Source organism: Anser cygnoides, chromosome 13 (genome assembly GCF_040182565.1).
Source record: "Anser cygnoides isolate HZ-2024a breed goose chromosome 13, Taihu_goose_T2T_genome, whole genome shotgun sequence".
NCBI lineage: Eukaryota > Metazoa > Chordata > Aves > Anseriformes > Anatidae > Anser > Anser cygnoides.
In genome coordinates, this window is record NC_089885.1 from 14035876 (window position 1) to 14177702 (window position 141827).

General features: G+C 42.6%; 4 protein-coding genes, 2 long non-coding RNA genes and 1 other non-coding gene across 24 annotated transcripts; 3 read left to right on the plus strand and 4 right to left on the minus strand.

Moving 5' to 3' along the window:
- Positions 1–19011: 19011 nt before the first annotated feature.
- LOC136791847 (uncharacterized) lies at positions 19012–23519 on the minus strand. 3 transcript variants are annotated; one of them, XR_010834727.1, is made up of 4 exons: positions 22360–23511; positions 21113–21399; positions 20445–20674; positions 19012–19976 (listed from the first exon to the last, which is right to left on the minus strand). It is a non-coding gene; the product is annotated as an uncharacterized lncRNA (long non-coding RNA). The 3 variants fall into 3 exon arrangements; XR_010834726.1 differs by having other exon boundaries at positions 20445–21399; positions 22360–23519; XR_010834728.1 differs by lacking the exon at positions 21113–21399 and having other exon boundaries at positions 22360–23497.
- Positions 23520–29750: 6231 nt separating this feature from the next.
- On the minus strand, positions 29751–39668 carry PABIR2 (PABIR family member 2). Of its 2 annotated transcripts, none has more exons than XM_067004935.1 (10): positions 39260–39668; positions 38754–38832; positions 37370–37426; positions 36949–36992; positions 36816–36870; positions 36489–36590; positions 35140–35228; positions 34531–34592; positions 31565–31661; positions 29751–30493 (listed from the first exon to the last, which is right to left on the minus strand). In XM_067004935.1, the coding sequence occupies exons 1-10, from the start codon at positions 39373–39375 to the stop codon at positions 30343–30345; spliced, it is 852 nt and encodes a 283-aa protein (XP_066861036.1). In that variant the 5' UTR covers positions 39376–39668; the 3' UTR covers positions 29751–30342. The 2 variants fall into 2 exon arrangements, with proteins under 2 accessions (XP_066861036.1, XP_066861035.1); XM_067004934.1 differs by having other exon boundaries at positions 34531–34595; positions 39260–39666.
- LOC125184967 (small nucleolar RNA U109) lies at positions 30580–30727 on the minus strand. The gene has a single exon (XR_007169685.2). It is a non-coding gene; the product is annotated as a small nucleolar RNA U109 (small nucleolar RNA).
- Positions 39669–42328: 2660 nt separating the features above from the next.
- On the plus strand, positions 42329–60675 carry LOC106037426 (P2R1A-PPP2R2A-interacting phosphatase regulator 1). 2 transcript variants are annotated; one of them, XM_048076416.2, is made up of 10 exons: positions 42329–42825; positions 46252–46330; positions 51398–51454; positions 53429–53472; positions 53553–53607; positions 54049–54141; positions 54673–54761; positions 55439–55503; positions 56578–56674; positions 57814–60675. In XM_048076416.2, the coding sequence occupies exons 1-10, from the start codon at positions 42644–42646 to the stop codon at positions 57971–57973; spliced, it is 921 nt and encodes a 306-aa protein (XP_047932373.2). In that variant the 5' UTR covers positions 42329–42643; the 3' UTR covers positions 57974–60675. The 2 variants fall into 2 exon arrangements, with proteins under 2 accessions (XP_047932373.2, XP_047932385.2); XM_048076428.2 differs by having other exon boundaries at positions 55442–55503.
- A 5321-nt stretch (positions 60676–65996) lies between these two features.
- MOSPD1 (motile sperm domain containing 1) lies at positions 65997–80756 on the minus strand. 9 transcript variants are annotated; one of them, XM_067005170.1, is made up of 7 exons: positions 80343–80756; positions 75056–75185; positions 74671–74746; positions 71189–71415; positions 69094–69255; positions 68405–68508; positions 65997–66667 (listed from the first exon to the last, which is right to left on the minus strand). In XM_067005170.1, the coding sequence occupies exons 1-6, from the start codon at positions 80754–80756 to the stop codon at positions 68429–68431; spliced, it is 1089 nt and encodes a 362-aa protein (XP_066861271.1). In that variant the 3' UTR covers positions 65997–66667; positions 68405–68428. The 9 variants fall into 9 exon arrangements, with proteins under 9 accessions (XP_066861271.1, XP_066861270.1, XP_047932394.1 ...); XM_067005169.1 differs by having other exon boundaries at positions 71186–71415; XM_048076437.2 differs by having other exon boundaries at positions 71186–71415; positions 74928–75185; positions 80343–80479.
- Positions 79779–98727, plus strand: LOC106037429 (uncharacterized). The gene is made up of 6 exons (XR_007168281.2): positions 79779–79860; positions 83335–83397; positions 89104–91267; positions 92169–92207; positions 93756–93914; positions 97478–98727. It is a non-coding gene; the product is annotated as an uncharacterized lncRNA (long non-coding RNA).
- Positions 98728–102100: 3373 nt separating this feature from the next.
- LOC106037436 (integrator complex subunit 6-like) lies at positions 102101–139871 on the plus strand. Of its 6 annotated transcripts, none has more exons than XR_010834852.1 (19): positions 102108–102351; positions 102452–102529; positions 119483–119632; positions 120330–120419; positions 120735–120918; positions 121738–121866; positions 123910–124073; positions 125141–125293; positions 126688–126820; positions 132197–132291; positions 133041–133151; positions 134739–134954; positions 135425–135548; positions 135974–136116; positions 136251–136482; positions 137158–137550; positions 138339–138432; positions 138839–139216; positions 139585–139871. XR_010834852.1 is itself a non-coding variant. In XM_067005167.1 (18 exons), the coding sequence occupies exons 1-18, from the start codon at positions 102241–102243 to the stop codon at positions 138936–138938; spliced, it is 2700 nt and encodes an 899-aa protein (XP_066861268.1). In that variant the 5' UTR covers positions 102185–102240; the 3' UTR covers positions 138939–139871. The 6 variants fall into 6 exon arrangements, 3 of the variants coding, with proteins under 3 accessions (XP_066861267.1, XP_066861266.1, XP_066861268.1); XR_010834853.1 differs by having other exon boundaries at positions 138839–139140; XM_067005167.1 differs by having other exon boundaries at positions 102185–102351; positions 138839–139871.
- The last annotated feature ends 1956 nt before the right edge of the window (positions 139872–141827 follow it).

Genomic DNA, 141827 nt, shown 5'->3' on the forward strand with positions numbered 1-141827 from the left:
AGATGAGCACCACTAGGTCTTGTACTAAGCTGGAATATGCCTAATTTAAATTGTTTGGGAGGGGGTTTTAAATAAGCCACAAGAAAGCCTACTTTAAACCAACATGGTCGTGTCTGTACAGGAAGTTGCACCAGTGTATTTGAGCCAATGCAAATTTGTGCGCAGACAAATCCTGCGGGGAGGGAACGGCTGCGTGTGGCGCGTCCTCACGGAGGTTCACGCTTGCAGCATGCTCCACCTTTTGTGCCGACTGCAAGCCAGGTGAGCAACGACAGCTACGGCAGGAGCTTGAAAGAATGGGAGGTCGTAAAGATTTGCCTGTGGCGATCAGTGGATGCGGGACAAAGAAGTTACTCCAGTAAGTCAGCTGCAGTGAATTCGCTGGCATTTGTGTGCTGTTCTGCCTCCTGCGCTGGGTCTCACTGAGCAGCAGTATTTGTAGGAATGCTATTCTTTCACATTTATAGAAACTTTATTTTTTAGGTGAAACATGATTTCTTTGAAGGATAACCCTGAGTTGCTGTAGATAACACCGGTAACTTCAAATCCCTGCTCGTGCTGGTGGGTTGGCTGACACGACGTTGACCTGCTGGTCTCTGTATGTGATCGGTTTGTTGGAAGGCACCAACAGGGCTCTGCCTCCTGCTGCTGCTCCGAACCCGGCGATGAAAGGCCTCCAAGGAGCCATAGGAATGGAGGGGGGGGAGATGCTGGAGCATCTCCGAGGGGTTTCTCCAGCGGGGCACCTCCAGCGGGGCATCTCCCGGGGGCTGTGCTGGGCGACGTGCTCATGCTGTCCCAGCACATGCACGCACAAATGCACGCGCAGAGCTGGACGGAGGGCTTGCAGCAGCGCAGCGAGCGCCGGGCTGCCCAAGGGGAGGGCTCGTCCCACGCAGGGCTGGGGGACCGGACCCAGCCGGCTTCTCCAGCCCAGGGCCCAGGGGAGTGCAGGCCTCTCAGCTGTAAATGTTATTGTATATTTATAAACAAGACCAGACTGGAGGGATGACATGGCTCTATTTACCCCAGTGGCATGTAAAAGTAAACAGCCCGATGAGTTGATCATTAACTCGCCTCCCCTGCTTTGCTTTCGTGCCTTCTTATATGAATAGAAACATTCCCCCCCGTCTCATTTTGCTCTGTCTGTCTTTGTTTGCTCTATCTCCATGAGGGCTAGTTTAATAGCCCTCCTTGAACTCGGAGAAGGCTATCGTTTGCTTGCAGATCAAAACAATGCTGGCTGCCTTATATCTGAATCCCCCCCTAAATTCTGCTTTACAATTGAGATTAAAAAAAAAAAACAACACCCAGCTCCTCTCAGTTTCAGCAAACAAACGAGCAGTGAAACTTTGCGTGGTTCGGGACAGTCCCACGAAAACAGCGACTTTACTGAGAGCTTGGCAGCAAGCCAATTTGATGCATTAATCTAAAGAAATAAATCACATAAATTAGAGATAAGCACATGTTTCCCCCAAGCAAATAGAGGCCACTTGGCTGTGAAAGGCATGTCTTGCTCAAATAATGAGTGGGAGACTCTAATTTCTTGCTTGCAGTTGGTGTTTCTTAAGGGGCTTGCAGGCTGCGAGCAGAGGAGTAGCTGAGCGTTATCAGCCATCTATTGAAAGGCTGTGTGTCTCACACAGCTCACATAGCTAGCAGAAAAGTCAGCGTAGACTATTTTCCCACCCACACACTTTCACAAGGAGTGAGCGGCGCCACTACTGCACAGGTCTTGTAAAGGGTCAAGGATTTATTTTTCTTGAGTGAGCAACAGGCTGCTTTTCCACCAGCAATAATATTTTGTGACAGCGAGGCACCATCCCGAGGAAACGGTAGTCTCCGATGCAACGGGTGCCAAAAGTGCAGGCGTGCGGCTGCTCGAGCGCCCGGACCTCCGTGGCACGCACGGAGCCCTCCTTTGCACCAGGTCAGGTTTCGAGGATGCACCTGAAAGGCAGCAACCACCTGAGCTGCCGCTCGTGAAGGTGTGACCTGCCTCCCTCACGTCTCATCGCACGAGCCTGTGAACGAGGGCCTGGGCAACCGCTGGCCCTGCAGGCAGCTGCGGGGATGCCGCTTGGGGTGGGGGACGGGGCCCGACCGGCACCAGGCACCGGTGGGGCAGGAGGGGAAATTAGGCTATCAGGGTTACTTTACATCCACCTTCATCTGCTTTTCTCCTTTGGGCAGTGAAAACCCACAGGTCTGGAGAAGTCACACGGGCGAGATCTGGTGCCGACTTCATCCGCAAGCCCGAGCATCGAAACTTGGCATCAGCAGCGGCAGCAGTGTGCTCTGGTTAATCTGGAGTTCGGCTCCCGTGGCTCAGGAATTAGTTTCATGAAAACCTGAACCAGCCGAGCCAAACCTGTGTAAGTTCTAAATGTGCCTGACCGGGTCCCCACAAGCTTTCTAGCTTAACTCAGGCAAAATGGAGCGCCCGGAGATGAGCACCTCTTCCCTTCGCCTATGCACCAGCAGACGGCAGCGCTGCCGCCACGCACCTTCCTTAGATGCCGTGAGCAGCGCAGGGGATGCCCATCCCCGGCCGCTTCGTGGGTACCTGCACGGCTGTGGGGTTTGGCAGAGGAGACAAGTGGGAGCCAGCTGCTGCGTGGCGCCTGGGGAGCCATCAATTTGGCAGAGAAGAGGCCGCTCAGCCCTGCTGCCTCGCTTCTCCTTCCCCCAGCTCTCTTCTTCCAGGCCATATTGGCAGCTGGCTCGGCTCTCGCAGAGCTACCAAACCACATTTCATGAAGATTGATCACAGAAGCCATTGTTGTCCCGTGTTAAGCCATTTATTTGCTGGTGAGTCCCCAGGGTCCCTCCGGAGGGAGAGGGGGGAAAGTGGACAATAACGAGAGCGGGGGGACCCTGCCCGGCGCAGGCTTTCTCAGAGATGCGAGCCCCCGGCTAACCGCAGAGTGCTTCCACCCAGACACCCGGCTATTTTTAGCCTCACATTCACCCTGGGTTGCTGCTCGCAGCCCGAGCGTGCTCTTGGCAGGCGGCTGAGCCGCGCAGCGATGGCGAGCAGCCCGGGGATGCGAAATCGGGGTAACGGGGCAGGCGGGCAGGCGGCAGATCCCCCAGCCCTACGTACACACGCAGCGCCCTGCAGGGCGTCCTCTGGTAAGGCTGCCGTGCTGCGCGTTGTTCTCGTGCACGGATCACGCCTGCTTCGTGCGGATATCAAGGGTAAACCAAGGATACGCGGGGAAAAACGAGGGCCTAAAGGGCGGCGCGCCATCGCTTTGCTCTGCGTGGGTTCTCCTCCTGCTCTTCTCAGGACGATGCTTTGACCTCCTGCTCAGCGGGGTGGTCCCAGCCCCAAACCCAGTGCTGCTGGTGGCCGTGCCCCAGAAATTATTGGCTGCTGGTGCCGGGACGCAATCGCATCCTCCAGGGTAAACGGAAGAAGATAGAGAATAAATGCTCCATTATAGTGATTGTCAATGGAGACAGAGGTAATAACCGTAACGAATGGAGTCTCCTCTGGGGGAAGAGGAGGGTTTCTGGGCAGAGCTAGGTTTCCTTCAGATGCTGGCTATCCACCGAGCGGGCTGGGCAGTGCTCTCTGCCAGGGCACTGCTGGTGGACTTTGCTGCGGGTGCTCGCTGCGCTGTTTGTGTGCCCGGCTGTCTGGGCACACGGCGTTTGTTTCTGCTCCTGGACTGGGAACATATTAAACAGGAGACTGGAGAGCAGCAAATAATGAATACCACACTCTGGTCTGAGCTCTTGGATGAATAATCATTGGTGTTGAAATATATGAGACTCTGTGAGTCTGGGATCCAAGTATTTTCACCAATACCCAGCAGTTGTCCAAATACAAACAATGAATAAAATGAACCACAGCAAACTCAGATTGGGGAAGGGGAGTGCCGGTTTTGCTCTGTCTCCCCTTTCTGTCACCAAGCAATGGGACAGGGACCAGGCAGCCATCTCAGCCTTGCTGAGGCCGTGGCATGTCCGAGCCATGCAATGGACTCTTTGTGCCAGGCACCTCTCCCCGTGCTGCTCACGGGCTGTGAACGTGCTGGCTCGCGGGGCTCCTGGCCTCACAGGCATCACACCACTGCCCGCTGGGCCTGGGTCTGAGCGCCGTGCCCAGAACCAGAGCAGAACCCGTCCCATTAAGCAATAGTAGCGGTGGGTGCCACGGCAAGGCAGCTCGTGCTGCCTTCGACAGGCCTGGGAAAGGGTCCGCGGCCAGCAGAGTCTCCATCTCCCAACTCAAGCCGGAGAAGCGGGTTAGCAAAACAGAGACAGATGGCAGCGGTTGAACTCGAGTGTTTTTTCCTTGCAGCCGCTCCTTTTTCAAGGCAGACACCAGGAGCACCCTGCTGGCTTGGCAGCAAGCGGGGCTCTGCGTGCCCTCGCCGCGCACTGCCCTGCAAACGGGGGTGCAGCGCGGCCCTTGCCGGGCTTTGCCTCTCTCCACCCCAACCTCCCACAGGCGGGGTGATGAGAGCACACTTACATTTCAAAAAAGTGGGGGTTTTTTGTTTTTTTTTGTTTTTTGTTTTTTTTTGTTTGTTTGTTTTGTTTTTTATAAATTGCTTTACAACCGTCCCCAGATCCTCTTGCTACCCAGGCACAGAGCGGGCAGGCATCACCGCACTGCGAGCATCACTGCCCTGCAAGGCTACTGAGAGAAGTTTTTAACACAGCTGATGCCAAGGACTGCTCCTCCTTGGGGTAGCCAGCAGGTACAGGGATGGTTTGTCCCTGCCACCGCCCGGGGCCACTGCAGCGAGCGAGCTCTGCCCCGCAGTGCCCGCTCAGTGCCCAGTCCCTCTCCCAAGCCTAGCTGCAGCAGAAAAGGCACACGAGCAGAAATGCCCCGGGGTCAGGAGTCACTGGCACGTCGCTTTAAAATAGTTTGGCTATTTTAAATGCTGACAGCGTTTGTCTGTGAGGCCACGAGCTTTTCACAGCCTCCCCCTAAAGCCACCTGAAGCAGAGCAGCTGGACGCTGGCACGGGCACCTCTGCTGTGGCCCAGCAGTGTCCCTTGTCTGCCGGGGACAGGAGCCATCCCCATCCACAGTGAGGAGCAAGGGGAGGCACGGAGAGATCTCAGCCAGAGATCTCCGTGAACTGCTGCCAGGTAGGAGCCTCCGTGCAAAAAGTTGCTGTTTTATACGGTCCGGGGTGACTCCTGGCTGTGTTTTTCTTGCCTGCGCTTGAACTAATGTTTTGTGCCAGTCGATATTTCTCTAGGTAGCTGTTCTGTGTGATTTCAGCTTATCCAGCAAACTTTTTGTTCAAACATCAGCTGTACTAAATTTGTGCAAAGCAATTCTCATGCTGTCCAGATGCCACTGCTTCTAAAAATAGTCCGGTCTAGTCCGTTTTCCCAGCTTCTTGCCTTTTATCAGTAATACTTTTAATAGTCTTTGCCATATTTTAAGAAGAGCAGTCATTTGTCCATGTCAGGCCAGCAATTACTGGGAACAGGGGTCCTTCCCAGTTCCCCCATACTGCCATTCATGCTCTTACACAAAAAAAAAAAAGACCAAGACAAAACTGGGAGCTTCAGAAGCTGTTTTTGCACTGGAAAACAGAAGCTTTCGGTGCACACTGGGTGGGAGCTGCACCGCGTTGGGCTGAGCCCAGGCCTTCTTTGCGGAGTCCAAAACCTGCTGTGGGTCCCTTTCCTAGGGCTGAGGCAGCGTCTGGAGCGGGCGTGGGACATCCCTGAGGTGCCCTGGCACGGTGGGACGCTGTCCGAGCGTGGCCGGGAGATGGAGAGCCATGGGGTGGGATTGGGACGGGGCGAGGTGGGACGGGGTGGGGTGTCAGGGCAGCGGCAGATCCCTCCCGCTGCCAGCTCAGCGGGGAAGGCTGCAGCGCCCGCCCGTGCCTCAGTTTCCCCATCTCCCGGCGGTAGGACTGCACCGTTTGAGAACGCGGAAGCTTTGTGGCTGGAGGTCACCGCATCAGCAACGCTTTTATGAGTGCCAGAGACAGATACTGTCTGTGATGTTATCTTGTTTGCTGATATTTTATTTCATGAAAAATTTATGCCATTTCAGAGACATTTCTGCAAACACAAGCAGCTTTTAAGGACATTGGCATCTTTTAACTATCCAGCAACGTTCTTGAACGTTGTGGCTTTTCCTGTGTTTATTTTTCCTCCTCCTGGACATTTTGCTCAACAGACGGGCTGTTTTTTTTTTGTTTTTTTTTTTCCTTTTGGCTCTGCCTGCCCACAGCCAGTGTCCCAGGAGGTGCAGCGCTGGTGGAGCCTGCGTGGGGCTGTGTTGAAAGCCCCAGGGTGGTCATGGAGATGCTGCAGGGACTGGGGGGAGACACGTGTGCCGGGGCAGCCAGCAGCCCTGCTCACAGCAGCAGCAGAAACAGAAACGCGGTTTTCCTTGGCGTTAAAGCCCCTCTGGCAGCGTCAGGGCCTGCCCTTTTCCAGGGCTGCTTTGCACTTTGGGGTCTCTGTGTGCCCCGCAGCCCTCCCAGCAGCCGGGGTGAAACGGCCCCAGGAAATTACAGACAGTCAGCCTGGAAAATCCCAGGGAGCTTGATTTGCTCACAGAACATGTTTGTGTAACAATACAATGGGGGAGCCCTATTTTTGGTACAATGCCTCGCTCCGCGTGCCAAGACGTGCTGATGCTCCCTGGTGCTGGCAGGCACCGGTGCGGCAGCGCTGGGGCTGTGCTCGGCTGCCCCTGCTTGCCCTGCAGCCCCTGGATGAAGAGCAGAGCCCAGGGGGCTGCGGGTGCAGAGGGGTGCCCCTGCCCTGCAAGGACCAGTGCTGCTGCCTGCAGGGGCTGAGAAATCTCGCAAGCAAAAGTTACCAGCAGCCAAGGTACGGGGTGTGTGTTTCCGAGCCAGCCTTTTGGGGGCAAAGTCTGAAGAGATCATTAAAAAACATCAAATAGTTCTTTGCCAGCGAATAGAGGGAAGTGGTGTGGAATATTGCTCAGGCTGCAGGGAGGACTCTGTTGGGCTCTGCCTTGTAGGGAACTCCTTTGGGTTCGCAATGCTCCACGCGTCTGCACCATTTGCACCTACTTTTGCTTGAATCACCTTTGGAGATGCTGATGCAGACAAGAGTTTTGCAGCACCCAGCACGGGCTGGTGAGGCAGTACCGTGGGGAGGCGGCGGGGAGCACAGTGGGCGTCCCACTCCAGCCGCCACCCAGCTCCTCTGCAGCTGTCCCAAGGCAAGGCTCCTTCCCGGAGATGCTGAGGCTAACCGCAGGGCTAATTTCAAGGACAGGTGGCTAACGAGCAAGCCCAGCTGCCCCCACCACCTCGGGGAAGACCCCATAATGTCCTCAGCCAGGGGACGGTCTGCAACCCAGCCAGCTTCAGCCCCTTGGCATTCCAAAGCGTGACGGACCAGAGCAGTGCCCCGTCCATGCTCACGGGCTGTGGCACGCGCCAGCAGCCTGTCCGCGGCTGCTGCTGCCTGGGGATGTGGCAGCAGAGCCGTCCTCCTGCACCGGCTGCCCCGGGCTTGCTTTGGGCTTATTGGGAACATTTCTGGGAGATGCAGCACAGGCGCACCTGGAGAGGTGGGTTGGGAATGAATGTGGCCACCTTGCTTTGGCTTTGCAGCTGCACTGGGCTTACCACGGGGCCGGTGGATGCCACCACGCGCCCAGGTGCCTGCTCCAGTGGGCTGCCGGATGCCACCCCCCCAGGTTTAAAACCAACCACCTGGCTGCGTCCTTCCCCTGCACCAAGCGGGGACGTGCCCCCGCCCACCCTCCCTGCGCCCACAGCCTCCCAGCCCCGGCACCGGTGACGCCAGCACTGTGCCGTGGCGATGCTCTGGACCATTTTGGGGGATGCGGATGGGGCTCTCCAACAGGTGACGCAGCCTGCCGGGTCAGCTCGTGTGTGCACCAGCAGTGCCTCGCCGTGGGGAGACGTGCAGCTCCCCTGCTGGTGCTCATCCTGCGGGACCCCTGCTCTGCCGCGGGAGCCGCACGCTGCCCTTTATTCTGCTTCTGTCTCGGCGGCTGCTGGGAAGACACGGAACAAACAAACTGTTCGAACAATGCTTTCCAGGAACCGCTCGCTTCCTCCCGGAGTGCCGAGGTCGGGGTTATGAGCACCACACGAGCACCCGCGCTCGAAGCACCGCCGCGCTGGAGAGGTGAGCGGCCCCCCGAGCCGTCCTGCGGGCGTCTTTGTGGAAAAGAAACGAGTTGTGCCTCAGCCCCCACCCCCCCGAAGGAGCATTTCTGATTTCCAGCAGCCCGCGGGGTGTGGGGGGGTGCCGGCTGCGAGGAACAGAGCACTTGCGCTTTTGCACGTTGGCGTTTCGGGGAAGGCTCAGGAAGTGCTGATGAAGCATTTGCGCTCTGGGTCTCACAAGCTGGAGGGGAACATGCGTGGTGAGAGGCTTGTTCCCATAGCTCCTCCAAAAAACCTTTGCAAGGGTGCGTTTGTGAAGTGGGCTGCATGTAAATTATCCATAGATAAGCTTAACGTTACCGAGCAGGTGGAACAGGGCAGGGTTCAGGAAATTATGCAAAGAGAGGAGACAAAGAGCCGGGCTGCAATTGCCCTTTGTTTAGGGGACCCAGGCTCACTTTCTGCAGTCACAATGCGTTAGTGCAGGGCACAAAGGCAGGCAATTTCAGATTTGATTAAACTGTTTGACAGCATTCATATGTTAAATGATTATGTGCTGCTACCTACTGCTGCAGTATGCGTATCTCAGGAGAATCACAGATGAACCCATCGAGGCCAGAGTGTGGTGTAACAGGAGATGTAATTAATAAACTAAACAAGAGGGGGAAAAAGGCAAATTTGTTGTGGTTTTACCCAGTGACCAGGCATGACAAGTCAGGAACAAATGAGTAATACAGACGAACACAGATGCATGCTCTGGCGTTTGAGAGCCTAATCCGGATGCAAATATTTTAGGCAGGATCCCGTCTCCCATCTTCAAGCCTTTAGACACACATGAGAGCTGTGTGGCATCCCCTGCGCTGGCAGATGCCTGCGGAGTCAGGTCGTGGCTGTTCAAAGGCATTCCCAGCAGAAGGATTATTTTGCTTTTATGCTTGCTGCCCATTCAGCCTTTTATGAGATGCCACGAGGAACCGAATGAAATTCAAAGCAGGAGTGAGGATTAGAAACCCCCCCCTGTCAGCCGCACAATGTCCGGACGGAGGAGCCGGGCGGGCCCTGCGGGCAGAGGCGATGCGCACCCGGACATCCCCTTCTCCGCAGGACGGGGACAGAAGGGATATCGCAGCCCAGGTGCGCTGCCTCCAACCCCGCTTCTTCCCACCCCTGAAGAGATAGCTCTGAAACACGTGCCTTCCCTGCGCGACTTTTTTTCGGCAACCCCAGCCTAAGGGAGAGGTGTTCAGAGACGGCTCCTGCGAACACCGCCAGTTAATGCATTTCCCACTCTCATCAGGCTGATTGGCAGCTGCCAGGCTTAAGTTGCCCGCAGAGGCATTATGTGCGTCCACAGCTGGCTTAGAAATACCCGTGCCCACGCACAGAGTAGCGTCCTGCAGCGTCACTGTGCCCAGCTCCAGGCAGCCTGTTACGCTGCTGCAGCGCATCTGCATGCTCAGGACAATATTCTCCCCAAACCTTTTAATACCCACTCTGCTGTCGCCAGCAAGCGTTTCTCCCTTCCTCCAAAATACTAAAAAAAAAAAAAAAGAAGCCAAAAGCGGTGTAACGATGTTTCTCTGGAGATGAGGGCCCTCGGAGGGCGGCTGGGAGGCACAGGGAGCTCGCAGCACTCCCGGTGCACCAGATTGCAATGAAAGCTTTTATTGCCCACTCATCTAGCCTGTATCAGTCAACTATTTGGCTGAGGGAGAGGCGTCCATTCAAAGCCAGTTTACAGCACAGTCTTTATTTTTATTTTAAAAGCATCTGGAAATTAAAAATCCCCTTTTGGCGCTCGTCCACTTTGGAGAGAGAGCCAGCCCTGTCGTCTGGCCAAGCAGCCCAGCTCTGGCTGCGTTGGGTGGATCCAGCGCTGGGACGTTTTTCTAACTGGAGCAGACGCGGGCTGCTGGCCTCCTTCCAGCAGCTCGACAAACTTCCCACGCCGAGCGCCGGGTTGGTCCTCACGCCGTGAGCGCGACACCGCGGGCACGTCACCCAGAGCCACTCAGGGTGTGCCGTGCCCAGCCGCGGGGACATCCGTCAGGAGATGCTTTCACCCAGACAAAGAGCTACGGTCTGGCTGGTGCACACAGGGTTTGCCCCAGGTGAACCGACACCAAGCATGCACTATTTGTTCCCATTTGGGGGCGGCTGCAGGTCTGGAAGGTGTTGGCCGTCCCCGGCAAACTGTCCCCATCAGGGGGACACATCGTTGCTGCCTCCTCTGCAGGAGGGGACGGTACCTAGGGCTGTCTGAAGCTGGTGGCGCGGCTGTGCTGGGTTCACAGCAGAGCCCTGGGAAGTTCTCCATGAGCAGTGTTGCGCCCCGAGATGCAGCGCATTTCGATGAAGTCCTTCCTCGGCAGGCTGGTAAAGCCCAGCTGGGTCAGCCCTGGGGCACCGGTGTGTTTTGGAAAAAGGAAGTAAGTAAAAACACGGTTATGTGCAGGTATGGGTATGTGGACCTGGTTTTCATCCTGCGGGAAGCTGCAGGCACTGGAAATCCCCAGCTGGCACCTCTGGCTGCCCGGCCCCAGACATCCCCTCACTGTGCCTCTGCAGTGGGAAGGCAGAGGACAGAGCAACAACAAGGATTTATCTTCTCTGTGCTACAGAAGGGAAATTGAGCAGCCCCTGCCCAGCAGCTTGAGGTTGCTGCTGCAGAGCATTGAACCTGCCGGGCACATCAGCTGCAACCCGAGACAGCATCTTTTATCCAAAAAAATGTTTGAGATGGGCAAACGTACATCCAGCTAGAGGAAGATTTTAGGATCTCCACGCAGACCTTTTACCGAAGTCCTGCTGAGCGCTGGCTCCTTGCTGCCGTCCTCCTGCAGCAGAGCCTGGGGAGGTACCGGTGGGGCACGCAGACCGGACCCACGACACCTTGGCCACGGGGCTGCGTACGGCACAACCCGAAGGAAAGGAGGGTTTGGGCGGGCAGGTCCTCTCCCATGAGACCGCCGTGGGCATCCAGGCACCGTGCCGACGTTTGGCTCTTCGTTACCTTTCGCAAGGGCTGCAGAGCCTGGGGCTGCCCTCGTCCTCTCCTCCCCTCACGGCTGGCAGACCCCAACGTGGGACGGCCGCAGCGGCGGCAGCGCGTTATCCCGTCCGCATCCGCGCCTGGAGGAAACGGGGATTATCGCTCGCAAGTGATTGCTGGGGGCAGAGGGAGGCAATACACCACCACCAAGCTGGGGAGAGGGAGGGAAGCCCAATTAGACCCCTCGCAAGGGCCAGGCATCGGGAGATGCGAGCAGAGGCTCTCTTCTAATCTTAGCTAAGCTCTCGCAAAGCCCTGCTGCACATGCACAAACTAGAATTTTTCAAAGGCTCATAAAACCGAAACAACCGTGGTCAGATCCTTATGGCAATGGCAATGAGCCCGTCTTTAGCGCAGAGCTGATCTTCCCCCGCTGGAATTCAAGTCCTTCTTTCAAAGCATGGAAGCATTAGATCTCTCCAAAGAAAGGATTTCCTGAATTATTCTAACAGTGAAAAAAAATTAAAAATAAATTGTGTATTCTTCTCTGGCCTGGCTCTTGCAGGCCGTTGAACTACTTGGCTGAAATTTTCTCAAAAAAAGAAAAAGACAGAGTCATGACATCAGAACAGGATCCTGCACTCAGGAGGGACAAGCAACCTCCAGTGCAGGCTGTGCTACCAACTCTGCCTCTAGTAATATCTGCCAACTTTGTGAGCATCGTGCATTGCTTAAAGAACCTAATCAAGTTATATATTCCTTTTGAAGTCAGACAACTTTGATTTAAACATGGCTTCAGAGCTTTGAAAACCCAAATCTTTTCTAGTTTGTCTTCCATGATGGTTCCTTACCTGTCTCCCATCATTGAATAAATCATTATAAACATAAACCAGATGCTTGATGCTAACAATAACTTTAGAGGGCCCTGCTTCCCCTACGCTGTATGGGCAATGACTAACACACTTTTAGCCTCCAGACTTAATTTAAAGCATTCTGAAATTGTGCACTGGTGAGATGAAGGCTGCCCGAGACAATAACTTTTACATTAAAAATAATCTGTCTGTAACAGCAACAAAGTGAAGGTTGTCCTCCTTCAGCCCTGGAGTCTCAGCCTGCTATGGGCACTGCAAGCCACGGATTGCACTTATATGAATTTGTGCGTGAAGACATTGGGAAAGGAAGACTTTGCAAGCACCTTAAAGAAAATAAGGTATCTGTGGTTAAATGCACGTGAGCGGGGGCTTGCGGTGAGCATGCAGCAGCCGAGCACAGCTCCTTGCAGCAACGCCTGCAGTATTTTCTGCTGGGTTGTGACAAGGGACGGTGCTGAGTCTCCAGGTCATGGGCACTGTGGCACTCTGGCAGGAGCAGCACGTGGTTGAGTTGACCTCAGCCTCTGCACTGCAACCAGACACTGAGCTAAAGCACTTTGAAAACTGGAATCCACCTTGCCTGGAGATAGATTCATGGAGCGGCGGGGCGGTGTGGTGGTGCAAGATAGAGCGTTTCTGACCCAAAGACCTCAGCCTGCAGAAAGTCTGTAGCTAACAGCTGCTCCAGAGCTGCTCTGTAGGGAATATATTGCTCAGCAGAGGAACACACTTAAATGCATTACTAGTACAGCTAAATCAGTGTCTGGAGATTGAGATCTGGCAACGAAACAAAGTTTTGAAAGCTTAGTTCAATATCCTTTCACTTTTCTAAGCCTGCGAACATTTAGCCCACAGGTCAGTTAATCTTGCGATTTAATTTACACATTTTTGTCATCCCTTATTTACATAGTTTGCTGTCTTATTCACTTGAAGCAATAACCCAAAAGTGGAGAGAAGAAGGAAATTATTATTTTAATGACGCATTTTCAGTTCTCGCTGCAACACACCAGGAGCATGGGCTCACGGTGGTGGGATGGTGCAGCCATGTGTGAAGGCCAGGGCTATGCTGGGGACACAGTGCGGGACCGGGGGCCATCTTCTGTCCTCCTGCCCCCCGTCAGTCCCTGGGCTGCTCTCTCCTGGCCCTCTCCACACGCTGTGCAGGTTTGTCTCATCCAAGCGGTGGTCAAGGAGGGTGAGGAGCAATCCAGACCAGGAGAACAAGTGCTTTGTTCCTGGTTGTCCTCAAGGAGAAGACGGACCCCCAGACCTGCCCTCCCACGAAATCTGGCCAGAGAACAACATGCTCCAGAACTTATTCATCCTGCATGTTTTGGGGGCTGCTTCTGTGCCAGGTGCCCCTTGTGTTGGCGTTACCTTCGCACCACAGACTGGCTTTTCCCAATTGCCAGCTGCCTGCACAGAACTTCATCCTCCTCCCTGGCTCTCCCCTCGCTGCCTTCTGCCTGCCTGCTCCTCTGACACAGATGTCACCAGCTTTAACCCTGGACTTTTTCCCGTTCCAGTCTCTGAATGAGAGCTCACCGAACTCTATGACATGGGAATGGGAAGAAGCACAGAGTGGCGTGAAGGTGGTACAGGCTCTGGTCCCAAGCCTCTCCCAGGAAGCTTTTGCCACCTGCTTCGCCTGCCAGCTACGGTGCGAGAGCAGGGGTGCTCCTTGCCAAAGCAGACCCTGCTGGCTATCCAGCCATGCTTGCAGCAGCGCCAAATCCATCTCCAGAGGATGTTAGTAGAGCACTAGAATATAAAAATCCATAATTTATGCATTTTAAGCCATGTTTTTGATTATGTCGAATGGTGAGCAAAACCTGAAAAGTCTCTTTTATAGAAAACGTTAATTCCTTATGACGTTTTTTTCCTTATAAAGAATGATTTACCTGTCCCTTGGGTTATGGTCTTTGTACAACACAGCATGTGTCTGTTCTGGTTCCTCACATCTGAGATACAGATCCCAGGCAAGCAGCTGTCCCATGGTACGGTGGGTTTTACATGATGAATGGGAATCCTTTACAGGCAGCTTTCATTTTCTCATCTGAAAGTCTCAATGCATTAGAAGTTGCCAGAGTCTTCTGAACTTTCGTATCTATTATGCCATCACCGCTATAAATGCTTTCAAACTAACAACCAGACAGATTTCCTTTCCTTGACCAAGCACAAAAAATAAAGAGAAAAGACAGAAATCATTACGTTACAGACTACCTTCTCCTCCATCCTACTTAGCCATCGCTTTGTAAAGTGATATGAAAGGTTATTTACATTTGGATACATCTAAGGGGATGGATGGGACCAAATGCTCCAGCAAGGATCACAGCTGTTTCCTTTCTTGCCCTTGCCTGTCTCTGGCACTGAGCAATCAGCCATGCTCAGATGGGATCCTGACAAAGGATAAAATACAAATAAAAATTTTGGGGGAAAACTGGTGGCAAATAGGCAGTTAAAATAATCTCATGCATTCATTGCCTGTTTCATTTCCTTTTTAGCTCATTATTTTTTTTTTTCTACTCCTGTTTGGTTCTGGAGAGGGGCATTTTCAGTCTCTGTGCAGGGATGAGAGCAGGCGCGCAGTGGACAGCAGATCCGCTGTTGTGTGGGCAATGGCACTTTCCAGGCCAGCATTGCCAACAGAGACTTCCAAACACACAAACACGGTGGGTTGTACAGCTGAAGACTGGAACTGCAGCCCAAGGCCTCTTCAGGGTAAGACGTCAGGATCCCAGGCGTCCATTTTGTGTGTCTGGCAAAAACATTGTACATCTAAAAATAATGAGTGATGGTAAAAAAAAAGAGAAAATTGTCTCTCATGTGAAATCTCTCATTCAGTCTCTTCTCATGACTCTGAGTTTTTCCTGTTAGTTACTGTGTCTTTTAAATGTGCCCTTTCAAACCCTTCCCAATGGCCCCGTCTGCCTGGCCATCAGCAGTGGAGGCAGTGCCTTGCATGAGGACTTGCAGGGCTCTGAGACCTTCGCTGGCCCCTGGTGGGAGCCCACACTCAGACAACCCTGAGCACCCCCCTGCGCTGGCAGCCTACGGATAAAATCTGGGTGGGTGACTTAAGAGCCTCAAAAATTGCCATGGTGAGTAATCCTCCAAGAGTTGAAGTTACCCTTGTAAACACAGGCTTGACAAATACTGTCTTTTACAAAAAAATAAAAAAAAAAAAAAATCAAAGGATCACACTTGCTTTTGAAGTGATGTTTGGTCACAATATTCTTCTATTCTTCTGTTCTTACAGGTCAGCTGCATTGCGGAGAGCACACAATCACTTCAAAATAATTGATGCAGTATCTGTTCTGCTAGCTGATGTGTTTTAAAAATTGTACATCCAACAAATGCCAATACACAGTTCACACATACTAGGTTCTATCCTGGAAACACATACACACGTTTTATTTCTATCTTCACTGAGAATAGGACAGGATTTTGTATTCCTGTACTTTTTATAACTCTCTCCTCACCCTGCTATGGGTAGTGGCAAAACATCCACAGCACACAGTCTCAAACAACTGCGGTGGAGGAGCTTTTATCCAGGGGACTCCAGGGGCTCCTGCTGTCTCCTTTATGCCACACGTTGAGCAAAAAGGGACTGCCAGGGAAGAAGTTCAGCCCCAGTTAATGCAGGAAAGTGGCAATGCACGGATCAGAAACGTAACAAATTCCTTTATCCTGGTGCTTCTTGGGCAGACTGAGCATCTCGACATTTGATGCCTTGGGGACAAGACTGGCAGGATTGTTTCTTCTTGTCATTCTTTCCTGAGCAGCTTTTAGTGTTGCACGTAGGGAGATCACAGCAGAGGGAAAGGGAGACACAAACCCTCTTTTCTCAGACTCTTGGCTAAAACCCAAACATGTTAAACATTTCTGCTAGGAATTGATTCCTGACAGCAAATCTCCAAGCTCTCATCTCTGACAGCTATAAACCCAGGGCTGTTTACATGAGATCAGCACATGCCCGTGCTGCTGTACACTTTACAGCGCGTGCATTTCATGTATCTACAGAAATAGGGAATCCACCCTAGCAAGCCCTCTAGCGGTCTCAGCTGGGGAGATGGGGCCAGATCCAGGCACTGAGGCTCCACACGGTGCAGGAGAACCAGCAAAAGCTTCCCTAAAGCCTGAAGACCTCAGAAGACATGAACTAGCACTTGTGGGCAGCCAAACAGTGCAGCCGAAGACATGTGTGACATTTCAGCTATGCATAAGGCACCATCTAAACAGAAAATATTGGAAGCGTGTTTCTAGTGAGTTTGCAGAAGTGTTGTTTGGGTACGGGATGAGGAAGAGCTATGTTTTGCATCGCATCCCATCACACTGTGGTACTAGTCACAATTTTGTGATGGCTTTCCTTTTTGTTTAGGGGAAAGGGAAAAAAAAGCATGATGGAAGTCATGCAAGTGGTTAAATGGAAAGATCTGTTGATCTTGCAAGACCACTGGTAAATAATTTAACAAAGATCCTTAACGAGTATCACTCTACAGGGAAAAAATAGGTCCACTTTAAACACTGCTTTTCCAATTTGGATGTCTAAATCAGTATTGCAGTCCTTTAAAACAGCCAAACTCTGTAGGAATTGCCATGGAGAGTCAGACGCGGAGCTCTGGCTGCCAAGTGTAAAAGAGAAAAATGTGAGAAACTTCAGAACAGGCAAGCATGGGGCAATCTCCCTTCCCCCAGAAGAGCTCATCTGAGCCCTGGGGACTATCTGAAGCATTAAAGCAATAGGTTTTGCCCTACCCAAACCATGGCTGGCGTGAACTCTCCGGTGATGGCTCTTCTCCATAGGAAGATTCTGCAAAGCCTTCGATAATTTTATGGAAACACCTCATCGCATATTTTAAGTATTCCCTTTACCGTCTCTCTCCCAGAAGGATTTTAACCTCTCCAATAAACTGCGACTAGACACATAACATCCTGTGGTCACTCTGGATACCTGCACACATGGAGAAGCCTTCACCGGCACGGCTGCTTCACAGCCGCGGGAGAAGCTCGTGCGAGGAGCGTGGGTTCCCCACCGGGAGACACCTGATTCTCAGGGAAGGGAGCGCAGGGCAATTAGTCACTGTAAAACAGCCTAATGAGGCTAAAGAATTAGGAATTGCCTAGGCTCCAATAAAATCCGGTGCTTTATATGACTCGAGATGCAGTTGGAGGAATCTGGCTAATCTTTTACTCTCCTAGTAAATCATTCATTGAGGCCATCTGTGAAACATGAGAAGAGCAGCCTCAACCCAAGATTCCCGCTTAGCAAAGCTCTCACTGGCTTGGCCGGAAAGAAGCTTTCCTGATAAAGCTGATAGCTGGTCCAAGCCCTCACGATTTCCAGCAGCAGTAATCCTTCTGGGGAGATTAGAGGAGCAGCCCTCGACGGTCCTGGAGCATGGGTGTGCATGTTAGCACAGTTTAAGGGAAAAAAAAAAAAATCCACGGCACTTGCCAGGGGAGGGCCTGGCCCAGAGGCGTACCGCCGGCCGCTTGCTTCTCCAGCAGCCTCTGCAGACGGGTCTGACATGCAGCCCCAAAACGGCTGATCGCAGCCCCCCGGGGACAGGGAGCATCCATGGGGCACAGGGAGAGCATCCAGGGAGAAACCTGGTGCCTCGGTGGCACAGACCGAACCACAGGTTGGTTCAAGGAGAGGCACGGACGCCCATCTGGAAAGTGATGTTCAGCTGTACTCAGAACCCAAACTTCCCTGTGTCAGGGAAGTCCGTGCCTGGATCGAGTGAGTACGGCATGGGGCTGTGTCTCTTGAGGAGGAATAAGTCATCCAAAACATCCCCCCACTTTCCACGCCAGGCTGCTTGTGCGTATCTGTGTCCTCCACCCAGATCTGATTCTGTTATTTAAGGAGCAATTAGCCTCTCACCACAGGCATTACTGCTAATCTGGGAATAGAAGAAAGTCCTCAGGCAAATACTTCATAGGGCAAAACAAATAAAATTTTAGCTTACAGGAGAAAAGGGCTGAACACCTAACCACAGCATTTGAGAACATGAGTTACAATCCATTTCCTCCATGAATTAAGACAATACGTTTTTTTTACTTTTTTTTTTTTTTTTAAACCTTCTAGTTTCTGAATTTTTAGGAGCTGCAATTCCCAGGTGGCTCAATAGCCAGAAGGAACAAAGTTTCAAAGTGAAAGATGAGATGCTCCAACTCCGGGAGCCAAATGCTTAAAGGGAAGTGAAGGAAAAACCCAAAGAAGAGACAAAACGAGAGCAGAGCAGGGCTGGAGGCGCAAGCCTGAAGTCTTACCTGGTGCTGGGCTCCCAGAGGAGGCAAGGTGTGCAGGCTCTCCGTATGATTTTACCCTTCGCCAACACACAGAGCACAAGCACCAGCTTCCCTGCCTCATGCATAGTGCTGCCACCAACAGTCCCAGCTCAGGGCAGAAAGCGGAGCACAAGCGGACTGGCACGGTGGCCTGTTTCGGCCAGGGTGCCCAGGAGGCTGAGCAGGTCCCACCTTTAGGATCCATCAAACACATGTGCAAATCCAGATAGTTATACTGGTTTGGGGTGCCTTGCAGAAACACAGCTGCAGATGGGAAAATACAGCCTCTCCTTCCCGGTGCTTAAGCTAAGCAGTAACACGCTTGATTTAGCGCTGAAGTCTCCTGAAAGCCTTGGCCCAAAGTCTAGTGCTCTTGATGACCAAGAGAAGTTTGGGAAGTGATTATGTCTTGGAGCAGCACATCTGACAAGCAGTAGGAGCTGTAGTTCCTAGGAAGCCAGAGATCCTCTTTGCTATGTGAACTTTAACCAAGGTTTGGTGTGATAATCCCTCCGTGCTGTGGTTTGTAAGATTTAACTATTCCTACTGTTTTCCTTGGCTTTCTGGCATTTTCTCCACTGAGCCTTGAGGTCAGTAACTGCACGGAATGCATCATTTTTTCTGCTTTCTCCCTAAAACCTCCTCAGATCTAAGCAGAGCAGCATCTCATCAGCTTTTGCACCGACCAGCTTATTAATAGCGCATTTTTCTGTTGTGGGGAAAAATAAGTCAGAGCGAGTAAGACTGGAAATTGCTTTACTTTATTTGCAAAAGCCAAGGGCTCTTCCTCCCCGCTCACTAAGCGTATGAAGGAAACGTAGGGAAGTGCTTCCTCCGTTTCCAGCCACCCGTCGCGAGCGCTGTGAATGCCCCTTCTGCGATGCTGCCTCCTTTCGTAGCGCGTTCCGCGCCACCCTCGGGCAGCGGCGGCCTGCTGCGGCGGTGCACACTGCAGCCTGCACCCCCTGCAAGAGGAGAGGTGTGGAGGGAGAGGCAGCAGGGAGGGCGGCCGGCACCCACGCCGTGTCAGATGCAAAGCAGAGGGAAGGAGGATGACAGACAAAGGGTAGCAGAGAAGCGCCCAGCCTCAGCAAGACCAGGGAAGTGCCAGGGCTGTGGCACCGAGGAGTGCCCGAGCAGAGCTGCAGAGACCCCCCAGCAGGACCCCAGGACCCCCCCAGCAGGGCAGAGCTGACACAAGAAGCACCAGCAGGGCCCAGCCGGGCAGAGGGATTTTCGGTCTGTTTGGGCAGGACTCGGGTTGTTCAGCAGCAGGCTACTCCGGCCTCCCAACCATGGCAATCGTGGTGCATCTTCCACCCTCCGAGTCACACACAGCGAAGACTGCAGAAGCATCTGGTATAAATCCTCCTCCCTGGGCAAAGGCAGGAAGCACAATTTTCACGAGACTCTCTTAAATGGAGAAAATCATCCAGGCCTTTTCTTTGCAAGCAGTGCACCCCTCCTGGAGCCCTGTGTGATCTAAGTTGCTTAGGAAGTAAATGAAATAGAGTGAGCCAGAGAGATGTTAATGGTTATTTCTCCAAGAAAGAAAAGCTTGATTTTACCATGGGGATCTTGTGTCTGCTGTGATCCTTTCAGCGGCTTACAGGAATGCAGGAGGAATTAACTGGCAGCAAGGACTGGTTTGCCCTTGCAGATCTTTGAGCAGTTTCATCTTTTGAAAAGAAATGCCCCCCACTCCTGAAAAAATAAAACACAAAACAAACCCAGACAAACAAACACTGACTCCGGTTGGTAACGTGCAGTTCCACCATGGCCCGTAGCACTCTCTTTTTTCCAACTAACCAAAACAGACCTAGAGCTTGTAAGTTCTTTGGAGACTGGGGCTGCAGCTGAGATGGTCGATGCACAAAGAGCAGGCAGCATTACGTGAGTGGCAACGCTGGAGGAGCTGGCTCCAGGCAAGGTGAGAGGAAAGGGAAGCGGGAGGAGGATTTCCAGGCTCAGAGCCATTTGTCGCTTGCCCGTGGTTAGTATCTGTTAAGCTAACTGGCAATTGAGATCAACAGCTAGGATTTTTCCATCCAATCTAAGCGAGCCAGCAGTTGGGTTTCATTCAAGTAATTGTTCTAATGGATAATCATGTATTATTATGACTAGAGGGCTTATTACTAGAACGTTGCACTAAATTCAATAACCCAAACTCACCATATATTGTCCCTCTTGTGGGGGCTTCAGTTGTTTGAGAAGGAGCCGTAGAGTTGCGTGATCATCCCTAAAACCTTCTTCCCTAAGTTCCAGCTTTGGAGAACAAGTTGTTCATCATATGCTGAATTCAGCCTTGGAGTAACTCCAGTGAAAACAAAAGGAGTAACAACAGGAATGGATTAGGCCCAATTGCTTTCACATTTCTCCAACTTGAATTTCCAATTCCAATCCTAAAGGAGGAGTGAAAAAAAAAAAACAAACCACCACCATATGGCACAATGACAAATACACTTCAAACGTAAATCTGCCTATGCCGTGAGCTCATGCCCTTTGGAAAATGCACCAAGGTGAGCTTCCAGAAGCTTACCCATAAACAAAATCCTGCTGTTGTCTAGCAGAAGCAATATATATTCCTACTTTTGCCAAAGTGTTGCAAAGATTTTTTTCACAAAATGGTCAAATCCACGACACAGTTCTAGGTGGCTACACTTGAGATTACTGACCTTACATACTTATGAAAAAAACTAGTATTTGCCAAGCTGGGATATAAAATCACGAGGATTTCATTTCACAAAAACATACTGTGTAAGATTAAATAGTGTGTGTTATGTACTAAACCCATTTTCCAGGGAGAGTTGTGCATGGGTCGGAAGCGGGCATAGTCTCACCTACAAACCCTTCTCTGCTAGACCATCTCTTTGGTTGTATGGATGTGAACCAACAGACAGTAAGTGGAATAAGGACTGAGGTATTGAACTGCATGCTCCCCTGCTGGCTGTCGAACCATGCTTTCCCTTGATGTTTTCTGCACCACTCAGTCATCGTCTTTACAGTAAGTTACATCTAACTGCGACCTGCTGCTTCCTGCCCGGCCTGGTGAGCCACCAGCGTGGAGAAACTTCCTCTGGGCACGTTCTTCAGTGCATGCTTTCGGTGGCTGCCATGTGAAGTTAACCTGAGAAAAAAAAATGTTGCCCTTTTGTTTTCACTGGAGTTATTCCCAGGCCAGATTCAATGCGTTAAAAAGGGGGTGACAGAGTTATCCAGTGGTCAGGGAGTGGGAAGTAAACTGCAAGTCAGAATTCCTGGGTTCAGTTCCTAGCTCCTGTTAAACCAGTTCTAACCATCTGCTCCCTTTGTGCCTCCACACACTCCGTTGAGAGTTTTATTAATAACGATGACACTCATTTAAATTTATTCCCCAACAAGTAAGAAATGTATGAAACGTCAGAGAAGCACAAAGCATTAAGCCTGGGACCGGGTTTGACCCACCGGCTTTACAGAGTAAATGCAGAGCTTCATTCAGCTGCCACGCTGGAAACTGAGGAGCCCAGCTCAGCTGCTATCTAGCTCAGAAATCACTGCACATTGTTTGCAAACTTATCAGGAGTGACTTGAATTGTGAATTAGCTTCAGCAAGGCAGCTGGCAAGCTGCTGAAGCATACAATGCCTGCTGAATCTGCACTTCCTGTTGGAGACGTGCGAAGGAGAAGGCAAACTATGAAAGAGCAGAGAAACCGCTCCCAACTCAAGTCAAAGCTACGTGCAGCACAGGCACAACAGGGCCAGTCGCTGAGACGGGGGAAAACCAGGACCCCCAGCAACAACGGTGCTGATGGTACTCAGCCCTTGCACGGCACTTGCTAGGGAGAGATTTCAAAGCACTTTGTGAAGATCAGGACCATCATCTCCCCCCACCTCCTCACCCAGCTGGGTTAGACTGTCGAGCCAGGAGAGCAGCGGCAGGACCTTTCCAGGCTGGTGCCGCAATCCTGTCGGCAGCTCTCCAGCACGCAGCCCAAGGCTGATGCATGCTTATTCTCACATCTTCTTTTCCAGTAAAGAACCCAAGCTATGTCAAAAGCAGCAGCAGACACCAAGACGTGCTCCAGCCAGCCTTAGCCAAGCACTCACCTGGACACAGCAGCAGAGCACAGCTGCATGGTCGGACGCTCGCTCCGTGCGGGCAGACATTCCCCTTTGCACTGTAGGTTACAAAGCTGAAGCTGCTGTAAATTCTCCAAGACCCAGGTTTGTATGTGCCCACATAGAGAAATAACAGAAAGATGCTTGCTGCCTGCGGTCTGACGGGAATGCTGCAGCATCAGCACTTCAGGAGAAAGAACCCAGCTTGTACACTGCAATTCACTAAAACTAACTGAAATGTGCCACAGCATGCTTCTGAAAGACTTCCCAGGGCTGGGAAAACAGCCAATACGCAATATACTCCTAGAAAAGCTCTCTTGCTGTGAGTAGGGTCTTTCATTCATTTCAGGTTGTCAGTAAATTTGATCAAAGTCTCTCCTCTAGTATGAGAATGTGTCTTTCTCATAATCAGAGCTCCATCTCTTCATTTTTATCAGTTTTCATGTTATTGGTACAATGAAGTCCAAACCTGACTCTGGAAAGCTATCATGTACGCTGAAAGGAGGAGGTTACATTTGAGTGAAAAGAAAGAAAACAATAGAAACTTCCAGCAACAGGGGTTGCAGGGTGAACTCAACTTAGACGCACTTCAGCTGAAATAACTGCTGCTCATTAAATACCATTCCGTGCTTTGCAAGCCACGATACGCCATCCTGTGGTCGTACAATAACCATTAACTTCTCACGTCTTCTGGTCCAAAGTGCCCAACGCAGTCAGACGCACGTTGCGTGTGCTGGCACTTACGTTTAAGTCTCATTCACGCTCGGTTTCTTGTTGCTGATGCAAAGCAAGGATGAAAAACTTCAGATACTCTCCAAAAAATACCCGATAAGCCCCGATGTGCACACGTTGCAAGATGGGTGGCTGGCTTGCTGTCTGCATACAGGTGTAACACAGCCCCTCTTCAGCACGAGCCTTCCGCTGGCAAGGAGCGTAGCCAGGAGAGCCCACAGGAAAGCCGTCGCTTCCCCCATACCACGCAGGCGTACCAGCTCCTGCCCTGCTCTCTTCTTCCTGCTGTGTGGCATTCTTCTTTCTGCTCCACTGGGCTCTGCACTCCCTGGTCCTGCCAGGTCCCCCCTGCTCTCCACTCTGCTCTTTGGGCACCTCCGTCCCACTGAGGGGTAGGAACACCCTCTCATCTTCCATCCCCCCCCCAATTTTGCCCACTAACACCTAGGACGTACCCTCTCCTGTTGGAAGCTGGCAGTCCCACTCGGTAACCGCTCCTAAAGGCGAGAAGTTGAACATCCAGCTTTGCGTTAGCCAACAAACACAACTGCAACCTTCAAGGCTGACGCAGGCTCAGCGTGAAGGGTGGCGGTGGGGAGCTGTGGCAGCGCCCAAACGCAGCGAGCCCCCCGTACCCCTCTCGGTGCCCACCTGGCCCAACCTACCCACGCTGCTCCTTGCTCGTGTTGCCAGGTTTTAACACAGGAAAAAAAGTGACCAGCAGCACCAAGAGTCCTCAAAAGGCAACTGTTTCCCATTACAGTACTAGTTCTTTCGAGCTCTTTGATGTTGCTTCTCCCACACAAACAAAGCTGTTTCTTTCACAGTCTGTTCTTGCACACGAACAAGATGTTACACGTACTATACGTAGCACATCCTCGACTTATTTAAAGCACATTTGTCCCAACTCACTGCACTTTGTTCTCTATCATTTTTCAAACCAGTACTCATGCATCATAGGCACAGAGACATTTTTATTCTACTTCTCCCTGTCACAGTGATTTGTCTTCCAAATCCTTGGAAGTTCTGATCATAGCAGAGAAAATTCAGCACTGAAGTAGGGTTGAGACCGAGCCGTTAAGTTCATGGCATTAGCTGAATTTTCCCCTAAATTTTAGGGGTTCGGAGAGCACAGTTTGCTTTGCCAGAGGCCTGTTACAAAATTTCTATTTGGATTCTGGACTAGTTAACTTTGGTTGCATTCTTAATCGTACGTCGGCCCACAGTTTGCGATACCACCCGTTTCTTACCTGTGCATTGCAGATTCCAGCTTTTCCACACTGGAAGAATTGCTGATCTTGCATTGCATTGATAAACAATTACAGCTCTCATGACAAATTTAAATTGCAAATTATTTGGGGCAAGGAAAGTCTTTTTGTTCCAGCACAATAGGATTTTCGTAATCTGCATTATAAACTACCCCAGTACAAATAATAGCCTGGCACTTCTGCCAGCTCATTTAATTTTGGGGAAAGTTCACAAGTGGTGGAGACTGCTGCAGAATGCAGGAGATTTGATTAGGTGATGCAAGGGTTAATCCAGTCAACTTTTGAAAAAACAAATGCGTGTCATTGTCTCCAAGATTCATTTGACTCATGTTGTTAAATATGAGTTACTTTTATACAGACTTCTGCATAAACTATAACCAAATGCCTTGCAAAATTAAAACACAATGGATAATTCTTCCAGAAGACACACATTTCATTATCTGAAAAATAATCAAAAATCCCAAACTCTGTTATACCCCAAAATGAGGGACAAACAAGCACCCACAAAGTCCGCCAGGAATTTCACCACAGCTATTTGGTAAGAAAGTCAACGTACGGTAATTAACAGCAAATGATAATTGTGTTTGTATAAGAGGTAAAAATCTCATGCCCCTCAGAAATAAAATAAGGGAGACTAAGGATGTCAGAATCATTATTATAGCCGAAAATGACGCTTTTTTGGATGGTTCAGACAGGAACGCTAGACAGCCTGGTGTCAGCAACAGGCCTGCTGAATCGTAGGGGATTGTTACCACAGTGCTATTCAGAGACCTGAGGCAGGCCATGCCCTCTGTCTGTTGTAGATGAACAAAACTTGTGGTCTTTCAGCACTAAGTTCCTCTTCACAGGACAGAGAAGCATTTGGGGGTGAAAGCACGCTAGATGTTGTTGCTGTGTCACTAAGGGTATGTTCAAAACACTACTTCCTACGTTTAAAGAGAGAGAGAGACTGCTATCAAACCAGCCGAATTGGTTTAACTAAAAATAGGTAGTTCTTTGTTCTGTGTTTTCAGCTTTTATCTCTTTTAAAACACCAGTCTTTCATGATCACTAAAGCTAACACGCATTCTTTGTTAACAGCAAGAACCTACCTACCTACTCTGCATTTCCAGACTTGACAATATAGGAACAAAACAAATTGCTCCATGTTTAAAAAGAAAACACTGGCCCTGGCACACTTGTCACAGTCAAGACTCAAAACCAAGGCCCGATAGGCCCCATATCAAAAGGCTTTCAGATCTAAAAGCAAGTAATAAAAAGCAGCTTTAATGCAAAATGGTTTGGACTGAAACAAGAGACTTCCACTAAGTGCCCAGCACACTAATAAAAGGATAGCCTTGAGGTACATGTACAAGTTAAAAGTGGAAGTTGTGTGCCTTTGTATTTATGGGAATGGTAGTGCCAAGCCAGCAGCCCCGGTCATTATAACCTGCTTACGTGAAGACTCTTCATTTGTAGCAGGAAATAAGTACAGGCTATCACGCTTAAACCAGCTCTGCAGCCTATTTACTTCCTCAGAAAACAGGCCTGCCCTAAAATAACATCTAATTTTGATTTAACCCTGATGACAAAGGTCTTAGCCATGAATTAGACAACCAGTCCTTACAGAAGCTTGATCACCAATTCCATGTCCTCTCCAAAGATGGCCATAAAAGTAGGACAAGTGCTAACCGAATTTTGATGGGCAGGCATAGCTTTGTTTTGGGATGGATTGAACAAAACAGTCCTAGATTTGACAAGGTGTCTTTTCCTCTAAGTTTGAATAGCCCCTACCCTCATAAAAGTCTCAGCTGCTTGAAACACTTGTCTTTTATTTGAAAATTAGTTGGATAAACCAGGTTTATGTTTGGGGCTAAAATTCTAATTTATAGTCAAAAGAGTTAGTACATCCTTCAGCAGCTCACTGGATCATCTGGTACTTTAAATAATCCATTTTACAATAATCACCAAATTTGCTAAGAATTATTTAATAAATCTCAAGACTGAAATATTGAATAGAAGGCAAAGTCCCTTCGCTCTTACTAGGGACTGTTGCCATTTATATCACAACCTTGGAATACAAGAGGCAGTCTGTATAGCTCCAAAAATATTTCTTGGCCTTTAGTCCAAAAAAGCAAATGAAACTGTCCAATGACTTCATGAAATATTTGAACAAATATTAACGCAAAGCTTCTTTGTTGTTGTTGTTACGAAATTACCAGGAATATTTTATGCAGATGAAATTCCTCCATGAAAAACAACTTTTCGTCTTTGTTGTCACACGGTATATTACTCAGATCTACAGATAAGAATGTGGATATTTGCAAAAAATAATTTCCCAAGAGTTATCTACTCCAGTACACACAGTCAGAGTCTTGAATCTGCCTAAGCCTGTTCAAGTTAACCTCTGCATACAGTCCCCAACACGGTTCTGCCTAGAGAAATCTGCCAAGTTGTAGTCTTGCATTTAAAATGCCTTCAGCATTTCCAGTCATCAAAATGAGTATTTTTATGAAATTTTAAAAAATCCCACCTTACCAATTTTATGTAGTATAGCTTTCCTTGTGCATTTCAAGAATGAGTTTTCCAATAAAGTCTGCAGGACTCAGATTTACATCCTCACCCACTGACAGTTTAATTAATTTAATTGTAGGAGAAAGTATTTAATCACATACAGTCAGAAAAACAGCCCCTTAAATACAGGCTTTTGGGCCCAATCTGAAATTCAATGAATTAGAATGAAACATGCATACTGCAGTCCATTTCCTGATTCAGAACACTTGATATTATCAAAACAGAGTTCCAGAGCTGACATTTTTTTTTTTTTAACCTCTCTAAACAACTTGTAAAATCCTTCCAGCATTTTAAGCCTGCTAAAAGAGGAGTCAGTATACTTCAGGTATAAAGGCAGTGCTAGTCTAGTTGTAATGAACTATACAAACATCAACATCATAATGCTGTGCTAGTTAACATATTAAAAATATGCCACCTAAAATGCTGCTTGAATGACACAGATATCTGCTAGTATCTTAACTTTCTTTTCAATAGTTACAACATTAGAAGGAATCATCACTGGTGATTCTCTGCAGTACACGTGCATTAATGATTTATTTCAAAAAAGAAAAAAAGAAGGTGAGGAAAGACGGGAATTCTCATATTCCTGTTTAACTCATTATGGCAATTCAGCACAAGTAAGTCTGATGAAGTCAAAAAAACCACAAAAAACAGTGCTGTGTCAGTGGTTATCTGTTAAAGCTGACTACCAGCACCAGCTGGTGTTCTCCCCCAAAGTGATAGCTAATTAGTTACAGACAAGACAGTTAATAAATCCAGAAATGCAACTTTTCAGTTTTAGTCAGATTGTGCTGTACTAGCCTTTACACTGCAATAAAGATCAATTCTGTAAGCAGCAGAAACTCACATGCAGTTAGGTGCAAATATCAACTATTAGAGTATTAGAAGACTTCGTCTGTTTAGTTTTAAAATGAGCGAGTGGTATTACAGTTGTGAGTGTTAAATACGGTCCTAGATAGGACCTATTACAGTTACAAAAAAGACATTTCATCCTGAAACAACAGACAAAGCATGTGTGTATTATATATATACATATATTTTATAAAAGAGCAATGCTTTCTGAAGAGTGGAGAATAGCCAGAACACTAAAAAAATGCTGTAACAAGAGCCACTTTTTGTGCGTTTGCTTTATGAAGCTTACATTCTAATGTTTACAAAGGGCAGCACTTATATAAGACTCTCCACTAACAAACAAATCTGGAATACATCAATTGTACAGGTACGTCAGCCAAAAATAAGCGATAGCTATGCTCTTCTCAGTTGTAAGAAAGCATGCAATAGGTTTGCCCCTTTTGCCACCCCTTGTTCAGATTTGTAGATCACAGAACCAATAAAAGCGCAGTATAATGAAACCGGGGCACAGGTAACAGGTTGAATTTTATCACAGACTGTTTATCAATATTTTTGCAAATGTAATAGCAGCCTTCTTTCAGCATCAAAAAGGCAGAGAAGATACAAGCATGAATAAAAAAATAATTAAGCGATTTAAGACATCAAAAATTCAAGAAATAGCACTGTGCATATACAAATAAAATTAACATTCAATACTGTAGAGCTCATTTAAAAATGGCACCAATGGACAATATTTTACAATATGCACATTTATTTCAGGTGGGGAACTAATGCTCCACAGGTGAAGATGATAATACAAACGATAGTGCCACTGTTGGCCCATTATGGTACTTCTTACAATTTAATGAAAACACTTTAAAAAATAATCTGGTATGTACATGTCTTCTGGAAACTCAACGGCTTCTTCAGAACAGAAAAAACTAAGGTTCTCCCCCTCCCCTTTTTAGCCAGACAATATTGCCAGAGATTGTGCTCACTTTTAAAGCACATAATCTTACTTTAAATTCAGTGCTATTTTCTTTCAAAAAGATCAGTTGTACTTTCAGATAACAAAAGCAATTATGTTACAAACATTCAAAAATGGAAGCTTATGATTCTGGCAGACAATGTTGCGTATTAAATACAAACCAGCCAGCAATTACCGAACATAAAAAACTTATTCAATCATAAAAAAATACTATAATTCATCACCACAGACTTTTTACATAGTTATAAATAATAAATAGCATAACACAGTAGATTACAAACGGATTTATTTTGCCCCGTTAAAGTCTTTAAAAAGTAAAATCTCTATTGTCTTTCCTCAGACTGCCCAAAGTACTGTATCAAGACTAGTCATAGTCCAAATGTAACTCCTTAGCCAAACAAATTTGCAGAGCTTGTATTCAATCTAAATTTTAAGGTCTCTCCTTACAAATCAAACGTTCACTTTGCCATTTGCCCTGCCTATTACGAAGGCATAAACGCTGTGGGTAGCAGCTTCAAAAGTCACTGCGTAGGCTGCCACCTCACAGCGTGGTTCGGACTGCCCACAGCACCTTGCAACGGAGCACACACCTTGGAAAGGAACGCTAAGGAAAGCAGCATTGACGACAGAATCTGGTAAGCACTCTATAAACAAGCTGTACACAAAGGACTTCCCTCCCCCCCCCCCCTCTGGTTTACATTCCATAATTCTGTAACAATGTCCCCTAAGGCACAAAAATACCTGTGACCTCAATGCCACAGGAGACATTGATGGTGCCATACATGTTCTCCTACACAGTAGTTTAAATAACTTAGTTATCTGCACTGTATGTCTTAGATCGAGGCATGGATTAATTTTCCTTGGCCAAATGTTGCTGATTATTGACCGTATTTTCATATAGTCCGTAGGACGAAGGATCTGGGGAGAAAACTATGCAGCTATTTCGATCACGTTCATTCGTAGAATATTGTTATTTCTTCACCGATGGCAAAAGTGGCAGTCGTTAGTTTTTTTTTTTTTTCTTTTTTTAATGTAATAGAGTGAGATTTCCAGACCCATTGTGGTCTCCTGTAACAAAAGTGACTAGCAGCACTAAGAAAATTTTGTTTTCTCCCTTCTGCAAAAAGAATTTGAGGCTAGTGACTAAAGAAAAAAAAAAAAGCAAGAATAGTTTTACTTAATGGTTGAAGTGCCAGACAATAAATTAGTATTTTCAAATCCTTTCGAACCAAATTATTTCCCTAGACATAGTGACCACGATAATGATAGAAGTATTTTCCTAAAAATTGCAACACTAATAGGTAGATACCTATCTCGGAATCAAAAAGTGTATGCAAGTTCTTGAAAGCAAGAAGTTAGTATAATCTGAGCAGACATCTTGTTTAAAAAATAAATCCGCAAAACCAGACATTAATATGGTCTACAATGTCCATTAAATGGATAAATCAAAATCACTGGAAAGTTGCCAAGGATTACAGTTACACTAATTTTCCATGTAATAATCCTCATGTTAACGGTTCAAGGATCAGAGTTCGTTTCTCTGTACGAGTGTACAGTAAGGGAACAGCACAGCCAAACACTGACTCAGAACTGATTAAGTCACTTAGGTGAGAGATCATCCATCAAAATGAATGAAGAGCACGAATTTGAACACGTTACTGGAGACTCTGTGGTTATGCTGCCTTTAGTCAGTGAATCAGAGGAAGAGCCAACACTGCTGCTACTCCCATCAAGTATGTCTGAAGACAGGCTGAGGAAAAAGAAAATGGTTATTTAGTAACACAGGCACCATGAATTTGTCTACAAAGCTAATGTTCTTTTTCTCCTTTGTAGGAAAGATGTAGGAGACATATACTACCACTCAGTCTTTACTCCAAGACTGGCAGCCCTGAAGACTCCTTGTTTTCTGTAGCATGTTATATGTATATTCATGCTCCTTAAGGGAATGAGGAGCAGAATTTTATTTTTTTTTTTTAACATGCAGAATAAATTACTGCTCTGATTTTAATCGGTTATAGAAAGGAGATGACAACTAACAAGCAAAATCTTAAAAGGTTACATGAAAGAAATAACAAGAATCTAATCAGCAATGCAGCATAGACGTCATTAATTAGCTATTATGTTTTTAAATGTTACGTTACTCAAAGCAAGATTTTGAAATGCATTTTTCCTTTTTAAGTAAGGAATTACTCTGTTTGGATTCTGAAGTCTTGATACATGATTCCAGACAGCTTGTAAAAAAAGATGCTTTTGTAATTTAGCTGGAAGTAAAATGAACAAAATATTTCTAGGTCCCAACTCCATAGGTATATTGAAATTCTAGTAATGCAGAGCTGATATTTTAGAATACTTAGTATCTGACTTCTGACAAAATATTCAGCTTTTTATGATCATAATACAGAAATGAGACAGACTTAACACTAAAAATCTTGAACTTGTCAATATGAACTATGTGACTGCAGCAACTATTCACACACATTATCTAGGCATTCAGGTAAGTGCCAGAGATACTATACAATCACTGCCTACGAAATACTGAAATGATGAAGCATCTTCAGATGAAGTAACTTCGCTAATGAACTAATCGGGATTTGTAACAACTATATTCAGAACAACAGTTTTGATACACAAAGTCCAGGCTAGTGTCTGCTCAGGAAGGACTGATCAAATGGGCAGGAACATTATCACACTACACCATCACAGAATTCCCAGTAACACATATATGCAAGCTATATGCAAAATACTTTTTTCTGAAGAACAGAAAGATTGGTATAGATGCACATTTCCCTGGTTTGGCAGTTTAGGGCACGCAATATTTTACCATGAACTGAGATCTGTCAGATGTGTAACATCTGGAGAAAGCATGTTGGTTGTTCCTTGAAAAAGTCTCTTTGGCTGACTTTCAGTTTCCATTTCACCTAAAGAAAATAGTGCAAATAATCAAACTCACTTGAGTCTCTGGAATGTCCATTTAATATTTGTCTATTGTAAGAGAAAAGTTTGTCCCATAATAGAGCAAGCTTGCATTTATGACATGGTTAAGTCCTCTAGTTCAGAGAACCAAGCACTCAGATAATACATGAATTTTATGCTAGCTGTTGTTTAATCATCTAGTCCATTCTTTAACTAATGCTTTGGCAGTATCTGACAGGCTACAGTGAAAGATCTCAAAGACACAAGAACAGGCACTTGCTAAGTTCAGACTACAATCAAACAAAATAATCTAAAGCAAACTAATTACTGTGGCATAATTTTAAGCAAGCAGTTGAGATAAGGCAACTGACATATCCCAAAATCTGGAGATTAAAATTCTTAGTGATTACGGAAATAGAAATGCCAGCTCGGTACACAGTTTCGCCCTCCTGAGTACAACAAATACTTAAACGTATGTACACTTTTACATAAAAGCTGAATAGAAAAAAATGAGCATGTGTATGCATTTCCAATTACTCATCATGGATCAGACTTTGTACCTGTAATCATCTACTGACATTAAAAGATTAAACATGATGGGGAGAATTCATAAGGCCTGTTTAGTATAATCCGCCCTGAGAATGAGCTAGCTCATTAATAGCTTCTGTATAATAGACATTTTGAAATACCAAGAACTTGCAGATAACAAGCTTAAAAGAAAACCCTCTCAGCTACAATATACTTTAATTTTCAGCTTGGCAGCAAAAACACAGGAAACGGAAATAACTTTGTCTTTTTACCTACCAGCAGCTGCAGTGTCAGCTTGAAAATCTGACAGAAGCTAAGCATTTCAGTAAAACAGTATCTATTTATGTTAGGCAACAGAATCCTACTACCATTCATTTTATACAAGACTGATAACACCCCAAGTTTATTTCCTTTAGCACCCCCCCCTTTTTTTTAAAGGAAGGAATGACAACTTCCATCAAGCAGAATGGGAAAAAAAAGACATTCAATACTTGGTCTTATATGTAAGTGAAGAAAACGTAAAACAACAATTTAAGTAACACTTTCAACACTTGAAACTTCACAAAGACAAGGCTGCACTGCACAGCGCAATTAGTATTAATTCCCTATTGCAGTGAAATGTTCTCAAATGCTTGATGCAGTTAGGAAAATAAATTAGGTTCATTTATACAGATTAGGTATTTTAAAATTATGTAACATTTTGAACTATTCCTTGATATTTCCAGTAAAAACCCCGTATCTCCACCTTGTAGAAGATGCCCACCAGAGCACACAGACAGGGTGAGGAAAGCCTGCCGTTTACCTGTTCTGTTTTTAATACATTTTACAATTGTACACAAGCTATTTTAAGTAAAACATCACAGCATGAATATCTACTCCCTGTTTATCACTGAGCTTCATACACTTTTGTTCATTTTTTAATGATTCTAAAATTCACAGGAATTAATTGCCAAGACGGTATTGACATCTATGAGAAAATATTTCCTTCTCCCTTGTCAATCCAATTAGGCTACACTCTTTATCTGACAGGACAAGCAGTCAGTCCAAAAAAAAAAAAAAAGACAACTTTTCCTGAAGGCTAAATCATATATCTAAGTCTTGTAAAATAAAATGACATGCTTTTGGTGCATTTAAGAACGCGTAAGCAAAAAAAAAACACAGATATCCAGAAAGGCTAAACGTAGCTAGAGGCACACTTGTACATGTTAATCTTACAGTTCCACTACAGCCAGTACAGATAATTGTTCTAGGATGTAGTTTGAATATCCTTAACACAGACTACTGTCAAAAAAGAATGCAGTTTTCCTCATTCAGGAGGAAACCTCTTGAAATTCAACAAAGGCAAATAAATGCAGCGTCCTGCAGCTGGGGAAGAATAACCACCCCCCCAAGCACCAGTACAGGCTGGGGGCTGACCTGCTGGAAAGCAGCTCCGCAGAGAGGGACGCGGGAGTCCTGGTACACAGCAGGCTGACCACGAGGCAGCAATGGGCCCTTGTGGCCAAGAGTATCCTGAGGTGCATTGGGAAGAGCACTGCCAGGTCAAGAGAGGCGGTTCTCCCCCTCTGCTCAGCACTGGTGAGGCCTCAGCTGGAGTAGCTCCTGAAGCAAGTCCAGCTAAGGGCTACTAAAATTATAAGGAACTGAAGCATCTCTTATATAAGGAAAGACTGAGGCAGCCAGGTCTGTTCGGCCTGGAGAAGAGAAGGCTTCACATCTTTACTCTGAGGGGGACTGAGCACTGGAACAGGATGTCAGGGAAAGCTGTGGAGTCTCCTTCCCTGGTGATCATTCAAAAGCCTGTCTGGACACAACCCTGGGTAATGTGCTCTAGGGGATCCTGCCTCAGCAGGGGTGGGGTTGGACTATGCCACCTCCAGTGATCCCTTCCAACCTCAACCATTCTCTGATTCTGTAAAAGAACAACGATCTGCCCTGCTCTCGCCTCTCTCTCTCTCACCTTCTGAACTTTTATAGTAAAAACAAACATTCAGTACTAAGTTTAGAAGATATTGCGTGATAAGCAACATTCCTTGGATGATCTGAAGGGTGTGCACCGCACAGTGGTAACTCTTAGGAATGCCAGGGCTCACAAATATTCACAAACATTTAACGTGATGTGGAATAAAGTTTGCCTCTTTCAAGCAGTAGCTGTTTTAATGTTTTTCATTCTTGTATTTTAGACTAGCTACTTTACATTATGTTTGTAAATTACAACTGGTAAATTCCAGTTCACCATGGACACAAGCACATTTTATTTACAGGAAAACAACAAAGAGAAAAATGTATCTTCCTGCTGCAAAACTACATCCATACTAAAGCATCTGACAATGTAAATACACATACCTTTTCTTTTAATGGGGCCAAGAACACTAGGCCTGATACAGTTGATTGGACTTTGACTCCTCCTGCTAGAGAAAACATTGATAGTAAAGGTTCCAAGTTTGAACACCACCATACTTAGCACCAAATCAACACAACCATATATCAAATGTTTGTTAAAGCTATTCCTGTATAACTGGAATGCTTAGGGAATCTGAATACACAAAGAAATGTTGCCTATTAGAGCAGATCATCTGCCATAGAAAATTTGTTGAAGTTTTCTATGGTCTTCTCCTTCTCTTAGTACATGCTCACTTCAAGCCATCTCTATCTTCAGTATAATATCTACATAAAATTGACATAGTGACAAATTAATGAAGCTCACTTGAAGGACCAAGGAATTTCCTCACAAGATACAAAGTCTAGTTTAAAGTTGACTCAGATTCTTGTAAGAACACTCATGTAAAGCTACTGTTGGTAAAGAATGAACTTGCAGAGCATTTTTACATGGTAATGCTTCAGCTATTCTAAAAATGAAGCCTCTTTTAATGCTTTGGCATCAGCATTAACTATCTTTATGCTAGCCTTGGAATTTAAGCCAATGTATACCTGTTGCTTTCAGAAGTTACTTACTTGGAGAATCGCCTTGTTGGACTGGGAATAGGACTTGGAGGTAATCCATTACTGCTCACAAACATTTGCAATGATGGTGAAAAACATTGCTGCAGAATAAATTACATAAAGATGATTCAGAATTCCCTTTTAAATACTTAAGTGTCACTCCCCCAATCAAAATACCCCCAATTAAAGAAAACCTAGTAACAGAATAAGGCAGAAATGATTAAACACAATCTTAGAGGAATTAAACTTAACTTGCAGAAATACACTGGCTAATGCAATACTGCTCAGATTAATCTGAAATTCAAAACCATATGAAATCCAAAATATTTAAATAGACTGTTTTCTAAATAAAACTGTTGCTTCTGTTCTTCCCTTTACAGTTAGAAATAGCAGTACAGTACTCAGGACTTACTTTTTTCCAAGACATTTGTTATGCAAACCAGCTGAGTTTACTCAAAATATCTGAAAATACCTGAAAATTTAACACAATCTGCCAGAGCAGAACAGACTATTTAGCTCTGTGATCCTGTAGCTTATTTGATCTTAGCCCGTGAATACCCAAAGCTAAGCACACAAATATTTCTGTCAAGTTCACTATTACTATACAGTTCCTATTCCAAAGGTACAGGATGAGCTTCCAGCACTAGTGTTGTACTAGGAACAGGACTGCAATAAAACAATAGCAGTACAAAAGCAGAACCACAAAAAAAGGCTGAGAACAAGGTCAGGCAGCCCACCTTTAAACACAGTTACCATTTTTTCTGTGCTAACATTTCAGTTTTCCCATCCTTACTGAAAAAAGCAGTTTATCCAAGATTCACCTTTTTCCTTTTCCAGCATTTGCTATCAGTCTTCAGTGCAAATTAAGCATGCCCAAATTTGAGCTGAGTCCTTCAGTGAGTTTATGCCTTCCTTTCCATAGCCAATATATTACTCCTCCTCACCACACAGATTTGCAGCTTCTGATATTTGTCTACTCTCTTCCTCTCCACATACAATACGTTCAGATTTTGGTGCTTCTTCCCCAGCATGCCTCAATTATGCAGTTGAAGATCATGTCCGTATATGATTACTACAATGACCTCTTCTAGCTTCCCTGGAACCAGAATCCTAACCACCCAAACATTACACAGATAGCAGCAAGTGAAAACATGCAGTGTGAAAGAAATAGCACACTGCTTAAACTCTGCAGGCTCTAAGATAAGCATCTGATTCTTAGAAAACAGTAATATGTGGATTTGGGTTGGGTTTTGTCATTGCTGGTTTTTAAACTGTCAGTCTGTGAAGTTTCACATCTTCACAGTTCACCTTCACTGAAAATTCTAAAATGTGTTTTCTGTTTGGTGTTTCACTTATCCTACCTTTCCTATTCCTCTTGTAGGCGAAGGTGCCGGCGAAACTGGAATGAAGTCTATTCTCTTTGGGGAGGAAGATTTCTCAGACTTGTCCAAGTCATTGTCACTCTGTAAATACAAAAGTTTCAAACTTCACAGTTGCACAAGGCATTACCTTAGAATCCAAGCTACAACCTTCCATGGAAAGTTGTTAGGCCAAGTACGCAAAAGAGCTAAAACAGATGAACTTCAGTTTATCTTAGATTATTTCCACAGTTACTCCTCTCTTTCCCTTAAATTCATCAGTTGAGCGTAGAAGTGGAATTAAATATGAAACATCTATAAAGAGATTACCAGGCTCAAGCTTTCCTCCCATGATTGGCTTATCTGCATTGCTGTTTGCACTTCCCTAGAATACAAAAAATCCCATCAGTAGCTACAAAGAGGATAACTGACTATTTTATCATCTTGTTTCAGTAACACTCACCTTTCGTGTGCAGTTTCTCTGTTCATTAAATCCACTCCTTCTTCCTGCAGGAGATAAACATTCTAAGTTTTTCTATAACATCTGTTCATCACAGGTACTTAGAATAATACTCGTGATTCAGTAATTTGCTTTTAGAATTGAAATATGGACAGTAGGAGCTCTCCAGAAAGAAAAACTGCTACAAACCTACCTCAGCATTCCTCTTAAGGAAACAGCACTCCAAAAATGCAAGGTAGTTGAAACATGACAACAATAAGCCTTGCAATGACACTTCCATGTTGAAATTAAATCTTTTTTAGCTCTGTTTCCTCTAATACTTGAAAAACTCAATAGGAAAGAAACTCGCATTATATAAGTATTTCAGTATTATCTAAATGCTTTTTATTCTGTTACTAAATATATAGTTAAAAACCTCACTTACCCTTCTGATCTGATGAAGTCGACTACTAGGAATACGAATGGGAGATGATGACAGCAACTGAAAAAAAGTGACAGCCACCATGATTAAATCGCAAACCAACAGCTTGCATCCACCCTTACACCTACATTTCTGTTGAATTAAAAATGAGCTGTACAACTACATGTGGATGACTCAAATAATGTTGCAAAATGAAAACACTGACCTTCAAAAGAAAAGACTAGTTTTACTACTTACAAATTCATTCTGTCACTCTGCAAGCGGTGCTGATCTCAGAGTTGCACGCTCTTAGTATCTCAAGTGCACAAACGGCTGTACGTGCCATTTAAGCAAGAGAGGGATTATAAATAAAACTGAGAATATTATTTAATTCCCTACTGTCTAGAACAAGATGACAGACCCCTGTACTAACTTACTCAATCAGCTCACTTTTATAGAGCGTTTCAGCTCCGTCTTCAACAGCATTCTGTAAACCTTTACTTTTGCAATTGCAAAGTATCTTATGCATCTAATCCCTCTGAACCTTTGGCTAGTGCCACATACAAACAGCCAACAGTTCTCACTCAGGATGCCCATGCGTCTGTCTACCTGACACCTACTATTTGAGTTCCAAAGTTTTGGAGTCTGCTTTTAAACATACCTCGTAACAAAAGACTTTGAACTAAAACTCCATCTCATTTTTTCTGAACAAGATAAAAAACACAGAAGTAACACGTATTTTAGGACTTCACATTCCACAGGTTTGAGAAAAACAATTTAATTTTCACTACCCTTGGGTGAGAGAGAAAAAAAAAGAGCAGAAGAGAGCACATAGCTGAGCACAAGCTGACAATAAAGAAAGGGAGAAAAGTGAAATGTAACATCTTTGAAAAATCAAGTAACTGCACTACTGTACCCTAACAGATTTATAACAGGGGGCAGAATATCACCCAGGATATAAAACTCTTCTTCATGTGATTCTCTGATGTCTAGTGTCCAGCCTTTGCAAAAAAAAAAAAAAAAAGTGGCCTCATGAAAAAGACAGGTCAATGGAGTATTGCAAATCCCTCTCTTCCGTTTTTACAACAAATTAAAAGAACCATTCAAGACTTTCAATTGTTATAGCAGTTTTCTTTTCCTATCCATGTTCAGGTCCAAATTAACATTAAGATGGTACTTAATACCAGAAATCACTCATGGCTCCAGATATTGTTCCGTTCTTGGATATATACAGCTAATGCACAAGCGTTATTTTATTGTAGGCAGTAGCTGCAGGTGAAAAATGCATATTCTGCACTCTGGAATCTTGCTCTGACGCTTAGCGCAAACACAAATCAAGTTTAACTTCATTTCTCCAGCCCAATTACTTCTTGTTAGGTGTAAACAAAACATGCTTAAGATTCCTTACCATACTGTGACGGCTCATAACTGTTGTACTGTTCCTGCGAGTTCGCAACACGTAAGGCTGAAAAACCTGCGAGTTGTCACTGCAGGAAGACAAAAAAAAAAAAAGGCTTTGTGAGCAGCCTTCTAAGCTGTGCTTTCCTTAAAACTACGCAGTGCTACGGTACATACTCCCATCTCCAGTGCACAGCAAACATCCATTTTACTTCTACAGCTACACCGCCGTACCGAAGGCGGCTGGCTAGCGCTTCTCCTCGCAGGCCCACGGAGCTGTGCCGGGCACGGCTCTGCAGCTGCCAGAGCAGACGCGCCCCTCGCACTGCCAGGGCCGAGCGAGGCATCTCGGAGGCCTCCGGCGCAGCCCAGCCACCACGCAGGGCGCAGGGCGGGCTGGGGCCGGCACCAGGACCCCGCGGGCCCCGGGACGCTCCCAGGACGGCCGAGGGCTCCGGGCCCGGGCCCTGCAGAGCGGAGCGGTGCGGGCCGGGCCGGGCCCTGGGCCGCGCTCACCTGAGCCCGTGGATGAGGGGGGCGCTGTTGGATCTCCTCAGGCCGCCCCCGTCGCTCGGGGCCGCGGCGCTCCCCGGCGGCAGCTCCAGGTCCAGCTCCATTTTCTCCTGAGCCATCGCGGCTCCGGCCCCGGCCCCGGCCCCGGCTGCGGCTCGTCCCGCTCCGCCGCGACGCCCATTCACTGCCGGCGCCCGCCGCGGCTCCTCATCTCGCGCCGCCGCCGCCGCTCCCCACGGCGCGGTGCGGCCGCCCCTACAGGCCCCGCGGGCGGCGCCGCGGGCAGGGGCCGGGGGCGCGCCGGGCCCGCCGAGGGGGGCGGCCCCAGCAGCGCCCCATGCCGGGGGCAGCCCCTACAGGCCCCTACAGGCCCCTTCCCGGCCCCGCGGCTCCCGGGGCCGCCGCCGCCTGACGGACGGGACGGGACGGGAACGGGACAGGCGCGGAGGGCAGGGCACGGGAGCGGAGCGAGCGCCTCGGGCCCTACGCCCCCCGCAGCCCCAGCGCCGCCGCCCAGCGCGCATGCGCGGGAGGCAGGGCGGGGGCACAGCTCCCAGCTAACCGCCCGCCGCGGCGCACGCGTCCCGCCGCCGCCCGCCGCTACTGCGCATGCCCACGGGAACCGAGTCGGGCCCGAGCCCCGGCTTCGGCTCCGCTCGGGCTCCCGAGAGTCTCCGGAACGGGAGCGCGCGCCGATTGGCCGCCGGGGCGGGGCGTGTGTTTGAAATGGGCCAATGGGCGGCGGGGCGGTGGCTGCGGCACGCGGGAACGCGGCGTGCGGGGCCGCGGGTTCGAGTCCGGCGATGGCCGGGTCAGGAGGGGGAGGCAGCACGGGGAGGGCCTCGCAGCCCTGCCCGGCTTTGGGTCCTCTCTGTCCGCAACTTGAATCGCGCTGCCTTTTCTGGTCGGTCCCGAGTTTTGTTGTGCTGCTAAGGAATGTGATGTTTTTGATGAGTAATGAGAATGTGAACGTCTGCGCTGCCTCCAGAGACGTAGCACAAAGGTCACTCGGAGACAAGCAATTCCCATTCTTGGCTGTGTTTAAGCTTGGGACTGACCTTTCTCACTCAATTCCAAGCGCTTAAAATATTTCAGTTTGTGTTTTCTGATTGCTTTTTATTTTTTAAATATCTGTCTGTAATAACAGCTGCAATATACGCGTTTGTCTCTTCACGGTCCTTAACAGCATCGCATTCCAAAAAGTTTTTATTTCTTCTGGGAAATAGCTATTGTTTTTTTTTTTTTTCCAAGAGCGTTAAGCATAGAAAAAGGTGGTATGGAAAACTTTAAGTTCTTGCTATTTCAACTTTAAGTGCAAATATGGCTGCATAAATTATTCTGCTACTTGAAAAGGACTGAATGTAGATGATCTTAGATAACTGAGTACAACTGTCCATACAGTGTGCTATTTATTAGGTACCTGCTTGCATTTTTTGTCAATAAAGACTGAATCAAATGCTTTCCATTGTTCTGCGCTCAATGCAGGACTCTAATCAACTGTTTTTGTTGAAGTTTAGTATTTCTTGTGTTATACTGATGCTATTGAAGAACTTTGTGCCTACTGTGTATCTGAGATGACTTAACAGGGCCCACACATAGTACACTTAGAGTATTTTCAAGCTTTATCAATATGCTTCTATTGAAAAACGTGGAGACAAAGTTCCCTGCCTTGTATAATTGCAGAAGGAAAACCTTTTACAGCCTTGTGCCACTGCTTACGCTATGATATATTGTAGCCAGTAGTGACACGTTTCTGTGAGATGATACAGAATTCCTGTCTCCTCTGAAGATCAACAAGATAAGGTAAATAACCTAAAGCCTTATCATGCTTCATTTCTGGTAATTATGGTCAGTCTGTTTAACTGGAAAAATAGGATCTAGTACCTCAAGAGGAAAAAAAAAGCTGTTAATCACTTCTTACTGCCACCATTCACTAAAAGCAACACCATATTTTTAAGCTTTATTAAAGATCTTGCCCCATTCTCCTTGTCTAGTGCTTCAGCACAAGCACTTTATGACAGCTGAAGAGTGCCAAAAAGTCAATTTGAGTGAAAACAGCTAGCCTGGAATGGAAATATATTCATGCCTCTGTTGGCTCTGCTAATATAAAAAACACCTGCAAAATGTGACTACATCACGCAACTATGTGGGATTTTACTAGACAGCAAAAAGCTTCAAATGCTATGTACCTGGAAAAAGTCAACAGCATCCAAAATGTGGCTGAGAGCTCAAAAACACCTGCTTCACAGACTCAAATTTTGTAAGTGCCAGGCACCACCACCACAACCTGCTACCTGACCGGGGCTTTACTACAAGCTTGAGAACCTTAATGGGAACATATATGAAAGAAAGTGGTGGCCGTCCAGGTGGGCATCTAAGGCCTGGGAAGAGGAGGGTAACGAGGCGGAAAAAAGGGGATGTGGCTGTGGAAGAGCTGTGCTATGGAACAGAATGAGACGAAAGGCTGAAATGAGGAAATCACAAAGGTCTGAGTAAGAGAAACAGGGCAAATTACCATGGGAACAGGGATTAAGAACGGACAGAATATATTAAACAGAGCCTTGGGAGGGTACAGGTGAAGGATGGAAATTCAGCGTGGGGAAGCAGCGACGGGGAGAAAGATCATGATGCAGAGGGACGAGCGGGCACGAAGAGTTATGGCCTGGGTGACAAAGCAGGAATATTTTAAAATACCGGGGAAATATCCCAGCGGGTGGAATGCGCACAGCCGACTGAAGTTACAAAAATGCTATCTTGAATAATTTACTACGCGTGGGATTTATGGAAAAAAATGGTACTTATCTATAACCCGCCTTTCTTCTCCGCTTACTTTTGTTCGGAAAGCCTGCCTGCAAATCTCACCTGCAATGCAAACCGATGCAGAGACAGCCGAGCCTGCACAGAACAGCAAAAGTAAAAATTATAGATCATAAATCATAAACCCTTCCCCGGCGGGACCCCGCTCCCCGAGGTCCCCCGGGGCCGCGGGGGCTCGGCGCAGGCGCGGGCCCCGGGCTCGGGGCGCCGTGCGGGGCTCCCGGCGGCGCATGCGCGGCCGGCGGCGGAGGGGGGGGGGGGGGGGGCATCGGGCCTGAGGCGCTCGCTCCGCTCCCGTGCCCTGCCCTCCGCGCCTGTCCCGTCCCGTCCCGTCCCGTCCGCAGGCGGCGGCGGCCCCGGGAGCCGCGGGGCCGGGAAGGGGCCTGTAGGGGCCTGTAGGGCTGCCCCCGGCATGGGGCGCTGCTGGGGCCGCCCCCCTCGGCGGGCCCGGCGCGCCCCCGGCCCCTGCCCGCGGCGCCGCCCGCGGGGCCTGTAGGGGCGGCCGCACCGCGCCGTGGGGAGCAGCGGCGGCGGCGCGAGATGAGGAGCCGCGGCGGGCGCCGGCAGTGAATGGGCGTCGCGGCGGAGCGGGACGACGCAGCCGCAGCCGGGGCCGGGGCCGGGGCCGGAGCCGCGATGGCTCAGGAGAAAATGGAGCTGGACCTGGAGCTGCCGCCGGGGAGCGCCGCGGCCCCGAGCGACGGGGGCGGCCTGAGGAGATCCAACAGCGCCCCCCTCATCCACGGGCTCAGGTGAGCGCGGCCCGGCCCGGCCCGGCCCGCACCGCTCCGCTCGGCGGGGCTCTGGGCCCGGAGCCCTCGGCCGGTGCCGGGGGGAGGTTAGGCCGGGCGCCCGGAGCCCCGCCGGCCGAGCTGCGCCCTCCTCAGAGCTCCCCTCGCTGCCCTCCGGCCCCGCCGTGGGTTTTGGGGCTGAGACCCCTTGGTGCCCTGCACGGCAACTGGGCTGCGGCCGCTGCAGTGGCTGAAGCAACGACCTGTGCCGCTGCCGGAGCTGCCCGAGTCCGGCACAAGTCACAGCCCTCTGTGCGATTACAGCAGTAAGTGCTGCTGGAACAGCTGGCAGCGACAGCGAGGAACGTAGTTTGATGGGACCCTTCAGTTACACGAGTTGCGCTTCTAGTGTTAAACGGTGTCGGATGTCCTGTGGAGTGTCCTGGCTGATACTGGTTCTGTTAGTATGCAATACTGGGAGAAGCACGCGGGGTGGGGTGGGTAGTTTTGTTTGGACGTTGCCATTAGCGTGACAGCGGCTGGTATTTGCAGGGGGCTCGAGTTTTTGCACGGTGTTCTCTGTCAAGCTCTCCTTGGCCGATACACAGGCAAGGGCTAAGAGCAAAGCTCTCAGACGTGCAGGTCTGTCGCGTGCTTTCTTTGACGCCAGACCGGGTTGCCTTAGGGAAGCTGTGGATGCCCCATCCCTGGAAGTGTTCAAGGCCAGGCTGGACGGGGCTTTGAGCAACCTGGTCTGGTGGAACTGGGTGATATCTGTGGTCTCTTCCAACCTGACCCAGTCTATGATAGTTTCGTGTTTGGGTAACTTTATAACTCAAAGTGCTATTTCCTGCCTCTTTGGGGCAGTTTGTGAAGTTGGGGGATGCCCCCACATCTCTTAGATGATGTCAGTAACATCTAACTTCAAGGTGGGCTATGTGCTTCTACTAGCAGTATGTCCACAGGTGAGAGAGCATATTGATACTAAACTTTTGTAAAAGATAGCATAATATATAAGTACGTCTTTTTTTTTCTCCTTAAACTTCATGTTTCTGTAAAGAAAAAGATATCAATTGATGAATAAATCTCTCATAAATGTTGTACCAAAACAACTGACTGCTCTACAGTTCAGAGAAAATTAGTGCTTTTGCTACTCAGTCGTGATTTAAAAGTAAACATTGTATTTCTTTTATATAATTTTAATAAGCCGCTATCATTTTACAGTTTGATGCAGTACAGAGGTATTGTGAATGGTAGTTGTTCCTCAGGCAGATTTCTGAGCAGGTAAACTAATTATGTAACCGAGACATAGGTGTTCTTATAAGCTTAGCCTTATAAGTTGTTCCTTATGAACTCTGAGACGCTCTACTTTTTAAAAATACAAAACAGGCAAGTGAAAGAAACAGCCCAGCATCTAATAATCGTGCTGTAAACAAACTGTTCAAGTCAAGTTCAGGGCATATAGCCTGAGCTTTTGCTGTAAAACGGCGTGTATACTACACTAGGTGTTTATAGAGATTAAACCAAAATCCCACTGAACTAATTTCAGGTGGTTGCAGTGGTTTGCCTGCTAGTTAGGAATTTTCCAGTAGAAAACTGTTTTTGCAAGATTACAGCTCTTGGCAAGAAACTTCATTTTTTTCCCAGAACGGCTTTGTTGGGTAAACTGAAACAAAAGCTCTTGCTCTTGGACAGCTTGCTCTTTCTGCTCCGTCACTGCCTACTGACTTGATTTCCTCGTTAACAGATTTAGTAAGAAGCGTAGAGAAAGAGGTGCTGTAGAGCCAGAGAACGTCTCCAGGTGAATATTTTAGATCACAGAATGTACCTTTCACAGAACTTTTGATTCCTATTCTCATGCTAAATCAAATTGCTTTGTTTTCTTTTTTATTGGGAACTATAAGAATTTTCTGTGAAAGATAAGTCTGAGATCTGACCAATTCTCTAGTGTTTTTGCAAGGGAAAATAAAGGTAAGGATATTTATATTTCCTTCCTCTCCCTTTCTTCTCTTCTAGTCAGCACTGAATATTGGACTCAGCCTCTGACAATGTGTTACAGAATCCTTCAAACCTGTTTTTTTCCATTCAAAACCTGGATTTCAGCATGCACCATTTATGCTGTGCTGTGCACTGGTGTACCAGCCAGCAAGCTTACACTAAAGAGAAGTTGTAGTTGTTGGCCTCAGCCAGTAAATCTCATCTCTAAATGTCAAATCACGGCCCCTTTGAATTCCTCCTGTTCTACTTCCTGTCAAAGAGCAAATGTTTGATTTCTTGTGGGTGTAAATTGAGTGAAATGTCTTTGAAAAAAGTAGATGATGGCCAGTCATCGTTGTATTTGATGTTTTAGAGGCAATACATTCTTCTTGGTGAAAAGCACAGTGCTTGGAACAGTTGCTATTGACTCTTACTTCTGAGTATGGGTTTGCTAGCTTTCATATAGCTCTGAATAAAAACGATCTAAAACTTTTGTCCAACTGGTGCATTTCATAGTGGAGGATTCTGTCTGTCATGTCTTTAAAGTGCATTATGATATCAGCCTTTAGAACACACTAATACTCTTGGTCAGATTAGTTTTAAGAGACTGTATTTTTGTTGTAGCTGAGACAAAAAGATACAACCCAGTGAATTCCTGTTATTTGGATCTTATTACAACCTTACGTATGGATCTGTTTGCCTATGCAATTCCTCAGTGATTTTTAGGCATGAGGATTGCAGGGTTGCAGCTCAAAATTTTATGTTCTAGTGACCACAACAATTTATTTCTTTTCTTCAATCTCATTGTCATTAAGTACACTTGATAACATTAGCGATGACCAGAGAAACTTACTGTAGGAATCAATAGAAACAAAGTTGCCTTGAGAAAGGAACACAGGTTATGGCAAATAATGAACCCTGTGCTATTAAGTTGATGTGCTGTTTCCCGATTACAGACATGACTGGGGTCAAAAGTCTTAAGCATACTGCGAAAGCAGTTTAAAAAGTCCTAATTTAACCTCTGCTGAAGAAGAGTTGAGAACTTATTAAACGTTTGTAGTGATAAGTGTTATCGAGATGCTGGATTTTTTGTGCTGCTGGCACTCAAGCTAGTTTCCAGTTACTGTTTGTATGCCGTTACAGATTTGTTCTGTTGAATGATGTCTGAAGCCTGTAGCTGTTCCAAACACAATAAATTCCCACAGAAATGATCAGTCTTAATTTTTCAGTTGTTCTGCAGTCTCAGTGTGATTAATTAAAATCATTAATTAAAGTAGTTGAGATTTGGGTGGAAGAGCAATTTGGTTTCCATTCAGCCAACATGCTAGAAGTGTTCATACATATGCGTCTCTCAGGCGCTTTGTCTTGAAACAATCGCTGTCATAGCATTTGAAACTGAGCTTACAATAAGAGGTACTGTTTGATGGGAAGGAAATGGCTTTTGCATTTGACAAGTGTTTCTTTTCACAGTGATAATTCACAGGTGTTCCAGGCGAACGTGTTGCGAACCCGCAGGAACAGTACCACAGTTATGAATCGTCACAGTCTGGTAAGAAAACTATTAGACAACCACATTCGGCCCAAAGCAGAAGTGTGCAAACAGGAGGAAAGAATAAAATGAGGTTGTAATCTGTGAAACTAATACCACATATTTTCAGAAACAAGGCTCTATGCTGACGTTAATATGCTGTAGCTGTAGGGAAATGTTATTTATAGGCCGTTTGGTACTTGCACTTCATTGCATTTCATTGTCATCACAACTTTGTTTATAAAATGCAAGCCGATGTTCTAAGATGGAGTAAGAAAGGTAGTTAGCAAAGAAAACTAATTGTATAGATGTATTATTTTTCGGTAAGCAATGTGCTAATTATTTCTGAAGTTTAAGAAATAAATGCAGTGATGTTCCAATTTTAAATTTCTTGTTATGTAAAAGTCAGAACAGATTGTTGTAATCAACAACTGGTATAACAAAATACAATGGCTGATAGAACACGGAGCTTGAGACCCCCAGAATGAGTAATTCCTCCTCTTAGAAACATTCGTTTGTGATTTCAAATTTTATCACGCTTCTGTTACTGCAACTCCCCAAAATCTGAATCTTTAAACTATTAATCTGAAAATACAGAGCTTCAACCCAGAGAAAATATAGTATATCTTGTGGCTTTAGTACCTTATGAATTGTGATAGGAGGGTGTGATTTTGACCAATTGAGAACACCTGCACAGGACTGCATAGATTGGTTTGGTAACCCTTATCAAAAGGACCAGGGTACATTGTTTAATAACATTAGTTATTTCCTCTTACTAAAAGGAATTTTTTGTCAAAGTTTCTTGCAACTTTTCCTCTAAGATAGCCTTAGGAAACAGGTAGGCTTTTAGGATAACACCTAGCTGCATTCAGCAAGTTTTGGAAAAATTGAGCTATGTTCAGGTAGGAGTGGAGTAGCATTAATTTTCTAATTAAAATTATTTCACAAAATAATGCTACCATGCTGGTTTCAGTGCATTCTGATTTGTGGTTATCCATGATTTTTTTTGCTAAGTTGGAGCCGCTTGTAAACCTGATGGCAGTTACCCTGTTTCTTCAGATACCTTCTGACAATGCTTTAGAAATAATCTGTTAGCCCCATGTTAATCGGTGAAGAATGCCACTCTCATATTTTCTTGATTGCTGCCTCTTAAGTAAATTTCTGCTTTAAAGTCAGGCCAGGCAAGTACTTCAGCAAAAGCTTGTGTCTGTAACAGAACCAGGATACTTATTTAAAGCTTCAGAAAGATTATTAGAACTCGCTTTTTCCTGCTAAGAAATAAAATGTTATAGACTGTATTGTGGTAAAGAATTCTTAAACAACAGTCTCTTTATTTCATGTATTTTCTAGGGTTGCAGCTTAGGGTAAGTTTGTTTATGCTTGTGGACAGACTAAAGGAGAAACAAAGGTGAAAGCTCAGTTTACTAGGTTTATTTCTTGAATATCTTCAATTGTTGGGGGGAAAAAAAAAGATGCTAATTTGGGAAGCATTGCCTGTAACTTGTCATGAAACGGGACTAGTTCTGGTATGGCTGTACCAGAAACAGACATTGCAGTCTTCTGGATTTTGTAACTATTCTGTTTTCAATAGTAGATGAGAAGTATTTCTGACTCAATGAGCAAGGAATGAAATGAGAACGGATTCCTTAAAAATGAACAAAAAGTTGAACATCAGAGAGAACTAATACTTGTCAATGGACAGTTTTTCCAGCATTAAGAATAAAAATATTCTAGAAAATGAGGTAACTTCCTCTGTTAAGAGAGGAAAGCCAAGTGCAGTACTTAAGAACAAAAATTGTCTTAGAGCTAACAAAGGAATTTTCGGGAACAATTTTCAGTTTGCATTTTTGGGTTGTCATGCCTGAAGTAGAAGAGCTTTTCAGGGAAGAGAGCGTGGGCTCCAAAACTGGCAAGCAGCATCTCAAGACCGAGAGGTGAAAGGTAGGATAGGTCTCTTCCCTGTCTTTTCCCTACCATGCATTTTCCTCTATACGAAGAGCTTTTTCTCCGTGTTTATCTTGCACCTGGAGCTATGTAGGATCCTGTCCTTCCAACCCCTTTTGGGGGGCACATCAGAGACTGGAAGTAAACACCAGCACCCGTGAAGATGTATCCCTGCGGTCTTGTAGATTTCTTAGGCTTGTAATTCTTCTTCTCTCCCTGCTGTGCAAGTGCTGACAAAATGCAGTTGAAACTTATGCTCAAAATCAGGTGCTTCGTTGGCCGCTATATCAATGCCTTGTCCACTTTGAAACAGTTCTTTGAGTTGGGCTGTTTTACGTTTCTGTTGAGGATGGCAAGCAGCGTGGAAATGGAAAGAAATTTAGAGATTATCCCATACTTCTCGTGTCTTAAACCAGAATCAGCTATAGCTAAGCAATTTTCGGAAAATAATTAATCTTCAGCATTAAGGACCTTAAGCAACTTCACCTGGTATTCTTTTTAGAGCAAGGTGTAAATTTCTGACCTTAGAGAATATTCCAAGATGCTGGATGACATCTGCTTTGATAAATTTAATTTTACAGTAGGTGAGTGATAAAGTATACTTCAAAACATTTTTTGTGTTTAAAAAACCTAAGTTTTACTACAGTGTAAGCGGTAATAAGGAGGGTTAAAAGGTTCAGTAACTGACTCAAACTGTTAATGTGAAGAGTTTATATAAACAATTATGAGTTCACCTAACATTTTATGTTAAATTTGTGGGGAAAAAAATAATCATTTTTCTGATCTATGTTGTTACCTCACATGGGAACAATGGGAGTTGTTAAAAATGCTTTGGTAACTGAAGGTCATATTCTAGCACCATCTTCAGGGCCGTGGTGGTGGTTGTCCTAGTTGCTCAACTACATTCTAAAACCTTTTCTTTTTTTTTTACTAACATTTCCAAGTCTCAGACTCCAACTCTTTTCTAATGACAACTACAGGGGCTGCTATGCATTTCTGTCTGGTTCTTAATCTGCAGTTTTCTGGTAAATACATGTAATTGCCAAGAAAGGATCATCTATGCTCAGAATCTACTGTTTATTTCCTTCCAGAATACATCAGTGGCATCTAGTGAGTAATTTTTTTTTTCTTTTAAGGCAAAACACTTTTAGGCTGTGGTTAGATGTTCAGCTGCTATTTCAGCAAAAGTATTGTTTTGGTTTTTGTCTTTTTCTTCTTTTTTTGCTAGCTAAGTTCCCTGTTATGGTTCACTGCGTGGCCCCACAGATGCTTGTGTTGGCAGAAGAGAGGGGGCAGTGCAGGGCCAGAAATGGAAGGGCAGTGGCACCAGGGGCAGCTGACTGCTTATTTTGGTAGTGCTGCCTGCCAAACTGGTGCTAGTGAAACTTTACCTTCAGTGAAAAAGATTATACAGCATATTGGAAAAAAGCAGACGGTTTTTCTCTTCCATGTTGGTAATTTAGTCTTAATAGTTGGTCATTTGTTTATTTATTAAGCTTTGTGCTCTCTTAAAGTGTCTGGGACTTAGCATAATTTTAACAGATGGATTCAGTTTGCTTTAGCAAGTATTTTAAAGTGACTCAGGCTCCTAATAGTCTCTTTTTATAAGAATTAAAGTACTATGAACAGGGAAAAAGTGGATTTTGAGCACAGAGTGAAGATCATGACTTGTTAGAGATGGGATGTAGGATTAGTCAAATCTGCATCAGATCCTGTTGAGGAATGCTTAGCTGTCTTTTTTCTATTTTTTTTACTGTATACTGGGACCCACTGGTTTGATATATGTTCTATTAATGTTAAACCTTAAAGTACTTGGATCAGTCATAAAATCAGAATGTAACGAGTGGAACAAATGCACTTCTACTGGGGAGTGACAGAGTGCACAGGCAGGAATGCACTATTGTCCAGATCCTTTTCTGTGCAAGAATCAAGGTCAACTCAAGGTCCACATCGGTTCATCACATTTGGACGAAATTTTAGTAGGTATATAGGATTTTTGGGAGCCCAGTATAATAGTAAAGTTGACTTAAACTAGCCTTAAGAAGTAGCTAATTGTAAACACAGGACATCAGTAGTGTGTGTTGTGACTACATTCTGCTATGAGCATTAAACGTCTTCTTTGTCTGAGATTAAAATCTTTTGCAAGTAAAAGGGCTCGATGTTGGTTTGTTTAGAGGGAGGATTCTGGATATATGAAGCCTTAGTAATCTGTCATAATTTACCATAGCTTTTTGTTTAGGACAGCAGTCTTTGTATTCTTCATGACACTGATTAGAAGATGGTGCAGTACCTGGTTAACAGAATGAGTATTAGTTCTCTGACCAGCTTGGTGAAGCTGATTAGGCCTCACACTGCATGAAATATGACAAACATTTAGTGATAGTACAAACCTTACTTACTGAACACATCCCTTTTAAAAAGATGCCTTGTATTTTGAAGGGGTTTTCAGGGAAGTTAAACCTCTCTGACTAAAGCTTTGAGTTCTTGATCCCTGGTTCAGTTATGACAAAAGCCAACTGATGGTCAAATGTTTTGAGGGATGGGAAATATATGAAAGTGATATTTTGAGAAAACAAGCACTTTAATTACTTTGTTTTTGAGAGTGCACTTTTAGATCATAGTGTTCCAGGGAGATCTTGATGCAAAGCTTGATAGAATTAAGAGCATTTTTAGTGACATCCTCTCCAATTTCAATTTTTGTCACCCAAATATGTGAAGCTCTTGAGAAACCTGAAAGGAACTATTTAACTCTTTGATAGCCTTCCAGTAGATGATTTTATTTTCATCTGTCAGAGTACTCATTTGTAGGCAGGCAACAATCCAGAAGTTTTTTTCACAATGTTTAGTTTTGGCTTTGTATTTTTAAGGATCTATTGGGGAACCTGCTGGATGAAAATATTTGTGCAACCATATATATGAAAGGTAGCAGTGTGCTAGTTAAAAGCAGCATCATTCTGTAGAAAAGACCGTACAATGTAGTTAGCATTTATAATAAACTCATTTTATGCAGTTTAAAATATATATATAGAGAGAGTGAGTTTAGGATAGTGCTATAGAGTAGTTATTAACATTCCTGCACCTTTCCCTCCCTTCTCCCCTGTGTTTTTTTTAAGTGTTTCAGCTGTATGTTGTTTTGTTCTGCAGTTTGTGCCATCATCTCCTATACGTATTCCTAGCAGCCGTCTTCATCAAATCAAACAGGTAAGAACAGATTGCAGTTCTTTTTAAATATTGTTTATAGGTGGTTAGCTTTTTTGCAGTTAATGTGCAATGGCCTTCAAATAACTATAGATTTTGCTATGAAACAGTAGACTGCTGCATACTCTATATCACTACTTCAAGGTGTATTCAAAACTAAAGGCTGTATCTTGTTTGCAGAGTTCCAAATTTTATCCAAAAAACAAAACCAAAAAAAAAACAAACAAACCACAATTCTTATAGTAAAGAGAAGATTTGAGAAAGAAGAAAAAAAATCTTAAAATGGACATTTTAGAAAAGAGACCTTTAAATGTAAACCCTTAGGGTGAAGTTTCACCGAGTTTTTGGCAGTAGAGCCAGCATAAATATTCAGGGGCAGTGACAAAGTATTCCTCAACTTGTGTTGGCACAAGACTGTGCGGCCATAAAAAGAACTGGATAAGGAAGCAATTTGGAAAAAAAAATAGTTCAAATGCATTTGGCTGGGCTGTTTTTCATCTGTATAATATTCTTATCCAGATCATTACTTGTGCTGTTATGGCATGAGGGGAAGGACCTAAGAGCAAATACTTAGGAAAGGAGAGGGGTGTGGTGAATATCTGAAGCCTAAATAGCACTGTCACCAGACAACAGACCACAGTCTAAAGACTCAAATTTTAAAATCAACAAGCCGAAACTCTTGTGGCTCTTCCATTTTAATTTTGGCTTTTTGACGGTAGAATGATAAAACTGGCTTGAAGATGTTTGATATTTTTTTTCATTTAAACTTGCAAGTTTGCCATGGATAGACTTGTTTTCTTTCTTTTCTGTAAAACTAATTGAATGCTTCAGACAGCATTTTTTGGAATATGGCTTCTGAAGTAGTGTAAAGTGCTTCTGCTTCTTGCTGTGGATATTTAAGGTGCATGCGTAGTAACCCTGAAGAAAATAACTGCTTGTGTTTACTAAGTAAACAACGTACTGGCTTGAACAGATTCTGAAGCGCTCAAGTGAGTTTTAGAGCTGAGAACATGAATGACTATAGTTTTGTTGCTATATTTATTACGTGAAATAAAGTTTGATAATTCAAAATGTTTGAAAATACTTTTGCATTCAAAATTATTCCATACATTTATTAAGCTGAACGCTGACACTTCCTAATTTGTGTTTGATAGCTGAATTCAGAAATTGAAATTCTCAGTACTCTCTCTTCTTACCAGCACAAATGGGAACAGCGTGCTCTAATTCTGAGGTCTTTCAAATCTTAGCAAATCACACAATTGAACGAAGATAGACTCTCCCTACATATGATGGTGATTGTGAAGATATTTAGCTACACTTTTATTCTTGAACTGAATTACGGAATCTCCTCATTCACTCAACGGACTGATAGTATTCAGTTAGCATTTTAAGGAATAGTTCATAGTCAAGAGGGGAATGAATCAACTTTGTACGTGGTGTTAAAGTTTGTTTAATTACACCTCTGATCCATTTTAATAGTATTTTATGATAGTTTTAGAAAAAATACCATATCCCAGATGCTGACGGTGTCTAGTTAGCTACATAGAGTAAGGTGTATTCCTTATGCTGTGGATCCATGCTTTTAAGCATTATTTATGCTAGTTTCTACTTTATAAAATAATACTATGCAAGAGTGCATAAAGATACTCTATCATGGGCACAAATTTTCATTTGTATCAACATTGTTCAGTTTTGTAACTACCTCTTGGATAACAGTGAATGTACAAAGAAAAAAAAAGCTTCTTGAGAAACAACCACCTCCCATTAACACTTAGTATGTGATGGTCTATCTTGAAATGTTTATTTCCTTTTCTCTCCCCTTTGCTTCTCTTTATGTAGGGAGAGCTTAAGGTTACTGTTACTCAACAGAGTTGAATAAAATCTCCTCCATGCTGAAGTGAAATGAAACTAGTTTTTTGCCGACTTGCTGTAGCAGATCTTTTTTTTATCTTAATTTTTCATTTCCTACTCTTATAGGAAGAAGGAATGAATTTGATGAACAGAGAAACAGTACATGAAAGGTAAACATTAAGGCAAACTAACATACTTAATACAATTTTTTTGTGGGCATAGGACAATACATTTGTTTTCTTCTTTATAGAGAAGTGCAAGTAGCAATGCAGATGAGCCAGTCATGGGAGGAGAGCTTGAGCCTGGTAATGCATTCATGTTCTCATTTGTATTTCTATTATCAGCATCAAGACACTAGACACTCGCATGTCAACATTTTCTTTTATATTTTGACCTACTTTTAAGGTGTTGATATATTGCTGCTTTTGATAAGCAATTTTTCATGCTAGTAAGGCATAGAATTATCAATTTTAAATGGATACCTGTCAGTTCCTTGGACTGGTATGTCACAAAAAATAACATAAATGTTTGCATGTCCAAATATTCTTCCATGTTTTGATACTCCACAAGTAATGTTTAAGGCTTTTTTTTACATGGCTATGTAAATGTGTGTGTGTATATATGTGTATATATATATATATGAATAAGAAGGGGGTAACTATGGAATCTTACTCAATTCCACATGAAACAGTCCTTTTCATGTTAAGATAGCTGCTCATAAGGTTAATTGTACATCCTATTTACAGAGTGACAATGATTTTGAAAAATCGTCATCACCAAAGCAAGTAGACTTTGTCCCAGTCTCTCCAGCTCCTTCACCTACCAGAGGAATAGGGAAGGTGAGCAAAATGCAGTAACAAAGCTTTTGTATTAAGTAGTGCTAACTAAATTCAATCAACTTAGCAGCAAAAGATTTAGCCACCTGCACCTTTCTACCTCAGCTGCAAACCAGAAACTAGAGTAAACAAACAAACCAACAAAAACACCTACCCTGAAACTCCAAAACAGAAACCACCATCTGAATTTTTATGGAGTGTTCCGTTGCTAATCTGTGGTTGATAAAACTTATTTTTCATTTGCTTTCAATGTAAATTAAGAAGAGGGGGCATACATTCTTATTTTACGAACTAGTCTGTTTACCCAGACTATGGTGAAATAAATGCTTGCCAACTTGCATGTGTTTTATGTAAAAAATTGAATCTCTCCAAATTTTTTTTCCTCAGTAACCAAAAGTGATATCTTGGTATACCCAGCCAGATTGGTTGCTTTAAATTAATATTGGATTGCTCATTTACCTGTGATAAGGATCAGTTTTTACCATGTGTGATACAGTATTTATATGTAAATAACTCAAAGTGTTTTGCTCTCAGCAATGTTTCTCACCATCTTTGCAAAGTTTGGTTAGTAGCAGTGGATTACCTCCAAGTCCTAGCCCAAGTCCAACGAGGAGATTTTCAAGGTTAGTACCAGATCATATCAATAGTAGGAAATTGGCATAGCTAGTTCGCAGCAAGCTTTTGAAATACGAGAATTTGTTATGTAAATAATTAAAATTGATATCTGATTACAGATGAACTTCATACGTTCATCCAGACATTAGATTTTACAGTGCCTTAAAAACGTTTGTTAAAATCATCATGTCAGAACATCAGGAAAGTGGGCTGCACTTCAGCATGTCTTTGTAGTGTAGTCTTTATATTGCTCTTAATCACTTTTTAAGTAATTCTACTAAGAAAAAACAAACACATCCAGAGTTTCTTACAGATTCTGGTTTTGATTTTATTGGATGTTGTTTTGAGTTATGTAGGAATAAAGCAATTAAATTTCATTGGGCAGTAACACTTCAGCAAAGTATTGCCTGTCAGCTGAGAAATGGTCACTACCTAGAGTGTGAGCTTTTAGTCTGCCCCTGTTGTGAAATAGTGTGACCTAACCTTTTCTGTTAAGGTCTATACTTCCTGGTACTTCTTTTAAATAAATTAATAAATGAAAATAAAACAACAAGAAATATTTTTGATAGGCTGTTTTAATGGCTATTTTCTTAGTGTTTGTTATCTGAATATCTTTTGATTCTTTACATGTTTTCAGGCTTCCTCTGTTAATGGTGATATCAGTATAGCATCTGCCTTCTTTTAGCAGGAGAAGCCAGAGTCCAATTAACTGCATTCGACCAAGTGTTCTTGGGTCAATAAAAAGAAAAGGTACGGTATTTGTTTTTTGGCTAACATTATAAATTGTTACTTTTAAAATAATTATATAACTTTCTTCATAATTCTGTCCAACTGTCTGATGCTGTGAGTGACTAGAAATAGAGGGTGCTACAGTTGACCAAATAAATGGAACTGTTTGTAGTGATAAAACAGTCAAATTGATAAATTAGTATTTTCTATTTTGTAAAACTAATACTTGTTCTGACCTTAATGCCTCTCCATTGCTGTAGTCATATAGATCTGATAGGAACTGAAGTAATCTGTTTAACAAAAGAGAAATGCAACCATTGGTATACCTAATTTCACAAAAATCTTTTAAAAAAGTCCTGACTAATTGAAGTACGCGAATACTGTATATTTAAAGTCACTCTTCAAAAACAAACTGATCCAGAGACCTGGTAGACACCTTACAGCTTTATATTCTATCATCCTACATTTTTTCTCAAGTTTAGCATACGGTTATTTTATTGCATCTGTTTTTAAATATATCTTCTGCTTCATATTTGTAACAGATCACTTCTGACTCTTGAGACAGATTTTTAAAACGCTTTTCTCTTTGTTCTTACATAGTCTATTTAAGCATATATCTGCTGTCCTTTCTTCTAGTGTATTTGGAAGTCAAATTCAATATGTAAGTTTAATGATAATTCTGAACCGCCTTTATTAATTGCAACAGGAAAACCACCTTTCCTTATTCTCAGCTTCTCTACTTTGATGGAGCTAGTCAGTGAACTGATTAGCTGAATAAACAAAATGAAAAATTGATTTTCCTCTGAAAGGATAATTAATTAAAAGATAATTTCCTCTGAAGGATAATTATCTGATACCTAAATCTCAGTCTATAACTCACTAAATTCTCCTAAATATTAGGCTGAAAGGTTTCCAAGCAATAGTCTTTAAATTTCAGCATCAAACTCCTGTGTTTTAAATAGTACAGTCTGATGGGTGCTATTTTATGAGTTTGAACTTCTATTTTGTTTGCTTGTGGAAGTACATTGCAAGTAGATTTTAGTTCAAATGAGAAATGTTATTTTTTTTTTATCCCTCCCTTGTCTCTTACTGAAGGGGTGACAGAGATGGAAGATCATCCAAAAAGATTATTCCAAGGATCCATGAACATGCTTACTCCTGAAATTTCACATCACACGGACAGTGTGGGATGGTAAATGCCATACTATTTATTTGTGTGAATTTCATCAGAAGCACTACAAGAAGTTTGTGGTGTGTTTTTTTAATTATTAATACGAACATCCTGTATTTTTGAAGCACTGAAAGTATCATAGTAAATGGGCAGTAAGATTCACTACAATTTTGGAATTTCTTGGACCTTTGTTAACCTTTGTTAACATGCTTCACGTATATGGGCATTGAGCATGTTTAGGAAAAGATACGTTATGGCTGGCAACTTTTGGAATCAAGTTTCAACTTGCAGTCAGACATGAACGGTAATGATTGTGGGTGTTTGTGTGTTTTTTTTTTTTTTTTATTCCCTTGCTGTTAGTCACATCGGAAAATTAGTCTGACCCTCCCTGCTGGGAGGAGATAAAAAGCACTACATGGAAAAAAAATCATAACGGCTTGAAGTAGCAAGGTAACGTGATTTAGTATTTTAGTCAAGAAGGTAGTAATACATATGGTACGCCTACAAAACTATCAAGAAAGCATTGTTTGCAGTATCTCTGGCCTTTCTGCCTCCCAGCTAAAGTACGTAGCTGTGTGCAAACTTTGAGCCTGTTGCAGTGGAGATAGTAAAATGGATGTGTTTTAAGGATATTTTAAAAACATACCTTTTTTTTCACATTCTATTCATAGCAGGCATAGCAGTGCAGGTTTAGTTTGCTGCTACTTGTTTTAGGAGATGGCAATTTTTAAAAATGGTTTGATGCCATCACTGGTGATAGAACATCTACAATTATAATTTTGCATCCTATAAGACATGTAGTGATTGGTAAATTGAAGTATGTACACTATGCATTAAATCCCTTGGCAAAAGGCATCTGGATACATGGGGACCTTGTTAGGAGATGGTGTGAAGCTTGCAATGAATTTTTCAGCTTGATGCCTCTAAATCGTTTCTGGGTAAGCTGAAGGAGAAAATTATCAGAATGTTATCTCTGTGTTTGGAAGAGACTGCAAGGTGTATTGTTACAGATTTGTTTAAAATACAGTGTTTACTGTTCCTTCAAAGATGTAAATTTGCTTTTAAAATGGGTTTATAATGAATGGGAAGCTAGTATTTGAAACTTTTAAGAAATATTAGAATATTTAATTTCTCATATCTTGATGTTGCTGTGTTTTCAGTTTGTCGTCACATGCTCTTGATGACAATAGAAGCAGTGCAGGCTCTTCTTGCGACTCGCCAGCTGAAGTTAGCACCAACACAGACTCTCCAGTCTCACTGTCTGACTCCAGATCTCCATTTTTACCAGTAGACCTTACAGCTAAGTTACCTATCGATTGAGAAGCACAAGTCTGCTAATGGGACACCAATCAACAGGCTGGATATCAATAAGACTTTCTCTTGTGTGTAACTGAGTCTTTTATGTGATTCTGTTCCTCATAGGAACTTCCAGAAACGTCATTATTTCTAGAAAACTTCCAGAATAGTTCCTTGAGGAGGAATTCACGTTTCTAGTGATTTGTATGACATTTACTAACAGTACAGTAAGCATTTGAATTGCAAACATATCTGATGCTAACATGAGTGTACAAGCTATGGATTTCTCACGGATATATTCTTGTTGGTGTAAGTTACAAATACTGTATATACCCTCTGCTTGTGGACATTGGCTTTCCAACAGCCAAAAGGTGGTGTCCTCACTAATAGAAAGTGGTGCTCTATGTGGTAAAAGAAAACTTTCACGTTTGTCCTCTGTCTTAAACCAATGAAGCAGCTTACTTAATTTGTTTTTATTCCTGGAGTGTTAGGTATTTATAATTTTTGTTTTCATGTGGAAGAGAGAATATTGAGGGGGAAAAAGAAATGAATCTTGTGTTCTGATTGACTGTTAATCAGTTCTGTGTTCTAATTAGATACCAAAAGAACAAGTTGGTGAATCATCATCTTAAATTCACATGTTGGATTTTACTCATGATCATGACTGCTGTTGTGACTAAATCCAAAGTTAGTGTGGAACCTTCTGGGGTTTTGTACTTTTCTTCTTCCCCATTTAGATGATGTATTAGAGTGGTAGATGCTCTGTTAATCTTTTAATGGGGAAAAATAGTAATAATGTTTGGAACAAAACATTAAATTGTGAGATTTTAGTATCTAGTACTTCAGAAGTACATTATTTTAACAGATAGTGTTTGTCCTCATGTATGACTTTTGATGGACAGAAATAATGAGGGACCACGAATGCTTTTATAAAGGCTGAGGTGATCAAACGTGCCTAATCAGTATTTAATCTCGTGATGTCACTTTCCCCCAAATATTGACATCAAGTTACTTCTGCTGTTGTGACATTCAGATGCTCATTGGAAGTCTAGAATTCAGTAATCTGATGTGTTTCAGGATTCTTATACTGTGTTTGAAAAGTCGGTAGGTTGAGGCATCCTTATTTCAACTCTGAAATTCCCCAAACAAGAGGACAAATCTGCAAACCATCATAGAGAGCTGCTTCAAATTTTCCAGTGGCAAACTCATTTTTAGTTGTTGACTCCTGTTATGCAATTGAACTTCCCCAGCTGGGTCCCCCTTTGTATGTGTGTATGCGTCTTTACTATGTGGTTTTAAGCCTTCTCTCCAGAGAAGTCAATAATGAAGCAAAATGTTTTGCTTTTAAACACTAAATCTTTGTAATGTGTAATAAAATGAGAAAAGTTTGGAAACTTCCTCGAGTAGGAGAGAAGCCCACTCTGAACTCTGCTGTGAAAGATTCACGTGGATGAAGCTTTGATTGAAAGCAGCCATAAAAGTAGAAATGGATGACAGCATGAAGACCTGGTGAGCTGAGGACCAACAACCAGTTATCCTTGCTGTAGAAAGAAAATAGAACCTATTTAATAGTTTTACTCAGTTCAATCAAGGTATGTCATAGTTTACTTCTGACTTCATTCCTCTTAAATTATTGCAATAGTCAACTTCCTGGTTGCAGATTCCTTTTTTTTTTTTTTTTTTTAGTTCAGACTGCCCTTTGCCCCTGTGGCCGATGGACAAACTTGTCTTTAATGTCTGTTTGGTTGTCATCTAATATGGCATAGTTTCCTTTTGCAGTTTCAAATATGTGCCAAAGAGTTGCTGTGCATTCACCCTTTTGTGGTGAGGGCGAGACTGTTTGTTTTTTTTTAAATATTGCTTATTTCTTAAGAATGAGCCTCTTGGTGTCTGTCCCAGTCTTTTAAAAAAAAGATGCATCAATAGAGGGTTTTAATAGTTGCATGTGGGTCAACTTGTCTTTTTTCTGTTGAATATTTATGCTATTTTTCAAATAAGTGCCAATAAATGGAAACATAAATGTTTTTCTGTTTCTGCGCTTTGTTAGAGAGGTAACTATATTACATTATTACTTTAATCTGTGATTATTTTTTTTTTTCTTTTTTAAATCAGAATATCTATTGTAACACACTTCCACCCAGTCTGGTTTGCAGTGAAGTTGGCCCTAAATTCTGCAGCACGCTTTTCTTTTTCGTGGTGCAATGTTATCTTCAATTTCTGTGACAACTCTAGGAAAACTGAAGAATAAAAATGAACATTTTTAAAAGATAGTCTTTGTGGTTTGCCTTGGTAGGGCAATGCATGTGGTTGGAGCAAGAAGAAATATTTATGTATTTGCAGTTGCTCTTTCTCCGTCTTTTGTAAAAGAGAAATCATTTTAAACTTGTAGAATAAGGCATCTCAATTTCTTGTCCATCTGTGTCATCAACTAGCTGCGGTTTTGTGCCCTGGAGTCAAGAGGCATCTACAGTATTTTCCACTGAAATGTGAGATTGAATTTTGGAATTAAACTGCTGCAAAACGTGTATATCGGAGGTCAGGGAATTAGGATCTTATACGATGTACATAATCCACCCTTAACACACAGAGTAGCTCGTGCTGTTAGTATTACCTGCGTTTTACTAATTCTCCATTTACTTGAGAACAATGAATGTTGAAGCTGTGCTTGCACTGTGACATGGTTACAGTAGTATTGCATACGATGTTTCTTAAAAGATCTGAGTGTATTACAAGTGTTTTTGTCTTTGTCATCCTCTGAGAAATGCATCTTTCTCGTCTATATGATGGTCCTATATATAATGTATACGTGTAAGTATTATATATAAACTGGTTTTATTCCACTGTTCGTTCAGGACATCGAGCTCTTTCTCTCCAGGATTCTGCCATTCCTCCCTCTCGAAAGACACCCTTCTGCAGTCATGCTCGTGATCGGCATTTGATAGCTCTGTTTGAAAGCTGCCCCTGTAGGATTTGTTGGCAGTTAAATTGGGTCTTGGGCCAATGTGTCTTCCTTGCTAACTGATAGGCGTTTGTCTTCTTTCCACCTTCTCCAGACTGACATAGTTGCCGAGGGAACACTGATAACCGTGCCAGTGCTCAGGGGAACTGTATTTTTGGAATGAGCACTTACTGCATTTAGCAGAGGGATAGATACTTCATGGTGGAAGAGTGATAAAAACGCCAGGAAAAATGAGCCTGTGCATCAGCCAGATTAATTTGCTAGGGTCTCCTCTGTGTTGTCAGCAAGCCAACTGATCCGAATACTCTACAGCTGTCCTCGGTCCTCCTGAAGATTAATATGAGAACTTAATCCCAAATTTGTCCTTTTTGCCTTTCTTCAGAAGACTGGTCTGTAAATGATTGCTAACCTGTACAAACAAAATGGATCCGCAAAGTCTTGCGTGTTCTTGTGAGACCAGGATATTTTGACTTATGATGGTTGGGATTCTCATGTCAGCGTCGTATTTGTGAGTCCAGTCCTGCTTTTGTGAGGTTATTTGCTAGTGAAATAACTGAAGATAGGAGTAACCACTGGAGCTCCGTCAGCTAGCTTCGAGCTAGGAAGCAGCTCGTACGTTTCGTAGCAGCAGTCACTTAATGTTGTTCACTTTATGTTGTTGTGTTCTTGCATATGTTGCAGTTGTAACTTGTTTGCTTAAAATAGGATCGGGAGTCATAATTAGAACGTGTGAGCTCTTTGTACCCTGTTCTAAGCAACCTTTCTCATCACCAACTGGCAGATGGAGTTTTAGTTGATCCCTCTTCTCATAAGCACGGAGTTAAAATATTTGTAAATATAACAATGTTTACAGCTACAATACCATAATTATCAACCTTATCAATCCACAGAGGAGCACTTGGCTTGCAGGAATCCTTTATAATAACTACAGGCAAAAAAATTGTCACCACATTTTCTTGTGTGGTGTCTGTTTCCAGATCGTCCTTTAACCTGTAACAGTGCAGTCTTCCCCTTTCTTTGCACTTGGTATGCACTTCTTGAAAATGAGCATCCTTGTTTGATCTCAGCGTTCCTGTGATGAACTCGGGCCCAGGCAAGAGGCAGGCAAGGGCTTGGTCAGGGAGGTGCTGTTCCTCTGCCACAGCGGGCTCCAAGCACACAGATACCCTACAGCCGTGACCCAGCTCATGCTGGAAGGGGGAGATTGCTTTCCATTTTGGGGTTCTGTGGTAGAAGCGTGAGAGAAATAAACTAAAGGAGAATAACCTCGTTTAACTTTTTGTAGTTATTTTAAGCGGAAACATGGATTTAAGTTTCACTACAAGCTCCTAGTTCTTTATTCCGTGTCTTTGACATGCAATTTATCTGTCATTTTAATTCCTTCTTAGTATCTCGTGATGTGCTAGGATCAGGGTGACCGCAATTACATGTGTTTGAATTTATATTCCACCACACAGGTATTAAAGGGAACCTGTTACTCAGGTGGGCCACCTTACTAGCTTTTTCTTCGTAGGGAGCTCGGCCGTCGCTTTGATTGTGCTACTGTAAGCATGATTGTGCTCTTGCTTAAAATACTCCTTTGCTTATTTACTTTCTGCTACTTCAAAGACCAGAATGCATTACTTTGTCTGCATGTAATTCCCCAAGTTATTGTCAGTGTGGTTATAGAGCTTTGCAAATTTTCAAGAGCTGGTACACACTAGCTACAGTTTATCATATAAAGTAAACAGCTAGTTAGCTTACAGCAGCGAGCTCCTGCAGGTTGTGTTCTATAGAAGACAAAAATAGACCAAAAAGCGAGTGTATCCCCTTACTTGGCTTTAGTTGTTACACTGTGCTGCCTCCCCGCCTGTGTTCCTACCTCCATTACTTGTTTTTTGAGGATACACAGATTCTCTAGGCTCCTTTCAGTTATATGTTCGGTATCTTTAAAGGGCTCTTGCTAGACTGTGTGACAGTGGTTTCCGAATCCTTGCTAGCTGATGTGGAGCAGTGCTATGCAAGTGATACGCTGCTGGCAGTGGCATTCTTTATTTTCCTTCAGTGGTTTGTCTTAATTTGTATTACGGTCCGTTCCCTTAGTTCTTCCAGTATTTTTGGCCAGGGGAGACTTCACAGAAGTTCAGGGGAAAAAGCACGAGTTGCTCTGACCAAGACTCAACCTTGCTCCTGGCAGAGAGGACGATTTAAAGTTTTTAAGACCTCCTACACAGCTTGGTCCCTGAATGTTGAGGTTGCCCCAGATCACCACAGAACACATGAAATGTGTCACTTGGCACCTGGTAACTTTGTCCTGTACACAAAGTATTCTAGGATTGGGTCTACCGGCCCTGACAGGTTCCCACCTGTAGCGTCCCCACCAGTGGGATGGATTGCCAGTGCACATCAGAAGGAGAAGGTGTTGGGTGATTAAGTGTGAGATTCATACAGCTGACGAAGGAAACAGGTGATGGAACTTGGCATTTACAAGGAAAGCCAGGCATGTTCGGTATACATTGAAAAACAAGGACTGACATACGGTGACTTATTGCCAAACCTACTTGGCAGCCTCTCTCTAGTTGAGGCTTGTTGGTTATCAGATACTTGCTGCATATGAACATAAAATGAAATAATATACAGCTGACTGGAAATTCTTAACTAGCTGATTCCAGAAAGAATTTATTTGCTTTGCTGTTGAAAGCACACTTCTGTGCATGGACTTCTCTGTGAGCTGCCACAAATACCACCGCTAAGCTGTTAAAATAAGAGCAGGAACCGTTACCACCTGATACCGTGTTTGGTTATGTTCCTCAGGCATGTTTTGAGAAATACGGCCACTGCCTGTTCTCAGGTGATTCCCACACAGGGTCGCTTGACCCATTCTCCAGTCTCAGGGGGCACCCATCAGCTGTGCTCCCTGGCGGAATGAACTGGTTGTCTGAAAGCCCTGTCTGTCCCTGGAACTCTGGAACAGTTACACTGGGTCAATTGTAGTTTTAAGCGTTCTGTGATTGACTTTTTCAGAGCAAAAAGGGAAATTAAGCATTTTCTGCTCCAGACAAGTGCAAACACCTAGAGAAGATCATGTACCAAGCCTGTAGCTACCGGGAGTGACACTGCTGAAAACGATCTTAATAGCGCTCTCATTTCCTGCATGCCAGCATTGCTTGTTTGGGATATCAGTGCCATAGCAAGTCCTGGGTAAACAAGATGATTGTTTCTACTGGATGATCTTAAGGCACTCCTGTCTGCTCAAAATACTTTTTCAAGGAAATGACTGTTTTGTTTGGTCTTTAAGAGTCAGGAATGGGAAATGACGTGAACACTTAACTATTTTTCCCGGTGTTCTAAGAGGAAGCATATTCACTGTCTCAGGTCTTATTTCCAAAGGCATTCTGTGTTTTCAACAACCTTATTAAATAAGCCTCAAGGTACCAGAGGTACGTGTGCATATATATGTACGTATAGGCATCAGAAAACGTTACAAGCCTTGTTTATCCTTGTATATCCACATAGTAAAAACTTCCTAGTGTCTCCCTATGACTACGCTGTTACATGAGTTGATCCATTCCTCCTTACCATTGTGAACTGAAGCTGTTCTCAGGTCTTGTTTTTCCAATGCTGGAATAAATTTGTGATTTGGCAGTGCTCTGTAATCTCTCTGAAACAGAAAAGACAAATTCACACTTTTTCACGCTCGTGCTGCCCAAGCACCAGTTTTAGCTACAGCTGCTAAGTTACACCGTGCATTTAATCTTTATCTGTGTAGTGCTCCTTGCTCGACCTTGAAAAAGAAATGTTCCAGTGTTTTAGGTTTTTTTTAGTTGCTGATAACTCTTTGTTACTGATTTCTTTGGTCAAGGTGTTTTTTTTTTGAAACCAATTGCTTCTCTTTAACTTCCTTGAAAGGCACCCTGGCAATACAGGTCCCTGTTGTCCTGTGGTCTCACTTTTGAAGTCTTGTGTGTGCACTGTCCAGGAGTGAGAATGCTGCTGGTGTCGAGACGCGGTTATGACGACTCTGGGATTCCAGGTGAGGGGGTTCTCCTGTACTTCTGCAAGTGCTTGACAAGCGACTGGCACTTCAGGGACATGGGAAAAAGGCATTTAGGACTATGGCTGAATTGAGTCCTGCTCCTGTTGCCCACAGACAAACGTCCATGTATTAATACACTACAGCCACGCTAGTAAGTCAGTTTTATCTCCCTAAAATCTGATCAGGAAGAGGCGGCTAAACCACCTCATGAAACTCAGAATTAACGGTGTAGATACTTAAGAACAAAAGCAAAACTACAAGAAGGCAGCTCTACAGTGGCAGGAAAACACTTTGACCCAAACAAGATCTGTGTCTGTAACTGGAAGAGAGCATTGTCTGTAGCACGGGCCCTGGAACACCGAGTTCTCAAACCAGTTAATAACACTTTCTTTTTTTTTTTTTGAAATGTTAATGTTTGACTGTCTCTTTATCATCCGATGCCGATAGATGACACAACCCCAGTTCTTCTGGGAATCAAGTTAAAGTAACATTTTTATTGCCCTTTAAAGACTTAGTGCATTATATGTAAGAAAAAATAGTGATAAATAATAATAAAAAAGTTTAAACTAAACAGTCATGTGCATGGTTTCTTTGCGCTTCCATGCATAAACAGAAAAGTGACACACAACACCCAGACAGTGGGAAGGCTTAATTTCAAAACTGTTTTTTTTATAGACTTATAAAGATTTGTGTGTATGAGCCAAATACAGCAATAATGGGTCCTCAGTAGGAATCAGATTTGTAGAAATAAGATTTTACAACTAAACAGCTCTACAATGAAATGTTAAATGAAGGGAAATACTTGTTATGTGAACCCTACCTGTTCACTTAAAATATAAAACTTAACTTTGAGCAGGCAAAAAAAAAACCTGCTGCAAAAGCCATCTACTGCCTTAGCTGTAAGGGATGGTGGTGGGAAAGTGTGGACAAACGCCTTCGCTGCTATACTTGGTTTGGTCTCTAAAGTAGAAAAGAATGCTGAGTTTTGTAGTAGTGTGCAGGGTCAGTTTAACTTCTGTTAATGCCACTTAGTGCACATGTCGCAGGCATCCCTAAGAAATGAAAGGATCTGATTACAGAACTTGTTTTTATTGTCTACAGTTGTGATACAAAACAGTTGTTGAAGAAATTATTTCCCCAGGTATGAAAATGAGCACTCAGTGATATATTTGTAATGATGAAGTAAGGAATTTGAGAATTACTTCTTCACCTAAATTTAATGGTTTATTTCATAGTTTCACTGATGAATTTTTTCATTTTCTTCAATGATTAGCCATGACTCTCACCCTTCTTCTGGTATGTATACAGAAGTGTTAGGCACCAGCCTCAGCATATACAACCACAAACCAAATAAATGTTTTACATAAGACAGTTTGCTTTTATAGTGATCACACACTAATGTGAACATAGACTAAAAATAACAAATGTTGCTTTAATAAGGATTTTTTACAGTAGGTGTAAATATAAAAGTTTTTCAAATTATTTTCACAGGTATCACTGAACATTTCATAGCTGTCTGTTACAGAAGCACCTAAAAGTGCTTTGAGTCTTTCATTTATTATACATAGTTAAAATATATTACACTTCTGAAGGTATCTTAAATCACTGAACGGTTTTGCTAGCATCTTGATGAGCCAAATGGGAATAAAAGGCAGTCCACATTCATGATGTGAATATACAGTAAGGTGTTTGACATCCTATTAAGTCATTGCTCATGTTCTCAAAATAACCATGGTGATGAGACCTGAAAGACAAGAATTAAGAACTAGACATTTTAATTTCACTGAATAAAACATTCAAAATAGAGATAAGACAGTTATCCTGTCACTGGCCAAGAAAAAAAACAGGTAAAAATGCATATGTGCAAGCAGAATGAATTTATATACATCCATCACATAAATACCAGAAGTGTTGCTCCAAATTTTGATGTAGATAAAAATTAGCGTATAAACTTACACTCAAGCGCTATCTAATAACTAAACTTCAAAGAAGCTATAACCATTCCAAACGATTATCAAACTCACAGCTGGAAATGTTAATACTGAGATTTTGACTTGGCTAAGTATAACACTAGCACACAAACCCCCAGTTCTGATGTGGGCTAGCTAAGGGTAGTGTAATTTAAATGCCGAATCATCAGTAAGACAGATTAGCTGAAAGCTCCAAGCCATTTTTTATTCTGCTCTGTGGACAATAACATCGTTGTCTAAAACTAGTCTTTGATCAGTCTGCATAGGGAGCTTTCTGCAGACTTTGTTGTGACCTTTAAAAGGAGAAGGAAAAGAGGAATTGCTCTGACGGAGGTAAAAAAAATAAAAAGAAGCAGCAGAAGCTCCAGGGACGAAAGCAAAAAAATACAGGGTTAATAAACTACTCATGCCACACTGAAGAGTTCACTTTAATTACGTGCTGATACAGGGGAAAAAAGTACAAGTCTGCAAGTTCTTATCCATAAGTTTATATAGTACAAGGTAAAGAGGCATATGGAAAAACATAAGGGCTCCTGGAATCCCACCCTCATGTAACATCAAAATAGTAATTTATCAGTTCTTAGGCCATCTTATTTTCTTTCAGGCTTGGAAGATGTTAGTATAATAGCTCTTCACAGCAGAGATCTTAGCTAAAGTCTAGAGATCTCACTACAGACAAAGAAATTGCTGAGAGTATTTTGTTATCCTGCCACTACATACTGATTTAACTTTATAAAGACATTAAAGATAAAAGTATGAAAAAACAGAGTTGTAACGCTGCCTTCCATTAGATAAGCATTTTATCCATTAAAGAGGAATTATAGTTCAGCTGTTTGTTAAGGTCTGCACTACCTTCGGCAATCACTACCACCAGTACTGCTGCAGGCCCTAATTTGGATCATCTGAATCACTGCCGAAGTAACAGGCTTCTGGAAGGTGCTACAGCACAGCCCGTACCATGTGTGTATGCATTTTCAGGTGAGAAAGGGTTTAACTCATTTCTGTAAAGCAAATTCTCAAATGTCATATGGCCCAGTTGTCACGGCATAAACCTTTTTCAATTAAATGCTAAACAATCCAATTGTACTTCATTGTGGAAGAAAGTAGTTTCATCTTCTTAAGGGCAATCAACCTGTGTTCTAGATGAGCAAGCGTGCTATACACAACACTTCCTGAGTATTAACAGCACTGCTACCGAAGGATCAAGATGCACAGGGACTTCATAATGCATCTATAAGCAGGTAAGTTGTTGCAAATGGTTTAATACTATAGTTAGCAACAGCAGAAATTTGAACGTTTCTCAAAGCTAGAGGTAAAAATAAAGCAAGGATTACTGCAAGATCCCAATCTGAAAATACATTACCATCAGCTCATATAGAGATGTAGGCTTCTGGTTAGCAACGGGTGAGTTTTAAAACCTTTTCAGCAGACTGACTCTCAGAAGTCAGTCATTAAACTGAGTGTGCGCATTAACCACCACGAATTTGCATCATTTCTTATCACTACCTCACCTCTAGCTATCAGTTTGAAGCTGCCTAGCTCCTTTCCTTTAAATCCTCATTTCTGCCACGTAGTGGGACAGGAGAACTGAGCTTAGTGTGACTGCTCTTCAAATCTGAAATAGTTACAGAAAAAGTCAAATTAAATGTGCAACTTATCTATGCTTGCTAATTGAGGAGGAAGTTAGCAATCTGGAAGAGCTGTGGACGGCAGTTATCTCTTAGCAAGTGTTTATAACAATTTATTTCTAAACATTTTAACTGCTTATCAAGAGGGTAGTGAATGGAGCCTTTCAGAACAGCTCATCTGGGTTGAAGAGAGAAATAAAATCAGAAGAGTTCTAAGTTCTGCAGTAGAGTAACTATTTCAATACAAGAGAAAGAAACAACAGCACATTCCATTTAATTTTGTTGGCAGATGATTATAGGTGTTAGTAATTTGGCCAGTCACCAAATGAAGGTAAAATCAGCATGTAGGGGCCTGTATAATATTGAGTAAAATCTGGTCTAAAATAGTTACAATTACCACTTTCCCCTGATACCACTATGGCTGTAACTTAAAATATAAGTGGGGCTGCAACAGAAAACGGATGCGGTGCTTTGTCTCCATTAAGTTTCCTGAAGCCACTGACAAACACAGGAGAAGTTTCTCGAATCACAGAAGTTGCAATAAAATACTTAACAAAATCCAAAATACTCACCTAAAACATAAGCAGCAACTAACTTTTGATTCACACTTAAATGGAGGTAGAGAGGCACCAGGGATTCCATTTCCCCCAATGTAGGTAGCATTAGTGCTGCAATACACACTATTCCCAGGAAGACTGTTAGTAAACTAGGTCCCGACGAGGCAGTTCTGTTTTCTGAAACACAAAATAGTACCGCTGGTAAGGAATATCTACCCAGTATAAGTGTTAAATATTCTGCAGAAGTGTTTGCAGTACATCAGAGCTGCGCTATCTCAAAATTTTCTTTTTCCCTCTGGAGTTTGGAGGGGATGGAAAACAACTCTTAAACCCGCTTTCCTATGCCTTCTGCATTTTGCAGTGAAGAAGGCTGCTCCGTGTTCCAAAGCTGATGCTGGAACTTGTTTTCACATGACTTTCCAAACCCCTCCCTTCTGGAGGAACAGAGCCTGCCAGGCTCAGTAGCTATATATACACACACACTCATGACAGTTAGATGTTCCAGCAATGCTGGAGGTTTCACCATGCATCCTGACTCCTGACACTGATATGTTCCCTCAGCGATTAACAGTCAATTGGGAAAGAACACCTAGAGGAGGTGCACAGGCAGATAACTCTGCTTACACCTCCAGAACAAAACTTGGCTCCAGCAAGAACACAAACTGTTCGGCCAGAGGAGTTTCTCTTATTTCTTTTAGAGGAAGATTCAAGGGCTGCACCTGCCAGAACAAGCTTATGTGCCACAGATGAGCAGCATTTCAAATTTGCTGTAGAAACTGAGAGAGTGAACTGCCATGGCAGTCTAGTATCACTTGAACAAGGAAATGCAAACTATAGACTAAATTGTCCTTTGTGCTCTTTACTGTGCTGCAGATTAATAGCTGGAACCTACTCAAAGACACACTGCATAGTTGTTTTTTTAAAGAGCTGTTAATGTGTTAGTTGAATATTTCTAACCAAATTCTTCAGACCCATTAGGAATTAGCAAGTGTTTTATCAAAGTTTTCTATCCTCACAGTGACTAGCAGTGTGTGTCCCATTTTAATTCTATTGATCTATTATTTCCAGGTTGCAGGTTATAGGCAAAGACTCTACTTGCTCTGTTTATTATTTTTCTGTACGCAAGCAATATAATTTAGCTAACAATGTTTTAAAGCAGTGAAATAGCATTTGGATTAAGACCAGTATCAGATTGTTCAGGATGGTTAAAACCCTCTGTACTGAAACAACTGTCATAGTAACATTTTGTTCTGTGAGCCCTGAGAACTTGTAGGTTTAGTTTAACCACGTATCCTCCTACTATCCATCTTGAGGATTTTTTTAGTGTAAGGTATTTCACCAGCCAACAAACTATGTATAAATGCTGAAATGGTTTTATAACAGGAGGAACACTCTCAAGCAAGTTAATCCATTTTCTGGAAATTATTTTTGTTCTTGTCATGAAAAAGAAAGCAGCAACAAGATTACACTATAAGTCAGTAGACTGTCAAGTCAAGAATCCAATCAGATTCATTTCCAGTAAACCTTAATAATTTTTATCTCTCTCCCTACTACTTCGATTTAGCTGTTTGGTCCAGGCTTTGCCCAAGACTGTTGATTTACTTCCTCATATATGAAATGAGGCATTCCCAGCTAGCAATTTTGATTTTTTTGTACTTTTCAGACAAAGGAGACAGCACAAAACAAGGAGCACTTTAGAAGATGTTTTGGCAGTATATCCTGCTCATCAGGAAATGGAGGATTAAGGGTTTGGAACAAAATCAGAAGGGGCAAGTGTTCTGAAAGAGACCAAGGAAAAAGGTAACTGATCCTTTTGCAGATAAATTCCCATTGGCAGTAACAGAACTGCTGCACCAGAAGAATATAGAGGGTACTCTCCAAGGTACAATAACCAAACTCGGAGCAGAAAAAAGTCATGATTAATCGTGACAGCACAAGCAGTACTGCCATAGTTTAGTTCTTGAGTGCTATCGTCCCTCAGTGATTAATTCTTTATTTATTTGTAAGACCGATTTTTTATTTTTGAAGTTTATTTTCATCTAGTCTTTCTAGTCACTTGAGCTATTCCAAATTGACTCAGAGGACAGGAGGGGTAAAAGATTTCAACTACCTGGTTGACACAAAGTCTGCTCAAAAAAGACACTTTCAGCCAGGTGTTCTTTTATTCGCTTTTCCTCCTCTTCCTTTTGTTGTGGTGGTTCCTTTGCAGATGGAAGTAGAGTAGCAATAATCTCCTTCCTCCCTAGTGCTTTCCTCTGGCTCTGCTCAGACACTTGCAGACGAAATTTATCTATCACACCGTAGTGAGCAGCCCGAACATCTCTGTGACGAATCACACTGCAGAGGAAAACAACATTTTCAAACAGAGGAACTAGTTTGTCTAGTCTATGTCTCCTGTGGAATTACGTCCTACAACCCCAACATTTCCCCTTTCTCCCCCCCACACAGTTCAGATCCCCATTCCATCCTCCATCACACAATGTTCTTGAAGATTTGGTCTTGCCTTCTCTCTCCCCTCCCTACGTTCATTGCACTATGACAAGGTATTCTGGTTCCTAAATAGATACTCCAATTGGCTCGCAAAAAAGAATAGTTAATTCTTTATCTAAGAACACACTTTTGCCTCAATCTGGCACCTATCTGCCAATCTTCATGAAACATTCATTATTTCAAAGATGCTTCGGAACTTTTAGCAGAACTGTTTGATGCTGGCAAGTGATTTCTAAAAGGTATAAGGGGAGCTGGGGCGGACAAGGAAGAAAAGAAAAGTAGGAGTGCTGAACACTTGGACAGACAAGGTGATGGCAAAAGTCTAGCTTTTTGAGGAAAGCAGGCTCGAAGCTTTAAAATTATACTTTCCCAGATGCTACACTCATTGTCTCTGTGGATGAGAGTCAGCTAGCTGTAAAGGGATTTTCAAAATCAGGAACCCACTGATTTAGAGCATCTACCTGCAGTCAGAATTACAGCTATGTATCTACGTAAACATTTCTCACCTGTGTTTCAGTAAGCATGTTTGGATACAGAGACAGCAGAGCTGTTAGAGCCTTGTCTGTCAATCTAGTAACTACCTTGAGAATATTTTGCAGCACTGAAATGCTGTAGATACTTCACTAGCTAGCAAGAGCTAGGCCAGGTTCATCTACCCAAGCTGCAATCACAACATAGCCTGCAGTGTAGGCACACACCGAGTCATACCTGGAGAGTCCGGGTTTTCCTTTATCAACTTTGATACTGTCCAGCAACCACTCTGAACCTGTTTTGAACAGGTTGACCAAGATGGCTTCGATAGTAAGGCAGGGTGATAGTTGTTAATTGCTTCTAGTTTTACATTATTTCATGGGAAAAAAATCGTGCAAGGCCTATAAAAGGCAGTTTTAAAATAACACTGATCAAAGTCAACACAGAACTCTGCACACTGTTCTGCTCACCTGCCTCCTCTCTGCATTTATGATTCATTATGAAAATCCATATTTAGCACTAAAAAACTAGAACATGCAAGTTTTTAAGTCGTATCAGCTCTTAAGGGTTAATACAGATTTTAAGTGTTTTTCCAAAGTGGAGGACCTTTTTTTTTTTTTTTTTTTTTTGGTGAAAGGCTATTCTAAATTTCTAAGATAATAATAGCTAACCTGGAAAAAATACCTATTTGTAAGTGATGTGACTTCAAGAAGGTTGCCATCTCCTGAGGGGAAAAAGTGATTTTCTCCTTAGTAATATAGGATAGTGCTCTTAAAATTGCTTCAAAAAAGATCTTTGTGATAACATACGTGATTAAAATGCTGCAAAAAAACAGATTCTTGTTTCAGACTTAAGTTAAAGGAGTTGTATCACCTGAAGTGATCTACGATCACAAACAGAGAAAGTGCTAATACTTGATATCTGGTTTGAACAGTCTATTTAACAAGGAAACAGAAACTACGTCATCCTAAGCTAGAAAGGTACAGGAATGTTTGTGGTATTATATCACTTCAGAAGCTAAAAGTGTGCTTATGACAGGCTTTCAGGAAGCTGAGTGTTGGCTGGGCAACTGCCTTCACTGAAACAAAAGGTTTTTTCCCCTGATAATCCTAATTCATCCAACTCTGAGCATATCAGAACAGCAGATTCAGCTCCATTTCTTTGGGACTTCCTTCTTAATTTTCTCTCTCCTCTTAGTATCATAGTACCAATTAACCTAAACAGAATCTTTATGTAACACTGTGCTATGAGAACATGCATCTGCTGCCAAGCAAAGAGATGTTTTCTGCAGACCCTTATAAACAGATACATTCTCCTGTTTCTTTTTAGAGACCATTGCATAATTAGAAGCTCTGTAGAATATCTGTTTATCTGGCAAATGGCCATACTTACATAGTACTGCTCATATCTTGGAAGTAAACACTGCCCTTAGACAACAACCAACGGAATGAGATGGGTTTCCTGCCACACAAAAACTCCCTTGGAAACATGGATACACCTTATTTTTCTTTATTTAATAGAAGACATTTAAGATGAACAAATGTCATCAAAATTGTGTGTCTACTAAAGACTAGAGTAGTTTACAGACAGACACGTTGGTATATTAACTTTGTTCCATTTTTAGGATTATTGCTCCTGCCCATTTAAACTTTTTGGTTCCATATTTTAAATACCCTTTCTATTTGGTGAGTCCTTGGAATTTTCCAAATCACACCTAAGGAAACCAGCCTACAGGAAAGAGCCATTCCCCGAGCACATTATTATTTATTTGACAAAAGACAAATCATTCAATAGCAGGGTTTTTGTTTATGGACATTAATTGACCAGAGGGTCCTGGTGTTTTACAGTTGACAAATTTCTAGTCAGAAAGCTCAGTCTACTCTTTTAGGCATGTCATCCTTTCTTCAGCTGTACCTATACATCAGCACAGAAATAACATGGCAAATAGATGATGAAAGAAGTTGGGCTATTCTAGCTTATGTAACTACTGCTTCCTCCACTTTGAATTATAGCAGCCTACAGGCCCTACACAATATTGTGGTGACTTAGCCAGGGTTCACCTTCCCTCTGTTACTGGGTTGGGACCTGAATGGAGAAACAAGTAAAGGGGAGGGAAGAGGAGAACAGAGGAAGAAAGAACAAGAGAGGTGGTCAGGGTGAAAGGTAGGTAAAAGTACCTTTATTAAATATGTCCCAGGAAAGTGTGTTCAGTAGAACTTCATACATTTTCATTTTGCAAATCTGCAAACAAATATTTCTCACAAAGAAATCCCAACCCTGGGGGGTCTTGGTTTTCTTGTTAGAACTAACACAAAAGTACTCAGAGGAGGCTCGTATTACTCTCACTGATGGTTTAAACAGTATACTACAGGATGCATTTACTAGCATTTTATTTATGCTTAAAGACAAAATTAAAGAAGGGAGCATCTCCAAATTGTTACTTCTGTCCTACAGTAAAAGGATAGCAAAGATGGGGTGGCCAAAAGAATACAAGAGATTAGGAAAACATAATATTTATAGAATTTAATTTATACTATGCATGCTGTCACTTACTACCTCTTAAAATAATAAAAGAAATTAAGGTAATCAAATATCCTACTATTAGGAAAAAACAAAAACACTTTTACTTACATATCAACACAGCACTGAGGCTTCACTGTACCAGCAGCATCAGCCACCACATATTTATTTGGAGTTGTACAAAGAACTGCAAAGAAAAGAACAGCAGTGGTAACAAGTCATGAATTATTACCTCATTAATTTCATCAACAGATACATGTAAAGACACAAGTTTGGTTTTGCCACAAATATAATGTTACATGAATTAAAACTGGACTTTTCAAGATCACCAACTAATCCTTAAGTAGAACTTAACCTAAGAAACCCACCTTTGAATTTTAAGGCAAACTCATAGGGGTTATATAGAGTCAACACCTGCTTGTGTGTTGACTGGTCATCTGCATAAAATATAAGTTCTGTAGGAAAAACAAAAACAGGAAGATTTCCTTCCACTAACTCTGGTTGTCTTCTTTGTTGCTGCATTGGCACTGAATCCTCCTTGCTGCTTCTTGTGTTCTTATGATTTTTGTATCTTCGGGGACTTCAGTTTTTGAATCGTTTAAGAATTCCAAAGCATTTTGGCAATTCTGAAGGAAAAAAGGGGAAAAAAAGAGAAAAAAAAAAAACAAGATTATTTCCATGAATCTATACTAAACTGAGACAGACAACAAACGTGTAAAAATGAAAAACTTGATGCTTGGTTATGTATCTACCTATACTTAAATTCTTTAAAAACATGGAAGTATTAAAAAAAAAAAAAGAATCAGATGTATACCTATTTAACAAACTGCTATAAAATAAATGGATAAGCACTTCTTCAGTGAATAACAGATTCGGGCATCCCAGTCTATGCCTAGTGTTGCTTATAACGGACAAACATTTGCAACGCAAACCAAACAACAAAAAAATAAATGCCGTTCTTGCCTTGGATAACTAACATTTGAGAAAAGAGCAGAAATGAGGAAACACAGAGGTGTAAGGCAGCAGCAGCCACTGTTTGGGCAAGGATCTCACTGCAGTGGTGACCTACTCAGAACGTTCCTGGATGAGGCACAGCCACTTAGGTATCTGCTCGCATAGGCACTGAGGTATGTCAAACCCTACAGATTCAGAACAAAGGAATGGGGAACATCTTCATGCTTTGTTTAAGCTCAGGTCTTGTTATGCTTGCATGGTAGTTACTGGCAATGAACTGAAAAATAACTGGGATGATTAACACCAAACAGACTTTGGATTTACTATTGGGTTAAAAAACAAGAAACGTTTTCTACCACCACTGTCTCTAAACAAAGCATAACCACCATAATTCTCCTTCTACCATCCCCACAGTTTTGTTTTATTTTGAGTGGCATTCCAGAACTAAAACCAGAACCTATGACCTGATCAAACAACAATCCCAAATGCAATTCATAAAATAAAATTAAGGCCAGATTCCTCAGCGTGCATGTCACTGACTTTACACACTACAGACAAAACCAAGTGAAATAGCTACATATATATTTTCCCCAAGAATGTCACATCTTACTGTACCTCATATAGGTTAGTTATCAAACTGAAGGTGTCATTTGAGGCTTAACTTTATTCTACAGTAGAAAACATCAGAAGAACAAAAAGTTCCCACTGACTTATTAGCTATAATTACCACTTCCAATGAAGCTTTATAAAACATCCATTTAAACTGTTCTCCAGACTAATAATCTGATCTCGTTGCAACATAAGACATTTAGTTTTTGAGATTTCTAGCAGCGAATCGCCTTAGCATTAAGAACAAACAAAAAATAAATGCTTATTTTCCACATTCTAAATATCATGCTGTTCACGCTGCCAAACACCAGATACATGCTTCATACTTGAAACATGACACAAATTTAGTTGTTTACTAGAACATTACCTAGACTATTTTAGTAGTCCCTGTCAAATCTTCAGACTTACAGGTTGTGATTCTTATTCACAAACTAAGCTTCTCAATCTCTTTATTTTTTAAAATAACAACTCATCCTTGGAGAACTTAAATTTATGGCTCTTACTGGAAAGTCCTTCCCCCAGATGCAGCTTCTTTTCAGGGCAGAGGTTTATTTCCACTTCACTGAAACGCTACTAATAATATTCTGAAAACAAATCCCCAATGATAGTGTTCCAAGTTGATGCTCTGCTACCTTATTAAGAAGGGTCTAGAAAAAGAAATAGATCTGTAAGTAGCCGTTTGAGTTCTACAGTGCTTTTGGAATTTTGGTAAATCTGTTTTGTTTCAGAAGAATTAATGAATTCTAAAATCACTTTGTGCAGCAATTGTAAGTATTATTTATTGAACAATTTTATGTACTGTTGCAAAGTGAGATTCACTGCTCCATTCAAATATATGAAGACTATACAAAGATGTAACATGAAAAAAGCTGCCAAATCATAGGCACACAAAATCATTTCTTCTTTCTCATAGGCAGAAGAAAAAATAAATTTACTGGAATTAGCTCAATGCAATATACAGTAAGCACATGCAAGAACCACTGGTTCTCATGCTGCATAAATGCTATATAACAGAAATATAGGCCATCTTCTGAAATTAACTTTTTTTTTTCCCTAACAAGTGTTTTAAACTACTCTACAACCAATATCAAACTACTACTAGATATTCTAACGACTAGATTTAATCAAATACAGACGGTTATTTGTAATCATTAATGCAATTTTGATGCTTTAAGGTTTTTTTTTTTTTTTTTTTTTTTTTTTGTTTTTTGTTTTTTGTTTTTTAACATTGCACAGGTTTCATTCTGATTCCTGGTATCACACCACAACTCTAGTTTCTTCAGTTCAGCCAACAGCAAGAGTTCAGGTGTCCAAAACCCCACAAATCACAATGTTAGCAGAACAGTGGATCAGTAAGCCTACCAGCAGTCTTGTTTTTCTTACATATCCATTGATAACACAGTGCACAAACCTCCCAGGAATCCACAAACTTGTAGGCTCAAAGCCACCAATCTGAAGAGAATATATCCCATTATTGCTTCCTTTTCTTATTTAACTTGGCTGGACAAGAAGTCTCCACTCCAAACTGGCAGAAGTAAAACCTGGCAAACCCAGGTCTATGGTAGGTACATTTGCTGACACAGCAGTGTCATTCAGGATGTAAATTTCTAGGTTTCTAAGCAAGCAACAAACATCCTTTCTGAGAGAATTATTTTGGCTTAGAAGTCACCTTGCTGGGGTACCTCACCAAGTAATGTCAGTAAAATATTCTTCCCAAAGACTGCATTATAACTTGTACAGACACTGGGGAGATCCAATGATTTAGTATTAGCAATAGCGCATCTTTCACACAGCACTCATCAATGAGAAGCTGTAAAGATTTTTTTTTTTTTTACAGAAAACGTCTGTAATCAGAACTTCTTTACATAGTTCAAACCCAAAGAAGCACTCCTCAAAAATGTTCAGAATAAAGCTACACAGCTGGCTGCCTTTGGCACGCCAGCCAGTTCATGTAAAAGAAACTTGTCCCTCACTGTTCTAGGGGTGCACTGCACGCAGCATTCTTTTGTTCAGTCAGTGGTCACCATAATTACTTCAGAACTTAAAGGGAAGCACAAACAATTCTTTACAAAACTGAGACCTGTGGTCTTAATCTGTGACCATCTGTGCAGATGGACTTGTGGTACCGCCAATGAAATTCCACGCAGCCGCAGTAATCTGTCAAATGCAATGCTCATTACAGGACAGGGGCTGAAGTGTAACACCTGAATAACGCCAGATTGCTTTCCAACACCCTTTGAAGCCCAGACAAACCGCTTCCACTGATATTTTCTTCAGCTCAGTAAGGATCTTTTCTCCCTTTTCCTCCCTGAAGTTACTAAATATATAATGCTTGTGTCACAATAGCACGGATCTGCCAGCATTTCCTGTGAAATCCCTTTCTTCATAAATTTAACCTGACAGAAAAAAAAAAAAAACACCATGAAGTGAAACGTAACTTCTCTTTAGGCTCAGAAATAACACCAGCTCTGATTTGTTTTTATTTAACAAGTATCTGCTGAATAAATAAATCAAGTGGGGAAATTTTTTGTTCCACTTTAACTTCCAACAGCGTCATCACCATGGCTTCCCAGTACATACGTATGTATACATACATACATATATGTGTATATATAGTTATTTCTGTCAAATAACTTGACAGAATATCATCTGGTAAACACTATTCAGAAGGTAACCTCTTTACAGTCAGTCTCCACATTGTTTTATTAAAAATGTGTAATTACAGTGTAATCTATGTTTGTTCTCTCTCATAATCTACCCCCTGAATCCACACAAAAAGCCTTTCTACACTGCATAAACTCAATAAATTCATGACTGAGGTACGTATGCCTTTTGAGCACACATTTACAAAATAAGCCATGAAGTCTTCTTCAAAATTCCTCCCTATGCCAAGCAGAGCAATTATCTTACCTTTAAGCTACACGCAAATAGAGCATACGATCTGAAGCAGATCTATTAACATTTTGTTTCTCCAAAAGTTTTTGAAGGCCTCAAAATGCACTTACGCAATCCAATGTTTAAACTACCTGCAATTATTTGGGAGAGTCATCCAACGATTCGAGCACGGCCCCAGCAGTCAGGTCGGCTGGGTTCCATTATTGCTAGCTCCGTCACCGGCTCTATGACCTTGAGCAGTTGGTTAACCTCACCTCAATTTGCTCATCTATGAAGGCACACATTCTGCAAAGTATTTAAGTAGGCGGATAGTCACAATCGAACTGGCAGAACCACTCTGAGACTCTGCACAGCCTCGGATGAAGTACACTACTGTCCACCTCCTTACAGGGCGGTGAGAAATGTAATTGGTAACTGTCTTCAGGATGCTGTAAAATGAAGTAGTCCCAGAGCGTTACCTATTAGAACGGATGACTACAACATGCATAAATCATGCTGATACTAACAGCAAAGCTCATTAGGTCTGCATTATTTTTTCCCTTTATTTTTTTTTTTCAAATGCCAAAAAGGTGATAATAACACATATGTTACTGCAGTACGGTTGTAGAGGCATGCGAAGCCAGGGAAATCTGGACTAACAGCTGTGCATTGTTTCTGATCCATCCTATCAGAAGAGTCCTACGGAAGACTTTCAAGGGCACATCTGCTCTACCCTGCATTTTCTCCCTTTCAGGCTGTGCTTAACGTACCAAACCGTTTCTTAAACATGTCCTGTGTCCATTAGCGCTAGGCGGTCGCTCTCCCTGTCTCAGACCACGTTCAAACACTCAGCCAGGACGCCAGGTTAGCTGAGGAAAACACTCCCTAAGGGCAGCACGGGCAGTAAGGCAGCCCGCTTGGACTCCTGCGGCGCACCTACGGAAGGCAGAGAAACGAGGCCGGCTGCCCCCGCTCGCTTCACCCCCCCTTCGTTACCCGGCGAGGAGCAGCAGCGGTGCGGGCTCCCGCTGCTCTCTAACGGCCTCTCTCCGCAGCCGGCGCCCTGCCCTGCCCTGCCCTGGCGGCGGCGATAAGCAGCCGGCCCCCCGCCGGCCCTGCTCGGCCCCAGCGGCACCCCGGGGCACCTTCAGCCCAGCCCCGGCCCCGCCTCAGCCCCCGGCCCGGGGAGGGGACGGCCCGGCCCGGCCCGGCCGCCCCTCGAGGCCCTGCTGAGGGGAGCGGCGAGGCGGGGAGGCTCGGCCTGACGGGGCCGGGCAGGGGAAGGAAGAGGGTGGCTGGGGGGGGGGGGTGCTCGCTCTCCCACATCGCCCCCGGCCCGCACTCACCCCTCGGGGCCGCTGGGTGCGGGCTCCTGGCGGCGCCCCCTTTGTCCGGCCCCCCCCGGCTGCTCCCGTCCCCGCCGGTAGCGTCGTCGCTATGGCTGCCGGGATGGGGCCGGGATGGCGGCCGCCTGCCTCCCGCCGCAGCCATCGCGAGACGGCGCCGCGCCTCGCCCCGCCCCGCCGCCATGGCCGGGGCACCGGCACGGCACGGCGTGGCCCCGGGCTGGGCCCTCGGGGGCTGCCCGGCCCCTCGGCAGCACGCCCGGGGACGGGGTGCAGCCGGCCCGGTTCTTCCCTCGTAGGGAAGGCTGTTATCTTAAAAATAATCCATTTCTCCTCACGACTTCTGCGGCCTGACGCCCTCCCCGAAGTGTCCCTCAGCCCTCCGGTGCCCTCGCTGCTGCCTTGTTCTGTCATGGGCTGCTAAGCGTTGTATAACGCGAAAAATGCAGCCCTACACTCACCACATAAGATCGTTTCCAGCTGTAAGATTAACACCGCAATGTTTTTTTTTTTATTATTATTATTATTATTTTTTAAGCCAGGTGAATAATTAAGATTTATATTAAGCCTTCCAGCCAGCAGGATTGCAAAACCTTTTTACCCATTACCAGACTTCACGCAGCAGTGAAACGAACACACGTCTCCTGTGAAACAAACAGAGCAGCCATTAGTATTTCACAATATCATCATGAAACAATCCAGGACAGGAAGTAACATATTTTGTCTATTTAAAATCATGGAAGACGCTTAACAAAGTTACTCATTTTGCAACTTAGCCAAGATGTGTGTGTTAGCACTGATCTTTTTCCAAATACTTCCCTCTGAAGGTCTTACAGTTGCTGGTAGCTCATGAGCAGTTTTATGGCTACAAATTACTCAATACTACAGTTAAAATAGAGAGGAATTAGAAATCCTGTCAGAGTTTCTGAAAATCCATGCAGTGAAAACTGGTAATTTGTTTGTTTCTTGACAAGTTTCAATTGGCTAATAGTTGTATTCCTGAATGTTTAGAAATAAAATGGAATTACTGTTTTCAAGTGGACTTGCAGACTTGAGTCTTCAGGATACATTTAGAAAATTACAATGTTTTTACTGAGTATTAAAAGGGTGTTGCTGATTTTGGAAACCTGTCTCAGGAAAGGCTCCTAGTGTAGCAGACATAAACACGCTTCAGAGATATTCAAATCAATAATAAACAAAATGATCAAATTAGAAAAAAAAAAAAAACATAATTTAAAATGGCTAGACTGAGAAGCACATTAGTTAGCCAAATTGATATTTTCCAGTTTGTCCAGCTCATTTACAAAGAAAGTTCAGAATCTGTAAGAGTACATTTAGATCTCCATTTGTAAGTTTCCTAGGACTCAGCTTTGGTTTCTCGCTTTTTTTATCTCCCACATAAAATAATGTTCACATTTACTGACCACTTGTTGAAAATCAGGAATCACGCTGGACTCCTTTCTTTTCCACCCACCTATCACGGTGGTTTGTTTCTAGCTTATTTGGGTATTTTAAAAGCCCCGTGTTGACTCCAATTAAATGTGGAAACTATTGTATATGTCTGAGTAGGAGTCATGTTCTTCTGCCCTGGTTTCTTGTGCCTGATGCATCAGCACAAACTCCACATCATTGACAATTTTGCAATAAAGGGCCCTTGAGAGAGATTGTGCCCCATACTGGGCATTATTAAAGGGATGCATGTGCCATCACTATTTAACCAGCACTGACATATGCAAAAATGTCACAGAGCTGCTTGATAAACTCGCTGATGCTGAGCCTCTTGGCGTGGAGCATGCACAACGCCTGGATTGGTACAGTCCTGACGCTCTCCTCGCTGCCTTGCCAGCAACCTCCAATACTTCAGATGGATGAAAAAAATACTGAAAGGAGTATACAGCTGTGCCCATAGGCCATGTGCTGTGGTAGACTGCTCATCTGACATGTGGAAGATGGAGACTACTGCCATGCGTGGCAGTAACTAGAATTATGTCAGATGTGTGGGAAGTTCTCTTTATCATTAGGTTATTATTTATTTTGCTTTCTCCTCACATTACTTTATTTTGCCTGAATAATTATTTCTGGGATCAGAGGCAGGCTGAGGTTGCAGTCCTTGTGACAATGTTGGTAAGGTGGGGAAAAGAGAAGAAAAAAATGTGGATGAGGAGGAAATCAGAAATACAGATCCAAAGGCGTAGAGACATAAGATGCAGTAGGGAATTCTGCGACAAGCTTGTCAGGTCACTTTAAGCTTAGTCTGAGGAATAAAAAGATTCCGTTTCTGTAGCTTATGTTTGGCCCTCTTAATTTTTTACCTACCGTGGAAACCACTGTGAGTTACCTAAAAACATTGGCTAGTCTTCCGTTACATAAAATATGGCCTACTTGCAGCCAGAAACCTGAGACTGGAGTCTGCAAATGCAGAATGCTCCTGAATGACTTCTGTGGAAGTGTTTTTGGTTGCTGTGGTGATTATCCATCTGTTTAAATACTTTATATGGGAGATTCTCAACCCATTTATCGAGGAGAAGATTTTCTTAAGTTGTGAGAAACACAGCATTATGCCTGATTCCTGTAGTTTTCACACTTGTGTAGCAAAAACTCTACCTTATCTGTCATGGCAGAAAGATAATTGTATTTACTGCTAGTCCGGTATGCCTGTAACACTAGCAAATGTGTTTCAGTGGTGCGGTTGGACAAGCTCACTGAATACAGTTTATGAGGGGGCCTCCTTTAATGAATTCTCAGTCTGAAGCAGTTACACAACATAAATTGTACTTTTACAAAGTCTGATAGGAAAAGAACTGGTGTGCAGACAGGAGTGCAGCGCATTTTATGTATCTCTGTCTTACCCATAGCTTGTAATACATTTAATTCTTAATAATTAATAGTTTTGTTGTGTTTTTAAAGGATCGTGCTTCCTCCAAGCAAACTGTAATATCTCTGTTTTTGAAATAATTGATATAATCCCTGTGAATTTTGTTTTTCTTGACAGTTGCCTTCGCCATGGCACAGCAGTGAAAATCCACTTCGCCTTTCAGATACCTCAGGAAATGAGGTGACGTATCTGTATTATTTCCATTCACACCCATATTATGTTTTTATCTCATCTTTCTGTAGAAAATATGATTTTTTAATAATTAATACTTAAATAATTAAAATACTTAAATAATTAAAAATGTTATTAAAACAAACAAACAAAACTTCATAAAAGATTTCTTCCTTTTAAAAGACTATCAAAGAAAGAAAATACAGCATTCAACCTACCGCCTTAAGGCAGCGTACACATTCTGATTTACAGTAGAAGCAAGAATTGTTCAGCCTAACTGTCTAAGCAGTTCTCTTGCCTTTAATTCATCTATTAAAACTTGTGGTTTGTTTTTTGACTTGCTTTTGTGGCAACTTTTCAAATTTCCACCCCCCAGTGGCAGCATGTTGCATTCCCATTTTACGTCACTTGGGACTTCAACATACTAACATGTATTTTTTTGTGTCAGGGGTTAGACTGTTTGTTTTTATGACTAATAATGTGGACCTTGGGAGCCAGATATCTAAGTACCATTGTGGAAATATCTAAACCTCTGTTAAAGTGTAATCCCTTTCAGGACGTGTCTATACAAGAGAGTACAGACAACTCAGAGCTCTCACTGCCCATGCTCCAGACTGTCTGGAAGCAAGCCAGTTCCAGCTTAGAAGTCCTTTACCTTAGCTCTGTGCCCCTACTAATGGCCCCTGAGACATGCCTATGGTGAGTACAGCATGCCAGAAAGCCATATTTGCTACAGAACAGATAAAATGATTTGGAAAAGTATAGCCTAAAGCATAGCTCAGTTTAAAATACTAAACAAGGGCAGGTTTCATGCACGCTCATTTCTTGAGAATAAGGCCAGTGTGAGATCTAAGCATTCATTTGTCTGGCTCACGTCTTATACTGAGTGAATTTTGCACAAAGTATACTTGTATTGTACTTCAGACAGGTATCAGGGTTCACTTCTTTCTACTTTGTGTCTGGGCTTATGGTTATTCATGTAGGAGTTCTTGACATATGCTTTGTTCCGTGAAGCTGTATAAAAGAAGCCATAATTGGGTCTTAGACATCACAGTATTTATAATCATTTAGAAACCTCAGAGAGAGCAAACGTTTAGAGTTTTATAGACAGTCATCATCTTTATGAAGTGTAGGATCTATTTCTGCGTTGTCTGTAGGACCCTGCTGAGAATCTTCATTGTCCTCCTCATCGAAAAGCTGCAAACTCAGCATGGTCTCCGCTTCTTTCGAGGATGTGCACACACATCTCTCGGAAATAGGCAGTTAACGGTTGTTTCATTAGACCTCTAATAACATCTCTATTTCATTTTCCTTCCAAACATGTTTACTTCAGTTTTGACACTTATTAATAATGTCATCTCAAAAGTAAGAGGTCAGCCTGACAGATTTACAGCTATTATAAAATACGATGCTATCTGCATACAAATGGACAAGCAGGAGCCTCACAGTGATTTTCCCTATTATTACTGCCTAAGGAAGCAATAAAAATTTAACATTTACCATTGGGAAACACCTGCAGAGATTAAATTAAAACTAGATTATATGCTTATCAGTTAAATGTTACAAAAGCAAACTCTTTGGAGATTAACATAAAAATTATTGTTATCAAAATCTTATTAAAGGCTTCACTCAGTACAATCCATTTTGCACCTCTGCTGCTCAAGCGTTCTACATGTGCAAATTATTAAGTCTTTGTGCAGCTGTATAGGGGAGACAGGGCAACCTTACTGAGGGCTTTGCTACTTTGCTAGCCGATACCTATGTTTAGATTTGACTTTAAAAGTTGACCACAAGTACCATTTGTCCTTCTCTTTCTGATCCTGCCTCCTTTCTGAAGGACTCTTTACATCGCATGCTCTGTTTCTTGAGCATGGCGCCAAGACCTGCTCCCTCATGGAGTTCTGCTGGGAGTTACTCTGGAAGCCACTTGTCCTTCCTGTTGTACTTGTTCCTTATTATGGTCAGCAGGACAAAGACAAAGGATTTTCAAAAAACTAGGAGCTGAGAACAAGCAAGTGTTACTGCTGCTAGCAGATTTTCTTTGTGCAGCCTTTGGTACTTTGCAAACACATTGCAGAAAATAGAAATCTGGGAGGCATGTGGGCCAGAGTTGATCTCTGACCTGGAAATTCAAAAAGCTTCGGATTTGGGCTTTACTGCCTCCAATAATTGAGGAGTTTATAGTGTAGATAATCTACAGGCACTGCCTTGAACATGACACCATCAGCACAGGTACTACGAGTACTTGGATTACATACACGGTGGTTAGAGCTTATTTCTCCATCTGGTATTACTGTGATTCCTTTGACTCCAAGGCATTAGAAGCAAGCTGCCTTTGACATATTCTGAACTGTGTATGGGAGGGTACAACTCAGCAATAGCCACATCCTGAATTACTTAGGTGAAGGCCCAGGCCAGGAAAAAACTTTGTGGAGATCAGACTGAGTGGTGGATCTGGAGAGCATGATGCTAATAAGAGATTGAGATTGTAAATGAGGTGATTGTAAAACAAGTCATGTAGTTTCCAGAGGACAAATTCAGAGGGAGATCATAGGGTATCAGGCCATGGTTCTCCAAACATTTCTTCTGGAGACAAATTTGACTTAGGAACCTTATGGCCATTTTTTCCAGCCACTTGCCATCTCCTCCATTGTGTCAGCACAGACCTTAACGTTTAGGTAAGTGATCAGGGGTGTGGGGCGAATCCAGCTTAAAAACAAAACAAAGGAAAAATAAACAAAAAAAATAGCAATTTAAGTTTATAAAAATCCAGGAAATAGTGCATAGAACAAGGGGGGAGGTGGGTGGGTGGAGGAGATGCAGAGGTTGAAAAGCATAGCCAAAGACTGGGGAGTAGAAATAGCTGGAGCTTGCTTTGCAGGGAAGAAAAAATGTCTGTGCAACCATGGCCTAACATTTGAAGTAATAAGGGTTTGTTGGCCCAGCTGATATTCACTGAAATAGGTTAGGGAGTGTTAGAACGAGTATATCCGGATCAGAGGGGTGGTAACCTGTTGCAGGGCAATGCTCACAAGCCCCTGGGCAGACTGGGGGAGGACTCTTGTGTCAACACAGCTGGATTTGGGAGGAGATAGGTGTCCACAGACAGACTCCCGGCACTGTCACAGTGTAAACCAGTCTTGCCTTACGCCTCCCTCTCAAGTGCAATGTGTCTTCCAGCACTACTGTAGCGTCCAGTTTGCCCTCCCCTGTGCCTGAAGGGACAAACTGTACATTAGCATTTTTATAACAAACTTTCTTTTGAGAGTAGGTAATGGACATATCTGGTAACTTAAGCAGAAGCCATAGGCACATCCAAATAGGGTGTGAGTCTGTGTTCTGTCATTTTATTTGGACAAATTACAGTATTTAACTTGGAAAGGCCTACTCATGTCTCTTGCTTGACTGTCAGGCTCTGAGCTGTGTGAATTACCGACATGGGGATTTAAGATTTCATTTTTCAAAAATGACGTACGTTTTTGTATGTACATACCTATATCCAAGATGTAGAAACTACTTAACTGTAGTCCGAATTTTCCAGTCATTATACTAAGTAATTCACTTCTACTGCCACTAGAGGTATAACATTCACTTGAGCAAATACCAAAGGAAACATTTAGTTGGAAGCCTTGCCCATATTAATATTTCATTTTTCAAATAATGCTTTTGATCTGTTTTTTTTTTTTTTTTTTTTTTTTGAGGCCTCATCCTACTTTGCTTATTCCTGTTGGGCACTCTTTCTTTTATTGAACTAAAGCTGACTACTTGTGAGATGAAATGCCACCTTGTGATTAAAGGGTACAGAATTGAGTGCTCATTTAAGCTGCATAAAAAGCTAAATTATAGTGTCAGTCATCATATCAATCATCTGCAACTGGCTCATGTGCAAGCTTGTACCAGCACATTTGTAAATCTCATTTCACATTGCTTGTTGTTCTGGTGCAGAATGATGTTTATTCTGAAATGCAAACATAACAAAATCTGATATTAAATTAATCTAATTTGTGTATGTGTGTGATGACCAGCTGCCACTCAGATAGAATAACCTTTTGGAAACGCATGCAAATGTCAGTGGGGACAAGGAAAAGCTTGCAAAGCAGCAAAGCTCCCATGTCCCCGCTGGGAGTGGCAGGAGAATTGCGGTGTACCCTGGGGTTTAATCGTGGACCTGCAGCGTCTGCACAGTTTGAGCGCAACGCAGGGGACGGTTCTGCACCGAGGTGTTTTTTTTTTTTGTGGGGAGGCAGAGGTTGGCCACAGTAGGACTAGCTGCAACCCTGTTGGAGCGTAATCTCCGCCTGTTTGAAGTTGGTAACCTTTCTTGCAGAATTTCCGACATGCTCAGCAGCAGCCTGCCAGCTCGCTGCTGCCTGCGCAGAGGCGGCCGGGAGCTGCGGGTTGCTGTGGGAACTGCCCGCTGTGCCACTGCAGAGCTGAGGCCTCGGCAGCTCTCCCGCTGCAGCCACGCAGCCTGGCGTTGCCACATGCTGCTTTTCACCTCCCTCCTCAGTTTTGCCCGCTGAGCACGCTGATGGCAGCTGAGAAGGGACGAGAGCGTGCCAGCTCGAGAGCGAGCGCGGTGGAAGTTCGGTGACTCGAGCTCTCGCCTGAACTGCAAATGTCTCCCATCGCAGCGAGCCCACAAGCAGTCTTTCTGCCATGTTCCCCTTGCAGGACTGCGCCCACCCAACTCCCCGCTCAGCACGGGGAAATGGAAAAACAGGAAATTCCGTGATGAGTACTGGAAGAAGAGATCTCTCTTACGAATTTCGTGAAATTTAGTTTGTTATTTGCAGCGAAACTGAAACTTTCAGAAAATATGTGCGTTATGGATAGATTGAAACTTCTGTTTTAATTTAGTCTTTATTGTACTGTAATATGATGTATTGCCCTGTAATATTTGTAGGCACTGTGCTGCATGGTCCAGTACTGAAAAATTATTTTGAAGGGAAAATATTGAAATGACACCGGGCGGTCTCAGAATTTTTGCTGTTCCCCTACAATGATTTTTTGTCAAAGTTACTGTTTTCTTGAAGCACTCAATTACAGTAAAAGTGGGCTTATGATGAGAAAGGTGTTTTCAGCATAACTGATGCACAGATCCTCATAAAACTTCTGGTCTAGTGCAGCATTTGGGTTGCTCCTTTCCCAAATACAGTGCTAACAGCACAGTTCAATACAGACAACATAGATACAGCACTTGGTGTATCCTTGGTATGTCTTCTATTTTAGTTTCTTTGTACTTTTTGTAGTAATACTGATACATTCAATGTAGTTTTACTATTAAGAAATTTTTGACTAGGAGAAACAGTCTACAAGTGGGGATATTTTGGATTATATTAGCATAAAAGTCAATAAAGTAATACCACTGAAATTATAGCAACGCGAGATATAAAGTGGATCCATTGAATTTATTGAATACAACAGCACTGCTATCTGACCCTACTTTTGCCCTATGTACAATCATTAGCAAGGCTCTGCCATTTATCTACAGCTTCCCCCTGTAGCACACACAATCGTAGGCAGAAAATTTGATAACAAAAGTGTTTTGAATGTAGTTCACTGGAGCAATTGTGTTTAGAATAATGTTAAAACGTCTTGTCTCCCCAAAATCAAGAGAATGGGTGACAATCTGTTAAGCTTTTTCCACAATTTTGATAATTCTTCCAAATGATACAGTTCAGTGTCAAGTTGACCTTTATGTTTTTTTCACAGCTAAGGGAACAGTTACATAAAAAGGATGAATGAGCAACAACAAAAGAGGAAGGCTGGGATCATATAATCTGAAAACTGGAACTGCCTGCATTTATGGTTTCTTATTTCAGTAAGGGAGGCAGCACTGAAGAGTGGTTAAAGCTCATGATTTATAAGTAAGGAAATAGAGGTTCTGTTCTCATTTCTTTCTTATACTCAATGTATGGCCCTGGATAAGTCATTTAAGACCAGACTGCAATTGTCACTTAATTCAAATTAAAAAGGCAGTAAGTGTAAAAGTTCTGAAAAAAAAATCAAACATAACCAATAGTCAAAATTATGCCTTTTTTACTGGTGAAGAAAATGAGGCACACAGCAGTCAACTGTGATTTTCAGTGACAAAAATGCGTTTGACTCATACTAATTTGACTTTAATTTCTCCCTCAGTGAACGAGAATAAAACACTTAAACCATTTGAAGCCCATTGGATGTGAGTTAGTTTATATGACTATTAACAGTTGGGATTAATATTTGTCACTAAGCCAAATTATTGGCAAGAACACAAGTAATACGAAAGCATCATTGATTCTCAATCTTGCTGGTCATTTATGTTCGCCTCTTTTGTTTTTGATAAGATACAGAAGGCTTGACTTTCACACAAATTAGTAATTTGTTACTAGAGCTCTATGACATGCCTGTAACTATGGTTGGGCAGAAGAGTTTCACTTTGTTAAAATCCCAAACCAAATCTGAGCTCATCCAGAGAGCTTCTTCCAGTCTGCCCATAATGGGATTTAACTGGACCCTGTCATACCCAGGCTAGGTGTTTGACATTTTTCCAGGATTTTGGGATGGACATCTGGCATGGCTCGAGCCACTGGATAAAGGTCTGGTCCTCTTGAGGAAGTAGAAAATAGCCCCTAGACCTTGAAACCAAAAATTCTTACACTTTCTCCACGGAGATCCCTGAAAATTGTCATGTTTATTTCCCCCATCCAAAATTCAAATAGCATGGGAATCTGTTGGAGAAGCCACAGGTTAGCCTCGATGCCACACAGACCACTGAGTTTTTGTTCAGCTACTATATTTGAGGCTCACCTGCTTTTGATCTTAATTGTTTTTCAGATATCTTCAGAAATAACAATGCAGAGTATTGACACATGTAAATTTATGGGGTTTGCTAAAGCAGTTCCCTTATAGTTTCATCGACCTAGGCAGCAATAAACAGTAGTGTTTTCAGAGGGAGGACTGAGTTTCTGTCATGCTAGTTCATGATTCAGGATTTTTTTTGCTATTGTCTGTTAAAATTTGGTTTATGGCCTGCCTGACACAGTGACTGATACCGAAATCCTTCGAAGTCTTTTGGAAGTGCAACAGAGGCAATTTCCAGCCCATGATGCAGGAAACTCCTCTGTGCCAATAAATAAAAATTAACGTGAAAGCAGGGTCTGTGGAAAGACCTGGCTGTGACAGAATTGTTTCTGCCTGCTTTCTTGGTTGGAGAGCAGTCACAAAGTGAGGATTTTTACTGAGCCTGTTTAGATCCCCATAAGTGGATTTTGGCAAGAGTCAGGATGTGGCCACTGCCAGCTGCCATGTATATGAGCATGTATATGTTGTATACCTCTACGAAATTAATGATTAGGCTATGATGAAAAAATAAATCTCAGTAGGAAAGAACAGCTAGCAAAAACCTAAAGCTTGTAAGTCATTCATTAACCTCAGTCTCATTTCTTAGATGGACTTCTTTCATTTTAATGAAGTTAGGGGAAAATTCCATTTTGAGACAGAAGCCATAGCGTAGCCCTGGTCTATGAAATTAGATAGCACTCTTTTGACTATCTGCTGGGAAAAGGAACAGCTGAATATAATGCTCGTACACAGACAGCTCTGTATAGTATTTCAAGAAAAGCTTTGAAAAAGATAAGATTCTCATTTTGTACTTCAGCTAAGAGGTGCGCCGACTGCAAGAGTTTATGTTAGACTTGCACTGAGCACAGCAGCTTTCCGTAATGTTGCTGTAGCACCGCCCTACCTTGTTTTACTGCCCTCCCTGCTTGCCACATCACCAGCTGCTGGTGTCCTGGGGTGCTGTGGGTGTGCTGGTACCAGAGCCTGGATGCAGAGGGCCAGGGGACGGCCTCCTGAGTCTCTGCAAGTGAGCTGCAGCTTTGTGAGACAGGAAGTAAGAGTTCAGCTTGATAACAGATACCCTTTGCTGCTTGTGTTTTGAAAATAGTAAATGAGTAAGAAAAATATTATCATTTTATCTGGTACGCAGCAGGACTTTAAATTTGAGTTTACTTACTTTCTAAACTTTCCATGTATCCCTTGTTTGACCATAGGTTTTCAAACATAGCCACGGGAGGGTTATAGGGATAATTGGCTGGCAGCCTAGGGACTGTACTTAATTAATGAGGAATGCCCCAGCCATAGCAGCATTCCTTGCAGGAGCCACAACCCACATAGCTACAGGTGCTGTCCTGCTCTCTCTTCAGGCCCAGGGACTGCTCTTCTTCATGCTGGAGTACTGTGTGTTGCAACTTGTGCCACATTTGGAAAATAATATGCTCAGTGGTGGATATCACTGTCAGAGCAATAGCCTTTCTATTTATCACTCTGACAGAGGTACAGGGGGTATCCTGGGATCTTGGGGTCCTGCTGTTGCTGCCCTTTTAGTCTTACTACAGATGAATCTCCAGCTGTCAAAGCTTTGGTGGATTCACATTTTTGTGTGCCTCTGTTTGATTAACCATTTCAGGGCAGCTGGCCCTGATCCTATTGGGTTCATCTAGGAGCTTCAAGTGATTGATACCTCCGAGAATTAAGCTCAAAGTCCACTAGGCTAAACTGCCTAGAGCAAAAATGCCCCCAGCCAAAGCCCATTAACTGAAATGTCTGTATTTCACTGAAATTCTTTTTGGGAGACTGAGGTTGCTTTTTCCTTTGTTGCTAGGGGGTCTGAAGTGGTGTGCTTTAGTACTCTATGTTATTAATTTTTGTGTTAATTAGTCTGATAGCTAAATATATATAGGTGATAATTCTTAAAGTAAGAAAGTTAGCTTCTACCTGTATGCTTGTTTTAGATTTATAAGGTGACTGTGGGTGCTTGCTGCATGGTTCAGGTAAGTTCCTGTTATGCGTATCAAAGGGTAATTTATGGTTTCAGTTGAATAATTTATATATTTTGTGTAGTTCTGTCTCTTTCTAAAAAAATAGGAGTCTTGTTAGAACTGTGCTTCTTCCTGTGCTTGTTCACCTTCTGATCTACGTTTTTCAGGACTACTTATTCAAGTGTTTTCCCCTGTTTTACTTTTTACTTAGTTCTGTTTTCCTGCAGTTTTACTTTCTCTTCTGTCTGTGTTGCTTAATACAAGTAGGAACTGAGGAGAGGGACAGAAGGGCTGTGTGGTCCTGGTAGGAATATCCAAATCATTGGCACTGAGATGCTAACCCATAAAAGGCCCAGTCCACTACTGGCAATTTTCTTCCCAGGGGAACCAAGCTTGTCGTAGCACTGGGCAACCTAGGACCCCCCTGCCTTAGTGCAAGTACCACTTGCTTTGTATTTTTTGTTTAGTGTGCTCCAAAGCTGAGAATACAAGTGCTATGGAAACCTTGAGTCATCAGCGGCTCATCGTGTATTTCTGCTGTGCTGGACCATCACTACGCTTTTGTGGTCTCCCCCCTTGAATTTTCAATCCTCTCTTATGTATGCGTAAAGTCTGTGTCCAGCACCAATCACCCACCATGTCCTGTTCCCTCCCCCTTTCTCTGCTGCTTTCTTCTCTTATTTCTTTTCTGCCCTGCTGCTAGATGATAAAATGAGGGAGCAGGAGGAACATGTGTTGGGAGGAAGGGGAGATCGAAGGGGGCAGCAGGCAAGGGTAGGGCAGCTGGGGGATAAGGGACAAGCTGCCTGCCCTTGGCTCGGGGGGGCTGTAGAGTATGCGTTGCGCAAAGCTGGAGAAGTGTTGGGGTGACAAATGAGCATGTTGTGACATGGGAAATAACTGGCACAAACTCCCAGTTCAGTTGGACTTTCCTTGCAAACACAATAGATTTAGCTGAATAGGGAATAATTGAAGTTTGAAAATGTTTCTGACTGTTCTGAAATTGTTTGGAAGAGAATTGGCATTATTACAGCTTTTTTAAAAAAGCTGTGCATAATCATAATTGCAAATTCTTGTCTCTTATAAATATTGAATATAAAATCTTTCATTAAAGTTACTTTTTTAAAAATGAAACTGAGTAACTTCAGCATGGTACTTTTTTTTTCTTTTGTTTGTATTTTTCCTTGTCTTTTTGCTGTCTGAGGTAAATTGTTACTTTCACTGGATTATGGAGAGCTGTTGTTTGATGGCCTTAATTTGTCTCTACTGTATTGTGGAGAGTATCAAACCGTTATTGGGGACTGGGGAGCTTTCCCACCGAGAATGGAGGACAGCTGCGTTTTCTACCCTTTGAAAACTGAATATGAGATACAGAGGCTACAATTAAATATGAAAACATAGAATTACATCTTTCCTTTTTTTTTTAATCTGAGATTTGCACTTCACTAGGAAGAGTGAATGCAATATTCTCTCTCTGCACAATTATTAGTATGGTTGCAGCAGGGAAAATGGGGGGAGGGTTGGATTGTGAAGCTCTGCCAAAAGTATTTCCTACCCTAGGAAGAAGCCTGCCAGAAGATACAGAAGAGCCAACCAGGAGAATGCAGAGAACTGTTCGCTGCTCATTACTGATGTGCAACACTCGTCCTTGTAGCTCTGCACTGAGTAACAGGAACTGCCACGCTGTTTCCAGGATCAGCCGGTGGCAGATGGTTAGAGGTGAGGAAAAAGTACACACGTAAAATAATCTTGGCTTGGTATATCCTCTTGGCTTTCAGAAATCAGCAGGGTAAGGATTTGAAAACCCCAACATTTCATCTTAGCTACTTTATTTCCTATTGATCACACTGTCCCCCAAGAATTTACGTAATGTCTTTTAAAATCCATTTTCAGTCTCCACAGTCTCTTAAGGCAATGACTGCCACTATGCAATTATGGGCGGTATGAAAAAATACATCCTTTTGGGTGTTTGTTTTAAACCTGCTGCTTAATGACTTTGTTGGATGCCCCTTCAGCTTTTATACCGTAAGAGAATGTGAACAATTATTCTGTACATACCTTCTCCATTCAGGATTTTATAGCTATCATTTCCCTCTGCAGTCATTTTTTTTTTCCCAACCTGAAGAATTCTTGCCTATTTAATTCCTTCTTGTGGTGAAGCTGTTCTGTATCTCAAAAAGATAAATGTGGGCTTTTTATTACTCCTTTCTTTCTTCTTTCCTCTCAGACAAAAGTGTCAAGGAAACCTTATACAGGAATGCCATAGTTAAAAGATTCTTTGGTGCCTCTTTGTGCCAAAATAATTACCTTTCAGCTCTTAGAAATTGCCAAAAGCTTCTGAAAGGAAGTGAAAACTCTGTTCTTGTAAACCTCTCCAGTTTGAGGTTGCATTCATATCCAAAAGGAGATAAGAGCACACAGCAAGTAAACAGGAGAAGTGTCTGGATTTGAAGTTCTCCTTTGCTGCCAGCAAACCTTCAAACTTAACACACACACAAATTGCGCAAGTGCAAGGAAGTGACAAAATCGGGACCTGAGAGATCAGGAAGTTCAGCAATTCAGGCTGTACTGAGCAAGGTCAGCAGCGCTGAACAGGAACAGAGAGGGCAGAATATTTATTTATTTTGGTTTGGTTTTCCTCCACTTAGTCCAGAGTAAGTACAGCATCTTCTGTCACGGGTAAATCTTGAGACAGAAAAGAGAAATTACATAAAGCATCGGTATCTCATCTATGTTCCTATCTGGCATAAATACCCAATTTGACAGAGGCAAATGCAAATATCTTCAGACCCAGGGGCAAGCACCTGCTGGGAACACCTTGCTGCCCTTTCAGTCACACAGGCTTTCCACCTTGTGCCCTTTTTTTTTTTTCTTTACTCCATCAGATCCAAGCCGACTCTTCAAGACTCTGCAGACCTATTTCTTGCTTGCTGCTGTGTCTCAGTTCTTTGAATTTCCCATCCGGTCTGTCCTGCTGGCAATTCTGCTGCACTGCACTGCCTGTTCCTGCCGTCTCCTTTTTTCATGTAACACTGCACAGAGCTAGCTGGTCTAGCAAGACAAAGGCTGTATCCCTGCCTAGCAAGTTCTTTCTGGAAACTTGTTTCTTCCAAACACCTACCAGATACCTAAGGAGATGAGCGTTTGCTTCCTCTTCCTTGTTATATATAAAAAACAAAACGCCACGTTATTGAAGAATGAAAGACTCTGTGTTTTATTCTCGCTTGCACTTGCTCTTTGCTCAGTTTCCTTCTAGCAGCAACAGTGCTGTTTGGGCCTTTCTCTCCTGTCCTGCCTTGTTGTATTGTTACCACCCACTCATTACATCATGTCTGAAATTAGCTTGAGAGAACTACAGGGCAGGGTTGATTTCTCTTGCCTCTTTAGCGAGGGCTTGGCACAGTTTTGAGTGGCTTTGGGACTGGGGGTGGGGGGAGGAACGACAACAACAAAATAAGCCCTTGCGCAGCTTGGGGAAACCAAGGCAGGAAGGCCAGGTGACTATAGACGATGCTGGTGAAGGTCTGTAGCAGGGACAGTGAGAGCTCACTTGTGTTCCAAGTAGATGATTCTTTCTGCTTCTGTAACTGTCTTCACTGAAGAATGGCCATTAGTATTAAACTTTGAATTTTTCAGGGGGAAAAAAATATTTTGCAGAGGTGTTGTATTTAACCATAAGCATTTTTCATTGCAGGATGTTTTCTGATGATAAATGTATTTATTGATTGCCTGAAAGAGTTCAGTTCCAGCAAGGGGATAATAATGATCTATTAAAGTAATGTTGGAAATGTTAATATATCAGATTTCCAGTTCAAGAACAGTAATTCTCGAGTCAAGAAGCACTAAGTACAGAGTTAACATCCCATGCAGTAGTGTTCCTACGTATTTTGGAGAATGTCCCTATCTTTTTTTTCTAAGACACTACCCTCTTGCCACAACACCATGCCAGCTGGAGACAGTGGGTGTTCCCCCATGGACTGAAATGATGCTGAGGGCTGAAGGGTGACTTACAGAGCCAAAATTGGAGGATCATGGGTCTGGATGAGGTTTGAGACTCCCTGACTCACAGTAGGGTCTGGTCCGCTTTGGATCAGGCACAAGCAGGATGTGGAGTGCACGGTCAGGTTAGGTAAACTCTCTCTGTGGGAGATACTTTGAACTCTGTAAGGCAGAATTTCTGTTGCAGGCAAGCCATGAATATAGTAGAAAGTCATAACTGTGTCCAGAAGTGAAACAGTCAAGCGAGGCTTCACCTTCATGATGAAACCTGTTGGTTCAGAGTAGGTCTCTAACCTACGTGAGTACTCTCTGTCATAAATGCCGACTGGTAATAGATGAGGTGGTGTTCACTTCTTGGTAGCACAGATCTGTATATGCTACCCTAGGAAAACGACTTTCTGAACCATTCCCTGTTGTCTCCAGTCTATTTAAAAATGTGTGTTTTCAGGTGTCGGTTTTGGTAATGATACACTGCATTAATGACTCTTCCTCTTAGAAACCCAGGCAGAAAGATGTAGTTTTCCTCACATGGTGCAATTCTTTAGTCTGTCTTTATATTTTGCCTTGTAAAATGTAATAAAAAACAAATCCTGCTACTTTGCACATTCATTTAATTCATATTGTTGCTTTCCACATGGGTAATACTCTGGATTTTTTTATAATGCCTTTCATCCAAAGATCCCAAGCTGATTTGGCCCGGTTCCCAGGTACAGCTTAGCAACACTTAGCATAAGACCAGTAAAAGGAAGTAACAGGGAATTTCACGCAGTTCTTGGCTGGTTGTCAACTCAAATGCACCTACAGGTTAGAGCATCCCCAGGGCTCCTGTACTGCGGCCTCCGAGCCCCCGTTTTCTGCAACTGTGACTGCCTGGCACACACAGCTCCTGCCTCAGACAGCCAGAAATCCTTCTCCCATTCCTTTCTCCTCCCCAGAATAAGCTCTGTTGTCTCCCAGCATGTATGAGACAGAGAGAATAGTTTTGTGGGGAAAACACAGTGAGAGATACAGGGTCTTATTCGGATGCTATTTGCAATTTGATCACAAAGATGTACCTAGCTAAAGAACATGCTTTTGGTTTTGTATCTCTCTGCATATGTATAGGTATGTCCAGTATTTTAATTTCTTTTTCTCAACTTTGTATTTATAGCAACTCATTTCTCCAGCTTCCTGAATTTACTGAATTTTGACTACTAAGTTTAATTAAGTTTTTACTACTTTTTGCAGTATCAGAATGTTTGTTGTTTTGTTTTTTCAAACTTTGAGTGCTCTTTCTTCCCTAGAGAGACTCTTGGACTTTGAAACCAGCTGTCATATGGAAAGCTTTGCCTGTCTGGAAATTTGTTCCAGCTTGTTTTGCCGTTCAAAGTGCTGCTTTGTGGATTTATTTTATGTCTTCTTGCAGACGTTTTGTTAGAATTTTGCTTATCTACCATTATTGCAAAATGATCCGCCATCTTAGGCAACCAATCGCTTCCTCATAGTCTTTGCATTATTTTTTAAAGCAAAATGGGTATTAAACTGTGCCTGCTGTTACGCAGGCTGTGGTGATCTGTCTCTCACCTTTGGACCACGGGCACTATTAGCCGTGCTCACATGAAAACCTTCCAAAGGTACTTGGGAGCCCTTTGGGCCGTGATACGCTTTGATGGAAGCATCTGGCAGCCCTGCAAGGGCCTGAGGCTTGTGGTTTCTTTCCTGGCTTTGAAAGAGCCAAGAATGGGGCAGTCACAGTCTGTTTTGTGGAGCTGTGCTTGTGCATTGTCACTGCCCTCACGTTGTATCCTGCTGGCAGCAGCTTTCTAGGAACTGGAGATTCACATCTCTCCTAGCATGGTACCAGCTGGACTGATGTGCATGCTCACCCCACCTCCCCAGGCTCTGTCATGCATGGCAAAGGCTTAACCCATGTGGTGGGGAGAGAAAATGGTGCTGGCTGCGCTTTACCCCTTTGCTAATAGGCCTCATTTGCTGAAGTAAGTGGAAGAGATGACAAGACTTAATGAAATTCTCAGACGTTCCTTGAATTATTTTCCTAAGCATACAGCTTTCGCTTTTTGTGGTTAAAAATGACAATTACACTGTAGTATGTGTGTACAGTCAATAAATCAGCAGAGGATGTGCTGCAGTCAGGGCATGTATTTGTTGTCTGTTCCTTACACTGAAAATGGAATTTTTGAATTCACAGAAGCCTGTGAAAATGTGAGATTCACACAAAGTTGGGAGGCCCACAGCAATATGGGATTTGCACCTTAGTTACAGTTACTTTCCTCTAACTTGTAAACCCAAACTCCTGGAAGGCAGAGGAGAGTTGGCTGCTATTAAGGCAAGTTTTGGATCAGACTCTCAAACTCTTCGTCATCTTTAGTGGAATGATTCCAGAAAGGGTATGGAGCAGGTGAAGGGGGCAGAAACCTGTAAGGGCTGAGTTACAGTTTTGTGGAAGTTTGTAGTGTAGTTACAAAATCACACACACAATGGGGGCTGCTGAGCAATATCCTGGAACATACTGGTCTGCTTTTGTTGTGGCTGGCTTGTTTATTTGTTTTGTTGTTTGTTTGTTTTTTTCCTCTTTTCAGAAGGGGCTGTGTGAGACTGGCAGAAGCAGCCTGTCCTGTTCTACTGTCTGGCTTAAGAGTGGCTAACTGCTGATGGGTGAGAATACTTATCCCTGATACAGCACAAAATATCAAAGGGCTTGAATTTGCTCAGCTTCTGCCCTCTCAAATATAATTCTCTGTATTCTTACTCTGCCATGTAGTTACTGGAGCTGTGGAAGGAGGAAGTTACTTAGCACATTTTTTTACCCTTCATACTGCACGTGAATTCTTTATGGAAATGAGAGATTTCATCTTTCTGGCAGGGACAGTATAGACTTATGGCTGGCTAAGAGATAAGCACCTGTGAAACCTCACTGTGCTACTGAAACTTTTATCTTGTGTGGTAGTGAGCAAGTCCCTTAGCCCTGGTGGCAACTGCTTTTCTATATAATAGGGCTTATACTTCTCAACTCGCTGAGCGAATTAATCAGTATTTTTACAGTGATAGAACGGTTACCGCTTCTGCTCTGGCCTGAAGCTTTTTAAATCAAGCAGGAAAGTCATCAGGGCAGCTGTATTACAAGGCCGAGATAGGGAGCCACAGATGTGGAGGGGGGAGTGCAGGATTTAGCTGTTGATCCAGATTTTCAGTAGATATTTTCTGACTAAGGTATCAAGCGTGTCCCAAATTCAGATGGCTAATTGGTGCTGAAGCTGACGTCCTTTAGTGCCTAAAAGAGCATGGCTAGAGTCTCACAGGTATATTACTTGTTCAAGTCAGAAAATAGCTAGGTGAGAAAAAAGTGACAGATGAAGGAATACAAAAGTGTTAAGAAGTAAGACTGTTAGAGCTAAAATCCTGTTAGTGCCAACAGCTTAGATGTTAAGCTGTGTTAGGACAAGGAACAGAAAAATAATAATTTATCAGCACAACAGGGAAAAATACCACCAATCTGTTCGGTCAGAAATTGACCAAAACCATTCTTATAGGATAACATTCCTATTTACTGTGGGATAGAATATCGAGGTAGGAATGATTTCAAAATACTTAGTTGTAGGAGAGCTTAATCTGCAGTAGCTGTTCTGATTAATTTCCCCATAGAGACAATTTCTTTACCTATCACAGCTGAAGAAATTAAGATGAGTGTAATTTCAATTGAAAATCAAGCATAGTTTGAACTTTATAGATGTAGCAAATGTCTGTCACCATAGCTGCCAGGTAGTCAGCAGTGCAAACACAGCTTGTACAGAGTAGCCGTAAAGAACCACTCTAGCTGCATTCATGCACATTAGCAACCATGGTGTCCATTATTTTCAGGAATAAAGAAAGTCTCATTAAATTAAGTAGATGTCTTGTGTTGTGCCCAGAAAATTGCTAGACTTCAGCTCTTGTGGTGTCCAGCAGGAGCAAGCTCCAAAAGCTAAAACCCTCAACAGAGGAGAGTATGTGAACCTCGCCTGCTGCTGCCCTTGGAAAGGTCAGCCTCTGAAACTGGAAACAAGAGAGTTTTGTCTTGACCTTTAAATATTATGTTTGGATGGGAGAGAACTGGCTTTTAGGTTTCTGGCAGTCTGGAGTTAAAATAAAAAATGGTGAGAGTATGAGCTTTTAATTGTTTAGCATTTCATACAGCCTGACTTGAGGACACTGTAGGACGTGGGGCCTCTGGGTTGCCAGTTTGAATTGGCTGAGGTCAGCTGGAATCAAAAGTTAGTCTCTGACCTCATCTCGTTGATGTGAGAGAAATGCATAGGTGGCCTCATCAAGTTCTCAGTGCAGGGACCTAGCGGTATTAGCTGGCACCTTGTACCAATAGTTTATTTTCCATTCAGTCCTTAGCAAATCTATTCATATCTAGGAGCTGTCTTTACAGACTGACATGCAGCAGTACAAAAACAAACAAAAATCAAACAAAAAAAAAAACACACGGTATCTGTGTTTTTGTCTTATTTGTAGAGATTGAAATCCCAGTTCTTATAGTCTGGTTCCACTGGTGTGCACTAATACATAAAATTATTTATCCCTTTTGGAGTTTCTGCTATGATTTCTGACATTCAGAAACTTTAATCCCAGTTGCATTCACAGATATACAACTCACAGAGAAGGCCTAGATAATGGAATGGAGAGTCTCCAAGTTTGATAGTATTTGTTTTCAAAATAAGCTGCTTCTCAACTAATAATTTCTCCACTTATGGTGCACTACAACTGAATAATTTTGTAATAGTGTATTAAATATTTGCAGAGGCTAAAAAGCAACTGCCACAAATGTCTTTCTAAAAACAATATGGAGACCTGCCACTGTCCTGTATTTGGATTTTTTTTTAAATGACAAAAGGGCCAAGTACATCCCTGAATTAAATGGATTTACACTTCTGATTATTTTGATCAAGGTAGGTAACGATCTTTACAAATGTTTGCGTTTTGCAATGGTTTGTTACAGGGATTTCGGAATTTACCTGTGGTGCTGTGAAGCAACAGTATTGCCCAAATAATTCTAAGTACTGGGGTGAAAGCCAAGGCTGACTCTTTGCCTATTGTTCAAATTAAGATGGGAGGAAAAAGTGTGGAAAGAGCCCTCGAATGTAAAAGCATTGGAGAATGTTATTAGCTCCTTAATTATTATTGTTAACTAAGATTCATGTCGACAGTGCTGCTTTTGTGTGTTTTGGATGCGGTCCCGGAGGCAGACGCGGCGCTACCCGCTCCCCAGCCCCGCTCATCCCCTCACGGCTGGAGGGGGGGCGGCTGGGGCCTGCCCCGCGGCCCGGCCCTGCGTGTCTTTGTGCGGGGTGCGGCCGCCTCCGGCCCTTCCCCGTGGGGCCGGGACGTTCCCCGCGGGCGGGCAGGGGGTGGGCGCAGCGGCCCTCGGGTCGGCGCGGGGAGGTGCGAGGGGAGCAGCGGCACGGGTGCTGCCCGGCTGGAAAGCAGCGGGGCGAGGCCGGGGGTCGAGCGTTCGGGAGAGCCCCTCGGGGCCGGGAGCGGGGAGCTCAGCCCCCGGGGCCCCTCGCAGCCCCCGGCCGCAGGGCGGCGGGGCCGTGAGGGGCCGTGAGAGGCGGGCCGCCCCTGTGGCGAGGGGCGGGGAGCCCCGCGGCGGGGCGGGGCGGGCCGCGCTGACAGGTGCGGCGGCGCGCGCGCGCGCAGGATCTCGGCGGCGCCTCCCGCCTCCCCCCCCCTCCCCGTCAGCTCCGCCGCCTCCCCGCTCCCCTCCGCCATGAATATGCAAATGCGGGTATAATTGGCAGCCAATGGCGTTCGCGCTGGTCACATGGTGCTGGTGGAAGCTCAGGGAAGAGAAGTTGAGGCTGGGCGAACACAGGCAGCAGCTCAGTAACGAGCCGCAGCGGCCGCAGCCGGACCCAGCCGAGCCGCGCAGGGCCGGGCCGGGCCGGGAAGGGCAGGGCGCAGCGCAGCCGAGCCGAGCGGAGCGGAGCGGCGGCCGGCCGGGGGAGCGAGCCGCCCCCTCCTCCCCGCAGGGTGCCCGGCGGGCCGGCGCTCCGCCTGGACCATGCCGATCCTCCTCTTCCTCATAGACACGTCCGCCTCCATGAACCAGCGGGCGTATCTGGGCACCAGCTACCTGGACATCGCCAAGGGCGCCGTGGAGATCTTCATGAAGGTGAGTGCGGGGCCGGGGGCAGCCGCCGCCGCCGCCCCCCCCCCCCCACCGCGTGCCCCCCCCGGCCCGCTCACGCCGCCTCTCTCCGCTCTCTCCGCAGCTGCGGGCCCGGGACCCGGCCAGCCGCGGCGACAGGTACATGCTGGTCACCTTCGACGAGCCGCCCTACTGCATCAAGGTAACGGCGCCCCCCTCCCCGCCGCCGCTGCACCCCCCCCTGCCCGCCCGCCCGCCCGCCGCGGGGAGGCGGCGCGGCGCAGCCCCGGCCGGCCCGGCGGCGGCAGCGGCCGCTGAAGATGGCGGACATTTTGCTTTTGTATGGAGGAGAGAGGCTGAGGGCGCTGCTGAGATGGAGGAGGGGGGGGGGAGGAGACGGGCGGCAGCGTGATTCACCGCCCCGCCGGGCCGGGCCGGGCCGAGGAGGCGGGCGGGAGCCGGGCTCCGCCTCCCCCTTCCCTCCCCTTCCCCGGCCGTTGCCCGCCCGCCCCCCGTGAGGCGGCTCCGAGGGGCCGCGCCTCGCCTCGCCTCGGCCCGAGCCGCCACCAGCCGCGGGTCGGACAGAAGGAAGCAGCGGTGTGGGTGTTTTTTCTTTTTTTTTCTCCTTTTTTTTTTATTTTTCCATCTCCCTGTCTTTTCCTGCTGCTTTTTTATAACCCGCACCAGTTTTGTGCCCTCGTGGTTGCGACTCGGGGAGGCAGCCTCCTGCAGAGCCGAGCCGAGCTGCCTGGCGCTGGCTCCTGGCCCTCTCCTCGTTCCTCAGCGCTGAGGCACGTCGGGCCTGTCATGGGTCACGGCGGCTGCACCACGAGGTTACGGCAAGAGAAAAAAACGGTGACTCGCTTAAATTGCAGCCTCCAAATCGCACACGCAGGCGTTCAGCTGACGTTTAGAGTGTTCAAAGCATTCTACGGAACACACGGTTCTTGCCCGAGCTTTAGAATCCTCTCGAGGAATCCTGGAATAGTGTATTTGCCCTGAACAATATAGTAGTTCTATGGGAACTGCTGGGCCTTAGACCCCCCGTATTATGAAGGCCATAGAATCATAAAATATCCCGAGTTGGAAGGGACCCGTAAGGATCATCGAGTCCAACTCCTGGCACCACAGAGGTCTACCCAAAAATTCAGACCGTACGGCTAAGTGCACAGTCCAAACGCTTCTTAAACTCTTACAGGCTTGGTGCAGTGACAATTTCCCTGGGGAGCCTGTTCCAGTGTGCGACAAGTCCACATAAAATCTTGTTGTTGGTTATCCCAGGGAAGAAGAGACAGGCCTGCCTAGATCCCCCAGTAAAACTTGGAAGAAAAGTTGTGCAAAACAATTGTGCTTGCTGATGGTGTCTGTCCGCATCTTTTGGTAATAAGGAAAGTTAATTATCAAGACCCGTGAATCTTGGGTCTTTCCATCAGCAATATATTTACACAACTAAAAGTGTGGCCTGATTTCTGAGGAAATAAGTGGCTTTTGTGAGTCACTTGCTGTTAGGCCTTCACATTATTATTACAACTTTACATTGTGTTGTTATTACATCTTTCTCTTCTGTTCCCTTAGAAGAGGGCACCAGAAGTACTCATATTTCTGTGACTTGGAACCACCATATTTCAGTTACAGAAACCTAGAGTTTGTCAAAAGACCTTGGTCTGCCTTGGGGGGAGAGTTTTTATTTTTTTTTAATTTATTTTTTAAAGATATAACACATCCCTTTTCCCCATCCTTGGTTGTGGCTAGATGCGAAAGCAGAGTCTCTGTTACCTCACTGTTAACCATGAATTTCCTGTGTTCAGGGTTTTTCCTTTAAGTTTTGTGTCAAGTATTTTACAAGAAGGCCATTTTTTTGTTTGAAGAAGAAACCTTTCCACTGCAGCGCTAGGAAGGATACTGGTGATGTATTACTAAAAGTGACTCTTCTGGTTGGAGATCTGCGTGATAATGCTGCAGGTTGTTATCAAATGCTTTACGCCAGATCTGCTGAAGAAAAGTCTTATGCTTTAAATAAATACAGAATTATTCAGGTTGGAAGAGAGCCGCAAGATCATCTGGTCCAACCATCACCCTCCTACCAGTATCACCCACTAAACCATGTCCCTAAGCACCAGGTCCTAATGAGCATCTGCGTTCCCAGTTCTAGTAGATAATGACTGAAATAAATGGGACTATGTGGTACCCATTGTAAGATTAAATCATATTTGAAATACAGTAAACGACCAAGAAAACAGATGTTTTGGTTCTTGTGACATGCCGTGCCTATCTCTTTTAGAAATTCTTTCTCCTTTTAGCGTGCTGATTTTCAAACTGGACCTTAAAGAATGTGAAAATGCTTTTCCAAAACTCAGTAATCTGTGGGAACAGGCGGCGAATCTAGTAAATACGTGCTTATAATAGTTAATAGATCACAACTTCAGTTTAACTATTACACAACTGCTTCACGGCACCACATAAATTAACATGGTTAGGCTGTCACCCTGTCTCTTATTCAAGCAGAGAGAGCTTTACAGCAACAGTGTGATTCTTCTCCGAGCTGAAGACGTGTTCTCAAGGCTTTTTACTGGTATTTATGGTGCCCTTCTCTAGGGTGTCCTAATAACCATATTTATGCCAGGAAAACGTTCTAGTATAGTCCAGATTCCGTATGTCTTAGAAAATGCGCTTGTAAAAGAAATAAAATACAGTTTCTCTGCACGCGCTGCTGTAGTTAGATATCTTATTGGCTCTTTTGATTTAGAAAAGGAGTAAGCAAACTTGGCAAGTGAACGTATTTTGCAAGTCTGCTTTCCAAATATGTGCATTAGCAACTGTTTTCTGTCAAATGTCTGCTTTATCCTCTTTTTTCTTTGTGTAATTTAATTAGTGTAAATCATAATATCACAGATAGTTCTTAAGGTTAGCAGGGAACTAACTGAGGGAAGTAATTACATGGGTTATCTAAGAGATGAGTTGTATGTTTCAGAGTTCATTTACCTGTAGCCCTAAAGTATTTTAAATCAATGCTGATTTTGGTTTTGGTGGAAAAGAACATCTCTAGAAAACATCACACAAATAATGGTGTTTTTCTAAATGAAAGGGTCCTTTTGTAGCACAAGTGATAGGCTAAGATGATGTGTTTGGAACTGTCTTCAGCGAAAAGTGTCTGAAATGATTTGAGACCTGTGGCTCTTCTCCCAGTCGTTCTTGTTGTTACGTGACTGCCCATAGCTCTGTGTCACTTTTAAATGGAATTACTTAGCCACTGAGTTTGCAGCGTGGCTCTGCGAAGGATTGGGGGTGGCACCCCTCTAAAGAGGGGACGGGGTACTGTCCTAGGAAGGTGGGGACAGTAAGATGGAGGAGGTGGGAGCCTTAAACAACTCCCACTCAGCACAGAGGCCTCCGAAGCCACCTCAGCTGCGTTGCTCTCGCTGGCTGCATCGCGCAGAGATGGTGATTTGTGATACGAAGTACGATGTCTGTATTAATGGGCTGTTGGAGCTTGCTCCATCCCATCCGCGCATCGACCAGATACCGCTGTACCTCCCAAGTGTGCCAGCCTACCCCTTTCTGCAAAAAAAGTGCTGGGTACCAAATGAGTGGGGAGGAGAGCGAAAACAAGCCAAGGGTATTATTACTTGCAGTTCTGCTTTCCCCACAGCGTGCAGCTCAGAGACACGCTAAGGGTTGGCGTACCAGGAACGGTCTTCTTTGGCGTTTCCTTCTTTGCATTTGTTCAGTTGATTTTTTTGAAGCTGCATGGACTTCTAGCATCCTCAGATGTTTGCTCTATAGCTGAGTGCGTGTCATGATTTAAGTGGGAAAGATCTTAAGCCGGTTTCTTCGGGTTTTCCTGTATTAGGGGTGCTAAAACAAAAGCACGGGGAGAAGGGGAGTGTCTTCTCACCTGCTCTAGTTAACCCAAGCTTTTGCTGTTTGCCAGCAATTCAGAAAAGAGGGAGGGAGGTTTCAGCAAGATCTATCTAGATTTCTCTGCAAATGGAGCTTGTGCCCAAATCCCTGCCTAAAAAGAGTTTTTGAAAAGGAAAGCAAGATTTAGCTCTTTTTTTTTTTCTCCAGTCTTGATTTTGTTAAACCTCCCATCTTGTGGTTTGTGGTCTGCTTGTGGATTTGTGTTGCAAATGGCTACTTCAGTCCCAGAAAAAAACAATGGTGGTCTTACGTGAAGTTATTGATTAACTGGGCTGCCCTGTTCCCATGGGACTGATATCTGGCTGCTGACAGTGACACGGCCTTTCCTCAGTGCTTGAGGAGTATTATTTATGGCAGGGTCATAGAATTACAACTTTTTGTTGAACGTTCTTGTGAGACTCTGTAATGACTTCCATAAATGATTCGGTCACAAGTCTGGGGACTGGGAGAACTTAAGTTACATTTATTCTGCTGAATCTGAAATTATATGCGTTTTTTCTGTTTGTGTCCTAGGCTGAATTCAGGAGTCAGTTGTGACTGCACTATAAATAGATTCCTTGAATCTGGGTCCAGAAGGACGTATGTAGCTGTCTGAGAACTAGCTCAAAAGTCTTAGTAGTGTGTGACTGCTCTTTGAAACTTCGCTGTTTGCGGAACGCCTGCAGGTGATAGCTTTAGATTAGTGTCCGCTGTGACTTTGAAGAAAACACTAAGGCACTTACTGAGGGAAGAGCGATCACTGCGAGCCATGTTGGGGAGGTATTAGGCTTTTTTGGGATATACTGGTAAGCGATGGGGAGAACAAGTGTTAAGAAATTCTTCAGTGGCCACCTCTTGTGACTAGAAGTGATAGATGCTTTTGGAAGCTTTATCTACGTACTGTGGGAAGGCAGAAAGATTGATAGCCATAGCCTGAAACTATGTGCCACGTAGGCAGGAGAAAGAAAGTGAAAGAGAGGTACCTGAGATGCAAACAGGAATTAATGGGATGCCTTCCGTGTCTGTCACTGATCCTGCTGCTCTGAACGTGTGCTCTAGAGCTAAGGAGCAATGTGTGGGAGCAGCCTTCATGACGTACTGTCTGGGTAACCTCTCCTGTCTCCCTGAAATCCTCCTAACAGGTTGAGCTCGATGACCTTAGGTTTTGATGCCAGATTGGGGTACGCTAGAGGCTGGAATAGGAATTTGTGCAGGGCTGTAAGAGTCTGTCAAAGAGTACTTGGCATGTGTAGATAACCTCTTCATTTAGGATACTGAAGTAGTGCTTCAAAAGTGGAAGTTCATAAGGTCAGGCTCAGGGAGACGAACTTTGTTATCTCATTTTCTGAGCTGCAGAGAAACCCGACTGTGAAACCTGTTGGGTTTGAGGCAGAGATCTTCAGGAAGGCTGCCTGAAGTGATAGGAGGTGCATTTGTGGGTGTTTTAACTTCTGTTAAGGAAGACAACCAGAAGAATGCCTGTAGCAAATGCATAGCATGATCTTAAATTGATAAGCTTTTACATGAATTTGGAGATACCAGAAATCATCAGTTTTATATGTTAACAGGGATGGCTTTTTGCACATGCAAGCACTCAGTGGTCTGACCTGTCTGGAAAAGGAGGTATGTACGACTGGAAGGGTACAAGCTGCTAGTGAGGTGTGCAGGCAGGTTGGCAGCGACAGGAACAAGAGGGAAGTTGCTATTTGGATAGATGTAAAAGGGAAAGAAGGCTGAGGTAAGCGGGAGAGGCCTATCTTTCTCTCCACATATGCTGTAAATACCATACAAACTTAGTGAATCTACCAGCCAAGAGTTACTTGGAAGAGAAAAAAAACAGGCAGAATATAGTACTGAAGGACTGGACGGCATCTAGGTGGGCTACACAGTGTGTTATTGGTAACTAATTCAGGAGCATACATTTTGTGCTTGTTTATTGGAGATATGCAGCCAATCCTCTCACATCAGCAATTCCTCCGTACAAATTTTGAGTCATTCCTGGCAATGTTTAATCTGCTCATGTGTCTCAACACATCTTTCACTGCCTGTGACGTACTAAGCAGACCTCTCCTCCTGTCTTCCAATACCGGTTCTACTGTGCTTGGTTTGTTTTTTTGTCACGGAGTTTGTCTATTTTCACTGGACTGACTTTCAGCGTAAATGACTGGTAGCTTAAAACCAACAATTGCACTTACTCTGTTAGACACAATGGATTTAAGAAGAGAAACAAACACATGTCATTTACTTGTTTAAGAAGCACTCAGGCAAATCCCGATTGTCTAGTTCTTTTTGAGGACAAAACAAAAGCCACAGTGCTGTTTGAGAGTCCCCCACCAGTTTTTACCTTCTCCTTTCTCTTTAACTGCTTTATCATGCAAGTCTTTGAATGCAGGATGCGTGCACTGCGTATGCATGCAAAAAGGCCTTTTTTTTTTAAATTAAGCCTCTATCTTAGAATTGAACAAGTAAGGCCAAAGACAGATAAAACTTTATTGGTGAAATCAAAATTCTGGAATTATGTTACTGAAAACTTGAGTATCAGTTGGCGTCCTTGTAGCAAGCACGCAATGAAGTATTATAGCCCCTCTTAGCTTATGGTCGCACTAAGTGGGTTTCAGCAGACAGCATCCTTTAAAAAGCACGTTCCCTTTCTTGAGAAATAATGCTTTGGGTAAAGCTCAGGCATGCTATTAAGCACGTATAAACATGCTATTCTTCCTTCTTGTCCTGAGTGACTGCTTCACGCTATCTGCCTTTGTGTGGGACTTAGGGTCAACATGCTCATGCAGGAACTGGTATGGCAAGGAGAAAGGCTGTACTGAGGAGTTTTGTGTATGCTAATGTACCATATCCTTTTTCAATGACAGTAAAATTCAGAGTGATTCGTTCTAAAAGAGAGAAAGAGTTTGCTACAGTCTGAAATTGAGGTCTCTTGTAAAAATTCAAGTTCAAGCAAGGTGGTGATCGTTTTTGAAGGAAAGTGATTTTAAATGGGAGGGCAGTTCACAAATGAACTTTTTCTTGATTGATGTGATAGACCAAACTCTGCTTGGCTGTCGCCTTCACCCTTAGTTTTGGAAGTCAGTTAAATACTTGAACATGCGCTTTCACCAGCTACCTGCCTTTCTGGGAAGGGAGAGTCTGTGCTGCAATGTTAATTGTTAATCAAACTATTTCAACCAGTTCTGTTCCTATTGGAGTTCGTAAAGTAAAACCTTGCTTTTTCATCTGAAGCAGGTTGTTCCCCCGCACTGTGGGGGAGATGCCAAAGAATTTGAATGGAAACCAGCATCTGTTGTTCATAGACACAGTAGCAATTTATTTTTTCATCTTTTTATTTGGTTCTTTATTTGATCTTGGACACATTCAAAGATGTAAGCCCTTAAGACTACAGGATAAACTAGACAAAAGTAGATATGTTTGCACTAAGAGGCTTAACTCATCCTCAGTGCAAAGGTCGCTTTTATTTTAAAAATAGAAGCTTAAAATGTGTAATCAAACAGTTAAGTTGGATCTCTCTAGTTGTATTCTTGTTGTGAGATCTGCAAGAAGGAAGGTGCTTTGTGAAATCGATTTCTGCCCAGTGAAATCTTCATTGGCTGCCTCCTTCCCATTTATGCTGCTTGTATTCTGGTTTTGCATGTGCATCTTCTAATTTCTGTTGATATTTGCGGTGGAAGTTCTGGGCCTTGCAGCCTGGCTTTGTGGTATAACTAAGAATAGGCACAAAATACTTCTGTGATGTCTTCAGAATGGGAGTTTATTTTTAACCTTCAGGAAAAGCTAGCTAATACGGTTTAAAATGCTGAATCTTACTTAGTGCAACAATGGAAAAGGTAATTAAGGCTGCTGACACTTGTACAGTGTTCATCCTTGCACGGTTTGTTGAAAAAGCTTGCCAGAAGGAACAGTGATTTGCAGCAGCGGTGCAAGAGTGATGTTCCGAGCCTGTTATGGACAAGACAAAACTTAATGCTGTCTCCTACAGTATATTCATACTTCAGATAGTTGCAATCTGGTGGGGGAAACAAGTCATTTCTGTACTGTGTGACTTTGAAAGGCAGCTTGATGTCTTCTGGAAGATGAGTGCTTTTAGAGGGGAGAGCAGTGCAAGTGTAAGGGCGCTTTGAGAAGATTCTGGATGTCTCCAGCCAGTGATTCTCTTCTTCTCTTCCAATATTTTGGATGCCCATGTTCCTGGCTTTACTTAATGATGTAGGCTACCAAAAACACAAAAGGGAGAGGGCAGTTGCTGTTCTGAATTTTAAATGCAGCTTATTATTTAATAAATTCATGAAATTCATTCCTGTGATTTAGGCTTGGAAGCTTTTCTTCCTTCATAAACCTTATTCTTACAACGTACCAGTTAATATATAACTCTTACGCTTTTACCACCACCGAAAATGTATAGTAGGGAGTAATTAAAATATCTTTTCCTTTGCATTTTTCATGTTAATTTTAGAGTTGTCGGAAAACGATTGTGTAGTAATCCATCTTAAATATAACAGTGTGTTCTTCTAGGGTTAAGGTTTTAGTAAAGTGCCAAGAGAAAAAGTACGTTCTTGTAATGAAACTCGGTTCTTGTGCAGATCAGAATCTGTGGTTCTCCATAAAGCTGTGTGGGTCTGTGTGCTCAACCTGCAGCGTTTCAAAGACTAGAGTTTCTTTTGGTGTAAGATCTGGCACCTACAAGTATCTCTGAAATTTAAACTACTTCGTACCAGGTAAGTCAGCCAGAGCCTTGTTTTCTTCTAAATGATTATTTATTTATTTATTTTTAAACTAAGAGGCCAGTCTCACTTCTTACCCAGTTACTGTGTTTCTCTGCTCGGGCTCCTATGAGAACCGTCCAGGAAAGCAGCGTAGGAGATGTTAAATGTTAAAATCAGTGCTTCGGAGCTCCCGCATTTTGCTTTTGAAAGTGGAAGACAGTCGTTAATTTGGCTTTGGTTTCTGGGATCTTTTTAAACTCTTGAAAGTGTGAAATAGCGTTTAAAAGTACAAATCTTGGTGAGATGGATGTTGTCAAGAGCCTAACTTAACTGCAAACAAAGATCTGCAGTGTGCCTGAGCTGACGTTGCTGTGCTGGGTTTGTAAGTGGGAATAATGCATTAGTGCCGGTGTTCGTAGCGTGTCAGTGGTAGAGCTGGTAGATTTTTTTAATTAATAAAAAAAATGTTTGTGGGAACATCTGCATCTCTTGAGCCCGGACTCGGTTCCTTCAGCCCCAAAGTCCTGCAAAGGTTCTGAAGCTCAGCTAGTTGCTCCTGAGTTGGACGGCTCCAGAGCAAAAAGCTGGCTTACCCTCCTCTAAAATCAAACCGACAAACACCTGGCCACCACCAACTCCTCCAAAACATGATTTTTTTTGCCATATCAAAGTTGGCATAGTTGGCTAGGCTATTTAGTTGAATTTTTCAATTTGTGTTCCCTTCAGTGAGTACATGTATTTAATTGTGAACTAAAGTCTTTTTTTTGTTGTAGCAGTGCCTTAGATAATATTTCCGATACAAATTGGGGAAATTTGTTGATTAGATGACCTCTTTCAGATTTGGTTCTTTCCTGAGATCCACAACGAGCTTGCAGTACATGTAACATTTTGGTGAGCTGCGCTGGTTCTGCGATGTGCTTTTGGAAGGAGGGGGAGGAGTGTGAGATTTTTCAAAATGAACATGGATCATGCTGTGTCATCTCAGCTCTGTGCTGTAAAGCTGGAGGATCGTGAGTAATTCTTCCAGTTCCAGCAGCGTGCCATGAAGAATCCGTTGCGATGATAGCATGCTCTGTAACCTCTTAGCTTTTTTCCTTGTGACTTTTCCAGCAATGCTGAGAGTAGGAAGGGGCCAGGAGGACAGAGCGAGGGGCTGACTGGCGTTGAAGGCAGGTTTGGTGGTCTGGAAGAGCAGAGGGCACTACGAGTCAGTGGGAATTCCTGATTGAAACAGCCGTGTTTCAGCTGTTCCACTCGGTAGTGTTTTTTAAATACACCTATAATGGCATTCCTAAAATGACTGCTATGCTACTGAACGGCAGCACATAGCCTCTTGTTTTGCTTACTGTATGAGAGCTGCAGATTGTTTGATTAAATCTGTTCCCTTTTCATTAAGCTGTTGCATGGAAGGTATCTTGTTCTGGTTCAATTCTGTACTGAAATGTCCCAGCCTGTTGAGCATTTCTCAGGAATAGCGCCTTTTTATGTCAGGGTAGTGTTCTTTCATTTAGGTAAGAATGCTTTTAGAAATGGGGTGGCACCATGGTCCCTTTGCTTTTTATGCTTCCCTTTCTTCGTGTGTAGTCTTTTCATCCTTGTGCAGCAAAAAGTGTAGCAAGTGTTCCTGTCAGAAATACATGAAATATTGTTGACCGAAAAGCTCGAATCCAGAGATGGATTAAAGCAGGAGCAGCAGGTAATGAATAGAAAGGTAGCGTGGACTTTTTTTTTCCTTAGCATTGATTATTATTATCACTTGATTCTAGGCATAGCGTACAGCTTTAAGTGATCGTATAGCATCTCCGTTTGACACTTCTAACAGGAGAAGATGCTGCTTTGCTTCGAATTCTTGCATTAACAGAAGGCTGCAGTGCTCTTGCTTTGTTAATGGCCCTTAAGAGCCTATCTGCTAGTATTTTTCATGGATATTATGCTTAAAGATTAATGAGTCATTTTTATATAATCATCTTGATTTTTTTTTCTTGATGAGAGAGCATTTCTATATCTTCAATATTGAATTCATCTCAAAAGGGCAGTGAACCGTACGTAGTTTGAGCTGATTTCCTAAGGTGTGTGTGTTGGTTTTTTTTTTTTTTTGGAGTATCGTAGAGAAATATTTTTTTCCATATAAAATGAAAATTATATCTGTGTAGTTGACCGCCTGACAATATTGCACTAAAGTCTGGTTTTGATCTTGTTTGTATTCACTAATATCACATATTTTAGAAAACAAGCTGGTGCAGCCTGTCTTTGTAAATGAGTTAGTCTTCAATGGGTGCACCTACAGGAGAGCTCAGATGGGAGATGTGTGATGGAGGGGGAGCTCCTGGTTCACTTTGAAGACCTGCCTTGGCGTGTAAGAATGGGATTGCTTTGGGATGAAACAGAACTGGAAGATGCACTCCAGTTACTGAGTTATGATAGGTCTACGGGACAATGCTATCGGATAGCTGAAGTATATATATTCAGAGGTAAAACCCTGAAATGCAGTAATGTGGATGTCATCTCATTAGAGACGACTCTGTTGTTCTGCAAACCACCTGTTGTTTGTGCTGCCTTGCCTGCTGGCCCAAATGCGGCCAGTGAATAACATGGTTTTTCTTGCATTTAAACTGTTTCAAGTTGTGAAGGGAGAAAAACCAAAAAACCTGGGGAGGGAAGGAAGGACTTTGTGTGTGATATCAAGGTAAATAGTGAACAATTGTGGTGCCTGGAAATGGGTGGAGGTAGAGGACAAAGGACAGCATTGATTTAAAAAAAAAAAAAAGTCACAATGTGTCAACTGTGTGGGATTAAATGAATCCTCTACTGGAGTATCTTGTTTTCATAAAGATATATTAAAATAGTTCATACTTATGTTCTCTTGGAGACATCTTAGGTATATTTTATATATATATATATATATATGTTGTGTAGATTTATTCTGTTGACTGCTGTTGCCTGTCAAAAGTCTGCTCTGTATTTAAAGAAGCACCTGACCACGAAGTTTCAGTCTGAGTGCCTTACAAAAACAGAAATAACTTGACAGGAAGAAAAAAACTTGCTTACTGTACACAGCAGTAGCATTAAAACTAACCTGCTTCTCAGTAGCTCTAGCATAGGAAGGACCACGTGGCGCTTCTGTACGCTTACTGTAAGTGAATGCTGTTTGGGCTTACGGAAGAAGAGTTAAACTTGTGAATTTACCATCAGTTAAGATATTCTTCCAATGAGAAGTTGTGAAAAGATGTTTTTTCTAGGCTGGGCTTGCAGCAAACAGTGACCTGGGTGACCAGAGCTTGTCTCTCCTGTGTGCGCGTTAGGGTCATGTCTAACACTTACCCTGAAACTCTGTTCCATGTTCTGCTTTGCAAAACCAGATTTTTATGTGACAACCTAAAGATGAGCTGCCTTGGCTCGATAACCAAAACATACGTGTCTTTATGCCCCCCCCTTGCCCTGCGATCTTAATTTGTTGCCGAGAAGGCCCGGGGTAAGAGCTGCTTGTGTTTCAGACCCTTACCTGGGGTGCCACCCGGCAACGAGCCGAGTCCAGTCCTGTGTGCTGCGGGCATTTGGTGCGGAGGTGTTCTGCTCTAAGAGGCAGGCGGTGTCACGCTGCCTGTGCCAAGAATGAAAAAGAATTGATTTCAGGAGTCTCTTCACTAAGGGCTGTTGGGTACCGTGCAGTGACAGGACTGGTGGGTTGCATGGAAGTAACTGGAGCGCGCAGGGCCTGAAACTAGAGAGGAGTTGCTGCAGCTGAGGTAGGGACGGGACCTGAGAGCTCTGCTGCCTCCAGTGGCGTTCCCAAGTATTTGGAGGGGAGTCTTCTGCCTGTGAGTTGGAGCTCTTGCTTCTCCTGACCCATTTGTTCAGTGCAAAGAAACGTTTGAGAGAACGAAATTGGTCGGTGATGCAGGTTGTGTGATAGTGGCTCGTGTTAGGAATTTTAAATGTTAAAATGGTACGGGATGTTTTTAGAGCACCTCTCTTCCACTGCGAGCTATTTCTAGCTAGTAAAGCTCTGAACACCAACCCAAAAAAGGGGGTGTAATGTAGGCACTGGCTGTTTTCTGTACCTCCGAGCAGTGTTACCCTGCCCCATGTGCAGAAGGGAGACGAACGGTACCAGGACCTCTTCTCCTCTCCCCCTTTGGCAAGTTTTGTCATAACTAAGCTGGGTTGGCCAGTTCTCAGTGTTGCTGTCTTGAAAAATGAAGATTGTAGTCGAGAGAAATCCCGTTCCAAGGGGAAGGTGGGGCAGGGAAGCTTTAGATTATATAGGGGAGGGTCTTCCTTTCTGCAGAGCATACAAAGCAGTGCTGGGGCTGTGTTCAGGAGATCTAAAAAGAAGTGAAATTGGAGAAGCAACCTCTGGCATTATAGGGAGTCAAAAAGAATAATTATTTTCCCTAGGACAGAAATACTTGATTCTTACAAAGATATGAACAAATTTGAGTGATGATCACAAAGTTACTAAGTGAACAGAAAGGTAACTTGAAAATTAATCATTTCAGTGACTTGGGAGGCAAAATAATCAGCTGGTTTCACCTTCTTTACATGGCACTTAGAAATTCCTAGCAGGAGTGGTTTCAGATTTCACCAGTTTCTTTCTTACCTTACTTTTTCCAAATGGATGTCCCTGACAGCCTAGCGTGCCTCAGATTTGGTATGCTGAACTAGCCTCTGTTTTCCTAAGATGGATGCAGTCAGTACCTTGAATTACTGCAAAACTTAACTTAAAACGTGTTGTAGTATCTAAAATCAGTTTCTTATTGGGGAAACACGAGCAGAACTACAAATATCTGTATGTTTAAATAAATACCGAGTAGTTACTATAACACAGGCTGTTGTGATTGGCATGCTAGATTGCAAATTGTCTCCTAACTTGGAATATTATTTTTGGTAATGTCACAATTTTTGAATGAGATGTGAAAGCAGTCCTGTGAACGATGAACTCTGCAGCTCTGCGGTGCGGCACCTCCTGTGAAAGCAATGAGAAGGAAGGCCTGAAGGCTCCACAGCAGCAGCTCCCCGGGTTTCATGGAGCTGGCGAAATCAGGAGCGAGTGCTTTGGGCCTGGGGTTCTTGTGGTCTAATGTCAGGTGGCTGGCCCTGCCCCTGCAGGGTGGCCGAACCGCGCTAAGAAACGGTTGGAGGCAGCCATTCTTTGGAGGCAGTTTGCTTTGCTTTACTAAAGCATTTTATAAGATGTTATTTCCCGTCCCTTGCAACTGAAATATTCTTCTGTTTCTTCAGTGTGTTGAAGGTCTCTTTAAGTTACTGTTTATGAGTGGGATTTTCTTCCACTGCTCAGCTCTATTCCTTCTGATGCTGTTAGTCTGGTAAATAAAACCTCCTCTTGGCTAGTTTTTTCACCTTGGCGTTTGCCTGAATCCTATATAATGCGGGGCTATCTACTCACAAAAGAAGCCATTTGACCTCACCTGCTTTTTGAAGCTGCTGAAGCACTGCTGGAGTGGTGTGGCGAAACGGAGCAGGGCATAGATTTGTCTGAAAACCGAGCCACAACAAAAAGAGTTGCTTCCGAAGTATGTAAGTTTTTGGTATGAGGGCTTGCAAAGGCCAAAGCCGGGAGCTGGAGGCAGCGTGCTGCTGCTCCTGGTGCCGTAGCTTCCAGGTCTCGGGGCGTCGGAGGTGGTACCCACAGCTTGCACTTGGCAGCACAGAAGGCTCGGTGACACCGCATCTTTGCCCCTTCTTGACATAAGCAAATAGGGTGAGATTTTAGCTTACGGGACTTGAGGTGGTTTGTTGTCTTACCCCCCCCCCCCGCAACTGTCTTTGAAAGTTTTTTGGTATTTACATAGAGGCTAAAGTTGCTTTGTTCATCTAAACTAGCAAAAGATAACGCCGTAACATGGTAGCAAGATAAAGGCTGCTCAAATTGCTATTAATAAACTCGGGGCATAAAGCTAAGTGGGAGTGTAATGTTGAAGATAACGAGAAATTACTCCATGTTAGAATTGGTTCATAAACAACTAAAATAACCGATACTTAGTTTTGACTTACAAATCACTGACCTGTAGAGGATACGTGTTTTGGGTGTGTTCGAGTTTGGTGGTCTTAACATTTGTGTGTGGTGGATTTTGTTTGTTTGTTTTTAAATTGCTGCTTAGCATTTCTGCTGGCAAGTGGAAGTAGTGTTTCATAAAAGCAATGTTTTTTTTTTTCTAAGCAGCATTAGTGGTAGTATTTTGAATTTAGGAAGGATTATTATTTAATCACTTTAAAGTGCTTTGTTGAACTCATTATCCATATGCTTTGTGTTACATACTTGACTCTTTATTTTTGCCCTAAGAATGATTCTACTGCATGTATGGAGAAGAGAAACTAGGGTTTCTTGGGCTCTACTTTCTGTCTCTGAAATACATGTTTGATTACCCACATTGAGCGGAGTCTTTCTGGGAGACCCGTTTTACAGAAGTAAGCCTTCTTGTCATTAACTCTGGTGTTTTTAATTAAAAAACAAACAAAAACTTTTGACGTTAGGTTAGTGAATGTAGTACGTTAACTTTATCATATCTTTATTTTAAAACTGTGTATGAAATCAGGAAGCGTTGCATTTGCTGTCCTTGTTCACTTAATTAAAAATTCTTTGGTATTTTCCTGTTTATTCGAAAGGTACAGGTCTCCTCTGGTTTATCTTCGAAGAACCTCCGAGAGGTGCTACAATGAAAAGTAGTTTCCTTCGAAGACAAGCCACTGGTGACGAGCTCCTCCTTGTATATTCAGCTTGCTTGGTTGCCCGCTTTGCAGGCGGTTAGCTGACCGCACTGCAGCCGCATCAAACGCGGTGGGAGTTGGAAGCCGAGCAAATGTTTTCAGGATGGGAAAATTAGCAGAATCCCGAAATATCGGTGAAGCCCGATACTGTTTATTTAGAAAATAAACTCTTAAATTCATTAGAGTTCACATGTAGAGTTGCAGGTTAGGAATAGTGTTTCCTTTGTAAATGTTTTACTCCCTGATGTGTCTTTGCTGCAAGGCAACTCAAATAGCAGTCGGGTGGAAAAACACCTTTTGAACTACAACCTGGCTGTTCCCAAGAAACGTTACTCGTTCGATAGCTGTTTTGTGCCAGGCCAAATGTAGCAGTTTCGCTTGCACTGAAGCGTTGATAGAGTTCATACAAGAAGTTTTTTCTAATTGCTCACTTAAAGGAGAAGTTCTGGATTTTGGCTGGGGAAACCCTCCCCAGCTTGGCACAGAGCTCACTCAGAATGACAAAGCTAGGGATCTGAAGAACGGCAGTTGTTCGTTAGGGGATGATGTATGCTCTGACGTTTCATCTGGAGATCTGGAACCCTCTGTGCTTTCTGAGCTGAGGTACTCAAAGTGCGCGTTTGGGGACTTTGCCGTCGGAGACCTCGGGACAGGCAGAACAGCAAGTGATGAATACTCCTGGGGCAGTGACCTCTCGGGGGGTTTTCCTGAGACTTGAGATAAGCTAGAGACACTGTTCGTTAGTTGCAAATTTTCATTAAACATTTTTTTAGGATAACACATCTTGTTGGGATTTGGTGGTGGTGTACTTTGGGGGTGGAGGTAAAAGATGATTAATGCTTCTCCAAAAGGGGGAGCCCACGTTGGCACTTGTTGCTTGCCTTGGGCTAAGAGCATGCGTGGGGAGTTGCAGTGGCCCAGCTGATGAGATGCCGTATTTTGTTAAGGCACAGCTGGGAGGGAACGGATGGTGTTGTATTGACACTGACCTGTCTGATTGAACCCACGCTGCACAGTGCCTCTGAACTTTGAGTGCGGTTTGGTGATGAAGCTAAGCCAGTCTTGTCCTTCCTTTGCCCAGTGCAGTGTTTTTCTTCTCCCCCTGCACTGATACGACTCTTGACTTGGTTGAGGAAAGCAAACCTGACCCAAACCTGTTCCTGGTAATTCTCCTTATGGTAACTGAAATGGTAAAAGTGGTAAATGAACTTAATTAAATTAAATGCCATGAAATGAACCCATGGGGAAGAAAAACAAGAAAAACAGTAAAGTTAAGCAAGAGTCACATGGTATATTAAAAATAAGCATATGAACTAAACTCGTATGTTTATATACTTCCTACTTGGAGAAATTGTGGGAGGGAGAATATGTCACTAGGGAGCAAAGGTGACAGTCGTTACTGCTGCTTCTTTTCTTTCTTTTTAACTGTTACTGTTAGATTTTTAACTCCTGTATATGCATATGCACGTTGCATGTGCATCCTTTCTTCTAGTCTTGATTTGTGGAGGAAAGGATGGAAGGGAGGTGGGCATAAGACAGGAGAAGCAAAGACGCTGCTGCTTGTATCTTTTGTCGTTGCTCTTTAGTGCTCTTCAAGCACTAATGTGTGTATTTTGTCAGTATCCCATTGTATATATACTGTATATTTCACATCAAGTTCTGCAGACATGGATTAGGTGTGTGTAATGTGTAAGTGATGCAGTAGATTGAACAATGAGGGATATCCTTTTTCTGGTGGGAAGGGAGGTTGTTGTCAACTCACAGTTGATTCTAGTTGTTGCAAAACTGAAAAGCTTTTTTGTTTTATGTAACAGGCTGGGTGGAAAGAAAACCACGCAACGTTTATGAATGAACTGAAAAATCTGCAGGCATCAGGACTAACAACCCTTGGTCAGGCACTCAGATCTTCATTTGACTTGTTAAATCTCAATAGATTAGTGTCTGGAATAGACAACTACGGACAGGTAACAATCTCTTTCTAGTCTTCCTTTTTATTTGTGTATGGTTCTCAATTATAGTAGGGAGGGATTTTGGTGGTTCAAGTATATCTTTTTGCTTTTTCTGTTTTGTAATTGTTCTTTTGGATAGCTTGTGTGTTAAATCTTGAAAGTAAATTGTTTTTCGTTTTACATTTTCTGAGCATACCATGAAATACACTAGCACTTTTTTTCTTTTTGAACTACAAAGCAGTAATGTAAATAACCCAGAGTATAGATGTACAGTTGCTGCATTGGAGCATGTACACTGGATGGCAGCACATCTGCTTTTCAGTTTTATTCTGTCTGTAGTTTGTCCTGCCTTTCCCTTTTCTCACATTTGGAAATTCCAGTTAAAAGTACTCTGTTTTTTCCGCACTGCCACCATAAATTACTGAGTTCACTGAGTTGCTATGTATTAACTTACTTATTCCTTTTGTGGAGTAGAAGGGTTTGTGGCCATTACTGGAGGAAAAAGATCAGTAATTCTAAAAATGTGTTTAGAATGCCTGTGTGTGCACGTGCAGAGTAGCACTTCTCACATAGTTCTGTGTGGTTCCACACCTGTTGAAAGAAAACTTCAGGGTTCTGAAAAATTGCTCATCTTATTGCTTACTTTATAGTGACAATAATCTACAACTGAGTGTTAAGGTTACTCCTAGCATTCCTGTGCTTTTGTCTCTAGGGAAGAAATCCATTCTTTTTGGAGCCATCTATTTTGATTACCATCACAGATGGAAACAAACTGACAAATACAGCTGGAGTTCAAGAGGAGGTAAACTTGGATTAAATTCTTTCGAATTATGATCTTGCAAGTTGGCACTATGCTGAGATGAATGCTAATTGTTTTTATCCTGCAAAGAGTACCTCTGTTCCATCAGCCTATTCTACAGAGAAGAGCAACTAGCTATGCTGTTGTTGCCCAAACCCCTAAATTCATAGCCCAGGTGGATTTCCAAACTATAGCTTCAGATAACTAGTGGATAGAAGAGAAAGGGAGTCCTTTGCAGAGTAATGGATAAATTTTGATATTATGTTTTTAGATGTCTTGTCAAATACATGAAAATACTCCTAAATCTTCCTTTAACAGCTTCATCTTCCTTTGAATTCTCCTTTGCCTGGAAGTGAACTAACCAAAGAACCATTTCGTTGGGATCAAAGACTGTTTGCTCTAGTGCTGCGTTTGCCCGGAGCTGCATCTGCTGAACCAGAGCAGCTTGGGAGTGTGCCTACCGATGAATCTGCTATCACACAGATGTGTGAAGTTACAGGAGGTAACTGGATATTACTTTGCTTTGGCTTATGTTTGTCATTTGCCTTAAAACATTTATTTCCCTTTGATGAATCTTCACCTCTAGCTTTTTTTCATATGAATTACTCAGTGTCCATCTGAATCTGTGTGGTGCTTCTTGAGCTTGGTTTCCTGTTGCACAGGAGAACTTTAAAATAAAACCATATTCATATTTTAGATCTAGATCATTTTCTCAAGCACTAGTAGGAGGGATTTGAAAAATTCTTGGATTGTCCTTCAGAAGTTGATGTTGCTCACTCATGAGATTTGTTATTTAAATGTTGAGGTGGAGACGTATTACAGGGATTTTAATTCTGCTAAAGGGCTATTAAGCTAAATTTAATCTTAAAATGATTAATTCTGGAGTCTGTTCCTCAAGATCGTCATCAGAATTTTTGTTAAATTGGTGCTTGAAAGTGTTGCATGGGAGAGGAAGTTCGGGGATGTATTGGAGTTGATTAAGTTTGGGTAGACAAAAGCAGATAGGGCATGCAGACTTCGTGAAATTGGAGATTGTTAAGGGCCTTTATAAACTTGGCCTTGGTCCAACCTGATTTCGCCTTCATGGCTTTTTTATTTTTTAAGCAAATAGTAAAATCTAAGCAGGTTGTTTTTTTTTTCTTCTTTGGTTTAATTGCATTTGAAAAGTATTTAACATCAACTACTACTAATCTTGTTGCTATTATTTTAGATAAAGCTGAAAGTCTTGGCAGTATGGCTTACGTAACAAAATGTCTTTCTTAAATTACAGAGGGGAAATATGAAAGCAAGCTCTGAGTAATCTTAATGATCTCTTGTATAGGTCGTTCCTACTGTGTTCGGACACAAAGAATGTTGAATCAATGTTTAGAATCTCTAGTTCAGAAAGTCCAAAGTGGAGTTGTTATTAACTTTGAAAAATCAGGACCAGATCCAGCTCCTATTGGAGAAGGTACAGTAACCACTTGTTCCTGTTAATGTTTAAAAAAAAAAAACGTGTTGTATGTGCATGTAAATCCCCTTTAGTGTCTTAAATTTTCTTCCTTTTAGCTTTTCACTGTAGTGCACAGGATTTATCAGATGCCTAGTCTAAAAAAGTGATTAAGCTATAGAGCTTATGTGCTTCAGCGGTAGAGTTCTGATTTCTCTTTAATTACCCCAGATCACTGTGGATGTACTTTTCATAACTTTAGGGTTGTTTGTTTAGCCTTGTCTTAGCTACATTTTTCATTATATTTTAACTCGGTAAGTTAAAAAGTGCTGTATGTTTGCACGGACTTGAATGGATAATCTACCTGCCTGCTACTGCTAGCTCTCCTGTCACCTTTTTTAAACTCTCTTTTTGGAGGGCTGAAAGAAGTAACAGAGGGAAGTGAATATTTGTAGGAAGTGGTAAAGTTTGAATTGCTGCTGTCAAAACTTTGTTTGAAATGAAATAAGTTTGGGACTAGTGTATTTGAGTCCGTAATCATTTGTGAAGTAATTTCAGCGCTGAATTTGCTGGACATTTTCGTTCTGTTAATTGATCCGAAATACAGTAAACTTCAATTGAGTGTTCGTAGCTGCAAGTGAAAAACTCAGTGCAGAGAACAAGGAATTATTTTGATAGCTGCAAGTAAAGTACATAACGGAATAGAAAAATGCATTCTTAATGTGGACAAATCTTTAGGATTTGCAGAACTTCATGGCTGAAAGGAAGGAGAGAGCTGACCAGTTTATAGTTAGGAAATGAGGAGGTTTCTGGAACGTCAGAAGCTTAATAGCTTTTAGGGTCCCCGAGCACACTAGCACAGCCAGTTTTACCCCTACTTTCCTTTCGTTTTTTAATCACCTTTTTCTTGCTTTATATATTTTTTTCTCTTTTTGCTTAGTAATGTCGTTCTATTGTAAGTATGCTTAAGGCTTTCCTGTAAGGCCTTGCAGGGTAGCACTTCAGCAGATTCTTGGGTCTCTGTTGGCACAAATGTTCTTCTATGTGGCAAAACAGCTGGTGGAAATGTTTTTTTTTTTCTTTTGTCACATTTTAAATGGTAATGTGCTGTGAGTACATATGCACAAAAAGATTGAGAGCTTCTGTCTTTACATAAATAGTGGAAATCGTCAACTGAAGAGAAATGCGATGCTGTTCACCAAAGTTTTAAAAATCACTGTACATACAATGCAGAGAAATAAAACTGGTATGTAACTGAAAGGTGTTTTGCACAGTATTATTGGCTAGCTGTTTAAAGCAGGGCAATTCAGTAGAGTAAAATGTTCTTCAGATGAAAAAGAGTCTTGGAATACATGATCCCTTCTGTGTCACTTGCCTTGAAGAGCAGTCTTTGAAAAATAATTCTGAGATTCTGTACTGCTACAGACTTCTTTGTGCTCAGTGTGGAGGAAGTCTGTGCTGGTACCTCACAATGGACTGACAGAACACTGCTCTTCCCAGTGGACAGCGGGCTTTAAGTGATTTGTGACTTCTTACTAATTAAAAATGTGACAAAAGCTGCTCCTGCCAGATGCATCTGACTTCTCCATGAAACTTTTCTTCACTTTCAGTTTCCATGAGTGGCAACATCAGTCAGTGAGCTTTGCATCCCATATAGAAAGGCTGTAAATGCAAATTACTGGTCTTTACAGGTGCAGCAGAACTGAAAATGGTAGACTTGCTGTTGCATATCAGATGTATGTCAAAGTACTGAACTTGGGTGAATAAGCAGACCCAAATAACATTTTCCGTAATATGAAAGTACCCTGCTGCACTAATCAGCTAATTGCTGTGCCACAGGAGCAGAAGGGTGGATGTGGGCAAATGTTTACATTTTTTCTCAGATGATGTTGTTCTATGCTTTGATAGGTGGTTTTTTCAGCCGCTGATGTGAAGATCCTGTGTCTTTGAAACAGTCGTAGTGAAACATCGTATTGGTTGCTAATAGAAAAATTTTCCTGGGAGACAAATGCATGCCATGTAGCTTTTTATTTTATTTTTTATTTTGCTTTGTTTAAATTTTAGATGGACTTGTTGATTCATCCAGACCCATCAATTCATTTGCTTCTCAACCGTGGCATAGTTGTCATAAGCTCATTTATGTACGGCCTAACCCTAAAACTGGTGTTCCTGTTGGGCATTGGCCAATCCCAGAATCTTTTTGGCCTGATCAGAATTCACCAACACTGGTAAGTCAAGAACTGAAAAAAAGATTCTACACCTACTTAAACAGACTGAAAATTAATAATCAAGAAATTTTTGACTTTGTGTTTGCTAATGCAATCTGTCTTTGCTTGAAAACAATAGTTAAAACTTTTTAACAGAGTAGTATAATCTAATGTAGATACTGTATGCTGTGATTTTTATTTTACTTTTTTTATCTGGAAGCATTACTTCCATGTGTATGGTTGATTAGTTTGGTTTAAAAAAATCTTCAAAAGATTATAAAATTGAACTCCGAATTACTTCATATAAAGCTTCTGACTAAAATTTGTGATATAAAATCCATTTTGGATGGAACAACGGCGTATTTATTTTTGATAAGGAGGATAGATCAACCATATTTTTTTTTAGTACTTCAGATGTGGACTCTTCTTTCACTAGCAGAAGGAATTAAAACTGAAGTAGAAGAGTTACCCATTCAGAAAATGAGATAAAAAGATCATTAACTTCATTCATCCTTTCTTAATGAAACAATCATGCATTTGGCTTATCTCGCTAGGCTTTCTAGGTGTCTCTCTTGCTAGGCATGTTCTCTTCCTAAACTTTGCAAGTGCTCAAGATACAGTTTCCCTCCCCCCCACGCGTGATTCAAGAAGAAAAAAATTCAAACTCAACAGGGAGTATCTTGAGGATATTCTTTGTGAAGTGAGCAGTTTCACATCTTCAGTTCTACGAACATCAAGCTAAGAAGCAGAGTTGGAAGTTTCCTTTAAACCCATCTATGATATGGGTTGACTGGCATGGAGGCTTCTAAATATCAAGATAAATAGTGGAATGCTAACCATATTTTTCTCTTTGTGGGAAGAATGCGTGTGCCTGTGTGCACATGTATGTTTTTAAGTTAGAGAAATATTACGTTAATTTATATTCTGTTGTAGGAGCTTGTCCCCTATGTTTTTTGAAATAAATTGGTAATTGAAAGTTTAAGCTTACAAGATAGTAAAATGTATGTTTATGAATAATTTGTTTTCTTAGCGTTGATTTGTTTACCGTAAATACTAGATAACTGATGTGTTTCTCCACTTCCTTTTAGCCTCCACGCACAGCTCACCCTGTTGTGAGATTCTCCTGTGTTGATTGTGAGCCAATGGTAATAGACAAGCTTCCTTTTGACAAGTATGAGCTTGAGCCTTCGCCCTTAACACAGTACATCTTGGAACGAAAGTCTCCCCATACCTGCTGGCAGGTATTTGCCCTTACGTTTCTACAGTCAAATAAATGGGTATCCTGAAGTGGCAGTACCTTGGTTTTTGTAAGCCTTGGAGAGTTGGGGTCTGGTGTGAGAGTCTGCAGTTGATGAGAAGAAATGTGTCAAGGTTTCAGTTACCTTCTTTCTAATAGAATTATCAGGAGTTAGAATGAGTGATCCCTCTACAGGCTTTGTAATCTCATTTAATTCTGTTTCTAGGTCCATTTCATTGTGCTAAGAAGTGTGTCCCACAGGTTCCATTCTTGGCTAAATTGAAATTCTCTGTAGGCTTTCATTTGCTTTTGGGGAAACTATGCTAGTTTCTATCATAGCTGCAGATGTTGATTAGGTAACAATTTCCACTAATTGATTGAAACTGCTAGTGGGAATTGAGTGGAAACTGTTGATCTTGTTGATGAGATTGGCCTAGAAGAAGCCAAAGTTCTGATGTTGAAATCCTTTGTCACATGCTCTTTTGTGATTTTGGATAGGTGATGTATTCCTGCATCCTCTGTAAAATAAGGCTTGTAAATCCCTTCTAAATGGTGTTCTTGTAAAGGGTAGCTTAATAGGTACAAGAGGAGCTTGATTAGTGTGGGATCTTACCCGGAAGGATGGGACTGGAAGTCTATCTTCTATTTTTGTTTGCCTAATAAATATTAAAACTTAACTGAAAGCATAAGATGTATTTTTGAAGTTAGTTTTAATTGGAAAATTGAAGTTACTTCTAATAAACTTACTTCAAAAATGGTCTTAAAGCATTCATAGATAAATTATTTGCCTAAGTTCTCCAGACAATCTTGTTAAATTTTCCTGCTATTTTCCAAAAACTGCTTTTCTTCTCCCACCTGCTTAACAGCAGACCCATGCATACTAGGGAAACGGGCTCAACATTAAGAGTGTGGACACTTGATGTGATTGAAAGATGTTTCCTGAATATTCCTGTTTGTTATGCTTGATAGTATGTGTAAGACATTTTAGATTTCCTTTTATCAGTGTTGTAAATTCCAGTCCTGCTATTTTACAGGTCAGAAGAGTAATTTCAAATGCATTGTTTATTAACGTAACGGTCACAGATGTCCCTTAACCTATTTCAAATAATTTCAAAATCTTTTCAGAGCATCACTTAAGTAGGCTCACTAAAGCACTAAAGATTATATTGTGAAGAGCGTTTCCGCACTGACTGGGAGTATGCTAAATGTTGCATGTTTGCATTTTGTGACTGGGAAGTGCAAGTGCATGCTCATCCTGATGTGTGCAACCTCAAACTTGGCTGTTCTTGATAACTTGTTGCCTTAATGCAGTAAGATTCAGATTGTTTTTAAAATGCTCTATGTTTAGTATTCTTCATGTTCTTCCAATACTGATATATATATTTTTTTCTTTATCAGGTATTTGTGAGTAGCAGTGGAAAATACAGTGAACTTGGTCATCCATTTGGGTATTTAAAAGCAAGCACTACTCTAACCTGTGTAAACCTCTTTGTGATGCCTTACAACTATCCTGTTTTACTTCCGTTGTTAGGTAGGTAATAAATGTACATTGGACTGCCGATGCAGCTACTTGAGAAAAAAAAAAAGTGGTTAGTGTTCTGCCTTAGTTTGAGACATTATAAAATAATGGAGAATGGAGAGTAGAGAATGTTGCAAACTCTTTAATAAAATTTGGGAGGAGAGGATTTTCATACCCCCTCTCCCTTTTTTTCTCTCCAGCAGAGGAGGAGAGCTACCTGCTTCCAGTGCATGTTTGATGCTGTTCACCTCCTAGACACGTAGCCTCTTCCTTAACCTGGAGTAAGCTTCAACCTCCATTCTTTTCCCTCATTTAGGGTGTGGTGTATCCAGGTTTTGCCGTTGCTCTTGTAGCAGCTAATTTTTTTTTTTTCTGGAAGATGAGATTCAGTGTTATGGGTGTTGGGAAGAGGGAATTCCCTGATGCTGTTTAGAGCAGTAAGAAGGAATAGAGTAGTGAAACAGCCTACAGTTCTTCCCTGCCCAAAGAACCAATGTTTTTTATACTCACAATAAACTACTTTCTACAGGAAAGACAGTATGGAAAGGTGCTGTGTGAGTAACTGCCATAATGATTATGTCTATTAGGGTTTTGGCATAAAGGTAATAGCAGAGAGGAGAGTTTCTTGGGTGTTGCCAAACCTTTTAGTTGCAGATGCTATAGGAGTTTTTTGTTCTGTTTATATAGATAGAAAATAAATATAGATAGAAAATAAAATTTATATAGATAGAAAATAGAAGTGGAAATTGGAGAGAATGAACACAAACTTGATTATTACTTTCTTGCACAAGGTTGTCGCATTTAGTTCTGGAAAACAACTTGGGATTGCTTTTTCCTAAACCTGGTCATAATCAGAAAAAGAAATTTGTGCTTGCTGTGTAAGGTGGCTGCCTTATATAATCATCCTTGTAGCCTAACAGTTGTCTTAAAGTGTGCAAGCAGGATCCTTCAAGATTAATTTAGCATTTTCTGTAAGCTGGTGGCTAATGCATTACTGTTGCAGGTCCACTTACTGAAAAGTCATTACTGATACTAAAAGAATTCCCCTGTTTGTTTTGATGTTCTTTTGATGTTTGTTTGCAGTTCTACTGTGTCTTCCCTGGGAGCTCATGTCTTCCTCCTGCCTTTTTTGCAGGGTTATAAAGCTCTTCCTGCTTTTTTTTTTTTTTGGAAAAAAAGCACCTTTTCAGTACGTGTAATGCTATTCTTCAGGTCACTCACATCCACCTGGTATCCCACATCTTAAGTTTGCAAAGGCTGTTTAAAGGAGAATGTGGAGCTTCCACGTTGTGCAAGTTGTAAAATGGGTGTTTTCTGTAGACTGTGAACGCACAGCATTCTCTGTTGGTAACAGAAAAGCATACATGAAGTGTTACCTTCAGATCTTGTTCCAGAACTTTATTTATCCTTGGTCTCTAAGGCATGGTGGAATGAAGTTCTGTGGAATATACCTAAACCTGAAAGCGGATTTAGCCCCTTCTATTACTCTCACCCAGATTAAAAAGGATGTGAGAACTTCCAAACCAAGGAGAAACTTAGTGTATCCAGCCCACCAATGTTGGTCCACCAGTTGAGGTTCTAGTGGCTACTGCCCATACTGTGCTGGAGAAGTGGGACTTGTCCTGGTATAGTACCATGGATAATATCTCTCCCTTCTTTTTATTGTCTCTTTCAGACAAGTCAAAAACACAACTGTATCATTTGTACTGTCGTATCAAGTGACTTATGTGTGTTCAAGCATTATAAACAGATCACAAGATGCTGAAGATTTTTTTTCTTGCATTTCTGTATTTCTGCATTCTTGAGCAGGGCAAGCCTTAATCCTGTTTCTGGTAAAAAGTATAGGAGACAGCCCTAAAAGATAGGGTAGGTAATGCATGAAGGAGCTTGCAGGTGATGCTTGAGCCAACCGAAGCAAGTTGTGGTCCATGATGGAAGGAGACAAATTCTGTGTCACATTGTATAGATTTGATGATTTATACCTCAGTTTTTGCAAGAGTGGATTTTCGTGTGTTCAGTGTGAGATGCTTCTGAAGACAGAACTTTTCACAGATACATGGATATACTTTGATGCCGAGTAAATTTGGCTTATGTGTTAGAGATTTCCCGTTCAAGGATTGTTGCCTTTGATACTAGCATAGCTCATGTACTTAAGATATTCTACTGTTTAAAAACAATTGCACAGCCAAGTTCATCAAGTAAAAGTCAAACGAGGGGATAGAGATGGCAGTGCTGCATCTCATCTCTACTAAGATGCTTTCTTGATTGATTTTCATAGAAGGGCCGGTACTGCTGGGCAGCAGGAGTGATTATTCACTGGGAGGGTCAGCAGAAGTAGTATTGAAACGGCTATTACGAAAATACCGTGAGAAGGTGGTCAGTAGCCTTTCTGTGTGGATCTAAATATGCAGAAGGATGAGCGTTTAGAAAATGTCTGCCTGTGAAGGACTGCAATATGGATCGTTTCCTTTGATGATTTTACAGGCTGTTTGAGCGAACCTGCAAGTAGTGATTTTATATTTTGGAAACCAAGGGTCGCCTTTTTCACAAATGCGAACATAGGATGCTCTTGCACTAGGAGGGAGGGCCAAACATTTTGTACCGATGGAAAAAATTACGATACCTTTTTTAGTGTTGGATACTATTTTACGTTGTAGCTCCTTATATTTAGGCTAGATTTTTTGCAGGGAAGAATATTGCTTTTCTTGAATGTAAAAGCACGAGTCTCCCACTGCTTAAAACAAACGAGCATATCTATTAGTGCAGAGACATTAGAAAGCTCAGGGAGTGACCAGCACTTGCTCAGGTGAAATTTAGCATGGGTAGTGATATTACCAAAATAAAAACTTAAACTTTTTTTTTTGTTACATGGTATAAACAGTCACAACTAGAATGTCAAATGATCTCTTCTGGTAATTAGGCTCTTGCCGAACTGCTAAAATTGCCTATTGACCCTTCTCTCTTGCACACTTTTTCTCTCCCTTCTGTTCACTGAGTTTGAAAGTGCATCGAGCCCCCTTATGTGGTACTGGTTACTGAAGATGTGTATTGCTATCTTGGTTTGTCATGATTTTCGTTTTGTAAGTTAGTCTGAAGTGGATAAAGAGCATTTGGAGCACAACTTAAATTAACTGATCTGCCTGCAGTTTTACCTGTTCTCTTGGAATTGCTACAACTTGTGGCCCTTTACTGGTTGTTTCTATTGCCATCTTCCCAATTATCCAGTGCTTTTGGCTCCCTCTGAGTTTAGAAGTGAAAAGAGTATGGTATTGATTTCTGGACTACACAGAGCAGTATCTGAAAATCTGTAGGTTGGATTAAAACTAAGAAAAGATGATTTCAGTGCTTTTGGACTTTATCTACAAAAGGTTTGGATTTAATCCATGAATGAACTAGTTAACTGAGTTACTGTTTGTTTCCTTACGTGTATAAATGATTATGTGCAGCCCACTGCACGGTGGAAAGAGTGCATTTCAAGTGCCTGTGTTGCAATCTGTTGACAGTGCATGTCTCAAACTCTTGCTATAGAGGCAGGTAAGATGTTGACGGTGATGTTCTTCTTGACTTGGGGCCATGTTTATCACTGTGACTTTCTTCCTTTTAAAGGAAGCTCATGCTGTGGGGAGTTCTCTCTGTAGATAAGACAGACAAATCTTCGCTGAAGCGCTACTTAGATTTGAGAACTTCTTACCTGGATAGCAAAGATCAGGAAGGTGCTTCTGCATTTGATTTCTCAGACTGCAGCCATGCTGCAGATTAAGAATCATAGGTAGTTGGTCCAGTATGTATTATGAAAATCTGTGCCATTTGAGAGTGGCTGTGCCGTCAAACTTCAGGGGTTATATGCTGGAACAACCTTCGCGGAGGAAGAACTGAGAAAGTAGTAAGCTGTTGTTACGGAGCTGAAGGTTCAAGCTGTACGTAGAACCAACTCATAGGCTTTAAAATATTAAGATGCTCTAACACTGAATATTTTACAGGACTGGTATTTTTAATTTTTAATTTTGTGAGGGAGATATAGTTCAGCTTCCTTTTTGTGGCAAAGAGCTAATGGGCTTATAAGATAAGAACGGGTATTATTTCCTATTTGCCTCTTCCCTCATGGTACTACCATGGTTCTTTTGGATAATAGCGCTAAGCATATTGAGATGTAAAATTAAGTTCTAATTTGTTCTCTCAAACTGCACCCCACTTCCTTCAGGCCAGGAAAGAGAACCAGAGCATCTGTAGTGTGGTTTTTGTGTGATACAGAATTAATTTAGATTAGAAAATACCTGTAATTAAGTGTGGTTTGGCTATGAGAACTTGGAAAATTGTATCTTAACATCTGTTCCATTTGTGCAGAATGCTATGCAAGTCAAATTTTCTTCTCCAAATATATCTTCCTGAAAGCTCAATCTGGAGAAAACAATTTCCTTGCTGCATCTGTCTTTCTCGCACCCTCCTCTGTGTGCATCTCCATCTTCTGCAGCTCTCCACAGTTAATTTTTGGACATCCCTTTCTCCAGTTCTGTATTTACTTCCACTAGCCTCCCTTTGCCAGCATGTTATTGCCCTACTAAGGAGAAGCTTGGATCTCAGATGATAATTTATAATTTCAAATGATTAATTGCAGGATACTGTGTTCTCTTCTGATGTTTAGAAATCGCTGTTATAGCATGCACAGCAAATGAGTACGTGCTTCAACTCAGTGATTTCTAAATGGCAATATGCACACCTCTAGAGCGAACAAGGTATTTCTAAAAGACTTTGCAAAGGAAATAATCTGTCTGGTTGCCCCTGTCTTAACAGGCAGCAGTTTTTGTAGCTAATTACCTTCGCTCGTCTGCGTCTGTGGGAGAGTTTGCTGCTCTGGCAAGAGGCAGTGGTGCTGAAGGTGCACCCCTTGTCTGCTGGAGGTAGATGCTCGCTGTTGTTAGCAGAGTCCAGCAAAGCTGGCCGTAAGGATTCCCTGCTCTGATTATTATTATTTTTTTTATTGAAGACCAGAATTCATCATACAGGTTGAACAAAAGACAGCTGAGCTGAAAATGGAAATTGAACCAAATGAATGTTGTTCGGCTAATACAGAGAGTCTTTGATGATGCAAGAGAGGAGAATCTGTTGCATCTACCATGTTACTAGTAGTTGTGTGCAGTTTTTAAGTCTGGTGTCCTTGTAAGTTTGCCTGTGATGAGGAACTGTTTTGGAGCGTCTCCTACAGCTAGGACTGGGGATTCAAAACCCTTCAAACCTAAGGTTAAGACCAGTTTTTGTGGGGAAGCCCCATTGGGAGATGGGGGGAAGGAGAGGAAAAGTGGGAGGAAACTTGGCAGTTGAATTTTGGATAATTCTAACGGTCTGGGACCTTATAAACAAAACCTTCTTTTCTTGTTTTCCTTGTTGCAGATGACTTGTTTAAGGTTCACAAACTTAAGCCAAATCTGAAGTGGCGACAGGCTTTTGACAACTACTTAAAAACAATGCCTCCTTACTACTTACTGGTATGTTCCTTTTCTCATTTTGTGCTGCTGGGTATAATGATGGCTGGTGTGACCAGAATCCTGTGCATCATACCTCTTCCTAGTAAATTTTGTTTACATAAATTTGATGAAATTTTTGGTAGTAAACATTCAGTTTTGCAGAGGTATGTAGATCAGGTCTATCTTTTTTTTAAAGAAATAAATACATGTCTAGTAATATTGAGCAATAGTAATGATACTAAAATATTAAATGCTTTCAGTTCGTTTAATATTAAATGAGCTTTGATCTAGTACACTTCAGATTGTAATCAAATTTGGCATTATTTTTGTAACTTGGTAAGGAAGATACAGATTTGTTTGTTTCTTAATGTGGGTGAACTGCTAGAACTCGAAAAACTCACACTAAGAGAACTGGCTGGGCCAGATAAGGGTGGGGGGGAGGAACCATTCACCTTTTACGTGTAGCTTGGACAATGCACCTCAATACGGACTTGCATCATCCCGGCTATTCTGGTACTGAGCCTCTGAGTGGAAATTGCCAGTGGCACCATGCTGTGCGGTGTCTTGGTAATGTGGCATAATGTCCATTGCAAGCTAGTTAGACTACCAAACTCATGTCACATGGTATCTGAATAGACTTGAATTTTAGTTGCCAAAAGTGGAAAAGCTAGAGCACTAATCCATGTGCCTTAGCTTCCTGTAATTGATCTTTTACAATTTTTTTTTAAAGACTTACTCTCTTACTATTGTGTATTTTGTTTTCCTTATAGCCATTAAAGAAAGCCCTAAGGATGATGGGAGCTCCAAATCTGATATCAGATAATTTAGATTGTGGACTTAGTTACAGTGTTATCTCTTACCTTAAAAAACTCAGCCAACAGGTAGTATTGATAAAACCTTTGCAATTAGAAGTGCGTTGATTATTTAGTTTGTGGTAATCTCATTATAACACAGTTATTCCCTGTGGGAGTTCATTTGGGTGTGCAGTATACATTATAATCAAAGATGGGTGAACATTTCCACAACAAATGCAGATGAATCTAGAGCGACTATATAGCCAGTGATTGTGCCTTCTGTAAGCGGTGGAGGGGAGTGAGGAGAACTTTAGCTACATTTTAAGTGCCTGCTGGACCTTTAAATTCCAAAGATTATCACTAATTGGATTTATGACTGCTCTTGCTATTATTCATCACAGCTGAAGTCAGAGGCTTGCTCTGTTTCATATTTATTTCCACGGGTGCCTTGGCAGTGTGTACATTCCAAAAAGTATACATTCCTGGCCATGGGGAGTAAGATCATAATTCATGTTTTATGTCTGAGCTTCCTGTTTCCTTCAGGTCAAATCCATTATGTGTGTTGTGTGACCTGGTGGGAAATAGTCCTACATGTCTTTCTGTCTTTGTCAAGAATGCCCTTTCAGGTGTAACTCTGAAAGCCATGCCTCCTTAGCATGAACAGTTCCTATAACAGTATTTCAAGATCTAGAAGTCAGCGGCAAAGCAGTGCAGCCTTTAGAAATTACAAAGAAAAGATCCTCCTCCTTAAAGAATGCACAAACTATGTTCCAAAAGCCTCAGAATGACTGAGCATCTATTAGATATAAAGCTTCCTGGGGTATTTCAGTAATGACATGCAAATTCTATTATCTGCAATACGGAGTTGGAATGGCTTGATATGGCTACTGTGGTTTTCACAGACTTTCTCAACCTGTGAAAGAGCTTAAATGTGTTGCATGCATGATAGGCTCCTATGTAGGGGCAAGCAGTGCCAGAATTGTGTAGTGCTCCTGCTGTCCTTAAATTCAGAGTTTCCCACAGATAATAAAGCAAATCCTGTGGAGGATGAGATGTGGGGGAAGTGGGTTCCAATCACTGTGGTGTTTTTGAGGTATTGCAAGTGGTTTAAAAAAAATCTTGCTTTGAATTCACTTAAAGCTTAATACAGCAGAATTGTCTGTAGCTATTAATAAGAAACCTGTGTTAATTAGAGAAGTAACATCTTTTTAGAAACTTACTGATGAAGCAAATTACATGCAGGTTCTACTACTATTCATCTTGTTGCAAACCTTAGTACTTAGATTGTTTCAGAAATGAAATCTGATGTTACTGTATCTGAATACGGTTTTAGATGTTGCTTGACAGTAACCTAAGGTATCACACCTTTAGTTATTTCTTTCTTTCCTTTTAAAGATGATTTTTCAGGAGCACATGAAGTCACAGACTTGCAGCAAAATCAGGGATGTTCACAGACCACCTACTGGCATATAAATTTAGATACACTGGCTAAATATTTTTTCTGTATGCTAGCACAAGGATTTTATTCTACTTTATATCCAATATATCCCCGGGCAGGTAGTTGAGTGGTTGGGAACTAAGTTGTAGTTTTATTCTGTTCATATACTATGTGTTTTATACTGGAAATCTGCAATGCATGCTGATTCTTTAACTCACGATGTGATTCCATTTTAGACAAAAATAGAGTCGGAACGAATAATAGGTTCAGTGGGTAAGAAAGTTCCACAAGAAATTGGAATAAAAGTGAAAAATCACTCCAGTGGCCTCTCCTTGGTACACAGTAGGGATTTTAAGCAGCTGCTGCAAGGGATCACTGGGGAATCTCCACTGAGACTGGCGGAAATGAACGTTAAAGAATTTGCTGGCTTCCACATAGGACTCTTAAACAAGGTAAACAGGATAGAGATCTTGCATGATTAAGCAGTTGATCTGTTTTAAATGGGTAACTTTTATAGACTTAACATAGAAGAAGGAAGTAAGTACTTTTTGCTGAATTGTGAAGAATGTGCCATAGGCATAAGTAGTGAGAGGAGCAAATGCAATTTTTAGCACGTGCTTTTGGGACACAGTTTGAAAATCCCACGGTAGTAGTCCAAGACAACTGTGATGAAAGTGACAACCTCTGCAAAAGACAGCTAGCATTGTTAGTCCAGGAATTAACATGCTTAGTTTTAATAAAGCTGAAAGAGATAATGCTGAAAAAGATCTTGTTGAAAAGGGTTGAGTCTGCTGTATCCAATTAGGAAGATCTGAAGTTGTTTCAGAATATTTTTTTAGTAGTTAACGTTATTACAGTTAATTTCTTTGCGCACGAAAACTGGTGGGTTAACTGAAAGTTACTTGTTTTATTATAAAACCAGGATTTGAAGCCACAGGCATTCAGAAATGCATACGATATTCCTCGTCGCAGTCTTCTAGATCAGCTAACTAGAATGAGAACCAATCTTCTGAAATCACACAGGCATATCGTGGGGCAGGATGAAGGTAAATTGCCACAATTATTTATTAACAGTCTGGTACAGCTATTTAATTCACTTAAGTAGTGTTTCTGTCCTCAGTGTGGGAGGGGAAGTAGACTTTGCATCATTTGTTGGGTCAGTCGTCCTTTCCTAGATTCTGAAGGAAAAGAATGAAACTTCTGCCTTCTGTCACAAAACATGTTGTGCATGCTTGGAATTTTAAAAATAAATTTCATGGGTGAGCTTTCCTATACAACAGGATGCAGTATATGTTTTTATAGTGATGTTGAAAGGAAAGAGGGGCTTTATTTGCCTTTTGCTTTTCCTTTGTAGTGGGAAGAAATAGTGATTTCTAGTTCTTAAATGCTAACACTTGAAATGGAAGCATATGAGGCTTGTCTTTCCTTAGTTTTAAGGTAGACTAAATTTAGATACTTTGTTCTGCTGCAGACTGCCTTCACAGCGTTCCTGTTGCTCAAATGGGAAATTACCAGGAGTACTTGAAAATGATGCCTTCACCCCTTCGGGAGATTGATCCAGATCAACCAAAAAGGCTTCATACATTTGGCAATCCGTTCAAACAGGATAAGAAGGTAGGAGAAGTCTTGCTATCTGCTGTGTCATTATTTGAAAAGTAACTGAATTGTAACACAGAGGCAATTACTCTAGTAATGAATTGATGAAGCAATTATTTTTTACTTGTTTTAAAAAAAAAATGTCTTTTCAGGGTATGATGATAGACGAAGCAGATGAATTTGTTGCTGGGCCTCAGAATAAGATCAAGCGTCCTGGAGAGCCCAATACTCCAGCATCACTAAAGAGAAGGCGTAGCATGTCCCCACTGTTGCGACGGCCACAGTCACCACCTGTTGTGACAAACCATGTTGGTGGGAAAGGGCCACCCTGTGCTGCTGGATCTCCGTCATATCTGAACCTCAAAGGCATGCCAACAAATAAAGGTATGTTGGAGTTGTAGTAAAGGAGCTTGTGTGGTCATAACTGGAAATACCTGTGCAAAAAAAAAGGTCTCTGTGCTTTCTAGGTTAATTCAAAAGGACACATAAGTTTTAGAGTTAATTAGGACTGAATTTCTTTTGTTGGCTTAGACAAACAGGCTGTTGCTATAGCTAGTGAAGTCCTGAATGAGCAATAATTTTGAACTGTTTTTAAAAAGTGCTGAAACCTTTCACCACGATGGTTTGGAGGTAGCAAGGATTTCATTTCAGCTTTTAGTTCTATAGTGGGGAAGGGAGAAGTGAGAAAGGAAAGTTTAAAAAAAAAAACAAAAGTGTTTTCATTTCTCACAAATACTAATTTACCCACCAGCAGCAGAGTCAAAAGAAAAATTTGCTGGAACTGGGCAAAGGAGGGGAAACTTAAGTTTACTTGGAAGTCGTAACACTGAAACGGAATTACAGAAAATTATTTCAAGACAGTCATATGAGATGGTAGCAGTCCAAAAGGAGGTGTTCCTTTGGTTGCGTCAAAGGGTGAATAAAACTACTGAAGTGATCTGACAGTGCTGAGTAACTCTCTACACAGTACTTTAAACAAGAAGGGATGCATAATAATTTCCTTCTGTGTTTTTGATATTGCAATTACGCAATATTAAGATACATCTTCTTAATTTTCAGACACTGGTAACAGTATTGTCCAAGATGGTAATGGAGAGAAGAAAGCAGAAAATTGTCAGTTGCTGGAAAAGCAAATTGATGGCTTGTCTGTGCAAATGGCTTCTTCGGTTCCAGCTGTTATGGGAGAAGACGAAATGTTACCCAATGACTTAGACTCTCTACCCGATGAGTTCAATTGCTTAAATGAAGATGGCTTGGATCATAAACCTGGTACCAATGCACTTGTTCGAGGGCCTCTAAATTACAGTGTGGCCGGAGATGACCAAAAACGGGTGATGGAGTCTACTTCTGAATCTGTGCCAAATTCATTTAAAATAACACCTACGATGTTGGAGGGAAGCAATGCTGATATCAAAATTAGAGTGATGAAAGAGGTTCGCAAACCTGGAAGAAGTAAGTTCTTTATTAGTATATTAAAAATGGGCTAGGGATATAGAAGATTTTTCTTGAAATGAGGATCTATTTTGAAAATAAAACTTCAGATTTTGAATGATTTTTGATTACTTGTGTATGAGTAGAGAAAGAACGAGAAAGGAAGTACATGTATTCACAGTCTGACTTTATATCCTCACTATACTTGCTGCAGCACTCTTAAGCAGGCTTAGTCAGCACCATTAATATTTTCATAGTTGATTCAGATAAGAAAATACGGAAACAAATGAAAAAATACCATTGTTTCAGATCTAATGTGTCCAGTTCGTTCTTTTGGACTACATTTTTTTTTTAAATTTTATACAAGACAATCATATTAATTGCTCCACATAGATTAGTCATCTTAGAAAGAGGAATTATCTTAAACCTCTGCTTTCAAAAATGACAGCTCTAGGTTGAAACGTGGCTTGGTATCCCTTTGTTTATATTAACTGCTAGTCATGGCAGTGTGTTCATGGAGATAAAAGGCTTCTCTGCTGATTAAACCTAGCCTGCATTTTCCAAGGGCAGGTGTTTCTAGATACTGCTCTTTCAAGAGAACAAAATTCTTCAGTGCTACATTTGAATACCAGATAATCAATATCACTTCAAAGTATTGGTATGCTGGCTTTTTTTCTTGTCTTACGTACATTACTGTATGCAGAAATGGGAAACTCTAGGTTTTGTTATTTTTCCTTTGTCTGTTAAGATTTATTGAAAATGCATTTGCAACATCCATTTCTAATATCTGTTTGGTTTTTTCCTTTAAGATTATGAAAAAATCTTCTCTCTTCTTGAGGAGGTACAAGGACCTATGGAAATTCAGAAGTATTTCATTGAATTTGCTATAAAGGAAGCAGCAAGGTTTGTATAGATATAAATGATTCAGAGTTAAATGCTAACTTCGTTCATGATAGTAAATCTTAATCTTTTCCAAAACAAGTACTTCGTTTTGACATACTTAAATTATTGCGGTTTTAGTGGTCAAACTGCCATTGTATTTTCTGGAGTAAATGGTCGTTACCTAGAGTTGAAATGTGAAATAGAAAGGTGGGTGGTTATGGAAGAAAGACCCAGAATTTGCCTGGGTTGGGGAAAGATGGCTGTAGCAAATTAAATTTGCCATTCTGATGTCAGAAATAAAGGAAGCTCTTCCATGCTGGAAACAGAGAGCCTCTGGTAATACTGTTTATCATGGCAAAATAATACCGAGTTATTTAACTGTTATTTTTGGAAGAAAAAATGCAATTACTTCCCTTCTCTTCCCTAGGTTTAAAAAACGTGTCTTAATACAACACTTAGAGAGAATACTAGAGGAACTAGAGTTCAACAGCCTACCCAACAGAGTTAATCATGTCAACAGTAGATAATAGTGTACCAGCCAGACGAATACGGACCAGGAATGAGTTTGCTGTGCCACAGAAGAGTGGAAGAGGATGTAGCTGTTGCCCTCACCATCTTGGCAGTCAAGTGATTTTACTGTCAGAGTCTGAGAAGAAGCAGTGGAGCTTTAACTTTACGAACCTCTATCGGCAGAAGCTGGGCTATAACCTTAAGGATTTGCTATGAAAGGTGTGGCTTTTTTCCTGTGGAGGGTGCTATTTGCTCAACAGGCTGAAGAAAATAACCATTGCTGCCCCTCCTGCAGGTGATGAGAATTTACTCATTTGAACACTGTCATTAGACATTTTACGTGCTATAGGCAGCAGATTGCACTAAAATGGGGCACTGTCAAATGCACACACTGTCTGCATCGTGGAGAGATCCCGTGTGTTCCCCCCCCAAAAAAAAACCTCCCAGAAACACCTGCACTGGTAATATTGCATGTTGCCACCACAGAGACAAGGGTCTTGTTCCCGAGAACTGCTAGCCATGCCTTTAAACTTGAGATTCAGTGTAGATTGAGAGTAAAGAAACTGCTATTGTGTTAATGAAAGCTAAAGACAGCCCTGTGACTGTTACCACCTGATGGTCACTAAACAATCTACCTCAGACTCTCTTCTGTTTTGTCTGCAGACATTATGAAAGTGCACCTGAGGCTTCCCAGGTCCCCGACTTCAGTTCTCTTTCATCCTGTGAGGAGGACGGAGATTCTTCAGGTGGCCTTGGCACACGCTGTGCTTTGGAAGCACTAAAAGGAAACGCTTTTAAAAACGTGTATTTTAATGTTCATACAAAAGAGATTATTTTGAACAGTATTGTTACCAGATCACTAATTTGATATTTTAACTGTATAAAATTTTTGGAACATATGTATATATAAAATAAACCATTTTATTAATTTTTAATAAGTGCTAATCTGAGGAGTCTGTAGCGGGCAGCGTTGAATTCCTCGACTTGTCTGTTAGCAACAGACTGCTAATATTTTTTGTGAAACCAGTCTGCACACCCTCAAACTCCGCTTATGGTAATAGCTGCAGAATGTGTTTGTACGTACCTCCCAATAGCATGTACCCTGGAGCACCTGCCCCATCAGTCAGCTCAGCCTGTGCAGGGTGTACGTTTTTGCTCCAAGGCGAAAGTATTAAAGGCACCAAGTTCCAGTTTACCAAATCCTTGGTTACCTGAGTTAATATCCTCTCCTCCGTTCCTCTTACTCTTTTGTTCAAAGGTAATGCTGTGTATCACAGAACATGCAAAGAAGACTGAAGCACCTGCACATAATTAAATTTTTCTTTTTAAACAATAATATGCCAGTAGTAAGTGGCTCTTCAGATAATTTCGTTTTCAGTTGTTCTCATTTAAAAACATCCTCCTGCTCTTTCAACAGCTTTGTTTTAAAAGACAGGTTGAAGTTGTGCTCGTGTTAAGAAGCTCTTTACAAAGTACAGCGAATATCCTAAGGATTCCACTTGACCAGCCAGCACAAGAGGCAGGGAAACAGATTTAAGTTGATGGCCTGAACTTCTGTTCCTATTAGTATTTTTAGTAGTAGCGAACCTGTGAGATGTCTTTTCCTTCTCCTGTGGAGCAGTGGCCTTCTCTTTGTGGAAGAGGTAGTTTGACCATTGGAATTACACCAGTGAAATTCAAGAAGGAAATAAAATCCAAAAGCAGCATATCTTTGTTACGGTGTTACGTGGAAAAGTGACACATGGAAGGAAGTTGTTATAAACATTTCTGAACTCTTCTCGTAGCAGTAATGTACTCATCTGTACAGCTGAACATACTTAAAAACACAGTAATACCTTGGAATGCAGCGATACAAAGGGCGATTCATCCCTTCAGAATCATTACGTGGCAGCCGTATGTCACCACAATACACCTCTCGTGCCTAATGTTGGACTCGTAAGAGGGAATTTATTTACAGTAGGTCAGGTATACTGTGTGTACGTGGTTTTGAAATGCCAGGCTATGTGCATAGAATTGCATGTAATATGCTGTTTTTTAAATAGGTGGTGGTAAGAGGAGACAGCTTTCTTCTAGTTGATTCTTATGTTTCTTTCCTGATTCCGGAGGCACTCACTTGATCATGATGTGCCTGAGCCGGGGCTGTGACCTTGTTAGTATCTAAACCTACTCATCTGATGTGATACAGCTGTCTGCTAAATTAGCTACAGGAAGATGGTGACTTTCATTCACTTGTTTGGAAGCGTATACATCAGAAAATGAACAGGAACTACAAAATAAATCTGTTCAACTCAGACAGTTTTCTCTTACTTCCCTATTGTTTCATCTGAATAAATTGAATTTGGATTAGAACAGCGGAGGGAAAAGATGCCTTACACTGAACTGGACGTGAGTCTTCGTGAGAAGAAAGCAAGATGTCTTCGCAGACTGTGCCAATGAAAAGATGAAGAAAAATGAGTGGAATAAATCTGGGAGTCCTGCATCCCAAATGGAGCATAACAGGAACGTTGCTTGCTTAGAAAACCAATGGATGCTTCACGCCTGTGTTAAGGAGAATATTAACAGAATTCTTTGTAAGACAAGCGGCCATGCTTGGTGTGGGTAGCAAATGCATTGGAAAATATACAGCCACGCACTTCGAATGGCACAGTTCACGAGGTGTTATCCTAGTGGCAGGCCTTCCCTGTTGTGGGTGGAGACCGTGACCCCTGAAGCAACAGCTGCATTACTGAGAGCGTGTCTGTAAGACAGGGCCGTCTCTGAGCACCAGGAGTGTCCCTGAATGGGATCAGGGAACGGCACAGACTGGCAAATCCATATGGATGTGTAGATGGAATATGGGATGCTGTATGTGCTTTGCTCAAACTTAAATTTTTTGAGCCCTTACGCAAGGTTAAAATAGTGCAGCA

Coding starts and splice junctions, on each gene's coding strand:
- PABIR2 (XM_067004934.1), bottom strand. CDS start 39,375: ATGGCTCAGGAGAAAATGGAGCTGGACCTGGAGCTGCCGCCGGGGAGC. Junction 36,591..36,815: donor GGGAGGAAAGCTTGAGCCTG/GTAATCTCTTTA, acceptor TTGTATTTACAG/AGTGACAATGACTTGGACAA. Junction 30,494..31,564: donor CTGACAGATCTCAGTTCATG/GTAAAATATTGC, acceptor CTTTTTCCTCAG/CCTGTCTTCAGACATACTTG.
- LOC106037426 (XM_048076416.2), top strand. CDS start 42,644: ATGGGCGTCGCGGCGGAGCGGGACGACGCAGCCGCAGCCGGGGCCGGG. Junction 53,473..53,552: donor AGAGAAACAGTACATGAAAG/GTAAACATTAAG, acceptor TCTTCTTTATAG/AGAAGTGCAAGTAGCAATGC. Junction 53,608..54,048: donor GGGAGGAGAGCTTGAGCCTG/GTAATGCATTCA, acceptor TCCTATTTACAG/AGTGACAATGATTTTGAAAA.
- MOSPD1 (XM_067005169.1), bottom strand. CDS start 80,756: ATGACAGAACAAGGCAGCAGCGAGGGCACCGGAGGGCTGAGGGACACT. Junction 71,416..74,670: donor CCTCAGTGCTGTGTTGATAT/GTAAGTAAAAGT, acceptor TTTCCTCTGCAG/TGTGATTCGTCACAGAGATG. Junction 68,509..69,093: donor AGTTGCTGCTTATGTTTTAG/GTGAGTATTTTG, acceptor TAACTATTTCAG/ATTTGAAGAGCAGTCACACT.
- LOC106037436 (XM_067005167.1), top strand. CDS start 102,241: ATGCCGATCCTCCTCTTCCTCATAGACACGTCCGCCTCCATGAACCAG. Junction 120,420..120,734: donor CAGCTGGAGTTCAAGAGGAG/GTAAACTTGGAT, acceptor TTCCTTTAACAG/CTTCATCTTCCTTTGAATTC. Junction 121,867..123,909: donor TCCAGCTCCTATTGGAGAAG/GTACAGTAACCA, acceptor TTTAAATTTTAG/ATGGACTTGTTGATTCATCC.